A 110560-nucleotide genomic window follows, 5' to 3' on the forward strand; every position below is an offset into this window, starting at 1 on the left:
AACAGTAATGTCCCCTGTTTTTAAATAGAGACCAAGAGAGAAATTTAAGTCAAATAGGAGTTATAAATTTATAGTGTGATGTCATAACAGAGAAAGTATGGGCTGCCATGGAAACATGGAACAAGGAGATATATCTATATCAAATCAAACTGTCTTATTTCCTCTCTGGCTGCCTGAGGACTAATCACAGTCATGAGTGACATGGTTATTGTCCAGACAAGGAAGTTCATGACTAACTGACTACTTCACCCAAGGAATACAACAGTCCCTAAGACAAAAATTCAGGAAAAACTAGCCCAAATGTACTAGACTGCACCAGATGTCATCTTTGGATTTGGATCCAGAGCCTGTTTTGGTGATGGGAAGACAACTGGCTTTAGCGTGATTTATGATTTCTTGGATTACACCTCCAAAAATGAACCCAGATATAGACTTGTTGGACACGGCCTGTATGAGAAGAAACAGACATCAAGGAAAGAGTGAAAGGAATGCAAGAACAGAATGAAGTCAGGGGGATTGCAAAGGCCAATGTTGGTGCTGGCAAAAGTGAACTGGAGATCAGACACAGAAGGAGTAAAGATTCTACAATGAATTTATCTACAGTGATTGTGTGGATTTTTCACAAGAGGATTAATAACACTATAAATTTTTGAAATTTGAATAAATAAGTAATTCAAAACAAACTAGGAAGCTGGAAAGTCTTGCTAGAGGAGGTACTGCAGTTTTGAAGAACACATAGACATGGGCTAGACATGAGGGGGACACATCCTATGCAGAGAGCACACATATCAAGACACAGGATGTGAGCCCTCCACATGTGTCCAGCTTATTAAAAATTGTTTGTTATGGCTGAAGGGAAGTGTATGACATGTAATTAAGCAAAGAGAAATGAAGTTCAAAATGTGGGCAGGAGCCAGAATATAACATCTTTTGTGCTAAATCTTAGCGTCACTTTCTGAAGAATCTTTCCTTTTCACATAGAAATAAGAATAATGTTTATTGAGCACTTATTATATGTCAGTGTCTCTTCTAAGTGCTTTAAGAGTATTAAGTCACTTAATTCTCACAATTAACCATGCAGTAGATACTAGTATTGCACCTTTTCTTACATCACAGGAAACACTGAAGTACAGAAAGGTTAAATAACTTATCCCCAGTCACACAGCGGTATTTCAACTCAGGCAGTCTGATTCTAGAGGCCAAACTCTTAACCACTCTGCCTTTCATTATTATGGGATACTTCAAATATTTAAAAGATTAAATTTTTAGAAAGTTATTTAGAGCCTCTGGATTATGTAGAGTATTCTCTTTCTACTTATTCCAGAATCATGCTGTTTCAGTTGTGCTTTTTTCTTCATATCTAAAGGTAATCTATGCCTTCACTATTTTTCTTTTCAAGGTTTTTTTTCTTTGCTTTTCTTTTGGGTAATTATTGCCTATTTATTCGTCAAGTGAACATTTACAATAATTTTGTTGAATTAAAATTTGGGAGTAGAGGATTGAGGTCAAAAGTGCATTTAAATTTATAAATTAAATTTGTCCACTCAGAAAGTGTTATATATTTCTGCATTCACTTCTTTCAAGTTTATTGATACACTTCTATAATTTTCTTAACATAGGTAGCATTTGACAAGGTTATTCTTAAACATGTAATTTCTGTGGTAGTATAATATCTTTTTTTTTTTAAGGTTTTATTTCTTTATTTGACAGAGAGAGCACAAGCAGGGGGAGAGGTAGAGGGAGAACGAGAAGCAAACTCCCCACTGAGCAGGGAGCCCATCGTGGGGCTGGATCCCAGGACCCTGGGATCATGACCTGAGCCAAAGGCGATGCTCAACCGGCTGAGCCACCCAGGTGCCCTGGAAGTGTAACATCTTATTGTGTTTTCTAATTCTGTATTATCGACATAGAAGAATGCTATTCTTTGTATTGCTTCTCCTGAAACTTGAAAGAATAATATTACCATGCAAAAAGTATAAAAATAGGAGGAGTATACACTTTATTCAGTAATGTTCGAAACATTTAGGAAAGATCTGGGTCAATATGAAAGACTTACAAAGAGAATATGGCATTTTTATTGATTGTTTATCTGTGTTTTAGTCACACATTCAAACTACTGTCAGTGATGCATTTTCATATCACTTTCCCCATAGTAAGAGAGAAGGAAACGTGTTGGTGAGCGTAGTAGAGCCACCTCCCTCAAATTACGTTGCTCTCCATGACCCATCCTAAGTCTCACAGTTCAAGCTAATCATTGACAGAGCTTTACAATCACAAGCTTTTACTGAAGCGTTGATAAGACAGGCGAGCAGTTAGTGGCAAATGAAGCCAGGCTGTGCGGCTGGATCTCCAGGGAATGAATGGATTTTCCTCAGCACCGATGAAAGCAACACACACTATAGGAAAACAATGTGCAACCACCGGCTACAGAGATCTGTCATCCTGTCAGCATTTATTCTCCTAGGAGCTGTTCCTGGATTCTCTGGAGACGGAAGAGCTATATGGTCTAAAAATCCTCATTTTAGTCCGGTAAATGAAAGTCAGCTGTTTCTCTATGACACTTTTCCTAAAAACTTTTTTTGGGGCGTTGGGACTGGAGCATTTCAAGTGGAAGGGAATTGGAAGACAGATGGAAAAGGACCCTCTATATGGGATCATTTCATCCACACACACCTTAAAAATGTCAACAGCATGAATAGTTCCAGTGACAGTTACATTTTTCTGGAAAAAGACCTATCAGCCCTGGATTTTATCGGAGTTTCTTTTTATCAATTTTCAATTTCCTGGCCAAGGCTTTTCCCTGATGGAATAGCAGCAGTTGCCAACGCAAAAGGTCTCCAGTACTACAATTCTCTTCTTGATGCTCTAGTACTTAGGAACATTGAACCTATAGTTACTTTATACCACTGGGATTTGCCTTTGGCACTACAAGAAAAATATGGGGGGTGGAAAAATGAAACCATAACGGATATCTTCAATGACTATGCCACCTACTGTTTCCAGACATTCGGGGATCGTGTCAAATACTGGATTACAATTCACAATCCATATCTAGTTGCTTGGCATGGGTATGGGACAGGTATGCACGCGCCTGGAGAGAAGGGAAACTTAGCAGCTGTCTACACTGTGGGACACAACCTAATCAAGGTACTGTACAGCTGGCTTCGTGTTATAGCTTCAGAATGAAAGAAACACTAAGAAATGTATCTTCTATTTAAATAATTCTTTTTATTGACACCAACTCAACTAATTGGGATCTAACTCACAAGTCCTAGCCTCAAATTCACATTTAAGCTTGTGTTGTATTTATCTAAGCTCTGAGTAATGTATTAAGCCAATTATTTTCCTTAAATGTGCTTTTAACATTTTGCAACTCTTAAAATCTACAAGTATACAACAGTGTGAGAACATGAGTTTACTTTCATTCTGTGAAAAAACAGTACCTTACAAACCTAATTGCTGAAACCCTTTTCTGACAACATGCAACCATTTCAGAATTATTTTATGGCTGGCCATTTCCAATCACTGTTTGTTGTCAGTATTGCTATTCTTGATGATACTCAGCAATAATAAGCTAAATACATGGTAACTAACTGATACATATTAATAGAGGAATTGAGATAAATGTACTTCACTGTTGGTTTTGTCTGTATTACATGGCAGAGAAGATGAGGTTAACTCTTCTAGGAGTTACAATTAAACTAAGAATATAAAAGCTGGGAAGAATATGCTCTACTCAGGATGTTTTATTTTATTTTATTTTATCTTTTTTTTTTTTTACTCAGGATGTTTTAAAAGCTAGAGTTAATGCTGGGAGATGTTAAAATTACTAAAACAGTGGTGAAAATGTAAGCAAATAATGGCAAATATTGGCTCGATGCTTACTATGTGCCACAGACTATATTAAGCATTCTGTGTACATTATCACATTTAATCCTCGTGATAACTTTATGAACTAGGTCCTATTAGTATCCCCATGGTAAAGATAAGGAAACTGAAGCTTAGTGGAATTAAATAAAATTCATTTATAAATGACAACATAATTAAACACCAAATGTATTAAGAATGTTTGTTTATTTATTTATTTATTTATTTTTAAGAATGTTTTTAAAAGAGCAATCTTTCAGGGATTTCTAAAAGACTTCACCTCACTTCCAGGCTAATATCTAGAATCAGGTTTGACTTTTTGAGTCAAATAATTTCCTTGGGGAAAATAAATTACTCTGGACATCTGTTATGTTTTGAAAATGAAAACACTATTTGGGTTTCATAATGTGCTAGGAGGAGTAATTTGATTTTTTATAATCAAATAGGAAATGCACAGAAGTAGAAAAAATGTATAGGAACATAAAATTATTCTGTGTCTAAATTTGCACATAGAAAAATATCTGCCCATTCTTTTCTTTTTGAACTTTCTGGGCTACTATACATGTGTGTCATACTATGGTTTAGTCACATCTGCCTTTGCAGTAAACAGATTGCATTATGATTTCAAGGTCACATATATATCTTTGATTAGGGCTGTCTATAGAAGAAATGATTAATGTGAGAGTGTACTGTGATTTGGCAAGGAGAACTTTAAAGGGGAGAAAACTTATAGCTATGAAGATTATATATATATGACAGAAAAATATTCCTTTTATCTAGTTCTTTAAATTATTAAAACTTATACATTTGTATATACTACATGCCTGTGTAGATTGAGAAACATCAGATTGTACCAGAGCAAAAAAGTTAAATTCCTCTCTCCCTCTCCACCCAACAATCCCAACCTCAAGGAAGCTACTGTTGATGGTTTCTGATACAGTTTTTTTTAATGTTAAATAGGCAAATACATGCACATGTAGGTTTAGTGAGACTTATAAAGAAAAATGTTCTGAATTGTTGAAAAGTTTTCAGTTACCCGGAAAAAGGTTAACAGTTGGAATTTTCATGAACACTATGTTTTGGGGGTTAATTTAAAACCTTCAAAACTGGCTATCTGATTTAAAAAAACACACAGGAAAAGTGGTAACTAGCAAATAGACATTGCTTTCAAACTTAGCATATAAAATGCCGTATTTTCAGATGTTTTTCATTTTCCCCTCATTCGAGATGAATTCTGCCTTTAACACAAAATTAGCGCTCTCTGATGGTGAAATAAATTTTATTGTTCTAAATTAAGGGATTACATTTTTTGTTTATTGCATTTTCCAAATAATTTCTATCTCTTTAAAATTTCTAAATCACTAACCTAATTAAGGAGTGGAAGGAGTCTCTTGAAATCAGTCAGAAAGTGAAATGTGCTTCATAACCCAGTGACATATAGCTCCAGAGAGAAATCTTGCAATGGTTTGGTAGCCCGGCATGACCTCCTCTTGCCCATTTGTTCCTTCTCTCTTCTTCCTTTAACATGGAAAAGATACATTTGACATTTTATGTTGCAATCGGGTATTTTTTCCTTATTCTGCCCCCTGTGGCCCAGAAACAGCATTCTTGGGGATTGGTTTTTAGTCCAAGTTAACACATTTTGCTGAGTTAAAAAAACAGGCTAACATAAAACTAAATTCATTTTATTTCCCCCTCCTCCGACATTGAAAAGATTTCATAGTGGCTGTTGGGGTCTCTCTAGTTCTGGGATAACCTTTAAAAAACTCCATTTCAGTATGCAGAGTCCTGGTTTGGAGGAAACCAAAGGTCTAGCCAGTTCTGAAATGGATCTAGAACTTAAATTTCAACTTTATTGCAGATTCAGTGATTACAGTGAGTCTAAGCCTCAGGTGTAAAAAAAAAAACAAAAACAAAAACAAAAACAAAAACCCTGCCATAATCACACCTACTAATGGATGCTCCACTCTGAATTTTGAACAGTATTTGGAACAGAAAGAGAGAGTACATTTTTTGACTTCCCCATCTCTAAGCATGGTAATCATGGCTTTAAATATTATCTGTAATTTTGACAACAATTATTATCCCTGTTTTATCACAGAGTGATTATTTCTAACATGCATCATGTTCCTGCCTTGCATAAAATCCATGAAGTGACTCTCCAAAGCTTTTTGGGACTTAAGTCCTGATTTTTCATCAAGAAACTCAACCCACAACCCTGGCCTCCATTTCAGCCTCCTTCCTGGCCACACTCTCCCATGTTCATCACTAATGCTAACCCCTTGTACTCCATATTCCACTATGATGCACTACTAGCAGTATCTCGGTTTTACCTCACTATTTCTCCCCACTCAGTCTTTGCCAGTGTTCTATCCAGTGAGGGTGCCCTTTGTACTCCTTACTTCACTCATCTAATGTCCTTCCAGACTTAGTTTAGGCAGTCACCACTTCTAAGTTATCCTTGACCTGTTAGGTTAGCGTCCACCCTAATGGCTCCCACAGTGAGATGTGCTTGCTTCTACCTTAGCACTCATACCATCTGGTACTCTTCTGTCTCCCCAAGTAGCCTCAGAGCTCCATGAAAGGAAAAACTGTTCTTTGTGTTTGTGTTTCTAGCACCCAGCACAGAATATTAGGTACATGCTAGGTAGAAATGTTGGTTGAGTGGGTGGTTCAGGATTTCTATCTTAAACCTTGTAATCTAAAAACCAATCTCAAGTTCAAAATTCACATTTTGTTGCACTATGGCTGATTCTTGAAATATTGCCTATGTTAATCCACTGGTATATTAGTCAGGACTTCTTGGTTGTGAGTGACAGAAACCTAATTCAAGTTGGCTTAAGCAAAAATGAACAATTTCCTGGCTCAGGAACCAAATCACAGGGATGAATGGACCCAGTAATGAGGACACTGCCAGAAGCTCTTTATCTTGATCTCTAGGGTCCTTTTCTTCTTGCGGGGTTGGCATGATTCTCTCTTTTGTAGAGGAAATATTTCTTTCAGGTTCAGCTTTTAAAACCCCAGAGACAATGGAGGGTGGGGAGGGGGCACCTGGGTGGCTCAGTTGGTTAAGTGGTTAAGTGTCTGCCTTCAGCTCAGGTCATGATCCCAGGGTCCTGGGGTTAATCCTCTGCTTCTCTCTCTGCCCATCCCCCTGCTCATGCTATCAGGTTCACTCTCTCATAAATTAATTAATTAGTTAATTAATTAATTTCCAGAGACAGATTCCAGCCTATGTGGCCTACTGCTCTAAAGTCCCAAGGTTTCACATTAGTAAAGGCAGTTAAGATATCTGTTTTCTTTCTATTTTTATGTCCATAAATAGGCATAATAATTTAAGTCCCCCTTCCGCTTAAAAGGGAACATCTGAGAGCCTCTGAGTAAGCATGCACAGAGTTTAGGGAAGATGAGTTTGCTCATATGACGGTAAGTCATTCAGTTTATTGCTCCACAGAATAGCTTCCATGATAGTTTTGACTTCACCACTTTAAATTTGTGTCTTTCATAGACGTGTACTGTTTACAGAGTATCAGGATTTCTCAACCTCAGTACTATTGACATTTGGGGCCAAATAATTCTTTTTTGCGGTGGGGTGTCCTATGCATTGTAGAACGTTGAATGGTGTCCCTGGACTCAACCCACTAGATGACAGCAACACCTGGTCTCCAGGGTTGTGACACCAAAATTGTCTCCAGACTTTGCCAAATGTCCCCAGCAAGTGGGAGGTACATACAACTCCTCTCCTTTCCCTCTCCTGAAAACCACTGAAAACCTTACTAGACAACTGGCTGAAGACATGATGCATAAAGATCAAGGACATTGAAATATAATTAGTATTAGGGACATAAAATTACCTTGATTTTTAAAAATTGCCTCAAGATTTTCACCAGAAGGGATCCCTGGGTGGCTCAGCGATTTAGCTGAGATCCAGGATCGAATCCCACATCGGGCTCCCTGCATGGAGCCTGCTTCTCCCTCTGCCTGTGTCTCTGCCTCTCTCTCTCTGTCTCTCTCTCCCAATCTGTCTCATGAATAAATAAATAAAACCTTAAAAAAAAAAAGATTTTCACCAGAAGTGTAAGTTGCCTATATAAACTCTAAATTAATTTATGTCTAGTTTGGCTTTCACACATTGAGGATAGAGACTGCCTCTACCCGTCTGCCTTATTTGTGAGATACTTGCAAGAGCTGCCCCAAATCATTTCTCTGATATAGTTATTTGCGATAAAAAAACTAACCCTATATTTTGAAAACTTGTACTTTTTAAAAAGCAAAATTCAAGGATTCAAACAAATATAAGCAATTTTTATCCCTCTTTGATGCTACAACATCGTGTTTCACAAAATTTGTTTTTTTTTTTTTTTTGTGCATCACTTCATGTTGGCTTTTTTTGCTGGGGTCTTTGTTTTTTTGGGGGGGGTTGTTGTTTCTTTGCATATCCAAGTGCCACACGTATCCTATTATTTGCTAAAATATTTTTCTTTAAAATATTTATTTTGAGGGATACCTGGGTGGCTCAACGGTTTAGCACCTGCCTTCAGCTCAGGGCGTGATCCTGGAGACCTGGGATCGAGTCCCACGTCAGCTCCCTGCATGGAGCCTGCTTCCCTCTCTGTCTATGTCTCTGCCTCTCTCTCTCTGTGTCTCTCATGAATAAATAAATAAAATCCTAAAAAGAATAAAATATTTATTTTGAAAGGAAATTTTAATTCTACAATACATGTGACTAGTATTTTCAAATACCCTTAAAATAAACATGTAACATGTAAACCATAAAATTTCATCTTTGCTTCACCTAATGTCATGTCCCATACAAAAAGAGGTAGGTCTATCGGACTTGGAAATAGCACTGTAATACATTTTCTCCTAAAACCAAAGACAAAAAAACAACAAAAATAAATAAATAAATAAATAAATACAATGTGCCATCTTAAAAGGTGTCAAAAAATGTTTTTTCTTATGTAATTAAATTAATTTGAATACTGTAAGACTATTAAATGGAATAATGTCCATATTGATGTGTATATATATATATATGATCATCTTAAATATTCATAATTTGTTTTCTGAATGTTTTCAATTTATTTAAAACAAACATTTTAATACAATTTTTAATAAAATAGGGCATCTGGGTGGCTCAGTCAGTTGAGCATCTGCCTTCAGCTCAGGTTATGATCCCAGGGTCCTAGGATAGAGCCTCACTTCAGGATCCCTGCTCAATGAGGAGTCTGCTTCTCTCTCTCCCTCTGGCCCTCCCCCTGCTCATGCTCTCTCTCTCTCTGTCAAATAAATAACTACAATCTTTAAAAAAACAATTTAAAAATAGGCTTATGTAAAATAAAATATATGTCAACACTTTTTTGCATATCACACAAATGATGAAATTAGGGATCCCTGGGTGGCGCAGCGGTTTGGCGCCTGCCTTTGGCCCAGGGCGGGATCCTGGAGACCCGGGATCGAATCCCACATCGGGCTTCCGGTGCATGGAGCCTGCTTCTCCCTCTGCCTGTGTCTCTGCCTCTCTCTCTCTCTGTGACTATCATAAATAAATTTAAAAAAAATTAAAAAAAAATTTAACAACAAAAAATAAAGATGAAATTATTTTTTAAATTCCTTAGAGGTTTACGAGATTGCTTAATACTATGAAAGAGGCTTTCAGGACAAGAAATGTTGGGAAACTCTGCTCGAGGTCGATACTTCACCAACTTGTTCCTCAGCCTGGGATAAGATTTGATTTATTCCCTATTTTTCTACCTCTTTGAGGAATGTTGTCTTACCATTTCTAGGCATTGTTCCCTCAGAGAAATTCATGCAAGGCTGGGTAGGTATTAAGTATTCAATAAATAATTCAATTGATTATTTTCTATTTAAGGAAGCTCTACCTTGTTTTAGAAAGGATTTAAAACTACAATGGAATAAAATTGTATTTCAGACATATACACGCACACACATACACACACCCATCACAGACTGGCATAAACACACAGGCTTTTCAAAACATGCAAATTACCAATACATATGCCTGTTTCTATCAAAAATTTTACATCCAAAGCCCATCTTGAAACAAGCTGCAGAATATTGATGACACTTAAAGCTGAGTGATGTGCTCATGCGAGTTCACTATATTATTCTTTTTATTTTTATATGTAACATAAACTTCCACAATTAAAAGTAAAAAATAGGAGTGCCAGTGGCTCAGTTGTTAAGCGTCTGCCTTGGGCTCAGGTCATGATCCCTGGGTCCTGGGATTGAGCCCAACGAGAGGCTCCTTGCTCAGTGGGGAGTCTGCTTCTCCCTCTGTCTCTGCCCCTGCTTTTGCTCTCTCCCTCTCTCCTAGATAAATAAATAAAGTCTTTTTTTAAGTAAAAAATAAAATAAGTAAAGGATTATTTTATATTTTAGAAGAAAACAATTGTCTTTATGTAGTATACCTCTTAAAAGCACTATTAGAAGTCTTAACCAAAATTCAGTGTTAAAACTCAAAACACAGCTATAATGTGAAAAAGTCACCATTCACATGATTAATAGCCAAACCTTCTTTGCCAACAGGATGCTGCAACTGCTTTATTGAACAAGAGGACTGCAGTGTTTCACAGGCACATTTAAGTAGATTAAATGTCATTTTTAAACCTTTTCTGCCCAAACCCCCACCAATAACTTGAAGACTAAGTGTCATATTTTGAAATGGAAATAGCTTTCAGGAGCCTTCTTTAGCTTGTCTTGGTCAGACAGAAACAAAGTCTCCAATGATCATCTGAAATTATTTTTTTTCCATGAGAAAAATAAAGGAATGTTTAAAAACTCCCTCGTTAAAGTTGGGTTCTAAGGCAACAACATACCAAAATTAATTTTTGCTAAATCTGTGATTTAAAAACAAGCCCAAACTTTTTTGCCAAAGGACAGAAAAAAAGAAGGTTAAAAAGAAAAAAAAGCCTTATTACTTGTTACCTTTTACCACTTTCCTCTCCCACACAAAACAAACAAAAAAAGGACGCAGAAAGGAGGAGATGGGGAGAAAGGACAGAGATTAGTCTTAATTTTTACAGTAAAGTGGAAGATTGAGGCAATTATTGCAGATAACCTTTTGACATTCTATCATACTACTCTTACTAATTATTACTATAAGAAGAATATTGCATACCCACCGTAGTGTCCGAAGCTGTACTAGGTACTTTTCATGTATTATCTCATTTAATTTGCACATCAACTCTGCCAGGTAGGGTACTCTCAGAGCCAACTTACATTGATGATGCTGAAGCTCAGAGAAATTCCCCTGAGGTTATGCAGCTATATGTGGGTTTTTTTGACTCCACAATGATTGTCAGAGCCAAAATTCCAATTTTATCCATCCGAATCCAAGCTAACAAGGTTTAACGACATGAATCAGCCACCTAGCTTCAATGAAAAGGAGCAATTTACAGTCTTAAAACCCATGGCATCCGCTTGCGTTGATGCTGACTCACAGATATTTAACTTCACTCTGCCTATTTAAAGACCAGAACCATCCATCGACATGTTTTATTTTTCCACAAAATCTATGAACAATTTATCCCTGACTCATACATTAATCATGAGGTTTTCCATGTGTCCCCATGATTTTAATGTTTTATTCGCTCAAAACTTTAGTGTCCTGTTAAAGTGATGTTAGGTCATGTGTGTGCACTTGGCAAAACCATCTGAAGTTTAAATAAATGTTAACACAATTATTCATTGAATTAGCTAATCCATAATACCTATATTATAATCCCAACTCATCTCCCTTAGGATCTAAGACACCTCTAACAAAATATAGGAAATAATGATCCAACAAGTTAAGACTAGTGTTCTTTCAGACATTTCTAATCAAATTTGAAAAAAAGATAAAAACTACTTGTTGATAAGAATTGCCAAAGACATTTCTATAACCAAAATACCATTGTTAGATATAAGTTCTGTTAAAAAAAATTTGTAGAAGACAATTGGTATTCTAAAACCTTCAAGAGAGCAATATTTACTTTTTCTAATCGTTGAGTAGAAAAAGTTATACTTCAGTGAATGATTAACAAGAGTTTAAATAAATGTAATTATAAATGTTCAGAGAATAACATTGTGATCATATTTAAACAGCTTGATTTGAAACAGACTCTCTCATAGAAAATACGGCCCAGCTGGAGATTGGAAAATACTGTAAGCAGTGAAGCAGTGCTAGATATGATGCAAGAAATGAACTGAGGAAACCTTTACATTAGCTTACAGTGTAAACTAAGTCATTTAATTGTATATAAAATTATTGTATATAAAATTCTTATTGAGAAAACTCAAAACTCATTTAGTCTATATTCAAAGAAGAGGGAGTCATTAAACCATTGAACATGAAGGATTGTGTTGCTGAAAATTAGTAGGAAGGCTGAGAAAAGACCCGAACCTTCTAACTTACTAACCAGGAAAGAGTGAATCAGAGAAGTAATTAAAATGGCTCTTGGGTGATCTACCTGAAAATGTTGGAGGTGACTCTTGAGAATAGAGAAAACCAGATCTTTTAGTATTGGGGGCAGTATATTGATTGGCTGGTTCTTCATAGTGTCATATCTTGGCCAGAATTATGTGACTGAGTCTTAAAAAAGAAGCCTAGTGTTTACCGTTATCAGTTCTTTTGTGTTAATCACGTATGTATCGTACGTCTTCTGTCCCTACCTTTGATTATCAACATATTATTGTGGAGTAAGAAGGCATTCTTTAATAGATAATGAAATCTAGGATAACTGGACTTTTTCTTTCAGTTTCTGTTTTTTCCTTTGAGATTTTTGGAACTTTGGAGAAACTGAAGAGTAACTACATACATACAACAATTAAATCCACTGACAGAAACCATTTGTTTCAACCAATTTTCCTGACTTTTATAAATTACAAAAATAGTGCATTTTTACTGCAAAACATTCAAACAATATAGAAAGACATAAAGTAAAAGATGAGCAGTCTCCTTTTTCCTTACTCCCTGACCCCGTACACTGGAAGTAGCAACTGTTAGCAGCTTATTCAATGTCCAAATACTTTTCTATGTGTATATGAACACATACATATAGTCACTTTTCTTTACAAAATTTACATCACATTATTACATTACATTTTTATTATTGTCTCTGATTAATTGAAATGCAAAAGTATTCTGCTTCTACCTACATATATCTGTACTTCTCTTTCCTACTAGAGATTATAGCTCATCTGAAAGCAGGAGTTATTTTATTAACTTTTTTCCTAAATGCCTACCAAAGTGCCTTGTGTTTGTTGAATAAGTATTTGTAGACTTGAATTTAAGCAATTAATCAATGAGAATGAATGAAGAGAGAAGAACCTCATAATAGCTGTGTGTCGAAGGAAAGAGATAAAATGATTTGTTGAAACTTGCTTTTGCTGATGTGTGTAATTCCTATAGGGGAAAAAGAAATTAAACAGAAGGTTAAAAAAAAAAAAAAAGAAGGTAATGCTGATGAATTCTCAGTTTGACTGGGTACTAATATGGTGCCCCAGCTGGTGAGTCTGAATGAAGGCATAATCAAAGCCACCACTCCCGGCTACCCTCTTTCTCTTGAGTATTGCTGGGACCCAAAAACTGTTACATGGCTTTCACGATGTCCTGGTGCCTTGTCTGTAACATACCTCTTACATTGTCTCTTCCTGTTCAGTCACCTTTGAGTTTAAGGCATAAAAGTATGTTTCTTTTTTTTTTTAAGATTTTATTTATTTATTCAAGAGAGACACAGAGAAAGGGGCAGAGACACAGAGAAAGGGGCAGAGACACAGGCAGAGGGAGAAGCAGGCTCCATGCCGGAAGCCCAACGTGGGACTTGATCCGGGGTCTCCAGGATCAGGCTCTGGGCCAAAGGCGGTGCTAAACCACTGAGCCACCTGGGCTGCCTAAAAGTATGTTTCAAAGCCATATAAATAAATGTGTGTAATGTCCTGGAAATGACAGTGACTGAGAAAGCAGAAAGACTTACTCTTTTTTTTATACATTTTTTTTAAAGATCTTATTTATTTGAGAGAGGGAGAGTATGAGAGAGAGAGAGATCACAAGCAGCAGGGAGGGGTAGATGGAGAAGTAGACTTCTTGCTGAGCAGGGACCCCCAATGCGGGGCTCAATCCCAGGACCCTGGGATCATGACCTGAGCTGAAGGCAGATGCTTAACCCACTGAGACACCCAGGCTCCCCTGAAAGATTTAGTTCTAATTCTGGTTTTGCCACTGAGACCTTGAGCAAGTCACTTATTTCTTGGGCTTCAGCCTCTCATCTATAAATAGGAGATTTTTGAAGAATGGATCAAGTGGCCTCTTAGGTCCATCTTCTACCCCTAGCTATCATCGGTCAAGAGCACAGGACCTAGAGCAATACAGCATGGGCTTGACTTAGTTTGTGAAACTAGGCAAGTGAATAACTTAATCTTCTACCCTTCATCTCCTCTGCTCTAGAGTGGGAATGCTAATAGCACCTACCTTAATTCTCCAAAATGGGACTAAATGAGGCAATACACGGGAAGCACTTAGAAGAGTGCTCAGCACATGTGGCACTAGATATGTGTTAGTTCTTATTACTACTTATATTACTAATTTTCCATGGTTCTGTAATTTAATCACTGTTCTAATTGATCATGAAAGTCACTCATCTTTAAGACCATTTAATTATGATTTGTTTGAAAATCGTGCTGTGAAGGGACACCTGGAAGGTTTAGTCAGTTGAACAGCCAACTTGATTTTGGCTCAGGTCATGATCCTGGGATGAAGCCATGATTCAGAGAAGTCTGCTTAAGATTCTCTCCCTTTCTCTTTGCCCCTTCCCCCAGTCATGTGTGCTCTCTCATAAATAAATAAATAAATAAATAAATAAATAAATAAATAAATAAATAAATAAAGTCTCTAAAAAAGAAAGAGAGAATGAGAAAGAAAATTGTGCTGTGCTGAATGCTATACAACGACAGCCTCCTTCCCCTCTTGGTCTAACATTCACAATGGTGTAAAGATCTCAATCCTCAATCAAGATGGTCAAGCGTGGGCAGCCCAGGTGGCTCAGTGGTTTAGTGCCGCCTAGGAGACCCAGGATCAAGTCCCATGTCAGGATCCCTGCATGGAGCCTGCTTCTCCCTCTGCCTGTATCTCTCTGTCTCTTTCTCTGCCTCTCATGAATAAATAAATAAAATCTTAAAAAAAAAAAAAGATGGTCAAGCATGTGGAAGTGGCCCCTAAGGATTCATTTAGCCTCTGACACCAATAAGGACAATATCTAATGCCAATTTTGCTGGTTCTAGGAAAGGGGCCCAGGGAATTACACACAAGTGTTCTCTGCTGTGCTAGGCACTTGGACAACTACATGGCTTTCTGAAAACCCCAAATTTCCTGGCAAGTCCTCCTTGACCTTTCTAGGTGATCTAGAATTTCAGACATACATGGATATTTTCTCCTCAGCATTTGAGAATAGGCAACTATCTATCACTCATTCTATCACTGTTTAGTTCTTTTTATCAATTATAATCAAGTACAGCAGAAATTTATTTAAAATATAATTTTAGGGTAACTTGGGTGGCTCATTCAGTTAAGCATCTGCTTTTGGCTCAGGTCATGATCTTGGGGTCCTGGGATTGAGCCCTGCATCAGGCTCCCTGCTCAGTGGGGAGTCTGCTTTTCCCTCTCCCTCTGTCCCTCATCCCCACTCGTGCTCTCTCTCTCTGCTCTCTTTCAAATAAATAAGTAAAATCTTTAAAGAAAATAAAATAAAACATAATTTTAAAATAGTATGTTGTGGTTCATGTCAAATGGTCCCCAACTGCTTCAAAATTTAGGACTGATGGACATACAGAAAGCAGGATGGTTTAGTAAAGTGATCTGAGAGGCCTGGGTTCAGATGCTACCCTTACCAATGCTCAGCCTCTGTGAACTTCAATTTCTTCTCTAAAATGGAAAAAATAGCTCTGCAGGGGCTGTGCTATCAACAACGTATGTGAGATGACAGCTAACTAGCTGATCCATAGTGGGCATTCATTCAGCAAGTACTCTGTGACAGGCTCTTCTCAGGCATCTGTATGTACAACGGTCAGCAAAATAGATACAGTTTCTGCCCCCAAGAAGCTGGTAGGCCAGGCACAGTTCTGCAATCTATGGGCCTGAGATGTACAATCCGGGGGACCCTCTGTAAGAGAAAAAAAAAAACAAAATTATGGATGCAAAGTTAGTACAAAAGTGAACATTTATTTGGAATGAGAAAAATATTACAACAGATTACTGTAATCTTAGAGATTCATATTCCTTCTTTTCTGAGATCTCTTTGGAAATTCATCAGCAATACTTTTCTAGAAATGCTTCTAAATGCAACCAGCTTCCAACCCACCTAGAACATTTTATAGGGACCCGTGCAAGTGAGGAGTCTTAAGGCTTCTGCTTCCTTCAGTTCTAGGAAATCTGCCTTTGTTGCCAGGTCTAAAACTAGTAGGTTTTATTTTTGTTATTGTAATAACTGTATTATTTGTAATTTCCAGAGTGGTTTCTACATGGACTGCCTTTAACTCTTCATTCCTAAATCCTGAGGAAAGGCTTCATGTCCCTCACCCAGGCCATTTTAGCTTCATTTATACTCTGAGATATGCTCCTTTTGCATGAAAAAATTACTAACAGGATCCCAATTGTTAATGTAATAATAACAGGAAGCTTAAAATAGCATTCCAATCTCTGCAGAGTTGGCATGCAAATATTCTTGGGCAAGGAAATTGAACTTCAGTTAAGCATCAATTTGCTAATATTGATTTCTTAAAGCTCCCTTCTAATATCTGGGGAAACCCACAGATGCTTCACTTAATTAATTATAAGCTTTATTCTAGACTTTTTTTCCCCTCTGTGTTGCCAGGTTTAGACTCTGATTCAAGCATTAGTTGAATTTACTAATATTATCATTGAAATTAGGATTCTATAAGAATATTAAAACCATTTTTTGAAGGAACAAATATATTAGAGTTTAGTTTTTACATGATTCCTATGGGGAAACCCTGAAACTATATAAATTGATAACAAGCAAAGATTTGTTAGAATCATTTGAAAATATGATGATTGAAAAGAAAAAAAAGAGGGGGCACCTGAGTGGCTCAGTCAGTTGAGTGACAGCCTTGGGCTCAGGTCATGATCCCAGTGTCCTGAGATGGAGCCCTGCATGGGCTCTCTGCCCAGGAGGGACCCTCTTCTTCCTCTCCCTCTGTTCTTCCCTCTGCTTGTGCTCTCTCACTCACTCTCTCTCTCTGAAATAAATAAAATCTTTTTTTTTAAAGAAAATAAGAAGAAAACTCATTAAAACAAAATTTAATATGATTATTACTGAGCTATTCCAACTATAGAAAACATGAATTTGAGGGATGCCTGGGTGGCTCAGTTGATTAAGCATCTGCCTTTGGCTCAAGTCATGATCCTGGGGTCCTGGGATGAAGCCCAGAGTCCTGGGTTCCCTACTTAAGGGGAACCTGCTTCTCCCTCTCCCTCTGTTTCTCCCCCTGCTCATGCTGGCTTGCTCGTGCACTCTTTCCCACTCTCATGCACACAAATAAATAAAATCTTTAAAAAAAAAAAAACATGAATTTGAGCCATTAAAAATAGGATAGGTAAAAATTTTCTTTATGAAAGGTGGGAACTTTTATTAATATTTAAGCTGCCTCCTAAGACAGATGAGGGTAAGATATTGTTTCCAAGAATTTCAAGATTCAAAAAAAATATTTTTAAATAACAGTCATATATTTTATTTTATTTTTTTAAAGATTTTACTTTTATGTTATCTCTACAGCCAACATGGGGCTCAAGCTCACAATCCCAAGATCAAGAGTCACATACTCCACCAACTAAGCCAGCCAGGTACCCCCACATATTTTTAATGAAATAATAGTCATATATTTTTTAGCAATGAACAGTAAAAGTTTGCATACCTTAAGCCCTCAATAAATATTTGTGGAATGCAGAATGAAGGACAGCATTTTTAATTAACAGAAAACTTGATACTAATATAAAGTGCTAGTAGAAGAAACAAATGAATCAATGAATCAAACTGAAATTATGATTGCTATTATTTTTGGTTTCAGGTGTAGAATTTAGTGATTTATCACTTACATATAACACCCAATGCTCATCATAACAAGTGCCCTCCTTAATCCCCATCACCCATTTAGTCCATCCCCCACCCAACTCCCTCCATCAACCCTCAGTTTGTTTCCCATAGTTAAGAGTCTCTCATGGTTTGCTTCCCTCTCTCTCTTTTCCCTTACCCTCTGTTCATTTGTTTTGTTTCTTAAATTCCACATCTGAGTGAAAATCATATGGTATTCGACTTTCTCTAACATTTTGCCAGCATAATACACTCGAGCTCCATCCAAACTGAAATTAATCCCAATTCAAATGGACAATGACTAAAATTCAATCAGCTGCAAGAAATAAATGAGAACACACATATCTAGCCATGAAACTCAAGAGGTAGGGAGAGCTAGCTGCAGACCACTCTTCCAGGCCACACAGACTTCCCACCATTGTTTTTTCACAGCAAGATAAATTATTTTCAGCTTAGTCTTTTAATGTACTTCAAATTTATATTTGTGTCATCTTCATAGGGTCTTGACATGTTTACCTCTTTCAATTTTCACAACAATTCTCTAGTGTGTTTCTTTTTAGCTAGAATAACAGAGGGAGAACTGAGGCAACTAGGAGGGGATGATTTATCCAAGGTGATAAAGCCAGTTAGCAGTAGGTCCAGTACTAGAGCCTGGGTCTCTTACTTTCAAGACCCTTTCTCCTATAGTAGCATGTAGGTAAATAGCAGTTTCCTGTTGTTCTTGCTAACCATATATCCCCAAATAGAGCAACCAATGTTTTGAAGCAGTTGGTGAAAGAACACTCACACCAAATGGACAAAATGTGTGAAAAGCAATTTGGAACTATGTAAAACAATTTTGAAAATAGGTAGCCCATGCCTGGGATTAAGAGAGGGAAATAATCCAAACAAATTAAAAGTTGTATGTCCAAAGTTAGATATTACGACATTATTTATGATGGGGAAAAAAAAGAGAGGAAGGAAGGAAGGAAAGAAAAACAAGCTAATTCATATCAAAAGAGACATAACTAAGTAAACCATATTTCATCAAATTGATGAATGGTTACGAAGACTAGGAAGATGGAAAATGCTCAAAGTGATTTTAGCTGGGAAATATATTTGGAAAAATTGGAAGGGAACACAGAAATATGAAAACAGTTTGCTCTGATTGTGGAGTTTTAAAATAAATTTTATAAAATAAAATAAATTTTCTTTAACGGTTTTTATTTAAGACTTTATAAAATAACTTTAACCATAAACAAGTTTATAGTTCACATGAAGGTATTTCAACCTCAATGTGACTAAAATCATACACAGCTTTCGACAAATGTTTGGGGCTTTCTTTTTTATTTATTTATTTATTTATTTATTTATTTTTTGTTGTTTTTTTTTGTTTGTTTGGGGCTTTCTTAAAAACAGGCGCCTGTGATGTGTGAGGTTTGCTCACCTGTCTTCAACCCCTGTTGTCCACAGAGTCCCACCATGTCTTCCTGACCTCTGACCCCGTCTTCAATTTGTTTCTAAAGTCATGCCCACTATCTTATTTGCTTCCTATCATTCATAGAACTTATCTGAGTCTGGTCTTCTAGGGGCATCAAAGAAGCTGCTACGTTAGACTAGAGGAGGGAACAGAACGAGATATTAGGCCCCCGGCTGTTTCTCAATGACATCAGGTCCTGATAGCTGGCTTGGAAAGAAAAAGCTGCTGACTTCCCCTTTAAGCTACTGAATCTACTGAATCTAAAGAACAAAGGTTGAAGCTCCCTTAAATCAATCATTCCAAAGGTAGATGGCCTTGTACAAGATAGAGGGTAACCTTGAAAATCGCACAAGGACTGTTGTGCAAGGTTGCAGAGCCCGGGCCGCACTCCTGCACCCCATTTTAGTTTTCCCAGTAGACCTCTTTCATGAGTGTCAGACCAAAGGACACCCCTAGATATCTCTGTTACATCTAGATTTACGTCCAACTCATACCTTGAAGCAATACTTTTTACCTTGTTACTTGGCAAACAGGATCAAGTTATAACCATAAGCGCCACACAAAGAACCTCCCCCACATTCCCCACATAAGCATGGAGAGGCTGTCTTCAGGCCAGAGCACAGATAACCTTAGATACCTTGATAGCCTATGCAAACAGCAGCAAAGGTGAAAGAGACACTGTGGAATACGAAGGTCACCTTGGGGCATGACAACACATATCTCTATATAGGTATATATATAGAGATATATATACATATCTCCAGAAAACGTGCTTGGAAGGGAATTGCAAATCTATGTATCTGTTGTCTTCCAAGCTATCCTATTTCTCATTAAAATGCTGACCTAGGGATGCCTGGGTGCATCAGTGGCTGGGCGCCTCCCTTTGGCCCAGGGTGTGATCCTGGAATCCAGGGATCGAGTCCCACCATGGAGCCTGCTTCTCCCTCTGCCTGTGTCTCTGCCTCTCTGTCTCTCATGAATAAATAAATAAAATCTTTAAAAATAAAATAAAAAAAATAAAATGCTGACGTAAGATTTTATCAGTGCTTAGGTCATCTTTCATATACTCACTGAAATAGGTATTAGATTATCTATCTTAAAGAAATTCCCCTCTCCTTTTTTTGTTCCTCTGAGGACTGATTTAATAAATGTATACTGATTCCATCTTTCTTTTTAGTGTCTGACGGCATCGTAGTTGTGAGGCAACTAATTGTGACTTGGAATCTTGTGTGTCCAGTGCTTTATAGTTTACACATCAGAGGGGCACAACAGCCCTGAAGAGACGAGCTGATCACTGTGGTGTTTGTGAATGAAATTACAGAGGATAGCAAAAGATTAAAAGAGAGATTGCAATAAAGCAAAGAATGCTGCCTTTGAATTCTAGTCATGCACGATTGCTTTCGTAGCGAATCAGAAGGAAAAAAAAAAAGGAAGAAAGAAAAGGGAGCAGCTTTCAAGTCTCTCTATTGTTATTTCAGCTCCAGAAAAGCCTAGAAAGAGCACCTAAGACCATTTCAGGTGAAGTCTGTCCCAGACTCCCTCTGTGTTTCCTTCCAGAAGTCGGAACTCAGGTTCTGGGTTAGGGAGAAGGCCACAGCCTAAATACTTCTCTAGTAGAAGAACATCCTGGAGAATGTTTGGGTGCTGAATGATTCCAGGATCTTCCCGTGAAAATTGAGCAAGGACAAGTGGAATAGTGGTAATACTTCAAAGCATCTACTCCTTCAGAAAATCTTTCAGGGAAGGATTTAAATTAGCTATTGCATAAAGCAAGGAGGCATCTGTTCTAGAATCCTTACCTCTTAGGGTAACACCTATCTCTCCCCATCCTAACACAATTTATGGAACATTTTCAGTGTCCACAGAATCTATTAGTTTTTTGTTCTGTTTTTTTTGTTTTGTTTTGTTTTGTTTGTTGTTTTTTAAGATTTATTTGAGAGAGAGAGAGCATGGGTCGGGAGAGGCAAAAGGAGAAGGAGACAGGCAGGCTCTTGGAGCGGGAAGCTGGTTGTGGGGCTCCATTCCAGGACCCCAAGATCATGACCTGAGCCAAAATCAAGCTTCAGACGCTCAACTAACTGAGCAACCCAGGATCTATGAGGTTTGAACCATTGTTCAGATATGATTGTTTTTGGCCTACAAAAAGGCATTTCAGATCATTCAACCCAGTACAAAATACAGCTCTAATGAGCAAAAGACAAACTAAGAAACAAAACGGAAAGCAGATATTGTGAGTTAAAAATAGTAAGGGTTTGTGCACTTGTTTTAGAAACACCTAAACAGAGGAGGAATTGGGACACCTTGGAAGAGATGTCAGGAGGCAAGCAAGTCTGAGGGGAAGAGATACTGTCACACAGATAAAGGACAATTCTAAGGCTGCCCGGGTCACCAAGTGACCCTGAGCATTAACTGGCCTAGAGTCCTTAATTGTAGGCCTTGATATTGGCTCCCCCTGAAATAGCTCATGACTCTTTACCAAACTTTTAATTATTTTTTCATTTAAAGACCTATTTAATGCTGTTTTCTACATGTTTTCTTCCACATATTCCATCTTATTTTCTCAATAAGATTATTGGCTCCTGAGGGCACATTTCTGTACCACTTATTTCAGCCTCTCAGGGCAGGCCAAGGCAAACCAAGCATTAAGCTAGTGCTCACTGAGTACCTCTTAAGTAGACTAGAAACCTATCATGAGCCTCTGTTACAAGAAAACCCAACTGGAAATGTAAATTGTGGGAGGACCAATAGCAACGACATGCATCTTTGAGCAGTACCTCCTACATGCTTCATTGTGTGCTACACATTTAATATATATGTTAGCGTCACATCTAACAACTTTACAAATGATATTATTATTATTATTATTAACTTCATTTTACAGCTGAAGATACTAAGTGATTTCTGAAAGGTTAAGTGAATTATCTAAGGCCACATGGTAAGTATCTGAACTTCAAGCCCAAGAGTGCTGAACCCAAAACCCACACTCTTTCCTACAGGGTATAATCCCTGTCATCCTTTTACAATAGCAGTAATAATAACTGTTATATTAATAATAACAATATTGTTATAAAAGAAGAGTTATAAAAATAAGTTATATTAACAATATTAGTGTTATAAAAATAATAGTAACTAGTAATAATAATGGATCATATAGGGGTTACCCTGTGCCAGGCACTATTCTAAAGTCCTTTACATGTATTAATTCATTCAATCTTCACAAGCCCAGAAGATGGGCTCTATTATTCATTTACAGGACTTTGAGAGTGCATTATCTAGGACTTCTAAGTTAGGGCTAAAAGGAGATTCTGTAGAACAATGAAAGATCATTGCTCTTTGTCTTTTTAAGGAGAGGAAGAAACTCTGTAATCCACACCTTACCTACACTCAGCACCAAGAGGGCGCATGAAAGGAGCCAGAGAGAGCAAAAGTAAGATGAAGTTTGGACCAGGGTTCTTTGCCTGCCCATTGGCAATCCAATAGGAGAGGCTTTACATTGGAGGCACAGCAGAAGCAGACAGAGAGCAAACTTTGAGATCATTAGGGTTCCCTGACAGCTCTCTGCTGCATCGTGTGCTTCACTAATTGGTCCATGAAAAGACCTTCTACCAGCCAAGTTACAATCCTTGTGAGTTAGGACCATAAAGATTAATGATATTTTCTTCTTATTAGGCTCATTCGAAAGTTTGGCATAACTACAACACAAATTTCCGCCCATATCAGAAGGGTTTGTTATCAATCACGTTGGGATCCCATTGGATTGAACCAAACAGATCAGAAAACATGATGGATATACTCAAATGTCAACAATCCATGGTTTCAGTGCTCGGGTGGTTTGCCAACCCCATCCATGGGAATGGAGACTATCCAGAAGTGATGAAAAAGAAGTTGCTCTCCACTCTACCCCTTTTCTCTGAAGCAGAGAAGAATGAAGTGAGGGGCACAGCTGACTTCTTTGCCTTTTCCTTTGGACCCAACAATTTCAAGCCCCAGAACACCATGGCTAAAATGGGACAAAATGTGTCACTCAATTTAAGAGAAGTGCTGAATTGGATTAAACTGGAATATGGCAACCCCCGAATCTTGATTGCTGAGAATGGCTGGTTCACAGACAGTCATGTGAAAACAGAAGATACCACAGCCATTTACATGATGAAGAATTTCCTCAACCAGGTTCTTCAAGGTTGGTTGCACATTAGCTCAATTTTTTAAAACTTTGGAATACATATCCTATAGGACACTTAAAGTCATCTTTGAACATATTATTGTTGTTGGGCTTTCCCATTGTGCAATGTTGATAGAATTTTTGTGTTACTCTCATGTCCTTTTTAAATAAGAGTTTGAAAACAAAATAATACTAGACTGTAGATATACACCCTTGATTGGCAACAAGGTGCTGTATCATTCTTTTTATTTTTTTAAAGATTTAAAAAATGTGTTTATTTATTTGAGATATGGAGGAGCAAGGGGCAAGTGAGAGAGATTCTCAAGCAAATTCCGCGCTGAGCATAGAGACTCATGAAAGGGTTGATCTCCCAAGCCTGAGATCATGACCTGAATCGAGAGTTAGACACTTAACTGACTAAGCCACCCAGTTGCCCTCATGCTCAATCATCCTTTTTAAAAGGACACATGCTACAAGAGATATGTTCCAAAGTTTTCCAACAGTAGTACCTTAGTTTAAGATACTGAAAGCTTTTCTTGAAATTGTGCTCCTTAAAAAGAGCACCTGGATGACCAGTTGGTTGAGCATTCCACTCTTGATATGGATTCAGGTTGTGATCTCAGGGTCCTGGCATGGAGCCCTGTGGAGGTCTATGTGGGGAGCCTGCTTTTCTCTGTCTCCCTTTCCCTCTGCCCCTCCCCCTACTTGATCTACCTCAAATAAGTAAATAAATAAATCTTTAAAGGAAAAATAAATTGTGCTCTTTTTATTCTATTACATGACTAAATGGTGAAAAGGTCTAAAGAGTGAGCCATGAATGGCAAAAATGAGTAATTTCTATTGCTCCTGGATGTTTCTCTGACCCCTACTAACCCCCTCATTCCTTTTCCGCTACTCAAGTAGTGACATCTACAGGTGGCTGATTGAAATAATGGAGCAGAAGACAAACTTAAATGATGATGGGTCTGTCCCCTACAGAATTGGGCTCCATTTCACCCAAATATAAAGAAATTCTCAGTAGATCTTTCTAAAAGTTTGTAGCCCTCTTTAGAAGTCACAAGCCTGGGGGTGCCTAGCTGGCCCAGTCAGTAGAGCATGCAACTTTTTTTTTTTTGAAGATTTTATTTATTCCAGAGAGAGAGAGAGAGAGAGAGAGAGTAACTGGGATTAGAGCAGGGGGAGAGGAACCAGCAGACTCTGCACTGAATGTGGAGCCTGTTACAGGGCTCGATCTCAAGACCCTGAGATCACAACCTGAGCTTAAACCAAGAGTCAAATGCTTAACCAACTAAGCCACCCTGGCGCTCCTGAGTATACAGTTCTCGATCTTAGGGTGTTGAGTCCCAGCCCCACATTCGGGATAGAGTTTACTTTAAAATAAATAAACTAATTAACTAATTATAATTTAGAAGTCACAAGCCTAGAGGAAAACACAGGTTCTGCAGGAGTACCTTCAGGGAAGGTCCTCAGGGAGAGCAAGATCTTTTTGCCCCAAACTGTGGGAAGGAGCAGCATGGAACAGCCACGCCCAGCCATGGGCATGTGCACATGGGGGCCTCCAGAGCAAAGGACTCTGCCTAGAGAGCCTTGGCCAAATACCATGCAGTTGGGCAGAAGGGGTATCCATTCCCTAGGTGTTACCATTCCATCTCCCCTGAGGGCCCTACAACACCAAAGGGAGTAGAACCAGGGCCTACTGGAATGTATTGATCTCACTAGAATCTCTTGGGCTGGATCTCGCACCTTTTAGGAAAAGAACATCAGTGACAAAAACCCAAAAATGCGGAAGTGATGCATTTCTATGAGAGAAAAGAAAAATAGTTCTTAATTGATTTGGGTATTTGTTGCTTTTATTGCTGTTGTTGATTCTCATATTTCATTTCTACCCAATTCCTAAAAGTTATTGAATCAGGGGTGCCTGGCTGGCTCAGTCGGTAGAGCATGTGACTCTTGGTCTTGGGGTTGTAAGTTCGAGTCCCACATTCTCGAAAAAAAAAAATAGATCTTTAAAAAATAAGTTATTGAATCAGAGTTTTTAAAGATCCTGAAAGATCTTTTCCAATCTTTTCTGTTAACAAACGAGGTCAAGAAATTTGCCCAATAGCACCCTCCCAGGAGCATAGCACCCTCCTACCTCCTGCCCCTCACCAGTCAGTTCTCTTAAAGCATTATACTATTTCTCCTCATGGACACTCACTTATGGTCATTCTGCAAGCTGATTTTTCAGTCCTTAAAGGGTGGTTTCATAGAAGATAGTTTGTGCACAAATGGGAACTAACCCAAGCTTGCAGTGAAAAACTCTTGGTCACGAGCAGACATCTGCCTTGGTCCCAAAGGGTTCTGGGAATTTCTATGCCTTCTGACACAGATTCACACACTAATATTCTCAGGAATATTTTAAAATTGATCTTTTAACTGTGTCTTTTACTTGTTGTGAGTAGGGGGAGGACCATTCTGGATGAAACTGACTGCCGCTTCTCAAGTATAAACATGAATCTTCTATTTTATATAATGAGCCTATAATTTAGGAAAAAAGTTGGTTTCACAATATGCTCCTGGCAACATGTCCCCTGGCAGATTGTTAGCGTATCATAAACATGAGCAAGAGTGAACATCTCTGCTTTTCTTCCTCTGTGCAGCAATAAGGTTTGACGAAATACAAGTGTTTGGCTACACTGCTTGGTCTCTCCTGGATGGCTTTGAATGGCAGGATGCTTACTCCACTCGCCGAGGATTATTTTATGTGGATTTTAATAGTAAACAAAAAGAAAGAAAGCCCAAGTCTTCAGCATATTACTATAAACAGATCATACAAGAAAATGGTTTTACTTTCAAAGAGTCCACCCCAGATGTGCAGGGTCAGTTTCCCTGTGACTTCTCATGGGGTGTCACCGAATCTGTCCTTAAGGTAAGTGACTGCTTACAAAGTAACCATAAATTGGTGTAAATAGTACACAGTATTTTATTTCCTTTATTCAGTGACAGCTGTCAGACAATAGCAAATATGACTGTTTGGAGGTTATAGAGGGGAGTTGGGGTAAGAGGAAGGAAGGTGAGAATCAAGGCTTACGGAGAGCTAGAATTTATCTTTGGTGATGGAGATGGGAGGCTGCCCTCAAGAAGTATACAGTCTCCAGGGAACTTATAGCTATTTTTGCAAGAGGCATTGGTCAGTAGTATCAAAATTATAAACTTTTTATAGATTTTGTTTTGCTAAAAGCAAATTATTAGTGGCCCTTTATTTAAGTGGTTCCTGTTATTTGATAGATTTGAATAATTTGCCTTATGAGGTCCCTACGTCCTGGTGGGGACTCCCAAGCCTCATTCGTCACCTTCATCACATGACTTACTTAATTGCCACCTTCTCAATAAGGCTTCCCTCCACTCCAAAAACATCACAATCCTCTCCTTCCCCTTTATTCCTTCCCCCCCCATATATGCTATTCATCACTATCTAACATAATACTATGTACTTTTCACACGTTTCTTTTGTCCTCTAGCTGTATTGAGATATAACTGACTACCACATTATGTAAGTTTAACATGTACAACACATTGACTTGATTCAATTATATATTGCAAAATGAATACCACCAAAACAAAATTCCCATTTCTTTTTGTGGTGAGAACATTTAAGATCTATTCTCTTGGCAACTTTATGTAATACAGCGTGATTACTAATAATCACTATGCTGTGTATCAGATCCTCAGAACTTAATTTTATCACTGGATGTTGGTACCCTTTGACCAATATCTCCCCATGTCCCCCACCTCCACAGCCCATTGTAACTGCTCTATGGATTTTTCTTATGTCATTTTTTCACCCTACTAGAATGCAAGCTTTTTCTGCAGAAAGGTGGAGATGCTTGAGGCTTTGCTCCCTGCTGTGTGCCTTACTAGGGCAGCGTCAGGTACATGGACCACTGAGCACCGGCCATGTACCATGCAAAGTGAATTTGTTAAGGACAACTTTTAGAGCCAGATGAGACCTTAGAGACCTCCTCTTCCAAATCCTTCATTTTACAGATAAGGAAAGTGAGATCTATCATTTCATAAATGAGTCCAAGGTAACATAAGTAGTAGCAGGACTGTAACAGGCATCCCCAAGCCCCCACATTTACAGTGCTCTTTTCAAAATAATAACAACTATTTTTTAAAGATTTATTTATTCATGAGAGACACACACACACACACACACACAGAGAGAGAGAGAGAGGCACAGACACAGGCAGAGGGAGAAGCAGTCTCCATTCCATGCAGGGAGCAGGACATGGGACTCCATCCCAGATCTCCAGGACCACACCCTGGGCTGAAGGCGGCGCCGCTGAGCCACCCGGGCTGCCCGCAGCTATTTTTTTAAGTCCTTATTATGTGCCAAGCATATAACTGTTGCATATATGCATATTCTCTCTCCTAAATCTTAAAACCCTCATTTTACAAGCAAGGAAACTGAGGCTTAGGGAGGTTACCTAATTTGTTCACGGTACCCAGATCTGTCTGCTTCCTGACACCATGCTATAAGACCTCACAATACCACACTACAGCCTATATTCTAGAAGCATATGGAAAGCCAGCAAGATCTACAAGGGATGAGACCAGACAAAAGGGCTCAAACCATGAATGAACAAAGTTCACATATTATGAATCTCAGTCCCTGTTGATACTTAAACATGATTTGGTAAAGGCTCAGAGATAATATAGGGGGGAAAGATAGAGTAACCTAAATACAGAACTGACTCATCTTCAACTTGTGTCTCCTGTAGAGCCAACTACTTACTCGGTTGCTATCTCTTCCACATGGCAAAGGCGGGCCATCTTTCCCCTACTACTTCAAATGGGTTTATACTTTCTATAATTCCACACCCAACAAAGAAAGATCCCAGGAGAGATAAGAGTTCCTGCCTGTATATGACCCAACCTGCAAGTTTCTGCTTCATCTAAAGACCCACTTGTGCCCCAGTGATTGACACTGTGAATGTCTATCCTACCTGGGGACCCTACCCCTACTCCTAGGAGGAAGAGTGAATCACTTGGGTCAGAGGAAAGCAATTCTAATGATCAACTAGTTCTGAGTCTCATGCTTACACCTGAAGCCCAGGTAGACATCAGCTGCCCTTGAACTTGGACTAAGAGTGAGGATGAATTGTTTGCCAAGAAAAATGAGAGTGCTTTTTGAAAACACAGTCAGAGGATGTGTGAGTAGATGCCAAAAAACTAGATGTCCTCTATAGGAAGACTGACAAAATGAAAGTAACACTTAAAAAATATTAGTATATCTACCTATAAACATCCCTATCTTATTTTCCTCCAGCCTCTGAGTATTCTTTTCTCCTCTCACCTTTTGTTTTGAGAAATTTCAACCTAGTGCAATAAACACTCATATTCCCTTCATCTAGATTGACTAATTGTTACCATGTTGCCACAATTGCTTTATCTCTCTTTTATAAGCCAGTGAAAAGTTGCAGACATTATTACACTTCACCCCAAAATATTTCTATTTAAACGTGTCTCCTAAAAATAAGAACATTCTCCTATATCATTATAGTATTATCAAACCCATAATATTTAATATTGATTCATATCATCTAACATACATTCCATATTCAAATTATCCTAAATGTTCTCAAAATGTCCTTATAAAGATTTTTAGAGGGATCCCTGGGTGGCGCAGCGGTTTAGCGCCTGCCTTTAGCCCAGGGCGCGATCCTGGAGACCCGGGATCAAATCCCACGTCGGGCTCCCGGTGCATGGAGCCTGCTTCTCCCTCTGCCTGTGTCTCTGCCTCTCTCTGTGTGTGTGACCATCATAAATAAATAAAAAATTTTAAAAAAATTTTAAAAAATAAAGATTTTTAGATCAAGAATACAAACAAGGATGACACATTGGTTGTCATTTATCTTCAGCCTCCTTTAATTCAGAATAATTCCCCCAAGTTCATGTTATTATCACTTTTGAAGAGCCCAGAACATTTGATTGGAGAATGTCTCATGTTCTCCATTTCTTTGTTTCTTTATTGTAAAGATAAATAAACTTCTGTAAAGATACTACATAGATGAGGTTGTATTTCCCAATATATTGCATCAGGAAGCACGTGTCATTGTTTCATTATGGAAGATGTTATTGTGTTGAAGTAGTAGTTACCATATTTCTTGATTAAGGCAGCATTTGCCAGATCTCTTAATTGAAAGGTAACTTTTCCATTTGTAATTAAGAAGTAATCTAAAAAAAAAAAGAAGTAATCAGCTGGTTACACTTAGAGACCATATACATATCCTGCTTCCCAACAACATATCACTAATGGTCTTTTTTTTCTTAAGATTTTATTTATTTATTCATGAGAGACACACAGAGAGAGGAAGAGACACAGGCAGAGGGAGAAGCAAGCTCTCTGAAAGGAGCCTGATGTGGGACTCAACCCCAGGACTCCAGGATCACAACCTGAGCCAAAGGCAGATGCTCAACCACTGAGCCATCCAGGCGCCCTACTAATGGCCTTAATATTGATTCATAAACTTTACCTGAATGATTACTTTGTAGATTGCAAAATGATGAATTTCTAATTGTTATTCCTTCTACGTATATTAGGTAATTCTTTTAATTTCAATGCATTATATATAATTCATTACTATAATTGTTTCATTAGTCCTTTTGATGCTCAAATTATCTCAAAGGTGGCCAGTGGGACTCCTTCAAACTGCTCCTGTGTGACATTTCCTTTTCAGTTTTTCAGTGCATCCTTATTTTTCTGGCATAAGATGTACCAGCATCACCTCATTCTTTTCCTGCCCCAGATAGGAAAAAGCCATTTCTCCAAGGAGTCCAGGATCCTCTTAGTGGGAAACAGAATTTTAGAACTAAGCTCTTGGGAGCTAGGGTTGAGATCATACTTCACCATTTCCAACCAGATGTCTAAGCAGATTAATCACACCCACTTCTCAACCGAATGCTTTTTGGAGGTTTTTAAAAGATTTGCATTTGGCTTGCCTTACCTCATAGCAAGATTGCTCTTTGAACATCCTTTCAACATTAAGATGCTCTGAGGTCTCAAAACACTGGGATTGTCAATCTAAGCTAGAAGGATTTTACTCAATTATATGCAGATTTAACTTCATGCTCACATGATCAATGTTCTCTTAGTTTAATGTTCTAGATAACTAGCTGGCAGATGGTAAGTGGGCAGTGATATGGTTTTGTAATTAGACTATGAAGGATGACACACGAGAAAACAATTAGAGGGAAAATATTTACCCAAGGTTAATTACCATTTTTCCAGGTGTATTTAAACTCAGCCATAGGAAGGAAAAGTACTTTAAAACAGGTACAGAACTTTTATTTTTTCTTATTAATTTTGAAGTTGGAAATGTTTCTCTTAAGCCCTTTTCTGTTTTAATTTAGACTCAAGGGCCTAACAGGAAATTATTGCAACCGTGGAAAACTAAACCCAAGTCATGACCACCTTATGTTTGTAGATTGCTTTAGAGTTGACAGAGTGCTTTCCCAGAGTCATTGACTCCTCACAACACACCTGTGCGGTGCGTGAGATTGCTCTGTCACTATACAGAGTTGCCAAGTCCGAGTTTCAAGGGGGGCAGAATAAGGACAGGAGTCCAGGATTATCTTCTTACTGGGAGGCAGGGTATGACACACCATCAGATCCAAAGTCAATTTGGGAGTTTCCTGGGGATATTTTATGTTTTTTTTTCCAGTCATAATCCCAGTACCTTGCATAAAGAGGGTGTTTGGTATTTTCCTATTGGATGAACACATGCCGTGTTCTCACAGGTACCTGGGTGGGGACAACATAATGATGCATATGTGGTCTCCCTTGGACCTTTCAAATATAAGGTGTTAGAGAGTTGCGTTAGGTAAAAGGTAAGGGGTTGTTCCCTACGCCATCCCACTGGCCTCTTTTAAGACCTCTGACTGGGTCAACCAGCCACCTCTAACTCCAAGTTCTGATCTCAGTGAAATCCTTTGCAGCTGGAATTTTCAACTTTGCTGTCCATTTATGGGAGGGTTTGGAAGGTCAACCTTCCTTCTAACTAAGGGTATCAAGCCAAATTTCCAGATGCATTTGAACAGAATCATGTGAGACCCCACTACGTCACTTCAGTTTTTAGGACAAACAAACTAGAAAACCGTTTCTCAGTGTTTTCTGAAAAACAACTTGCCTTGGAAGCCAAGCCGTGGGTGTGGTCCCTTCCCTGTCTTCTGGTCTCCCTGAGAGATTGCAAGAGCTAGATGGGAGGATAATCCAGCAGGCCTCTTGCATGACATCACCAGCGCTGCAAGAACATGCAGGTGGTTAAGGCTCCATGCTTCATTCATTTTCTCTATTGTCAGTAAGCAGCACAGTAAGACCGGGGCTCTTCTTCGTCCTCTTCGACGGTGCACGCTAAGGGCCCGTGAGCCGGGTGTGCTTTACCTGAATGTGCTTGTTTTTCACAGCCCAAAGTCGTGGCTTCCTCCCCACAGTTCAGCGACCCTCACCTGTATGTGTGGAATGTGACAGGCAACAGACTGTTGCACCGAGTGGAAGGGGTGAGGCTGAAGACACGGCCGGCTCAATGCACAGATTTTGTCAGCATCAAAAGACAACTTGAGATGTTGGCGAGGATGAACGTCACTCACTACAGGTTTGCTCTGGACTGGCCCTCCATCCTTCCCACTGGCAACCTGTCCACGGTTAACCGACAAGCCCTGCGGTACTACAGGTGCGTGGTCAGCGAGTCGCTGAAGCTCAGCATCTCCCCGATGGTCACGCTGTACTACCCGACCCACGCCCACCTGGGCCTCCCCTCGCCCCTGCTGCACAGCGGGGGCTGGCTGAACGCGTCCACCGCCCGCGCCTTCCAGGACTATGCCGGGCTGTGCTTCCAGGAGCTGGGGGACCTGGTGAAGCTCTGGATCACCATCAACGAGCCCAACCGGCTGAGTGACGTCTACAGCCACACGGGCAGCGACACCTACCGGGCAGCGCACAACCTGCTGATCGCCCACGCCCTGGTGTGGCACCTGTACGACCGGCGGTACAGGCCGGCGCAGCGCGGGGCCGTGTCGCTGTCCTTGCACTCGGACTGGGCGGAACCCGCCAACCCCTACGCCGCCTCGCACTGGAAGGCGGCCGAGCGCTTCCTGCAGTTCGAAATCGCCTGGTTCGCCGAGCCGCTCTTCAAGACCGGGGACTACCCGTCGGCCATGAGGGAGTACATCGCCTCCAAGAACAGGCAGGGGCTCTCGCGCTCCACCCTGCCCCGCTTCACCGACGAGGAGAGGAGGCTGGTCAAGGGCGCCGCCGACTTCTACGCGCTGAACCACTTCACCACCAGGTTCGTGATGCACGCGCGCCAGAACGGCAGCCGCTACGACGCGGACCGCGACGTCCAGTTCCTGCAGGACATCACCTGCCTGAGCTCCCCCAGCCGCCTGGCCGTCCTGCCCTGGGGGGAGCGCAAGGTGCTCAGGTGGATCCAGAAGAACTACGGAGACGTGGACGTGTACATCACGGCCAGCGGCATCGATGACCAGTCTCTGGAAAATGATGAGCTCAGAAAATACTACCTGGAGAAATACATCCAGGAGGCTCTGAAAGGTGAGGTCCGGGCCCACCCCGGATGCTGGGAAATGACATTACCGGCTGAGGTGAACGAAGGAAGGAACGAGGGGAGGAGGTGCGTTAGTGACAGTGCCAGCTCATGAGCGAAAAGTTGGCGCGTATAGGCAAGTATTTTTTTTTTAATCAAGAAAATGCAAATTACCTGAGCTCTCACTCCCCCCAAACAGGCACTGGTAGTATTTTGGATTATTTACTCCCAGTATGCATGCTGGACATTTTTAGTACAAGTGGAAGTTTTTGTATCCAATTTTTTTTCTAAATATCACATCATAAGTGTTTCCACGTTTCTAAAATTGTCTTAATATTATTTTAATGGTTGCTTAAAAGCCCATCATATGAACATATCTTTTTTTTTAAGGGCATCTACATATGCCACGAAGCTTTCCTTTTTTTTTTTTTTTTTTTAAGATTTTATTTATTTACTCATGAGAGAGGCAGAGGGAGAAGCAGGCTCCATGCAGGGAGCCCGACGTGGGACTCGATCCCTGGTCTCCAGCATCACACCCCGGGCGGAAGGCAGGCGCTAAACCACTGAGCCACCCCGGCTGCCCATGAACTTATCTTTTAGGCATTTAAGCATTCCTCTGTTTGTTTGTTTGTTTGTTTTTTTAAACTAAACAAGTACCTTTGGATATAAATCTTTGTCTTCATTTTTAATTATCTTCCTAACAAGACTGCTCACTATGGAATTATTGGGTCAAATGTTATAAACAGCAGTTTCCATCCCCCTTCCCAAGCAAGCTATAATTTTTAAATACTTTTTAAAAATTCCTCAATTTTATCTATTTTGATAGAAGCAAACATCAGTGTTTGAGAGACTATCTCACTCTTCCCAGTATTGGGTACCATTTTTAATTTTTTTTAAAGTTCATAATAGGTTTGTTGAAGCAGCAAAAAGATCCCAGAAATACACTTATTTACCGAGCACCTAACATAGGCAGAAACTGTTCTGGGCACTATGTCACCACTGAACAAAATAAAGATTACTGTCCTCATGAAGCCTATATTTTTGTGGGAGGAGTCAACCAATAAGATATATAACATGTCAGAGGCAAAATTCCATGGAGAAAAAACAGCAGGGAAGAGGGTGACAGGAAGTAGGGTACGGGAGTAGTTACTATTCTAAGGCGTGGTTGGGGAAGTCTTCCAAGATCTGGAGGAGCAAGGCAGAAAACTATCCAGTTATCCGTGAAGTGTTCCCAGTGAGAACAGCAAATGCAAAAACCCTAATGTGGGACCATACCTGGCTGTTTGAGGTTCAGGAAGGAGGTCAACCTGGTTGAAATGAGCAACGGAGGAAAGTAATCAAAGATGAGGTCAAGGAAGTACAAGAACTGTGGCTCTTACCCTGAGATAGGCAGGCCATGGAAGGGGACATGATCTAACAGTTTAAAAGAATCACTCTCGCTACTCTTTTTGAATACATTATAAAGGAGCAAGAACAGAATCAGGGAGGGTTGGGGTAGTGTAAGTAAGAAATAATGGGGGATTGGATTAGGTTATTAAAGAGTGAGTGGGTCAGAGACTGGTAGAACAAATTTTTGGAGTGGTTTGGTGTTGCACAGGTTAAATCTGAGATGTCTATCAGACATCCAATTACAATTGTCAAATAGGCTATTTGGAGTTTCAGGTTCAGAGGGAGGTCTGAGGCTGAGATACAAATTTGGGAGTTAAGAGCAAGAATGGTGTTTGGAAACAATAAGGCTGGATGATATCACAAGGGAGCAAGCAAAGAGGCCTGAGCCCTGGGACACTTCAATATTCAGAGGTCAGAGAGATGAGAAACCAGTAAGAGTTAATAGGAGCCAGTGCTGTAAAGATAACTAGAGGAGGGTATGCAATCTAGTTGGGGGGGGGGAGCTTTTTTTTTGGCTAGAGATATCAGAAGTTAAAGCATGTTCATATGGAAATGACCCAGTAGTAAGGGGAAATACATGAAAGAAAGGGAGAACAGATGGAGATGTCCTTGAGTAAACAAGAGACAGTAAACTTACTGTATAGGTGGAAGAGTCAGCCTCTTCCAGGAACATGGACAGGTCATCCACAGTAACATAAGTATGACAGTAGGTGGACAGATGTGATTGTGGGAAATTGAAGAATTCTCCTGAGTACTTCAGGTTTTAAGTAAAATAGGTAGGAAGATCATCCCTTCAAAGCAAGATGACAGAAGGTGCTGTATGTTTAAGGAGGGAAAGGTGTGTCATCAGACAAGTAAATGACTAGGGGAAAACCAAGTATGGTTATTGGGCAGTACCAAGAGCACATCTGAGGTCTGGAATCAGGCCAAATAGACAAGATTTTTTTCTGCTTGTAACCAAATGAACACAATGACAGTAAGTCCTTTTACACTTTGGTGGCTCCAATTCTTAAATTTGTTTTTGTGCCCTCCCCACACCATCCCAGTGTTTTTGTATTATTTATGGATCAAAGTTTTACTTCAAGGGGATCCCTTGGTGGCTCAGTGGTTTGGCGCCTGCCTTTGGCCCACGGTGTGGTCCTGGAGTCCTGGGATAGAGTCCCGCATCAGGCTCCCTGCGTGGAGCCTGCTTCTCCCTCTGCCTGTATCTCTGCCTCTCTCTCTGTATCTCTCATGAGTAAGTAAATAAAATCTTCTTTAAAAAATAAAGTTTTACTTCAAAAATTTTAAAACTCAATTACTCATATTTTCACTTTTACCAATCATAAAAGAATGTCAAAAATCCTTTAGTGACTACTGCTACTTTAATGAGCTTATTTAGCTTATTTCAATAGAAACTAAATTCTTACTCAGATATTTTATAGCCCATTTGTGATTAATGTTCACTTCTGATATTTTTCAGCACACCTAATTGATAAAGTCAAAATCAAAGGCTATTATGCATTCAAACTGACTGAAGAAAAATCTAAACCCAGATTTGGATTCTTCACGTCTGAATTCAAAGCTAAATCCTCAGTTCAGCTTTACAACAAACTGATCAGCAACAGTGGCTTCCCTTCTGAGAACAGGAGTCCTAGATGCAGTGAGACTCAAAGAAACACAGAGTGCATGGTCTGCTTATTTCTTGTGCAAAAGAAACCACTGATATTCTTTAGTTGTTGCTTCTTCTCTACCCTGGTTCTACTTTTATCGATTACCATTCTTCATAAGCGAAAGAGAAGAAAAATTTGGAAAGCAAAGAACTTACAACATATACCATTAAAGTGAGGCCACAGAAAGTTCTTAGTGAAACTGATCCTATTTCTGTCTGCATGATAGAAAGTCTAAAAATTCACTCCAGTCCCAAATACTGGTAACATAGAAGACAATTTGAAACACTAGTGGTAACCAAGGTGATGACAATCAAGGTCTCTGCTGTGTGGTCCAAATGAATTTTCCATTAGGTATTGACATCACTGAATACAGTTTTTAGATCTAAAGACAAAGGCTTTACCCAGAGAGTAAGCTAGGAGGATTATCTGATACAATGCTTCATTAAGTTTAATAAGCTGTTATCCATCATTCTTCTCTGGCTTCCTTCTAGAAATACCAATAGCTACTTATAGCAACTTAATTAGAAAAAAGTGCAACTTTTGCTAGACTCCACAGCAGAAATCTAAAACTCTTAACAATGGATATTCAGTGATTATTCTATGACTTCTAACAAGGTGCTTTTCCCCTCTAGAAGATATACAATAGGGTAAATAGTGCTCCTTTATCATCCATTCCAGCACTTTTTTTTTTTCCAGCATAGACTCTTAAACACATTGATCCTAGTTTTTCTCAATAGAAATAAAAATCACTTAGAAAACATGGAATTTTGTGAGGTCTCTCCTTGCATTAGATCTGAGTTTTTTTTTTTTTTTTTAAAGACTTAACTTCCATAACCCATCTCATGGGAAGATCACAGGACTAAGATTAAGGAGAGTTAGACCCATCAACTGCTTGAGGAGACAGCACTCAACCTCACAGTACAGCAAATTCCTTGGGACAAACTGACAGCAATCTTCCGCACTTGGATTGTTGAGGCAGCACACAAGATCTTAACTTACTTAGGAAAGTTAAATATTCTAAAAAGATGTAAAGTTTTATTTTTATTATCAAGTCTTCAAAGGACCATATTATTCTTTAAGACTTGCTCTCTCCTGAGTTCCACTGTTCTGACACTATGTGTAATATGGGGACACTCAAACTGCACCTTGACATTGCAATTTTGGATACAATTCAGAATGTAAATGTGTGAAGGACTTAAAACTTTCTCCACTGCACCTTTTGAAGCTGGGATTAAGTAAATATGAACTGGGGAGTTTGACTTTTTTGAACTCTGTGCTTGATTTATTCAGTGTATTCTAAATTTTAAGGAAAACCTGAATGTAAACCCATTCATACCCTTTCTTTAGGTTAGTAAACATTTAACCACCCATTTCACCTAGTAGCTAATCACTGTCCACATGCTCTAGGAATTTGAGTCAAAGGAAAGCGTTCTTGTCCCAAAAAACCTTGATAGGAAACTACCCTAAATTAAATAAATTGTGCTTTCCACAAATGACTATGTCAGAAGTCAAATTTTGCAGGTAATGGAGATTCTGATAATAGCAGGAAGTTTCAAAAATACCATAATGAGGTAATACAATTGGTCAGGTAAATACAAAAGTGATGGGAAATCAATTTTACTTTTTGGCTGGCCAAATTCAAACAGTAATTGTGTTTTTTTATCCTCGTTGCCCCCACTGTATCCATTCTCCCAGCTTTGGCGGTTTTTATATTATGCTTTTTATGTTTCCGAATGATTTTTGGTATTTCCTCTTTGAAAACTCATTATCGCGAGCCTAAGGCTATCCACAGTAACAACTGATTGTTTTAATGTTAACTATGGGGAAAGACTGTCATTTAAAAGAATCACTTGGCTGGGTTGGTTGGTTGTTTTTCCCTTAGTGCCACATGGATTCATTGACCCCAAAGTTCCAGTGAATATCCTTATAGGAGTTATCAGTTGAACAACTTATTACCAACTTTTCAACCTAACATCCAACATCTTGAAAAAGTAATGAATATTCAGTCATAGGAATAACAAAGTTTAGAATAAGGTTTTGCTTTTCTGGTGTCTAAATACTTTGTGTTCTGATTAAAAAGTATCTTGTATTGTTTATCATTTAAATCTTCAGTACTTTGTCTTTCTTTACATTTAGAGCTGAAGTTAAAATGTGTCCTTTCTCAAATGTTACCTTGCCATAAACTCCCCCAAATTGTCAAGTCCCAAACTAGTGCTTACAGTCCTAGAACACCAGGGAATTACAAGTTTTTAAACCATCACCATACAAGAATCCTTAAGTAAATATTTAATCTAAATCATGATCAATTATACTTAATACTCACGTTTACCCCAAACTGATTTTGAGATTTTATTCACGAAGAGACAGACAGGCATAGGGAGAAGCAGGCTCCTCACATAGAAGAGCCCAATACGGGACTTGATCATTGGACCCCAGGATCACGCCCTGAGCCGAAGGCAGACACAACAGCAGAGTAACCCAGGCATCCCTATCCCAAACTGATTTAAAAACCAAGTCATTTGAAATGGACAGCTTTTTGACAGGGTAAGACCTTTAGAATTTAAGCCTGAAACTTGGGGGAGGGGGGCAGGGGTGGTGGAAATCCTCTTAAAAATCAGGTGTTCTATTTTGGTGTGTTATTAATTTGCAGTCAATGAACAACCCCATCTTTCACTAACAAGTCTGGTACATATGGAAAATATAACTCTAGTGTTTAAAGATCCTCTGTAAAATGAGGTGGTCAGTACATGGACTAATTTCTTAATCTAACTTATTCCAAATACACTGCTTTATGCTGATTATTTATATTCACTAACATTATCTGATCAATTTTAAGAACCATATAAAATGTGAATGGGTCTGGTGTATAACTGGATTCTGCCCAACATTGCCTCTGCCCATCTTCCCAAGCTGTGTGCATCCTGGATAACTGTCTTTGGGGTATATAAAATATGGATATCTAAACCTCAAAGCTGTGAAATGTAATACACAAGTGATTATCCATTGTAGACATATTGGATGATTCTTCCCAGGAGAAATTGATTTTCCCTTACCACATCCAATTTTAACTTTTTAAAATTTATTCATCTGACACAGTGAGCACAAATGGGGGAGGGAACACCAGGGAGAGGGAGCAGACTCCCCGCTGAGCAAGGAACCTGATGTGGGGGCTCAATCCCAGATCCTAGGGTCCTGGTATCATGACCTAAGCTTAAGGCAGAGGAGATGCTTAACCAAATGAAACACCCAGGCACCCCCTACCACATCCAGCTTAAGTGAAAAAAACACTGTTGCTACAACCAGCCTCCAATTATTATGCTAGGAAGTCTCACCCATCATGTTAATCCATCTCACTGTGGGAAATTACTCCCACGGCTGCTTCCACCACCTATACAACTGACACTCTCAATTATAACACCTCCATCCTTCTAAAATATTGCCGTTAGGAATTTTCTTCAACCTTCAGAATCAGTTATGTAATCCTCAATTCCTTCCAAAACATTTCTTTCCAGTCCCATTGGTGAGTCTTCAATCTCCCTGGCAACCTAGGTACCATTCACCCTGCAAATAGCTATGCGCCAGGCACTATTGTCCCTAGTACTCTGAATATCCCAGTGAGAAAAGATCCATCCTCACAAAGGTTACATTCTAACTGGAAAAAAGCAACCAATACACAACAAAGTAAACCACATTACATTATAAATGCTATGGACAAAAGCAAGAGAAGCAGAGGTAAGGATATGTATGCTAGGATGGGGCTGAGGAATCAACACAATAGAGTGATCAAGGCAGGCTTCACTGAAAATATCTGACAATAGACTTGAAAGTTAAATTGCCACTCCAAAGGGAAAGGACTTCAAAACAAACAAAGGGAAAGGACTTCTAAAAAGACAACTTGAAGGTTTTAAGACAGTGGTACTGAAGAATAGCAAGGCCAGTTCAGTCACTCCATCAGACACAGTGGAGGTTGAGAAAGGCATTCTCACTACTGCTAAAAACAGATAACCAGGCAAAAAGCTAATATACAAATCCAGGCAAAATGTAGTTTTTCATTTCCTAGGTTATGAAAAATTTCAAAACTTTATATAAGGCTGGAGTTTCCATCAGTTGAGATGGGAGAACTGCAGAAAGAGGTTGGGAGCAACCCTGCTAAGTTAGTCCAGTATGGTCACATATTTGAAGTGTGACACACAGAATTGGGGGATTTTGAGTGTTATCAATTTCTTAAAAAAAAGTCAAGGACTGAATATGGGAGTAAAAAGCTGAGGTAGTGTAGAGAGTGAAGAGAGTATCTTGGACACAACAGCCCTGTTTATCATGAACACAAATTAACTATCACTTTGTTCCACTGTTGATTTCTACACAAGTTACCAGTATCCAGACAGGTGACTCAAGCATACTTCCCTCACAAATATTCAAATTTATGCCTCTGTAGAATTAGATACCTTCAGGATCTCCCCCCAAAGTTCTACATCCAATGATGAACAATGTTGCCTGTCACTGGTACTGTATTCCTCTTGCCTGAAATACCTTTGAAATTCCTTCAAAAAACCAAATTCAGCCAATTCTCCCATAAAGTTTTACTAGAAAAAAATTCCTGTTCTATTCCTTGTTACTGTTCTTGGCACAATTTACTTCTGAATGGTTTAACTGCCAAATAGCTAGAAAGAATTATTGGTTTAAGAAAAAGCCACGGGGTGCCTGGATGGCTCAGTTGGTTAAGCCTCTGCCTTTGGCTTAGGTCATGATCCTGGGTTCCTGGGATGGAGCCTTGCATCAGGCTTCTAACTCATGCTCTCGGTCTCTCTCAAATAAATATTTTTAAAAAGAAAGAAAAAGCCCCAAATCAGTGTAGTTTTTATTGCATTCTTAAGGTATCACAAATAAGTCTGAAAAATCATCTGGCATCTTGCGGTTTCTGTTGCTGGACAACTGTAAAAAGAAATGAAAAGATCTGTCAATTCCCATCAATACCCTCTGAAACATGTTCTACCCTAAATAATCTAAAACATTGTCTAAGATTCTGACTTACTAGAGAGTTCATAGGAAAAATGCATGGCAATTTTCTTATTCTGCCAAATTCAGTGTGTTCCGGAATATAACTCACTTTCTGCCATTACAACTCCAGTTCCAGACTTAGTAAATTAAGACCTCTATAACTAAACCAGTAAGGAAACTTAACAGACACTGCCAAGAACCTACCTCAGAGCTTATTCATCAGCCTGCTGAACTGTTCCTTTTTCAGAAACATAGATACCATCCAAAAATTTTCTGATATCCTTGTTTTTAACAGTTGTCGCTTGCTGGATCAAAGCAGCTATTAACAGCGAAAAAAATAAGTAGATTACGTTATAGCGAAACTCATCTTAAAAGGATTTTACTAAATGCCATACTTAAAAACCTATGTATCTTGGTAGTTTTACTTAATTCCACAAATTAAAAAGCTCAGAAAATACCATCTATTCAACTACAAGATTTAAACAAAACTTTGTAGGCAGTAATTAGGCATACTAAACATGCAAACCTGAGTTTGAAACAAGTTCAATGTCATTTCCTTCAAGAATTAACTCATCTTTTTGGGCTTGAGATACCGAACAAGCAACACCTAAAAAGAGAAAAAGGCATTCACATAATGTCAACATAAAATCAAATCTGTATATTCAATTTAAAAACATTTAAAGTAGCAACTTATTCCATTTAAAACTCCACACAACAAATAAAACTCCTTGAGATTCTAATTTTATAGGACCTGACTTATCTGGGCAACAAGATAAGTGGTTTGTGTTCCTGCTTGAACAAATTTGTTCCAGAGTAGTCAGACCTTCAGTGCTTCAGTCAAGAAGTGTAAGATGGTACTCAGCTAGTACAACTTAGCTGTGCAAAGCTTCGTTATAAAGTGTTATGTTGATCACAGCTAATACCACGCAATTATTTTTGTTCATTAAACTGATACTAAGAATTCCTTCTTTCCACCCCAATGGAATCAAGAAGCTTCAAGAGAGCACTAAGCTGGGCAGCCCCGGTGGCACAGCGGTTTAGCGCTGCCTGCAGCCCAGGGCGTGATCCTGGAGACCCTGTATCAAGTCCCACGTCAGGCTCTCTGTATGATGCCTGCTTCTCCCTCTGCCTGAGTCTCTGCCTCTCTCTGTCTCTATGAATAAATAAATAAAATCTTTAAAAAAGAAAAAAAAAAGAGAGCACTAAGCTTTAAAATTTTCTAATTGTTGGGGCACCAGGCTGACTCAGTCAATGGAACATGTGACTCTTGATCTAACGATTGTGGAGATTGCTTAAAAATAAAATTTTTAATGCTTCTGTGTTTACCGTTATCAAGCAAGAACTGTTGCTAGTGCATTTTAACTCATTTAACCATAGATGTTCCCAATTTTAGAGGACTACAATGACGCACAAAGGTAGATGATTTGCCCAAGGTTGAAAGGAGAACTGAGATTTGAGTCTGTTATTCATCACTATTCAAATTTTAGGATTTCACATTTTGCAAAGAGAATTAAACACTGCTAACACTCCCTGAAACTACTCTAGTGCACAAGCCTCTAGGAATCACAATCAGTACAAACAGGATATAAAACCATAACTGGCACCAAGAGTTATTACAAGCATAATTAAAATGGACAATTATGAAGTATGGATTTATAGCCAACCCAAAACACCAGTCTTCACAAGTAAAAGGAACCATTTCTGAACCATATGCACATACCTGGCCTCATTCGAACCCTGCGAATGTATTTTTCACCTAAGAAATTTCGGATTTCAACAAGAGAACCATTCTCCTGAATAACAACGTTGATGGGGAAGTGAGCATACACCGACCTCATCTTGTAACGGAAGCCCTGTTAGGTAAACAATTTGCAAAACTGAGCAATTTCAAAGACAAAACCAGTCTCTAAATTTTGTAGGATGCTAACATTCCTTATAATTTAAAAATCAAAGTCTTCACATAGGAATGCACTGTCACCTGACCAAAATCTTCCAAATTGTATAAACACGTTTCTGACTCTTCAAGACTGTAAAACCCTTTAAAGCAGCATTTACTTTACTACCCCCCCATGACCGCAGTAAACAATGTCAACTTTTATTTATTTATTTTTAAAGATTTTATTTATTTATTCATAGAGATGCAGAGACAGAGAGAGAGGCAGAGGCACAGGCAGAGGGAGAAGCAGGCTCCATGCAGAGAGCCTGACGTGGGACTTGATCCAGGGTCTCCAGGATCACGCCCTGGGCTGCAGGCGGCGCTAAACCGCTGTGCCACCGGGGCTGCCCCAATGTCAGCTTTTAAAAATGAGAACCCCAAAGCCCTTCATCTTGGACGTGAGACTAACATTGAGTTATTACGGTATGCCAGATGGTAAGAATTCAGACAGGCCCTCAAGGAACTTATTCTGGTAGCAAGGTAAATAGGGGAAACATGACCTAATAGGCTTATAATGGAGTTGAAAGGTGCCATTATGGGGTGCACTCTGAATGGGCTAGGTTTTAATGCAAAGAAAATCGTTTCAGCAAAGACAGCAACATGATCTTAAAGGCTGGGGGGAGAGGGAGTTATAGAGAATAGTGACATCAAATAGGTTTTTTGTTAGTAGACTCGGAGCACAGAAAGCAGATCCAGCTTTTTCTATACCCTCAAGGGGCCCTGGTGGTGAGAGGCAAGCCAATAACAACAAAAAAAGCAAAGCGTACCCTATATGCTACGTTTTCTATTCACATTCCAAAGGTGTGAATTTTGTGTGAAAAAAACACCATCAGCCTACTACTAAGACCATCTTGTCTTCACTAACATTTATCACTTAATCCCAAAGACCAACGAACGCCTATTAAACTGCTAAGATCAACTTTTCCCAAAGACCTCAATAAGTTACAGGAATAATCTATGTTCTGCAGTAGACATTGATGTTGCATAGGTGAAGTACAGCCGAGGAACTCCTTCCCCTCCCAAGCTAAGCTGTCTGGTCCTTCTGCTTACCAGTGTCACGCCCTTGATCATGTTCTGAACGTGACTACAGATCGTGCGAACGGTAGCCAGTTCTTTTCTATTTCCCCACCATTTGTCAACTCGGAGCTGTAACAGAACAAAACTTCTGTGAGATGCTTTCCAGTTAATAAGGAAGCCTGAAAGAAAAATTCACTTATTCACAGAATTACTCTACATTTTCAGTATCCACCCCGATTAAAACCACCACATATAAAAAGCCCTCAATGATCTCACAAAGGTATGTCAACCCAGAAATACTAATTTTTCGAGCTGCATCATACTTCATGCCTGGAGAGCTTGCAAGACCTGCCTGGTTCCCAAGATTCCCACGAAATAATCAGGAGGGAAAGAAGCCTAACTTTCAACAGTATTAAGACCTCGACACGTTTTGGTCAACACTGTAGCCTTGTTATAGTATTCAGGTAAAAGATTTGGAGTTGCACAGAACCTTATTTCTAGTGTTTAAACTGAAATTTGGGTTGGCTTTTTCCTGGATAGGAACTTGGAAGTTTTTTCATCTTAAGGGCAAGAAAGTTAAAACACATAGTAAAAACAATGCTATAGGAAAAAGGGGTCTGTTGGTGCAACACACTTTCTCTTAGATAAGCAGAGTAACACCGTATGATAGTTTATAGAAACAGGTTAAATTCTGTAATACCAAAGTCTGTGTGTTGCATATAAAATTTGTATTCTATCACTATGAAGTAAACTTGTTAATGGCATGTTTTTGTTTTCTCAGTTACTGGAATGCATTGTCACATAAATGTTGAAGTACCCTAAAATGTGAGGCATTTGATAGCATTTTACTTCATAGAAGAGTTAATTGTATCTAGATAGTAGAAAAACGGCTACTGGAGTTCAGTCACTTAACTTAGAAATTCAGCAAGGTTGGGTGATGAGGGAACAATAACAGCACTTGGAGTAAACCCAGTTTGAAGAGGTACAATGGGAAATGTAATGAGAGGAAGGACTCCTTTGGACTGGAGTGTAGGGTAAACTTTGTAACCTGAAAATGTCTTGGTTTGCTGTCATTCCAGTAACATCCCCTAATGAAGGGAATACTGAAAGATGACAGTTTGAAATCTATGATAAACAGGATGAAAAGCAAACAGCTCTTGAGAATTGAGTGGTAACCTACAACAAATTGTGAATTTTAACAGTATTTGGGTGACAATTACAAATTCTTGGCTTTGGAAAGCTGGCAAATGCTTATTAATACTGGTATATTTGAGATACTGCTATGTGGATTTTGAGCATTTAAAGACCCTATTTGATCCTAAAACTTCTGCTATGAAAGGGAAGTCATTTCTCTAAGCTGCTTTGAAGTGTGGCAGAAAGCATACAGGACACTTTGTAATTTATGACCATGCTAAGTGAAATGTCTTACCAACTTCTGTAGAAAGTGACTGCAATGGAAAAATCTCCATTTAGTTCTAAACTAGGTAAAATGGTCTCAATAGTACCACCAGGGGCACTGATGAGGCCTATAAATTAGAAACTAATAAAAGAATTTCACAACTTAAAAAAAAAAAAAAAAAAGACCTCGACACAAACGACGACTCGTACAAACATCGAGCTTTATAACCTATTCACTATTTCCTTTCTCCACTTCACGAAGGCAGTTAACGCCGAGACTAGCCACACTTTTGTGGACACCAAAATTTTTAAGCTGAGACACTGAACCTCAATTCTTTAATTCTTAGAGCGACCAAATTCGGAGCTAATCAATCCCTACCTCCCAAACAAGCAACGGATGTGCTAGGAAACAAACAAAAACAAAAAACCCGTATCTCACCCTCTTCTTCTTCTTTCCGAGAAGACTGAGTTCTACGTTGATGTGATTGAAGTCCCTTCGCAGGGTTCCTCTGGGGCCCTTCACGATCACAGTGCGTCCCTTCAGGGTGATGTCGACTGGGAGAGAGCATACCAGTGAGGCCTCGGAACAAGGCACAAAGCAGGCAGTAAAGACGTAAGAACACAACATCAGGTCTCTTACCATTTTCTGGAATGTCGACAGTCTGATTGCTGAGAATGGTCTTCATTCTGAAACACAAACGCGTGGCGTTACGAGGCGGGCGCAGGGCCTGCTGGCGACCACAGTACCCCGCGCGGAGCTCCCCCGCCACCGGAGGCCGGCAAGCAGAAACCCCGGGGAGGACGAGGGGGCCCGAGCGGGAGAGCAGCCCCCGCTGGGTCCTGACCAGGAACGAGCAGCTTCCAAGAAGACATCAGGCGCACAGAGGGCGAGCTCCCGCTCAGCGCGACCCTAGGCGCCCCACTGAGGCGGCGCCATCACGCCAACGCTGAGGGGCGGGGGTAGGCCCTACAGGCCCAACACACGGCTCGAATCCCAGCGCCGCCAGATCCATGGGGCGCTCGGCGCGCGGAGGAACAACCGGCATAAAGGCTCCGAGGGCCAAACTCGCGCCACTGGCTTTCCCACAGCCGATGGCTTCAGATTCCCCAAACCCCCAAAACTCAGAGACAACCTCACCTCGCAATAGATGCGGCAAAGAGAGAGCGTCATTCGTCATCACGTACTTGTAGCCCGTAAGGGCCCTGCGTCTGGCGTCGTAAGTGCGCGACGCTACCAGGCTAATGCAGCCAATTGCGGAGCAGCTCCGGCTCCGCTGGATCCGCGGCGGCTCAGGTTCCTTGTCATAAATAGAGCGACGGTTTGTTGATCTGTCTTTCCCGGGAGTTCATGATCCCTCGACCCTGCTAGAAAAAAAAAAAAAAAAAAAAAAAGGAGAGGGATGTCTCTACGCTGCGGGGGCGCCGCCTGCACCGTGGGGCCCCGGGTGAGCGGCGGGGACGGCAGGGTGCGGGCTCGGGTGGACGGTTTCCCATCTCTTCAGAGCGCCCAGTAATGAGGCCGGCTCTTACTCAGCGTTTACCTTTAGCCAAGCGCTATTCCAGAATTCCTCGTGTAGTATCTCATTTAATTCTCCGGACCCACGATCAGGTAGGGTCTCTGATCCTGGTTTCTAGGGAGGTCTTTCTGGCAGATGCGGAGGGCTTTCCCCTCCCCCTCCCGTCCCCCCCCCCCCCGCTTATCAGAGAGAACTGAACCCTGTATTAGTGGGAGCATTATAGGAGCCCTGGGATGAGCACCCCAAATTCCTGCTTTGTGTTGGGGCTCTTATTTTGTAGTAGACCCCAGTCAGAGCGATGAGAACGCAAACCTGTGCTCTTCTTTAGGGGCAGACTCGTCAAATGCAGTAGCAATCCCGCAGCACCCCAACAGGCACTCTTCAGTTGTTGAAGGTTCTCGTGCCTTACGTGTACTGACTCGTGAATTTTACTGTTCTGGTTCAGATCTAGAAGCCAGTGATTGCTTACGGTCAATGAATGTATATTGAGTGACTACCGTATTGAAACATAGAATGTAATCTAGGAAATTAAAATATTAGGTTTGGTTTCCTGCCTTTGAGTTTTCTGAAACCAACTGAGTATTACCTCTGTGTTTTGTTTTATTATTTTTTTAAAAAAATACTTTATTTATTCATGAGAGACAGAGAAGCAGAGGCATAGGCAGCAGGAGAAGCAGGCTCCATGCAGGGAGCCTGACGTGGGATTCGATCCCGGGTCTCCAGGATCATGCCCTGGGCCAAAGGCAGACGCTCAACGCCCGAGCCACCCAGGGGTCCCTCCCTCTATATTTTAACACCTATGCCTCTCCAAAGCCCAAATAAGAGAGACTTACTGCAAATTTTCCTTTTAAACGTCCTTGACTGGACGCTGGAGTAGAAAATTCAAAGTTGTGACATCTGCAGATATACTGCAGTTAAAACTTTATAAAAGACAGACTGTTAGTAGTTAAGTGGATTACAAGAAAGTGTGACATAGTGCAGCTTGGGTGGCTCAGCGATTTAGAGCCACCTTTGGCCCGGGTTGTGATCCTGGAGACCGGGATCGAGTCCTACACTTGGGCTCCCTGCATGGAGCCTGCTTCTCCCTCTGCCTGTGTCTCTGCCTCTCTCTCTCTCTCTCTCTCTCTCTCTCTCTCTGTGTGTGTGTGTCTCTCATGAATAAATAAATAAAGTCTTAAAAAAAAAAGTGTGATATATGTTAGCCAGGTCCAAAGGTTTCCAAATCTCTTGTACCTCCAGCAGTAAACAGTTGCCATTCTCTTTTAGGTTTCGTTTGTTCTTGTGACTTTAATTCTAGATTCTGAGCTCCTACACAGAGCTTGTAAATTGTTCTACATAATTTCTGTATTCTCTGGCTTTACCCTTTCTTTTTAGGTATTAAAATGGGTTAAAACTAAATTGTTTCAAACCCCACTAAATACATGTCATAATGAACTCTGTCTTTAGGTATTGGGAAGATATTTATGCAGTCCATTCCGAACAGTAAGTTCCTTGCCAGATAAAAAAAAGGAATTCTTACAAAATGGACCAGACCTTCAAGATTTTGTATCTGGAGATCTTGCAGACAAGAGCAAGTGGGATGAATATAAAGGAAACTTAAAACGCCAGAAAGGAGAGAGGTAATTGAAATTTTGAGATAAATTCCTTCATTGTGCATTATTTTCAGATATAACCAAGCCCTAGATTATAATTTTATTTAGACTTGGTATATTTAGCTAAAAATCCTTAGAAAGAAGTGATCAGACGTAGAACAGGTAAATAGCTGAAATTGTTGGAATCCTCTTCTGTTCTCTGTGCCTTTTGATAGTTTTTATTCAGTCTTCCTAGGACTTAGCCATCCTATACCACCATCTCCCATTTTGCATGTAGCATGAAATTTCTTCATAGAGCAAACATCATTTTGCTGCTAGTTGATTTGATCTTGATAAATTTTTCATGTTACTGGGTATTGATGATCTAACTTGTTGCTCCTCCTATTCAATGTACATATGACCTATGGATACCTTGCTTTATTCAAAAGAGTGGTGAGGTAATTTCACACAGAGGGCAAATTGTTTTGGGAGATACTTTACCCGACAACTTCTAGTTCACAAGTGGATATAAACCAAGGGGAACCTGAGGATACATAGTCTTCACTCCAAATTTTATAATTTTTTCCCATTTAATAACCATCATGAATCTGGAACGTTGAGCAGAAAGTATACTTGTGGGATCTCTCTTTTCTCTGAACAAATACAGAACTTTTTATTAGTATTATTCACTGGGGAATGAGATATTCAAAAACTTCCTGGTTAATAGTTATGTTTGGCTTTCCTCAGGTTAAGACTACCACCATGGCTAAAGACAGAGATTCCCATGGGGAAAAATTACAATAAACTGAAAAATACATTGCGGAATCTGAATCTTCATACGGTAAGTTTCAAGTGTTAAATTTCCCTGTTAACTAAAAGTCATGGTGCTTCTGCATATGTGTAACTTAAAATTTAATAAACTACAAATCAAAAGCAGCAAGGAAAGTGACTAAAGATGTTTAGGGATGCAGTATTATCAGTAATGGAAATACATTTAAAAATCATTTTCTCAGGGCACCAGGCTGGCTCAGTCAGTGGAGCATGCAGCTCTTGATCTTGAGGTTGTTAGTTCGAACCCCATATTGGGTGTAGAGATTACTTAAAAATAAAATCTTTGAAAAAAATTTTTAAATCATTTTCCTTGCAAAAGAAATAAGAAATTGTATTTCTTAATTTCACATTTAATAGTACAAAAAATATTAGGAGTTTTTTTGTGTGTGTGTGTTTGTGTGTGTGTGTGTTTTAAAGGTTTTATTTATTTATTCATGAGAGACAGAGAGAGAGAGAGGCAGAGACACAGGCAGAGGGAGAAGCAAGGCTCCATGCAGGGAGCCTGACGCGGGACTCGATCCTGGGTCTCCAGGATCACACCCCGGGCCGAAGGCAGCACTAAACCACTAAGCCACCGGGGCTGTCTTTTGTGTGTGTTTTGTGTTACAAATTAAGTACATGCTTATTGGAAAGAATATAATATTAAATGTGTCATATATGCAATCCCAAATGTTAACTACACCAGTTTTATTTATTAGCATATTTCCATCCAGACCTTCTTTGCATATATGAAATATATACGTTCATGTTGTTTTCATTTTTATTTTTTTAAGATTTTTATTTATTTATTCATGAGAGACACAGAGAGAGTGAGTCAGAGACACAGGCAGAGGGAGAAGCAGGCTCCATGCACCGGGAGCCCGACGTGGGATTCGATCCCGGGTCTCCAGGATCGCGCCCTGGGCCAAAGGCAGGCGCCAAACCACTGCGCCACCCAGGGATCCCATTCATGTTGTTTTTAATTTAAAAATGGGACCTTGGGATGCCTGGGTAACTCAACAGTTAAGCGCCTGCCTTTGGCCTGGGGCGTTACCCCAGGGTCCCGGGATCAAGTCCCATGTTGGGCTCCCTGCATGAAGCCTGCCTCTCCCTCTCCCTGTGTCTCTGCCTCTCTTTCACTCTCTCTGTTTGTCATAAAAAAAAAAAAAAAAAAAAAAGAAAAGAAAAAGGAAAATAATAAAGACACACACACACACATGCCTGATCACTAATTTGCTCAGTTAGTTAATATTTTTAACTTGATTCTATTCCATTCTCTTTACTCACAGGTGTGTGAGGAAGCTCGATGTCCCAACATTGGAGAGTGTTGGGGAGGTGGAGAATATGCCACCGCCACAGCCACCATCATGGTAAGAACAACCTCAGACTATAAAGTTTTAGTCTAGAAACTGAATGGAATATTTTGTGTCTCCTAAAAATGTGCATTATGAATCTGTGACCAGATTTTTTGTTACATGTGAATTTATGAGAAATGTGAGGAAAAAAACCTGACAGAATAATCTAGCTGATATGCTCTCATCCTTCTCTGAATAAAATCTATTACTGATTTTTCCATGTATGTGACAGTTAATCATGTGCTGCCTTAAGATATCTCTTCCATTTTGGAAATGTTATTCATGATTGCTTAACTTTTTCCCCCCTAAACAATAATAAGCATTTATTTTTGTCTCTCGTGGCCATTTGGTTGCCTGGAGTATAGCTGATCTTGACTGGGCTAAAATTGGACTGCGGGAAGTAGTTTGGGGTCTCAGGGTTTAGGTCTGCTCCACAGAGCTTTTTTCTCCTTAGACCAGCAGGTTTCCAAGCCATGTTCTTATCATGAAGAATGGAAAGAGCACCAGAGGGCAAACCAACCATCCATGCACATTTGAGGCCTCTGCTTGGTCATGCCTGCTATCATTCTTTTGGCCAAAGTAAGTCACATGGCCAAGCCAAATAGCAATGGAGGTAGAGACATAAGCTCCTCCCCCATAGGAGGGCCCTGCAAGTTAAAGGGCAAAGGGTGAGATGTGTAATCTTAGTGTGTTGGAATAACAATTGCCATTAACTGTGTACTCTACCATATATATCCAGAGGGGTTCAGAGATTGAGATATTGGGGTTAAATCTAAATTCTGTGCAACTGAAAGGTCATAGTTGTCTGGGAATGTCTTGAGTTGTACCAGCAGAAGGCTATTTACTTGAGGAACCAAGGAATCTTATGAAATAGAGCTGGCCCTGGAGCTTATCCAAGTTATAGAACCTCTGTTCTTGAAGGCAGGAGTGATATAGAACACTCCATGATGGAAAAATCTGGTTTCATCCCTTGCCTGGCCCTTCCTCACTGACTTATGACTGATTTCTGGGAAGAGTTTAGGTTTCAAGAAATCCTTATGAGATGTTGGGACATAGCTATGAGTCCCCCCTCCCCACACACAAGGGTTAAACATAAAGAAGAGCTTTCTCCTCCAAATCTCAACCTATTACTTTGCAGCTTTGAAACTCCAGTGGCCCCAGAACATCTGCAGTGGCTTTGCTTGGCATAGGGCAGAACGTAATAGTGACCTGTAGCAGCAGAAACAGTGTCCTACAGAATAACCCATAGGAAGTAGATTTTATGTGTTGTTTCATCTATTTAACGAGAAGGAACTTCTATTTAACTCCAGAGACCTACATGTTGATTTTCTTTTTTTAAGATCTCATTTATTTATTTGAGAGAGAAAGAGTGAGGGCATGTGCCGAGAGAGAGAGAGAGAGAGAGAGAGAGAGAGAGAGAGAACACCTGCGCACGAACAGGGGGAGGAAGGGCAGAGGGAGAGGGAGAGGCATACTCTCCACCTAAGCAAGCTCTCATGACCTGAGCCCAAGGCAGACACCTAACTGACTGAGCCACCCAAGATCCCCCATGTTGATATGTTAATTGAATATTTTATTTCCTTTAGAATCATTTTTATTAATATTAAATAGGTACTAAAGAATATAAACTATATGTAAGTTTAAAGAGTAACTAAGTAATAGCCTGATAACTCCAGCTTGAGAGTAGAACATTAACATTACCTTGAACCTCCCTGTACATCACCTTTTCCTCCCCCTTTAACAATTTTTTTTTTTTTTTAAGTAGGCTCCACATCCAGCATGGAACCAGTATAGGGCTTTTACTCTTGACCCTGAGATCAGGACCTGAACAGAGATTGAGTCAGACACTTAACTGACTGAGCATTTTCTTTCTAGTTTGATTACATCTATTTGTATTCCTTAACTATATTTTGTTTACCTTTGAATGTTTCAAATTTCCTGTAAGAATCAAACTGTACTCATGTTTTGTAATTTGCTTTATTCTCTCAACATATGTTCTTTAGGGCCATTCATGTATTTGATTTAAATTGTAACATCTCTGTTCTAGTTGATGGGTGACACATGTACAAGAGGTTGCAGATTTTGTTCTGTTAAAACTGCAAGAAATCCGCCCCCACTGGATGCCAGTGAGCCCTACAATACTGCAAAGGCAATTGCAGAGTGGGGTCTGGATTATGTTGTCCTGACATCTGTGGATCGAGATGGTTAGTGTACCATCATTGCCTCCTCCAGAAATTGGCTCTTACTAAGTTGCGACATCATCTTGAGCAGTGGACTCTTTTGTTTCTAGATATGCCTGATGGAGGAGCGGAGCATTTTGCAAAGACTGTATCATACTTAAAGGAAAGGTACACGTTTTTCATTTGCTTGTGTAATTTGAAGGATTTTTTTTTTTTTAGCCCATATAAATTCAGTTTACTTATGGTGGTTACCTTAAAGCAGAGGTTATTAACCTTTTAGGGGATTATAAGCCCTTCTGATAAACTCCTGAAATTTACGTGGTCTTTTTTCCGGAAAAAGTATATTTAAACATGCAGATACATATTTGCATAAAATTTTAGGGATTCAGCAGCACAGACTTATGGGCCTTTATTTTTTTTTTAAGATTTTATTTATTTGTTCATGAGAGACACACAGAGAGAGGCAGAGAGGGAGAATAAGATTTTATTTATTTATTCATGAGAGACACAGCCAGAGAGGGAGAAGCAGGCTCTATGCAGGGAGCCCGATGTGGGACTCAATCCCCGTCTCCGGGATCACGCCCTGGGCTGAAGGCGGCGCCAAACTGCTGAGCCACCCAGGCTGCCCTAGATCTTTAGTCCATAAAAGCTGTCCTTCATATTTGAGTGTTAGTTTAAACTTTGAGTAATTTTTAAAAAAATATATAAAACTACAGTCTTCTAGCACTAATTTTGAATAAATCATCCTCTAAAAGTATATGGAATGAGATAAACTCCCACATTGTTAAAATATGCAATGCTTGATATAGATTTTATTCATATGCATTTGCCCTGGGAAATTTACCCATTACATTTTATTAATATTTAATCCCATCTATTTAAAAAGCACTAAAAAAGGGTGTTATGCTTACTACCTATAGCTTAGTGTTAGTTGAGCACCTGGCACTTAGTAAATGTTTTTCTAATGATTCCCCAGTGTTTTCTTTTTTTTTTTTTTTATAGTTTACTTTAAAAAGCTGTTTGCAACCCACTAAATTGATTTCACAAATTGGTCTCAACTTTACAATTAAAAAAACAGGGAGTTATAAGCTATGTTCTTTCAGCATCTCTTATATCTGTGAGAGGGTATGTATGAGTTCTTTCTACATCTCTTCTCTCAGGAGACAGCTCCAGAAACTTTGCCATTGGTTTTATGAAAAAATTTATCAGTAGTCCTAGTCATTTCTACTGCTGTCAAAAGGAACAGCACTGTGACCTAGTTCACATTTTCATGCTTGAATGCATGCATAGATATAGCCAGAATATAAATAAGATTAATGTTTAACTTGTATTTCATTTAAGCAAAGCTCATGACTCAGCAACTCAGAAAATAGTTTTTTAAACCCACAGCATTTGTGAAATAATTTGTGTAGAGGAAGGGAGGATGACACTATTTGATGAATTTTTAAAGAAATCAGAATTAAAAAAAAAAAAAGAAATCAGAATTAAAGCAATCAAATGCTCCTTGCATTCACATAAGAAATGTCCCAATTTACTTTGCAAAGAATAAAAAGATATTTTATATTTCATGTTTTAATGTTTATAATTGTTATAAGGAATTTTTTCTTAATACTTTCTCAATAAAGTGTAAGTCTATTAACCTCAAAATTTATTCTGATCATTATTTGCATGCAGATGTATTTTAGCTACTATGTACAATATATTTGATGTTCAGGGTTTATTTTTTCATAAAACAGTTTATATGTGAACATTTAGTTATGTGTTCATGCTTTCCTTGGCAAGACTCCAAAGATGCCTGTGTTGAAACTGATACTTAATGAGTACTAGTAATTTCTGTTTTGAGTAATAATTATGTCAATGCTTTGCCTGAGTTTGATACTTATTTTTTTTCCCCATAGGAATCCAAAAATTCTTGTGGAATGTCTCACCCCTGATTTCCGAGGAGACCTAAAAGCAATAGAGAAAGTTGCTCTGTCAGGATTAGATGTGTATGCACATAATATAGAAACAGTTCCAGAATTACAGAGGTGATTACATATACAGAGTAACTGGCAAGTTTGGAGGGCCAGCATCTGCTATATTTTCTTACTTTTTGCAGGGGAGAACTTTCTATTTGACTTTTACAAAGTGAACTCTCTTTCCTTTTGTAACAAAATATTTTCTGAAAATCAGAAAATATTCCTAACAAAAAGAGCATAAGCACCATCTGTAATATTTCCACCCAGTAATATTGATTACTATAACCTAAATGTATATATTTATATGCATGTGTATATGTTTTTTTTAAGTATTTTATTTATTTATTCATGAGAGGCACAGAGAGAGAGGCAAAGACACAGGCAGAGGGAGAAGCAGGCTTCATACAGGGAGCCCAACGTAGGACTCGATCCCCAGTCTCCAGGATCACAGCTAGGCAGAAGGCAGTGCTAAACCGCTGAGCCACCCAGGCTACCCAAGAAAAGACTTTTAAAAATACTTTTGGCACTAAAATTTCAATAAGTGATACAAAAGGAGCAGTTCTCATTCAGATGTATTTTCAATCTCTTTAAAAAAATATGTAAATAATGTTAATAGTAAGGAAAATTTCCAGATTGTTATGCCACACTAATAATTCATTATTATATCAGAAAGATAAAAATTATTTTAACCTTCAGAAAGATTAGTATGTTTATCTTAATTTTAGTAAAGTATATTTGGCAGTGATGTTACTGGCCACTACATATTATCTGTATTATAGAACTTGAAAAAACTATGATAAACAATAACCAGCGTTTCCACTAAATCATAAACATTAAGGGAACATAACTTAAAGTCTGTGGAGACATACTTTCAAGAGTAATTATGTTCACTATTGTCGATTTTGTGGTTGTTTTTAAATTCACAAACTGGTTTCCTTTCTTCCTTTGAGCTCGTCTCTGATTAAAAATAACAACAGCAAGTCAGTTACACAAAATAAAGGTGCACTAGAAATTCAAACAAACACTGAATTAACATCAACTAGTCAGCAATTCTGTCCTTTTGGCATTCTCGCCTCTTAAAACATGGTGGTTTGGCTGCTGTTGAGGTCTAACACACAGCCTGTTCCAGCCCTGTCATTTCTCATGATACTACCACCAGTGGGTGCCAATTTCCCTGGTTTCACTTAAGAAACATTATCCTTTCCAGTGAAAATTCCAGAATCCTGCATTACCTAAGAGATGTCAGTGTCATATACTCACCAGCAGAGGGCAGCTTGGTCTTTAGAAAAGAACTGAACATAAAAGTTTCAGGCCTCTGAAATGTGGGTTCATGTTAAACAGTTTTTCCTTTGTTCAGTATTGAGATTTTCTTACTTCTACTCTTTTTCCCTTCTCTCTTGACTATCCCTTGCAATAACTCATTCTCAGCTTCAAATTTTGGTTTCTCAGTGAGTAACTCATAACTTACTTATGTTCTAGCTTTCTCTGCCCAAGGCTTAAAAGGCCTTAAAAGTAGGCAGAATGAAGGGGCCCAGTGAAGCCTGATTTTGTTTATCAAAGTAACAGCTAGACACTTGTGCAACAAATGCTAGTATCAAACCACATGATATAATACAGTGTTCAGAATGTACTTTCCTGGTCTTTTAGATTGCTTGCATAACTATGTACTTAGTTGAGCTTGTGGTTATTCTTACTGACAACAGCCCTGCTGTTTTCAAGGAAAGTTCGTGATCCCCGGGCCAATTTCAGCCAGTCTCTGCGCGTACTGAAACACGCCAAGGAAGTTCGGCCCGATGTGATTTCTAAAACCTCTATCATGTTGGGTTTAGGTGAAAATGATGAGCAAGTGTATGCAACAATGAAAGGTAATAAAAAAATGAAAACTTTTTCATTTAATTTGAGGAACCCCATTTCAAAGACCCTGTTATGCCTCCTCTATGGTCTCAGTGAAAGTGCCCTTAAAAACAAAGTACAGGATATGACTCTAATAAAAAGGAAAGGAAGTATGTTTTCTTAGGAGCTTTATGGGATGATATGCAGAAAACTCAGGATATGAAATTTGTATCCCATTTTATTCCCTACCCTTTAATCAAGTGAAAATAAGATTTTAGCCACTTTTCTTATTTAGTCATTGCAGTTTTAAGAGCCAGCCAGGTGCCAGGTACCAGGAGCTCTGACAGGCAGTGACAAGATGAATGAAATGAAGCCAGGCCTTTGAGGAAGAGCTTGCTGGTAACACTGTCATATAATATGATGTGCTTTGGACTTTACTGAATCTTAGTCTCATAAGCCCATTTGCTTTGTGATTCTTGGGCTTTATAAACTGGTTAAAAAAAAAAAGGCTGTTACTTACATGAGGATCCTTTGCCTACTTGCCATTGTTTATTGGTTCTAAGAGTAACAAGTCCAAATAGTAATTAAAAGGTCCTTATTACTAGAATAAAATTACAGTTTTACTGGAAAGATTCTCATATATGATAGGTCAAATCACATCGTCTAGAACATGTCTTGCACAGCTAGTAAAACTGAATACAGCATATCTGGTCTATAATATGGGCGCTTTCAGGCCTTTTAAAATTATTTTAGGATTTCATTTATTTATTTGACACAGAGAGAGAGCAAAAGCAGGAGGAGCAGCAGAGGGAGAGGGAGCAGGGATCCCGATGCAGGGGCTCAATCCCAGGACCCTGGGATCACCACCTGAGCAGAAGGCAGACACGTAACCATTGAGCCATCCAGGCACCCCAATTTCAAGCCTTTTATATACCGTTCCTTTCACCTTTTCTAACAGACTCCTGCTCAAAACACCCTTCACTCGGGCAGCCTGGGTGGCTCAGCGGTTTAGCGCCGCCTTCGGCCCAGGGTATGGTCCTGGAGACCCGGGACCGAGTCCCACATCACGCTTTCTGCATGGAGCCTGCTTCTCCCTCTGCCTGTGTCTCTGCCTCTCTCTCTTTCTGTGTCTCTCATGAATAAATAAATAAAATATTTTTTAAAAAATACCCTTCACTCATATTTTAGTATTTATTCCATGGTCTTACTCATTCCTATTTTTTCAATCTTTTCATATTCCCTGGCACTTTCAAATGGATATAATCTTACCTCCCAACATCAGGATTATAGGCCAGGGTAAAATTCACATTGTTCTGAAGTAAAATTTTGCCCAGGGAAATTATGCTTGAATCAACCATTTCAACCATTTCAGCATCTAAATCTCTAATGGAGCATATCACTCTGTCTCAGGGTTGTGAGTTTAAGATCCACGTTGGGTGTAGAGATTACTTAAAAAAAATCTTGGGGTGCCCGGCTGGCCCAGTCTGTAGAGCATGCAACTCTTAATCTCAGTGTTGTAAATTCATGTCCCCTTTTAGGTATAGAGATTACTTAAAATGTTTTTTTTTTTTTTTAATTAAAAAATCCTTTTAAAATATGCTAACATAATGTGTGCCTTTTTTTTCTATAGCACTTCGTGAAGCTGATGTGGACTGTTTGACTTTAGGACAATATATGCAACCAACAAAGCGCCATCTTAAGGTATTGCAATCTTGAGTTGCTGAACGTTTGCTGGTAATTTGAATTAAGTCTTTGTTGTCCATGGGTACAATTAAGAAGCTGCTGGCTTTTTAGTGAATGTTCCATGTCTATTTCCAAGTCCCAGTTTCCATTTTATTTTCTGGATAAAGCCAACAGATATTCTGGCACTTTTTTTTGCTGCCCTGAAAATTGTACAACTTAAGTGAATGTACAAAAAAGAAATACTTGAGAAATTGCATTCATTTGCATGTGGTCATTTTGTGACTTGTTTTAGAGTCAGAGGTGATGTAAAAAAGAAAAGTCAATCTTATTTCTGTATTGGACATCATTCATTTAAGAAACTTCTGTTGAGTAGTAACTGTGAATACAGCACCTCTGGTCTATAATATGGGTGCTGGTAACACTGTCTATACGCAGTGCTAAGCACAAGATACAAGACAAGACAAGGAAGTCTTGGGCCTCAGGAATCTTACAAGTATGATTAATTCTTGTTCATACCTGTTAGTGAAGGAGTAATACAGATACATAATCTCTATAGATAGTCTCATTTTTTTTATCTTTTGGAATAGTTAACAAACTGCAAAATTGGTATTTTCTCTCCTAATTCCCCAGAATCAAGTCCTGACAGAGGGGGTAGTAACCAGTGGACAAGTAGTCTGTGAGGAAGGAAAGGAGGAAAGCCTCCAGGCAACTGGATAAATTATGAAGTGAAAACCAGGAAACTATGCTCATGAATGTATGAGCATAGATTTTCTACAGAGTCAAAATTATTTAGGGAAATTCTAAAATCTATCTGAATTAATTCTTTAAATATAGGTTGAAGAATACATTACTCCTGAAAAGTTCAAATACTGGGAAAAAGTAGGAAATGAACTTGGATTTCATTATACTGCAAGTGGCCCTTTGGTGCGTTCTTCATATAAAGCAGGTAAGTTACACTGCAGGGGATGATTTTATTTAGACCACAACTTTCCATGTGAAAATTATAATAGCTGTGGTTGCCTTTTGTAGGAAAAGTAAGTTTTTTCTGGAACATCCTTAGGAACTTTGCTCCATAGGGCTCATGTTAAGGAAAAATTTATCTTAAATTTGTTTTTTTCCTTAAATAATCCCTTCAGGGACACTCGAATGGCTCAGCATTTGAGCATCTGCCTTTAGCACAGGGTGTGATCCCAGGATCAAGTCCCCACATCGGGCTCCCTGCAGGGAGCCTGCTTCTTCCTCTGCCTATGCCTCTGCCTCTCTCTCTGTGTTTCTCATGAATAAATAAATAAAATCTTAAAAAAAAAAAAAAAGGAATTTCTTCCCCGTTTATAGCTCAGCTACTATGACGAAAGCAAGAGTAATCAGCTTATTCTTTGTATGGATTTCAATAGTAGGTTATTCAGAAATGACAAATACCAGTTAAGTAAATAACATGGTTTTCTGAAAAATGTATATTCATTTGACAGTCATGCCAGCTGCATCTCTAAACTGCTAATTTCAGATCAGTTTAAATCCTAAAAAGTATCTGACTGCATTGCTGCTTATTCATTAATATCTTTGTGGTTTTCCTCCCAGAAGCAACAAAAAAAAATTTGTAAGATTATTTTCCATATAGGAATTTCTAATGTTTTGGGACACCTGGGTGGCTCAGTGGTTGAGGCTCAGTGGTTGAGCATTTGCCTTCGGCTCAGGGTGTGATCTCAGGGTCCTGGGATCAAGTTCCACATTGGGCTTCCCATGGAGAGCCTGCTTCTCCCTCTGCCTGTGTCTCTGCTTCTCTCTGTGTTTCTGTCATGAATAAATAAAATCTTTAAAAAAAAAAAAAGAAATTCTTACTGTTTTTTCTAGCTACACTGCAGTTCTTCACCTTTGTAATTTCAGCTCTTATTTTGATTAGTAGCTTGATTTGACTTATGAAAAGAAAAGCCTTGGAATGCCTGGGTGGCTCAGTGGTTGAGCATCTGCATTTGGTTCAGGGCATGATCCTGGGGTCCTGGGATCAAGTCCTGCATTGTGTCCCTGCATGGAGCCTGCATCTCTCTCTGCCTGTATCTTTACCTCTTTCTCTGTGTCTCTCATGAATAAATAAAGTATTTATTTTTTTAGATTTTATTTATTTATTCATGAGAGACACAGAAAGACAGGTAAAGATACAGGCAGAGAGAGAAGCAGGCTCCATGCAGGGACCCCAATGTGGGACTTGATCCTGTGACTTCAGGATCACACCCTGGGCTTATATATATAAAAGGAAAGCCTCTTCAAGGGATAAAAAGTCATGTGATAATGGCCATCAAAAAGTCTATAAGAACATATCTAAAGCTTGAATTTAATCCAAAAAATGTTTATAATGTTTTCCCTGCCAGTTGGACTTAACAATTATAATTTCTTGAAGAATAAACAGTTATTTTTTGGATAGGTCTAAACCACATGATTACTTTAAATTATCTTTTAGATGACTGTTGGATATATTGCATTTAAATTATAGATCTAAATTAGGCACACATTGGCAAAAACTAATGTTTGTATATTAGTAATATTCAGTGTTCCTATAAAGAAATTCAAGACATTTTAATGAACTAACAACAGCTTATCCTAGTTATAAAACCTAAGACTTTGATTCAGCACTGACTCACAGGATGTGGGGAATTTGGAAGCCAATAAAGTGATGTATTCTTCAAGCAAGAATAATTCTGCAGACAAGCTGAAAACATAAGTAAAGGATAGGACTAACATCAGCTTCCGGAGTGGTTAAAGTAAAATCATTTGAAAAGAGTTTTTATTTTGTTTTAAGAGAATTTTCTAACATTTATAAGAAAGTGAATTATGAACTTTGTAATGTTTTTAAAGTTACCAGGAGGCAACCCCGGGTGGCTCAGCAATTTAGCGCCACCTTCAGCCCAGAGCGTGATCCTGGAGACCTGGGATCAAGTCCCATGTCAGGCTTCCTGCATGGAGCCTGCTTCTCCCTCTGCCTGTGTCTCTGCCTCTCTCTCTCCCTCTCTCTCTCTCTCTCTCTCTCTGTGTGTGTGTCTCTCATGAATAAATAAATAAAATCTTTAAAAAAACAAAGTTACCAGGATAAAGCAAATTCTACTACGTAGAACATTAGATTCAGATGATGGGCTAGGGCCTGAAAACGTTGATTCTACTCCTGCCAGATTTAGATAAGGTATGGAGGGGCATGACTAACTCTCCATTACTTGGCTGGGTTATAAACCTTGGGATTCTCGGTGATTGTGTACAGATATGGTCATTGTGGTTATACTTGTATATTAAGATGACAAAGCAAAGTTCATTAGACTTCTCATAAAATCAGGCTCATGGTGCTGGTCTCTGCCACTAACTGAGCCGTGCTGTAACAGTGAGAAACTAAATGGAATCCTCATGACCTGAAAAGGGAATGTGCCCCCTCTAAACAGCTAACTTAATGCACAAGCACAACTGTGGGGCAGGAGAGAAAACCCATTATAAATGAAGAGCTCTTGCTTCCCTAGAGGGGAATAAGCTAAAGGGATTCCATCAGACGAGTCTGCTCAACTGCAGTGAGGTCTGTTTTATAAACATCAGATCCAGGCTAATAATATAGCAGAATTGCTCTCTAAAATGAATTGTGCCAACAGCAATACTTTGTCAGTGATGAGGAATAGATAGTGCACAGAAAGTAGAAAAAATGTTCAAAAGCAGACCCGTAGACACAAAAGGGCCACCCTTTATAATACTGAGTTACTAGAAAGAATAATAGAGACTGGTGTTAAAATTTTTTTGTAAGCATAGGGTGTAGAGTTTACTTTAAAAAAAAAAAAGATACAGCTAATGGGGTGCTGGGTGGACTCTAGTCAGTAGAGCATGCAACTCTTGATCTTAGGGTCATGAATTCAAGCCCCACGGTGGGTATAGAGCTTAACATTTAAAAAAAGGGAAACGCTGAAGTATGATTCTGAAATTTATGTTAAATTGATATTAACGTGTTTTCATTTTTCCTAAATAGGTGAATTTTTCCTGAAAAATCTAGTGGCTAAAAGAAAAAAGTCCTCTAAAATATAATGAGACCTTCAAGATCACAGGAATTTTTAATATCTGATTCCAGATGGTAATAGAAGTGGTACCAGAATGCCTAGACTTCAGTGGATATACCTCAGTCTCTTTGTTTTAAGAAACATGTCAATAGCTGTGCATATTTAAATTAAGTAATTCACTTGTCTTTTAGCATATGTTCTGTGTTCTATAAAACAATTGATTGCTGTGATGTAATCATAAAATATCTTTTAAGAGTTTTACTGTTAACAGTATAATTAAAAATACTTGAAAAACTTGGAGAAAAGCTTCCAAGCCTGTTACCTATACATCGTCATCACATTTCACTTCTGAAAAATGACACTGTTGATGAAACAGTCAGTATAGGGACACCTCGGTAGCTCAGCAATTGAGCGCCTGCCTCCAGCTCAGAGTGTGATCCCGGTTCAGGGATCAAATCCCACATCGGGCTCCCTGGAAGGAGTGTGCTGCTTCCTCTGCCTGTGTCTCTCCCTCTCTCTCTCTCTCTCTCTCTCTCTCTCTCTCTCTCTCTCTGTGTGTGTGTTTCTCATGAATAAATAAATAAAATGTTTAAAAAAAAAGTATAGATCGAGGCTGTGATCTGCTTATTTAGAGTTGGCCTATGTCCTTTATAGAGTACTACAGCATCACTGGAATAATTTAGAAAGGCTGAAGAGTTTGCTGATTCTTCAGCAATGGAAAATAGTTTTACATTAATTACTTGTTTACGACCTCTGTGAAATCAAGATTATGATGTTATTGAAGACAGAAATATAACCTAAGAAAAAGGGTGTTAATCCTCATTTTATAGTAGTTTGCTACATTCATGTGCACTATCCCATTTATTCCTTCTCTTTTTCACACCACATTGGTGAGGTGGTTGTATATGATGTTAATGACCTGAAGGAGGATTTTCTTCCCTAGGTACTAGAACTCAACTTCCATCTTTTGACTCTAAATCCTGTTTTTCTTTTCTTTTTTTAATTTTAATCCTGTTTTTCTACTACATTCTTGCAAAGAAGTTTTTAGATGGCTATATTGTAAAATCTGCAATGTAGAAGGCCAATTCTATTTTGAATTTCTAAGTAGGTGAACTAGTATTTTTTATAAAAGCAATGCATAACTTCGAACATTATATTTTAATTTAACTCAGGGGAGCCATATATACTTTGACTTATACTTTCTTTATAGATTCTAATAAATTTTGCCGTGTAAAATTAACCCAACTTTAAACATCTCCGGAAGCAACATCTGTTGCTTCAGGGGCAGCTGGCTGCTCAGTCATTGGAGTGTATAATTCTTGATCTCGTGGGTTTGAGACCCATGCAGCCTGTAGAGGTTGCTTAAAAATAAAATCTTTAAATAAATAAAGTTTTTACAAATGGGTTATGTCACGGAAAAATGGGTTACTATTGAGATTCTATGACATAATCTGGGTATTTCCTAATTTTGCACAATGTAGGTGAATGGTAATGAAACATTTGTAGCAGAAGAATAATTTTGTCAAATGAAATTTTCATAGAATTCAATGTAAAAGAATTAAAAGCATTTTATTAGTGCAAATATATGTTGTGGCTTCATATTTGTAACTATTTATAAAAACAGTGAATGATAAAATGAAGCTATTTTGATACAAATGTGAAATTGGGAGTCATGAATGACATTTTGGTCAGCCCCAGCATTAGCACAGTATTGAGAAAACTGATAAAGTGAAATAATAGTGAATTATGTATAATTTTATACTTTTTTTAAAAAGATTTTATTTATTTATTCATTCATGAGAGACACAGAGAGAGAGAGAGAGGCAGAGACACAGGCAGAGGGAAGCAGGCTCCATGCAGGGAGCCCGACATGGGACTCAATCCCAGGTCTCCAGGACCACGCCCTGGGCCGAAGGTGGCGCTAAACCGCTGAACCACCTGGGCTGCCCATAATTTTAAAACGACTACTCTTGCAATCTCAGGACACTCTCCAGTTAATCCCCCAAGTTGAAAGAAGTATAGCAAGAAATGTTTGTTTCAAAGTGGAATCACAAATTGTAGCTTCTGGATTTGTTATTTCTTCACTCATTACATAACTGGCCATATGACATGACTAGAACATGTGACCAAGTACCTGGATCTTGTTGGACATTTGAGTGTGGTTAATATATGTTGTACAGTTGCACAACTGTACAAGAATGGACAGGCTTGAATCTTAAAAGGCCAGGACAGAGCTTTCACCTTCCTAAGCAATGATGCATTAATAGGGCCATTTAAATGCCCAGACATGATGAGAGGTCTATATAAAAATTCTTGCTCGAGCTGGACAAGTTAACACATCAGTGATCTCCAATGTAATAAAGTTTGGTGCGTGCCCATTTTGGCATATCTGATCTTTTTCTTTCTGTAGCAAGCACAAAGGGCATTTTTAGGAAAAGAAAAGTGATAAATGCATATGGTTTTTAGGATACCAACTAATACAGGAGTCCCAGCCTCTTTTCCAACCACCGAATCAGCCAACCCTGAAACCCACTTCCTGTTTGGTGAGATAATAAATGTCTGTATTAATGAAACCGATTTTGGGGGCACCTGGGTGGCTCAGTCAGTTAAGCGGCTGCCTTTGGCTCAGGTCATGATCCCAGAGTCCTGGGATCCAGCCCCACATTGAGGGAGCCCCTGCCCCACATGGAGCTCTCTACTCAGCAGGGAGTCGGCTTCTCCCTCTCCCTTTGCCCCTCTGCCTGCTTATGCTCTCATGCCTCACTTTCTCCCTCTTTCTCTAATAAGTAAAATCTTTTTTAAAAAATGAAACCAGTTTGAATAGGAGTTTCTCTTATTTGAAGCTTGAAAGCATCTAACTTTGGAAGTATTATCAATATTATTACTTTAACAAACATGAGCACCAGTGGCTTTGCAGAAAATTGGGAGTAAAATTCCAAAGAAGGATTCAGAATGTAAGTAGAGCATAGTAGCAGGTACAGCCATGAGAGAGGTGTGAGACCATGCCCTTCATCCCCCTGAGGGTCAAGCCAGACATGTTTGCTGATAAAATATTTTAATCTAAAAAAAATATTTTAATCTATTTTACATGACAATTTCCTTTGACAATGATTTCCTTGCTAAAATTTTGGCCGCTGCCTTTTCATTTTCAAGAGTTCTGTGATGATTCTGATGATGCCTTTTTTTCTTTCTTTTTTAAAACAGCATCCTGTTCTTGTTTCCTAGCTGCATTTCTTCTATTTTTCTAAGGATAATTAGTCTTTTGAAGTTGTGTTTCTTCACCTTGAGCCCTGTCTCTCCTTTGTTTTATCTCTGCCTTCTGTGTTGAAGGCTCTCAACTGTCTGGTGATCCTTGGTTCTTCATGCATATGAGTGATGAGCCACCCTAAGGTTGATGGGAAACTGAGGTGGAGGGAGCCATCTAATTGATGGAGCTTCACTGTGGAGGTGTTTCTCAGTGAGGGACTCCAAAATATTTGGATTATTTCTCTAAAGCCATTCAAAGTTTTAAAAAATAATAATCTGGGGCGCAGTGGTTGAGTGTCTGCCTTCTGCTCAGGGCGTGATCCTGGGGTCCTGGAATTGAGTCCTACATTAGGCTCCTCACAGGGAGCCTGCTTCTCCCTATGCCTGTCTCTGCCTCTCTCTGTGAATAAATAAATAAAATCTTAAAATATATTTATATATCCATCTGACCAAAGCTTTCCAGAAATTTCTTTTTTTTTTTTTTTAGAAATTTCTTTAAATATCTTTACCACGGATAGCCCCTTCCTATTCTCTATGTTTTATTGGATAATGTCTTTCCCCCCTATTGCTGTACTTTTAATGGGGTTCTAAGAAGGGAGAGGTCATAAGTGTGTGCTCAGTATACGATGCTGACAGAGAGCTCTGCTTGCTGTCTTTTTAATAATAGCTTTGTAGATAGTTTTACATATATTCTGTAATTATGTGTGTACATATGCATTTATATTTAAACCAGTCATTTGCAGGAATCCTGAAACACCTCTGTAGAGATGTTTGGATCACAGTTTGAAAATAATTGCTAGAAAACTAGTAACACCTAATTTTTACTTTACATCTGTGTGTTTGACATTACGTAGACATGGTCTTTAAGTGTTAGAAGAACTATCATCCCTGGTAGTTTCCTAAGGTTGGTGTTACTAATTAAAACTACCATTGTGTTGGGACGCCTGGGTGGCTCAGCAGTTGGGCACCTCCCTTCAGCCCAGAGCGTAATCCTGGAGACCTGGGATGGAGTCCCGCATCGGGCTCCCCACGGAGAGCCTGCTTCTCCCTCTGCCTATGCCTCTGCCTCTCTCTCATGAATAAATAAAATCTTAAAAAAAAAATACCACTGTGTTTCCTAAACTCTACCCTTTCGTATACAACCTACACAATTTTTGCCCTATCTTGATGAGAACTACAGTATTATTATTGTTTTTTTTATTGGCTGAATTTCTAAACTTAAATCCCTTTATTTATTTTTTACTTAAATCCCTTTAAAATGAAACTTGATATCCCCCCACCACAATGAAAAATCAACAATAATAGCAAAGAAAATGTTGATTTTATGTGTAAGTCTGCTAATTGTTCCCAATTACTATAACCTTCCTACGATGATAGAATTTTTAGCTGGCACATAGTTGGTTGTCCTGCTAAAAATTATATTTCCCAGACTCCATTGGAGATAGTTGTGAACCTGTGGCTAAGTTTTGACCAACAGTATGCAAATGGTAGTGATTTGTGCTACTTCTAAATGTGTTCCTAGGGACGCCTGGGTGACTTAGAGGTTGAGCATCTGCCTTCAGCTCAGAGTGTGATCCTGGAGTCCCGGGATCAAGTCCCACACTGGGCTCCCCTCGTGGGGCCTGCTTCTCCCTCTGCCGTTGTCTCTCTCTCTCTGTGTATGTCTCTCATGAATAAATACAATATAAATAAATACATAAATAAATACATAAATAAATAAGTTCTTAAAGGGGGGTCATACCTTTCCTTCTCTCCCTTCCTCTCTGCTGGTGAGGATGAGAACATGACCTTGGGGCTGGAGCAGCCATCTTGGATATTGAGATAGGAGAGTCGCTTCAAGGATGGCAGAGCAACCAGGTGATGAAGCCTCGACCTCTCTATCTGTGAAGGTGCTCTAACCAGCCCTGGACCACCTATGTGGGCTTTTATATGAGAGAGAAATTGTTTAAGACACTATAATTTTGGTCTCTGTTAGAGCAACCAAGTATATGTACTAACGAATATCATTTGTAAATGTTTATTCTAACACCTTTAAAATAAATTCCTAACAAGAAAAAAATGTATATTCATCTAAAATTAATCTCCCATGGTAGTAGTGGCACATTGTAAAATGCATATCTACAATGAGCACTCTTTTATCTGCATTCAGAAAAAGGAAGGACAGAAGGAAGCAAGAGGTCACTGTATCCAAATTATCCTGTGAAGTTTAAAGGTTATTTATAGGGGTGTCTGGGTGGCTCAGTCAGTTGAGCATCTGACTCTCGATTTCAGCTCAGGTTCTGACCTCAGGGTCACCATCGAGCTTGGTGTCAAGCTCCTCACTGAGCGGGGAGTCTGCTTCTCTCCTGCCCCTCCCCCAGCTCACCTGTGCTCTCTCTCTCTCTCTCTCTCTCTCTCTCTCTCTAAAATAAATAAATAGGGATCCCTGGGTGGCGCAGCGGTTTAGCGCCTGCCTTTGGCCCAGGGCGCGATCCTGGAGACCCAGGATCGAATCCCATGTCGGGCTCTCGGTGCATGGAGCCTGCTTCTCCCTCTGCCTATGTCTCTGCCTCTCTCTCTCTCTCACTGTGTGCCTATCATAAATAAATAAAATTTTAAAAAATAAATAAATAAATAAATCGTGGGCAACCTAGGTGCCAGTTCAGCCCAGGGCGAGATCCCGGAGACCCAGGATTGAGTCCCGTGTCGGGCTCCCTGCATGGAGACTGCTTCTCCCTCTGCCTCTGTCTCTCTCTCTGTCTCTCTGTCTCTCATGAATAAATAAATAAAAATCTTTAAAAAAATATTTTTAAAGGTCATTTATAAATATTTTTTGCAAGATTGACTGGCACTAATGTATTTCTTGTGTTTTGGTCCAAAACTTGAATACAGTGCCAGAATATGAATAAACTAGATGGTAATAACTAGTTTGGGGCTGCACACTCTAGTTTTTGTTAAAAAGTAACTGCACTGTAAAAAAATCTTCAGTGTTTCCATTTTATCATTTTAACCATTCTAAAGTGCATAACTGAGTGGCATTAGGTATATTCACAAATGTCGTGTAGCCACTGGTGTCTCCATTTTGACAACTAAATGTTGTCATAACAGCTTGGAGTTCAAGGGTTCCCATAATCTGTTCTTAGTCTAACCTTCCAGATCAATTCTGCCTCTTCACTCTTCTTTCAACTCCAGAGAAAAGGCAACTTGCCTTCCTTAAACCCAGTCTGAATTTTCCTGTGTCCATCTTTTCGCTTCCATTGCTTCTGCCCCTGATGTGTTAATTCTACCCGTGGTTTCCTTCCAAATCATGTCTATTAAGATCCAACTCAAATGCCTTCCTTTCTGCAAGTTGAGAGTCTCCAAGAGGATGAAAGGCATGGACTCACATCCTTCTCAGCTGCTGCTCAGGCTCTTCTTTTTTAATGTATTTATTTATTTATTATAATTTTTTGTTCCTTGGACTTTTTAAAAAAATATTTATTTATTCGAGAGAGAGAGAGTGAGAGAGAGAGAGAGAGAGGCAGAGACAACAGGCAGAGGGAGAAGGAGGCTCCATGCAGGGAGCCCGACGTGGGACTGGATCCTGGGACTCCAGGATCATGCTCTGGGCCTAAGGCAGATGCTCAACCACTGAGCCACCCAGGCATCCCTGCTCAGGCTCTTTTACCCTATCTACCTTCTGATTCTTTCCTTGGGATGCTATTCCTCTAGTCTGCCTAAGGCCACAGGTACTCACTCTTTTCATAATACTTCTAAAATTAGGACAAACATTTTATGGTCTCATTCATTTGGGGAATATAAATAATAGTGAAAGGGAATAGAAGGGAAGGGAGAAGAAATGTGTGGGAAATATCAGAAAGGGAGACAGAACATGAAGACTCCTAACTCTGGGAAACGAACTAGGGGTGGTGGAAGGGGAGGAGGGCGGGGGGTGGGGGTGACTGGGTGATGGGCGCTGAGGGGGCACTTGATGGGATAAGCACTGGGTGTTATTCTATATGTTGGCAAATTGAACACCAATAAAAAATAAATTTATTATTTAAAAAATGAAAAAAAAATTAGGATGCTTTCAACATCAGGAAAAGCTCTTTTCCAAATTATTGCGACCTTGAGCAAATTACTTAATCTCTCTAGCCTCCTGCCTTCATCTGAAAATGGGACTAGAACTTCTCTCAAAGGACTTAAGTGAAGAATAGATGAGAAAATGCACCTTGGGGATCCCTGGATGGCTTAGTGGTTTAGCACCTGCCTTCGGCCTGGGGCATGGTACTGGAGTCCCGGGATTGAGTCCCGCACATCAGGCTCCCTGCATGGAGCCTGCTTCTCCTTCTGCCTGTGTCTCCGCCTCTCTCTGTGTCTCTCATGAAAAAAAAATGCACCTAAAGGGCTTGGCATAGAGTTTGCTTTGTAATGCTATGTTAATTATTGTCATTTTGGTGATTCCAGAGCCTACATGTGGTTCTTGGGACCAGCTTGTTATGCTAAAGGCAACGTCCATCACCTGCAGCCACTGTGCAGTAAGATATTTGTATAAACATTGATCTCATATAATCTTTGTAACAATTCTTTGTGTTAGAGATGAATTATCTCTAGTTTACAGATGAGGAAAACAAGGCTTTCAGGTAACTTAGCCAAGATATCACATGCTAATAGGTAGTGCAATTAGGATTTAAAGCTTAAGTGGAATGACATATTCTGGAAAACACGTTGTGAGTCAGATTTCACTTTTCTATATATCCTCATATCTATTTGAATGTTTTGGTTTTTTTACCATTGTCCCTATATTATTTTCTTTCTTCTTCTCCTCCTCCTTCTTCTTTTTCAGAGAGGGAGGGGAAGAGGGGCAGAGGGAGAGGAAGGATCCCAAGCGTGGAGCCTGATGCAGGGTTTGATCTTACAGCCCTGAGATCGTCAAATGAGCCAAAATCAAGAGTCGGACGCTTAACTGACTGAGCCACTCAGGTGCTATCTCCATATTATTTTCAGTTGTAAATCCTAGTTAATAATCTCACCAGTATTCATTGCCCCAATCAAAAACATACCAGCTGATAAAAATAGAAGCCTTATGTCATTTAAAACACACAGAGGGGATCCCTGGGTGGCGCAGCGGTTTAGCGCCTGCCTTTGGCCCAGTGCGCGATCCTGGAGACCCGGGATCGAGTCCTACGTTGGGCTCCCGATGCATGGAGCCTGCTTCTCCCTCTGCCTATGTCTCTGTCTCTCTCTGTAACTATCATAAAAAAATAAAAAATAAAAAAATAAAACACACAGAGATGCCTTAATTTTCTTAGCAGGGGGAGAAAAGGCTAACCACCTTCTTGCAACTTTTCACACAAAGGACTCAAATTGCTGTTACTTGCCCAGTTACTGGGGTTTTTTTTTTCTCCCCATTTGTAATGGGGAGAAAAATATACTGGTTCTATGAGCTATCTTTAGCTCATCTTTCCTTCTTTTTAGTCAATACCTATACTTCACACATAATTATTTACTTATAAATCCTAGGCATTGAAGCATCCTGCAACTTAAATTCAGTGCCTGATTCTGCTTTTGTAAGAAACCTCTGGGTTATAATCCCTTCGATAGACTATTAAACGGAATACAAGAATATTTTCAAACAGGAATGTAAAGCAAATTCTAATTAATAAGCTCATTCTCACTTCAAGGTCTTATGAGTAAGGAATCGTTTTAGGTTGAATCCGTCTGGTGCTTTTCTCTTTCTGGTGTTTTGCTTTTTGTTTTTTTTCTCTCTGATCTGCAAACGTTTTCTTAAAAAGCCAGATAGCAAATATTTTAGGCTTTTCAGGCCAACGGGCAAAACTGGGGACTTACATAACCATTTAAAATGTAATCTTGTAAAAATGTAAAAACCATTTTTAGCTTACAGGAGGCTGGCCAGATTTAGCCCATGAGATTTGGTTTGTCCATACCTGATCTATTTGCTAAATTCCCACCCTTTCTGACATCATTTGAAAGAATGTTAATACCCTTTTCTTACAAAACTAAGGAGTAATGTTTTTCTGTCTAATGTCAGACTGTCATGACTCATTTGTTACTTGCACCGTGACAAAAAATACACTCATGCAATTGTTGATACAGAATATTTTATTTATGTATGTGATATCTGTAGATGTCTGTCCTCATCTTTATATTTGTCTCTGCATTCGTACTGAACTGTAAAATTCCTAAAGGATGAGACATGTATCTGTTCAACTTTATTTGTACATTCTCAGCATAGTACAAGCAACAAATGGACATCTGACATATTTCAATAATGATAAAGCACAAGAGAAAATAAAATATAAGTAAATAAGAGACATAAGAAAAGAGCATATGAAAACATACAGAAATTCTTATTTTAGAATTATGCCATACATAATTTCTAAAAATCTACTTCTTTAAGCTCATACATGAGATTATATTGGTTTTCTTACTTAAAGAAAAAGGAAACTTCAATGAGTTACAGAAATAAAATGCAAAATTAAAATAACAAATATTTTTGTCTCCTGCACTAAAAAAAATAATGATCAGTGGGAAAAAACGAGAAGTGAAGAATAAACTAGACTAATACTGATATACTCTTCATGATTAAAAAAATTGCCTGTTAGTCTTATTTGATTGACTGGAAATGAACAGTGATGATCTTGGGCTAAAACAACAATGACACAGCTCCTTAAAACAAAAGGAGCAAAGGAACATTAACTCAAACCAAACTTTCAGGGTCACTGGTAACATGGAAGTATAGGGAAAATGTTTTAAGCACATTCAAAAAAGAAAAGAGAGAAAAGCACACAGGGCCCCATCCTGCCACTGCATCTTCCTTCCATGTTCAGAGAGACAAGAAAGGCTTGAAAACAGGTTACCCAATTAAGCCAGACGCCTCTAAGTCTCCAGGACACTTTTAGAAAGGCTGGCCAGCTTAGCCCAGTATTCAGAATAGCAATTTCATGGTTTAAAATACAGATTTAATGACAAGTAAATAAACCAATGATCAGAAAAACTGAAGAGTGCCTTTTCCTTTACGACGTGATATTAAAGTGCTGCCTATGAACATTTTGTATAATCAAAAGTGTTTGAGGTTTAATTTTTGTTTTACAAAAATTGACACAATTAAAACATGATTATCACTCATCCAATCACTGAGGTAACAACACTATAAAAATATGTAAAAAATATTCTAGATTCGTAATACCAGATATGCTAATTCCCATACCGCTAGTATAAATTTGATTATTAAAAAAATAGCTTTGTTTCCTTAAAAACACTTGGTTCATTTATCATTTAATATCAGATAGATATCTGCTATCCTAAAGTACCAAAAAAATTACAAATAAAAATGGTGATGTCTATACTCTGGGTTTCTTGTTTGGTGGATCCTGAAGACTAAACTTTGGAATTTCTCCAGAAGGAGCATACGGAATTCTCTTTGAAGACACCTTTTTTCCAATTGTTTCAATCTGGGAGGAAAAAGAGATTTTAGAAACACAATGTATTTTTTTCTTTTTAAAAGCAAAAGAGGGCTTCAAGTTGTCTGGTTGCTATGAAAGATCTTTGGTTCCTTCCATATTTTTCATGTTTCTAGAGTCATTGTATATTCCTACTCTCCCTAGCCATGTCTAGACACTCTTACTCCTGCCACTCCCAACACCAGATCCCTTCAGAAGACAGGCTCACATGCCTCCATTGTCTCAGCACATGGATGAGAGCAACTTACAGACCAGATTCCAAGGAAATCACATTCTCTCTCAAACTCTATTCTCATGTCTACTTAGAATTAAAAAGGGCAACTCCCACTGAAGTTCCCATACTTTTCACTCAGACCTCTCAGGTGCGAGGACAGTGCTGAGCACTCAGAAAGTACAGGATCCTGTACAACAACTCTACTGCATTTTGCAGTTTTCAAAACATTCATATAGGAATAAGTGACCTGGGTCAGTGTGGTCCAGACAGTTTGACAGAACAGCCTGGGTGGCTCCGGGAAGAAAAATCTTTTCTTCTAAGTTTTATATCTTCTTACTTGATCTTTAAATACAGTAAGGCAAGGTACATTCTATCCCTATATAATAGGCAACTGCTGACTCCTAGGTATATAAGGAAGACCAATACTGAATGATCTATAGATCACAATTAAGGAGAGAATGAAGTAATTACACAAATCACATAGAGATTTCCCAGAGAACTGACATGGTGCCCCTGAGTTATGTTATTGCTAAAGAAGGGAACAAGAAAATTCTAAAAGTCAAACCCACTACAAAAAAAAATGACCAAACAAAACAAAGCCAATCCAGGATCCTAATAATTACCTGGAAGCCAATGGTTTGTAGTTCATTATGGAGCCCATCCAGGACACGTCGCCCATCAAAGATAAAGGCTGGCTTCAGCATTTTTTTATGAATGCGTTCATAATCCAGTTCCTATAAAGACAGAACCAAAACCACAATTAGAACATATATATGCATACATACTCAACCCCAACTGATACCAGAATACTTCTAAAATTTTCTTTAGGGGTGGCTGGGTGGCTCAGTCAGTTAAGCATCTGCTTTCGGCTCTGGTCATGATCCCAGGGCCCTGGGATCGAACCCCTGCATCAGGCTCCCTGCTCAGTGGAGAGCCAGCTTTTCCCTCTCCCTCTGTCCTTCCCCCAGCCAATGTGCATGCACTTTCTCTCTCTTATATAAAATCTTTAAAAAATAATAAATTTTCTTTCTTTCTTTCTTTCTTTTTTAAGATTTTTTTATTTATTTATTCATGAGAGACACACAGAGAGAGAGGCAGAGACACAGGCAGAGGGAGAAGCAGGCTCCATGCAGGGAGCCCAATGCAGGACTTGATCCCGTGTCCCCAGGATCATGCCCCGGGCTGAAGGTGGCACTAAACCACTGAGCCACCCAGGCTGCCCAATAAATTTTCTTTCATATTACTTTTGTCACCTCACCTTAAACATGTCCCATTCTGTGCAAATAACCACAGCATGGGCACCATCACATGCTTCATATGGATCCTTAGAAATGGTCACGAGCCGGGACACTGTAACAACAGCAACAAGAAACTGGCAATAAAAAAGGAGTTATTGGAAATTATGCACTTTAATGCTAGGATTGCAGGAAGAGTTGAGGGTCCAACAGAAGTGGAATGGTATGATTGAAGTGAGAATAAGAGTAAAGGTCGGGGCTGAGAGCACCTAAAACTTGTCTGGGCAGCATGTCCTAGGAACCTCTGGGGCTTTTTAAAATATGTTGGAAAAATCATTAGACTAAGCTGCACACAACCACTTCAAATCAAAGTTGATGGAACAATGTCTAAGTGTTTAATTTTAGAGAAATGAGGCTGAAAAGAGGTTTTACCAATGATAAAAATGGAACCACCATGGAATCAGCACAAATATTTATCAATAGATGAATGGTTAAAGATGTGTTTTATATATTTATATATATTCAATATGGAATATTATTCAGCCATAAAAAAGAATGAAACCTTGCCATTTGCAGTGACACAGATAGAGCTAAAGAGTATAATGCTAAGTGAAATAAGCAAGTCAGAGAAATACAAATACTATATGATTTCACTTATATGTGGAATTTAAGAAACAAAACAAAGGACAAAGAGAGAAGAGAGAGATTAAGAAACAGACTCTTGGCTATAGAGAACAAACTGATGGTTACTAGAGGGGAGGCAGGTGAGGGATGGGTAAAATAGGTGATGGGGATTAAGAGTGCAATATCATGATGAGCACCGGATAATGTATCGAATTGTTGAATTACTAAATTGTAATTCTGAAACTAATATAATACTGTATGTTAACTACACTGGGATTAAAACTTTTTAAAAATGTAGCATTTCATTAAAAAAAGAAAAAGAAAAGAAAACACAATGACAAAACAACCAAGGTTTCTAGAGAACAAACAAGTTTTAGGGCCCATACTCAAAGTGATTCATGGAACTCACAGCTTTACCTTGGTCATCCTGTGAAACTCCTGGGTGAGAAAGATCCACAACTATTTGTTCCCTTGGTACTTTTGGATCATATATATGGAGATGTGCACCTTCATCCATCAAATATTTGCTGATATATATACTAGAAGATTCTCTGAAGGAAAAAAATCAGTATTGCTAAGCTTTCAAATGGCATATATTCTAATACCTAGGGGTTTATAGAGGTAAGATTCTATTTCTTGTGAGGACGTGGATGTTTATTTTTATTCTTTATACTATATATGTGTATATATTTCCATACATATACCCACCATAAAAAATAAAAAATAAAAAAAAGATGAGTTAACACTCTCAAAGGGGTTGAAATATTTTAAGGAACTGATTGATACCTTGTATCACCGGTGTCTTTTTTGAATGCAAATCCCAAAATAGCTATCTTCTTATCAGTTACTGTATTAAACAAACTGTCTATAATCCGGGAAGCAAATCTCCTTCTCTGGTAGTCATTCATATCTATAACCTGAAATTACACATACAGTTATGCAATGTTGCATGTACAATTAGTGCAGAGGGGCAGCCTATGCCATACACTGTTCAGAGTTTTATAGTACTATTGTATGAATACCAACCTCATAAAGTAACAGGAGGCAAAAACTAACCAACCTTGTTAGTATCTATTGATTTAAAAAAGAATTAGCACCCCACCACTTAAAGCCATCATGAAAATTTCCATTTGGCTTAACTTTCCGTTCATCAATCTGGAATGGAATGGATGGTGAGAGCACGACTAAGTTTCAACCCCGTTAGAGGTTAAAAAAGGCACTTAGTGTTCTCCTTAGCCAGCTTCTCCAAACTCTGTGGAAGCAAAGCTTCAAGCAGTCAAATCCCAAAGCCCCCCCCCATATGCTTATCCCTCACCCCTCACCAGTGAGTAGAAAGTGGACAGAGAACATTTGAACAATGCACAGAGTTATAGTTGCTTCTGGATGAACCAGAACATCACTAACCCTTGGCAAAGTTGTTTCTGAGAGGGAGCGTGCAAGGATGGTCAGATGGAGAGGGAGACAGAAGAACCTTAAGCAGGTCCAACGCAATCTCACCACCCTGAGATCATGACCTGAGCCAAAATCAAGAGCCAGAAGCTTAACCAACAGAGCCACACAGGTGCCCCTCCCTTGGCAAATTTTTTTTTTCTTGGCAAAGTTTTAAAATAAATATTATAAGAGTAAAAATCTCCAATCACCTAATCCTTTACTCTCCTAAGAGTGTATAGACAAGACTTCAAATTAGTGACCAGATGAATGTAAGGAAGGAGACTGGCTTTTACTTTTTTTTTCAAGGCTCTGACTTTTAGGAGCTGTTTTAAAGTCTGAGAGCTGCGGAAATAAGCTCCAAGTGTTGAAAAACCAAGCCTTTATCTGCATTTTTGCCATGACGGACAGGAAGATAAAGTCATCTTGCTGGATTGAGTGAAACAAACTTTTATATCATACATTTTTCTTAAAAATGTGCATTTCCTTATATTCTCACCCACTGCTGAAATCTAAAAACTATGAACTTGCAGGAAAATTTTTTTTCTTTTCTTTTTTTCTTTTTTTTGCAGGAAAATTTTTGAGGAGGATATTTATACTGGCTGGTATCTTGGACAAATTATTTAACATCTCTAAGGTTCAGTTTCTTTACCTATAATGGAGGCCAATATTAGTGATGAGGACTAAATGAAATACTATACTCAAAGTACCTAAAAAAATGCCCAGTGCAGAGAAAGCACTCAATTAATATTAACTCTATTTTCAATTTGGGAAGGGTCTCTAATTTTAGCTCTGCAAATCTCAAAAGGACAAAACAAGTATCAACACACACAAACCACTTGAAAGAATTACAATACAGATTCCTCCTTTATTTTGATTTTCTGTTTTTCTTTTTTAATTTTTTTGATTTTCTGCTTTTAAAGATAGAAAAGATTTATAATTTTTTAAAAAAAGATTTATTCATTTATTTTAGAGAAAAGGAGAGAGCACATGAAAGTGCAAGGGGGTGATGTGGGGTAGAGGGAGAGAGGGAGAGAGAATCTCAAGCAGATTCCATGGTGAACACAGAGCCTGATCTGGGCTCAATCCCAAACCAAGAGTTGGACACTTAACCAACTGTGCCATCCAGGTGCCCAAAAAGATTTATAATTAAGCATAATAATTCTTGGGGTGTCTAGGTAGCACAGTTAAGCACCTGACTCTTGATTTCAGCTCAGGTCATGATCTCAGGGTCGTGATATCAAGCCCTATGTGGGGCTCTGGGCTGAGTGTGGAGCCTGCTAAGATTTTCTCTCCCTCTGCTCCTCCCCCTCTAAAAAGAATAACAGTTCTGCTTTACTCTGAGAGTAAATTTGTTATAGAACTAGAAGAAATATGGCTTATCAGAAATTTTCATCAGAGTTCATTAGCAAAAAGGGCAAATTAAAAACATAGAGGCCTAACAAATAAACCTAAAATAAACAAATTGAATGTAATAATAGTTGAGTTCCCGGAATAAATAATTCCTTTCAAAAACATTTTATAGACAAAAGGTGACAGGTTTTAATTAGAAATTAATCAAAAGTTGTTGACTATAAAGATTAATACCTGCTGCCAATAACGAGCTACTTCAGGCAAATTCAGAGCTTCACAGAGATAAACCAAATTCAGAACATCCTTCTGAAAGCAGCTTCCGCCAAAACCTGAAGAAAAAAGTAACAGTATTTTCATTCAAAAACCACAAATGAGGGGGCACCTGGGTGGCTCAGTTTTTGAGTGTCTGCCTTTAGCTCAGGTCATGATTCTGGGATCCTGGGATCGAGTCCCACTTCGGGCTTCCCGTGGGGAGCCTGCTTCTCCCTCTGCCTATGTCTCTGCCTCTCTTTGTGTCTTTCATGAATAGATAAATAAAATCCTTAAAAAAAAAAAAAAGAATCACAAATGATTCATGTGACAAATCTGTCACACTAAATTTAAGGGCCTGTGCTAGAATTTTTTTCTAAGTAAACTCCATACCATACATGGGGCTCAAACTCACAACCTTGAGATCAAGAGTCACATGCTCTACTGACTGTGCCAGTCAGACGGCCCCATGCTAGGATTTTTGGGGGGCTTTTTTTTTTTTTTTAGAGAGAGGGGAGGGGTGGGAATGACAGAAGGAGAGGGAGAGAATCTTAAGCAGGCCCCATGCCCAGTGTGGATCTCACAACCTTGAGATCAAACTTGAGTGGAAATCAAGGGTCAAACACTTAACCAACTGAACCATCCAGGTGCCCCTAGGATTCTTTTTTATGACTGATTGATTGATTGATTGATTGGAGAAGGAGGGGGGGGGTGTACCAGCAGTAGGGAGGGGAAAAGGGAGAAGGAGAAGCACTCTCCAGTGAGTAGGGAGCCCAATGCAGGGCTCAGTCCTAGGGACCCCGGGATCATGACCTGAGGCAAAGACAGACAAACCGACTGAACCACCCAGGCACCCCTACACCTAGAAATTTTTAATAATAAAATTTGCAGGCAGCCCAGGTGGCACAGCGATTTAGCACCGCCTTCAGCCCAGGGTGTGATCCTAAAGACCAGGGATCAAGTCCTACATCAGGCTCCTTGCATGGAGCCTGCTTCTCCCTCTGCTTGTGTCTCTGCCTCTCTCTCTCTCCCTCATGAATAAATAAATAAAATTAAAAAAATAATAATAATAATAAAATTTGGATATTGGAAATTTAGTGGGTTTATAGATTGTGTGAAATCTGCAAGCAACTAATCAACTCTATAAATAATTCCCAAATAATCTAGTTGTTTTATTATGGCTACATTTTCTATTTTATTTTTCATTCATCTAGTATCACTGTCCCATATCTCTTATTTTAGCACAGGGCTGGTAAACTTTTTTGGGACAAATTGTAAATATTTTAGCTTTCGTGGGCCACACAGTCTCTGGCACAACTATTCAATTCTGCCTTTGTAGCTCAAAAGCAGTCAAACGATATGTACTAAAATAGCCACGGCTGTATTCCAATAAAACTATTTATAAAAACAAACTATGAGCCAGGTTTGGCCCAAGGACAATAGTTTGCCCACTTCGTTCTAGTGCAATTCAATATACAGTGAGGATTGGCAGGGGCTTTGAAGTCAGAAACACCTAGCCACTCAGCAGTTATATGATTTTGAGCAAGTTGCAAAAATTTCCCAAACCTCAATCATCTCTATAAAGGAGATACCAGCACCTTCTTAACAGGCTACAAGGATTAATAAATGAGATACATAAAGTACTAGTTCAGAACTCTTTGATAATAAGCCTTCAAGAAACAGTAGCTATTTTTACTAAATGGTAGCTTAAAGAAAATACTAAAAAGATAGAAAAGGGCCAGGGAAAATAGTACTGGGATACAGCATAAGGGCCCAGAAATATAAGACAAGCTGCCCAGGGCCCAATCTATAAAACTCTATTTACCCTGACATCAACCTTATTAACTTATATCTAAAAATACACTCAATTTTTATTATCCAGTAGTTATATTCTGCAAAAGTGCCAGAAACATGGGATTACTGAATACTAAAGCATTGCTCCTAGGGAAAATAGGTTCCTATTGAGCTTATAATGGAATGGTCACATTTCACCAACAAATTGATACATTATCAGCTTATTTTTATTAAATTTTTAAAAATTTTATGTTTTTTGTAAGTTGGATCTTTCATATATATAAATATATGTTTATATATATATGTTAATTTTAATTCCAGAACATATAGTGTTATATTAGTTTCAGGTATACAACACAGTGATTCAACAATTCTATATATTACCCAAAGGGCCATTTAAAAAAGTGACATTACCAAGAAAAAGTACAAAAATGTAAAAAATGTGACACTAAGTAGACCACTTGTTTACAGAATAGGAGCTGAAACAAGAGAATACGATCACTGCCTTATGTAACTTTGGCTGGGAATGTCTCTGTTGGGTGGCTCAAATTTTTTGCTGTTCAATTGTGTCTGTAAATGACCATGAAAGCACTATGAGTATTGATTTTGGGGTTACAAAGAAATTTTAGTAAGTAAAATTATTCATACATACAAAACTGGCAAATAATGAGGACCAACTGTATATCACCAAGGCCACATTTCCAAAAGCATATATAGTAGGCAAAGCAAATGATGGGGAATTTTTTTCCTGTTTGTAAGATACTGAGTTATTTCTTATGTGGTCTCCTGAACTTACTCTTCCTAAATGTTCTAACTAAATACTAATTAATCCTCCTAAAACAGTGAACTATATTTGTCTTACTAATCAATCAATAATTATTAAAACAACATAACTTTAATTACTGCTTCACTTGGAAAGTTCCTGATAAATTAAAGGTTACATGTTATAAAGACTTCCTTAGAGACCTAGCTACTGATGAACCTACTTTATGTACAGAAAAATTTCAATTTACCAACACTGGCTTTCAGAAACTTATTTCCAATTCTCTGGTCCATTCCAATGGCTGTTGCCACCTCTTCTACATCAGCCCCTGTTGCTTCACAGAGGGCACTTATGGAGTTAATGCTGCTGATCCTCTGGGCAAGAAAAGCATTTGCTGCCTTTGGGGGAAAAAAACAGGAAAGACATGATGTGTTAAAATAGCAATTTTATATGTCTCTATAATAAGTCACTGAATTGATACAAATTACTGAGGAGATATAAGTTACTGGACTCAATTTCAGGAGGCTATGGATGTGCTGGTAAAGGAAAGTATTTTAAACTAGAGAAGAAAGATGAGAAAGATGATTAAGAATGGGATTAAAAATAGAGTGATTTTATTGTATTTTTTTAAAGATTTATTTATTTATTTATTTATTTATTCATTCATTCATTCATTCAGAGAGAGTAAAAGAGAGGCAGAGACACAGGCAGAGAGAGAAGCAGGCTCCATGCAGGGAGCCCGACGTGGGACTCGATCCTGGGTCTCCAGGATCACACCGCAGGCTGCAGGCGGCACTAAACTGCTGCGCCACTGGGGCTACCCTATTGTATTTCTTTTTTTAAGATTTTATTTATTTATTCATGAGAGTCAGAGAGAGAGAGAGAGAGAGAGAGAGAGAGAGGCAGAGACATAGGCAGAGGGAGATGCAGGCTCCACGCAGGGAGCCTGCTGTGGGACTCAATCCCGGGACTCCAGGATCACACCCTGGGCCGAAGGCAGGCACTAAACCGCTGAGCCACCCAGGGATCCCCAAAAGAATGATTTTAAAAACTATTTTCTTTTTAAAGATTTATTTATTTATTTGAGAGAGAGAAAGAGAAAGTAAGCAACTACTGGGGCGGGGGGAGGGGCAGAGGGAGAAAGAGAGAATATCAAGCAGACCACCCCTGCACACAGAGCCTGACACAGGGCTGGATCCCATGACCCTGAAATCATGACCTGAGCTGAAATCAAGAGCCAGACACTCAACCGAGCCACCCAGGAGCCCCATTAGAAACTACTATTTTAATGCATCCTCCATTTTATGTCACATTTTATTAAAAATTTATAATTTTTTTACTTTAGAATTTTTCAGAATATTTTTACCCTTATATTTGATTTCCCTTGTGAAATTTATTTCATAATTATTTCATAATGGACAGGAATATTATGTTCTAAATATTATTAAGAGAGTACCTGTGTAGCTTATCAGGCTTAAGAGATATAAATCCTTAGCTTTAAATTTAATGGAGGGTTGAATGCTATGTACCAACCAGTTTGGAAAGTTCTGAAGACCAAGTATTAGTGGTGAGGATCTTTTCTCTGGGAACCCAGTGCTCATACACAGCACACAGTGCCTGCACAGCTCTCTGGCCCTCTGGGGTTTCATCCCCTCCAATCAGTACTCTGTCTGGGTTCTTTAGGTCCTTGATGGCTGTTCCTTCTGCCAAGAACTCAGGGTTGGACAGCACCTAGAATCCCAATGCAAAGCAAAGTTTTAAGCTTAGAATTAGCCACAGGCAACTAAAGTTGTCAATATTTATATAAGAATCAGGTTCTAGTGCTTCCTTTTTATCATACCTGTAAATTCAAGTTGGGTTTTGTGTTTGCATCAAATATTCGGCGAATACTTTCTGCTGCCCGCACTGGAACTGTGCTTTTCTCAGTCACAATTTTGTACCCATGTGAGTTTTGCACAATGCGTCTGGCACAAGCCTCAATATACTTCAGATCTGCGGCGCGACCTTTCCCCATTCCATACGTTTTTGTTGGAGTGTTCACCTGATAAAAGCATATGGGATTACAAACAAAGTATCTATGAGATATTCAGTGATTTCAAGATGAACCTTGAATCATCAATTAACCAGTTAAGTGGGAAGTTAACTATCATCATTAGTTTTAATTCAACCCTCTATTAGATTCATGGAAATGATACATTTTATAATCACCAGACAAAACAGCCTGAAGCATTTGGGGGAACTGATTCAGCAAATTTCTGTTGAGAAGCTAGTGTGTAGTGATAGTTATCAGACAGACACGTTCTAAGCTAAGCCCTGGAGATATAAAGATGAATAAGACTGTTTTTGTCCTAAAGGAGTTTATAGTCTGAAAGGAAATGTATGTTTTCTTTCCTTTCTTTATTGTGTGTAATATATTATCCTGGTCTTTTTTTTTTTAAGGTTTTATTTATTTATTTATTCATGAGAGACACATACAGAGAGAGGCAGAGACACAGGCAGAGGGAGAAGCAGGCTCCATGCAGGGAGCCCGACATGGGACTCAATCCTGGGACTCCAGGATCACGCCCTGGGCCAAAGGGAGGTGCTAAACTGCTGAGCTACCCAGGGATCCCCTCCTGGTCTTTAAAACCAAATTTTAAATTCCTTTTCTATCCTCCTTTTTAAATAGACCTATCTATCAATACCTTTTCAAAAATGTTTGCAATATCATTCACAAATGCTTTCTCAGCTCATTAAAGGCTAGACATTATCTAGCATCTTCAGGACTCACCATACTATGCAGACGAAGACTATCAAATAGAAAGAAAAATAAATCATGAGTCCAGTGAGCTGCCTTTGCTCCAACCACCTCATTGGAAAATGAGGTTTGTATGCTCTCTAAAATCTCATCTGGGGGGGTGCCTGGGTGGCTCAGTCCATTAAACAACTGACTCTTGATTTTGTCTCACGTCATGATCTCAGGGTTGTGAGATCAAGCCCCATGTTGGACTCTGCACTGAGTATGGAGTCTGTTTAAGATTCTCTCTCTCCCTCTCTCTTTGTCCCTCTCCACTTGCTCACTCTCTCTCTCTCTTTAAAAACTAAAATAAATAAAAATATTTCAAAAAAATAAAATCTAATCTGGGTTTTATAATGCTTTGGTAAAAATCAAAGCACTCCAGAAAGCCTAAAATTCTATATAGGTATAGTGTGTGTGCGTGCGTGTGTTTTAACTAGGCTCCATGCCCAACGTGGGGCTTAAACTCAGGGCCCTGAGATTTAGTTGTGTGCTCTACCAACTGAGTCAGCCAGGTGCCCCTTACAGGAATAGTTTCTGAACCAGTAATTAGTGATGCTAATTCTCATTTCTTGACAAGCTTATAACCTAATAGGGACTAAAGGAAGGAAGCCAAAATAAACCAAAACTCAAAGACTGTGTTGAGACGTGAAAATCAGGAGAACAAAAGTTGTTTATCTGCTTGGAACAAGTTAGGAAAAGCCTTAGACATGGAAGTACCCAAGTTCAGAAGGGCCAAGATGGCTAACAGGATAGGTAGAACATGCTAAAGATGAGGGTGGATCAGAGAGCTTCCCCTATAAAGTGCTCTGAGTATCACAATTGAAAATTGATCCACATAAAACTCTTCCTACCTGCAGTTTGCCTGAAAATAGCTGGGGGTAGGAAGAAAGGGAGAGAAGCAGTAAAGAAACAAGATCAGCCATGGTTACGGCTGACCATAGAGAATGTGTAAACAGGGGTTCATTATAGTATCATCTTCATCTTTTATGTGAATTTGATATTTTCCATAAGGAAAAGTGTATGACAAATACATTTTAAAAAGCTAGTCCAGAGAATAATGGGAAATAGATGCAAGTGATACAGTAATAAGTTACCATAACATTTATACACAGTAGCTTGGAAAGACTCACAGTAGCTCCAGCTAGATCTGCACAGAGGCAACTATAAAATTAATTGTCTGGCCAGACCACCCTAAAGTGGACTCTACTGCCTGAGAATAGATTCTCTTAAAAAAAATTTTTTTTTAATAGGAAATCCCCCTACTCACATCTGAGCTCTGGTTATCCAAAAGTTGGACTTAGATAATTTCTTGATTTTCTCCAAGTACCTAGTTATTCCAAAGTCTTTTCTCATTTTCTATGTCTTGTACCTTAACCTTCTCTAAGCTTTAAGTAGAGGATGGGTTGGCAAGTCACAGAAGCTGCACCAGTTTGTCTGAAGTAATTAAGAATGCTAAATGAGAGACTGAACTCATAACACTTTCACCACTGGCTTCATTACCACTTTCTTCTGGAGTTAACATACCTCTATAGTACTGCTTTTGTCTTATCAGTCCGAAAATAATCCCTAATTCAACAACTTATAATCAACAAAATGCATAATCAATTCAACAACATCTACCCTCTGGGGACCCTATGATGTTTCTTTCCTTTAGTTCATGGGACTCAGTCAAAGCCCAGACCACTGGCTTTCCCCTTTATTCTTCAAGGCTCTAAAGGTCTTGAATCGTGTAACTCAGTCTTAAGAGTATATATCCCATCACATACAGAATATTTGAGTAAATGGCTACGAGGACTGGTAAGAAGAAAAATATCTTGGTTCAAATATTAGATTACCAGAGTTACTCCCAAGCATTGGCTCTATTTTTTCATTACAAAGGTACAACAGGTTAGCCATATTATGAGTCAAAGGTGCCTGTGACTAGCCTGTCACCTAACCAATACAAGCCAAGTTGCAAAGAGTTCATTTAAAATGATTTCTGGTGGGGGAGCTGGCTGACTCAGCGGAGCATGAGACTCTTGACCTCATGTCAACTTTGAGCCTCATGTTGGGTGTAAAAATAAAATCTTAAAAAAGTTTTTTTAAAATAAGAAATAAAATGACTTTAGAACATAATTCATCTAGATAGGAGATACCCATAAGTTTGCACACACACTTTACCCGATTCTCTTTATCTCACCTCTACCAAGCAATGGTTAAAATCTTTTTTTTTTTAAGATTTTATTTATTCATGAGACACACAGAGAGAGAGAGAGAGACAGAGAGAGAGAGAGACAGAGAGGCAGAGACACAGGCAGAGGGAGGAAAAGCAGGCTCCATGGGAGCCCGACATGGGACTTGATCCCAGGTCTCCAGGATCAGGCCCTGGGCTAAAGGCGGTGCTAAACTGCCGAGCCACCTGGATGTCCCCAAGCAGTGGTTGAAACAAGAAATGATGAAATACATATATTATCACCACACTGGTCTCACACATTGTCAGCACTTCCTAATTTTAGGTCCCAGACTGAATTTTCTCCAAATTCTTTTGCTCAATGACTGGAAGTGACACGTTTGACCGGATGACTATGGGGTATGGTCAAGTGTTGGGCAAAGTGACAACCAAGATTCCACTGGACAAGTCTTGATACTCACGGATGACTATTAAAATACAATGAAACTCCTGTGTAGACAAGAATGTATTAGAACTCACACAGTGAAAGAAAATACTTACAGAAATAAATACAAGATCAGCTTCTTTAATGGCATCGTCAATATTGGTAGAAAAAAACAGATTCTTTCCTCGGCAGGATTCGACCACTTCTTTCAGTCCAGGCTAAAAAGAAAGAGTCGTGGTTACAGTTTACCAGTCATAGGAGACGACCTAAAAGTATAGAATTTTACGTGGTTATTTATTTATTTATTTATTTATTTATTTATTTATTTATTTATTTATTTTCATGAGAGACACAGAGAGAGAGAGAGAGAGAGAGAGAGGCAGAGACATAGGCAGAGGGAGATAGTTATATTTTAATTTAAAGGTCTAGACTTGCCCTCAAACAACACCTTTGTAGAGATATCTAAGATCACACAGCAAAGGCCAAAAGTGTACATTATGTAACAATGCTAAATAGAGCAAAGTTGGCCTTGCCACAGTAGTAGCACGGGCTCATTTCAATGTGTCATTGTTTACCATGTGCCTGATTGTTTTATAAGAGTTAACCATTACCTGAGTATCAACACAATTATCTGAAAATTCAAGGTCTTCTGTGATTTCAAGCAGACATTTGATTTTGCATCATCATTATGAATGCAGGTTCTTACCCCCAAGAATTCAAGTCATACAACTGGTTGTCAGTCAACATTTACTCTGTGCCTACATAGACATATATTTTTTCTAAGTCCTAATGTAAGACACATTTTCACTGAGAATTTTATTACTTTCCCCACAGTTTAATAGGAAATATAGTTACATTAAGAATATTGAGCTGTACAAAACCACCTAACAAGTATTCTTGTCTGAAAGAAGGAAAGGAAAGGAAAAGAAAGGGAAAAAAAAGAAAGGAAAAAAAGGAAAGGGAAAAGAAAAGGGAAAAGGAAAGGAAAGGAAAGGAAAGGAAAGGAAAGGAAAGGAAAGGAAAGATCAGATCTAAATCTGTTAAGATCAGTCCAATCAGCAAAATCCAGACTGAGAATTTTTTTTTAAAGATTTTATTTATTTATTCATGAGAGACACACACAGAGAGAGGCAGAGACACAGGCAGAGGGAGAAGCAGGCTCCATGCAGGGAGCCCGATGTGGGACTTGATCCCAGATCTCCAGGATCACGCCCTGGGCCGAAGGAGGTGCTAAACCACTGAGCCACCCCCGCTGCCCCTGAGACTGAGAATTTCTGTAGGATAAACAACCTGGTTTCTTCAACAAATAAACTGAAGAGAAAAACAGCTAAAAAGAGAAATTTTTAAAATTATGGTCTTAAAAGATACAAGTGATGCAAATGTAATTGTTCTTGCAATAGTTACAATGACCCCCATAACACCAAATTTGATGAATACGTCCCAGTCTTGATTTCTTCTGTATCTGGCATAATGGAGGGCTCATGCATTCATTCAGCAAATGTTAACAGAGTACTTATTATGTGCTAGTCACTGAGTTACTCATAAACAAAACATATACAGTTGACCTTTGACAACATAGATTTGAATTGTACAGGCCTGCTTATATGTGAATTTTTCTCAATACAGTACAGTACTGTAAATCTATTTTCTCTTATCATATTGTTTTCTTTTTAAAGTATTTTATTTATTTATTCATGAGAGACACAGAAAGAGAAGCAGAGACACAGGCAGAGGGAGAAACAGCCTCCCTGCAGGGAGCCTGTTGTGGGACTCAATCCCAGGACCCCGGGATCATGACCTGAGCCAAAGGCTCAACCACTGAGGCACCCAGGCATCCCTATTATAATTTTCTTAATAACACTTTCTTTTCTCTAGCTTACTTTATTGTAAGAATACAGTATATAACATAAGGTGGGTGCCCCTAGCCCCTACATTGTCAAGGGTCAACTGTACATCTTTATGGGGCTTGTACTACTAAAACTCTTCTGGGTTTTGGTTCACCTTTGATGAACTACTTTTCCTTGCTTCTCTATGGCATTTCCTTCTCCTATCATCAAACATTAAGAGTTTTTCTGGGTTCTGTCCTTGACTCATGCTCCGCTCTCTCTACAGACTCTTCTTGGGAGAGCTCATTTACTCTGATTTCAACTACTACCTGTATAATCCTAACTTTACATCTCGAGCCATGCATTATTTACTTACACTTTTGATATATATCCAACTGCTTCCTGAACATCTCTATTTGGATGTCCCAAAGCCTTTATAACTAAATAGGACCAAACAGAACTTGAAATTTCATTTCCCACTACCCTCCACAACATCCTACATCCTTGATCTAAATTAATGGCACAATCATGCACCCATCATCCAAACTGGAAACCTGGATATCTTTCTAGACTCCTTCTTCTCCTTCACCCTTCTTATATAATCAACAATCAAGTCCTGTCATTTTTCTTTCTAAATATTTTTCCAATTAGTCTAGTCTCAGAGCAGATGGAGGAGGCTGTGTACACAAAGAACATATTAAATACTATAATGACATATTATAGAATTCCCCTATCAGTGACCATGAGTTAAAATTAGTCACTAATAGGGACTTCCTGACCTGAAAACATGGTATTTACAATGAAAAATCAATGTCATTGATTTTTATAATTATCCTTGAGAACAAATACTTACTTAGTTGTATATTTTAAAATGCATTATAGGATACAGATTTACAAAAAAAAAAGTTGATTGCAAAGGTATCCAAGCTAGACATAAAAATATTCTTTTGCCTTGTCCAAGGTAGGTATGTATAAAGTTACAAGTAGTAACAACATGTATATGCTACTCAATAAAGCAATTCAGAGAGCAATGTGAATTCCAGTTAAACCTGTCATTTTTGGGGATCCCTGGGTGGCTCAGCAGTTTAGTGCTGGCCTTTGGCCCAGGGTGTGATCCTGGAGTCCCGGGATCAAGTCCCGGGATCAAGTCCCACATCAGGCTCCCTGCATGGAGCCTGCTTCTCCCTCTGCCTGTTGTGTCTCTGGCTCCCTCTCTCTCCATGTGTCTCTCATGAATAAATAAATAAAATCTTTAAAAAAAAAACTGTCATTTTTCTTTTATAGTTCTTCTCATTTGATGTTTCACCTAACATTTTACATCTCCAAGATGGCCAAGACAATGTAGAAGAATAGTTAATTTTACAACATAAAATTAAGAAGTAAAAATGGAACAAAAGCCTAACTCTGAAAATTGAATGGGTCACACAATTCATTACCTAAGTTGTTGCTTTTTTTAATGCAACGTTGTAGAAATTATTTTCTGACTTATAAATTCTTTAATTTATAAGGCATGTTTTAACAACTGATATCTTAGAAAGACACATGAAAATTAAAAGCCTAAATCATTTACCTGCTAAAAGGAAAATCATTTACTTGCTAAGATGATTTCTTCTAGAATTTTAAAGTAGCAGTGCCATGGGTTTTTTTTTTTTAAGGTTTTATTTATTCATGAGAGACACACACACACACACACACAGAGAGAGAGAGAGAGAGAGAGAGGCAGAGACACAGGCAGAGGGAGAAGCAGGCTCCATGCACCGGGAGCCCGACGTGGGACTCAATCCCCGATCTCCAGGATCACGCCCTTGGCAGAAGGCAGGTGCTAAACCACTGAGCCACCAGGCTGCCCCTAGTGCCATGTTTTTAACCAACAAAGCCAGTGGGTTTTGGAAAAAGATTTCATTTCTTTTGTAGGCTACACTAAATAGTGCAAAACTAAAATAACTGTTTACAGTATATATAATTTTTTGGAATAGACAAATTAAAAATGAGATAGGGATGCTTGGCTGGCTCAGCTGGTAGAGCATGCCACTCTTAATTTGGGGGTAGCCCCATGTTGGGTGTAGAGATTACTTATTTAAAAAAAAGAGAGAGAGAGAGATAAAAATAAGACTTTAAAAGCTAAATAGTAGGATGCCTGGTGGCTCAGCAGTTTATCTCCTGCTTTTGGCCCAGGGGGTGATCCCAAGTTCCAGGATCGAGTCCCACATCGGGCTCCCTGCATGGAGCCTGCTTCTCCCTCTGCTTCTCTCTCTGTGTGTCTCTCATTAATAAATAAATAAATAAAATAAAATATTAAAAAATAAATAAATAAAAGCTAAATAGTTGGGGAACCTGGGTGGCTCAGTCAGTTAAGCATCTGCCTTCAGCTCAGGTCATGATCCCAGGCCTGGGATTGAGAGCCCCAAATCTGGCTCCCTACTCAGTGGGAAGCCTGCTTCTCTCTCTCTCCCTCTGCCGTTCATGCTTTCTCTCACATGCTCTCTCTCAAATAAATAAATTTTAAAAAGCTAAATAGTTATAACCATTAAATAAAGCCAGTATAATGAGATTTCAGGGTTTTGAGAACTCAGACATTGATTCTAATGAGCACAGTGCTACCTAGACTTTTCAAATCTTTTACATTCTCTATAAAGAGATTTAAAGGAAGAAAACTATTTATGAAACAAAGGTATCAAAAATAATACTTCTGTTTCTTTGTTTATAAATTGAGAAGAAACAAGTATGATATGGAAAAGAAATTTTAGATCTTAACTTTCTCAATCTAACTATGTGTCCCAACTGGATTCAATATCAATGTAGAAGATACTATTTCAAATTTAAAGCAGTAAAGTCTTAGGAAGAAGAGTTTCAGATTTCAATTAATATAACTAGTAATACCAACAATAAGAATCTGGCTAGGGAACATGCCTGACCAATTAATTTTTTTGTTTTCTCCAAGAAAAATCTCTAATTCCAATATATTACAGTTTGTATTTTTTAAGACTTATTTATTTCATTTTATTTTAAGACTTATTTATTTTGGGGGGAAGAGAGAATCTTTAAGCAGACTCTCCCACGCTGGGCTGTCTCATGACGCTGTGATCACTACCCGAGCCAAAACCAAGAGTTGGATACTCAACCAACTGAGCCATCCAGGTGCCTCAGTTTGTACTTTTTCTAATTCAGAATACCTTTGTTTTTTGTTTTTAAGTAAAATTTTTATTGAAGTAAAACACTACATAAAATTGCATATACATTAGTATAGAAAAATGTACAGCTCAATTTCCATAAGTGAAAATTACACTTATTTGTACACTTGTGTACCACTCACTATCTGTGATGAGTGGTTGCATTACAAGTGGTTACAGAAGTGTAACCACTATCTGTAATGAGAATTAGAACATAACATTAAATCAGAACCTGCAGTTTGCCCTCTCCTAGTTACTACCACAGCCCAAATCAATACCATGCTGAATTCTATCATCAGAGATCAATTTGCTTATATTTGAACTTTATACAAATAGAATTATACAATATGTACTACTTTGTGTCTGGCAGCATATTACTTCGGGGAGAATTTAACCATGCATGTAGGAGTAGTTTCCTTGATTTTCTTTTTCTTTTCTTTTCTTTTCTTTTTTTTTTTTTAGTTTCCTTGATTTTCAATGCAGTATAGTATTTTATTGCAGGATTATGCTATAATTTATGTATCCATTCCAATGCTGATTAACATTTAAGGTTGTTTCCCATTTGAGTCTATTATGAATAGCACTGTTAATACCTGTTTTGGTGCACATTAAGAATGCATTTCTGTTGGATATACACTTACAAATGGAATTGTTCAATCAGACTACCCATATTTTCAGCTTTAGTAAATACTGCCAAGGGGCAGCCCCGGTGGCGCAGCAGTTTAGCGCTGTCTGCAGTCCGGGGTGTGATCCTGGAGAACTGGGATCGAGTCCCACATCAGGCTCCTTGCATGGAGCCTGCTTCTCCCTCTGCCTGTGTCTCTGCCTCTCTCTCTCTCTCTCTGTGTGTCTCTCATGAATAAATAAATAAAATCTTAAAAAAAAAAAAGGTGCAGACAGGAATGACAGGGTTGGTGGATTAGCCAGGCAACAATTTACATGATGCATTTAAAAAAAAAAAAAAAGTAAATACTGCCAAGCAGTTATGAAACTGGCTATAGCAGACTACATTCTGACAGCAGTGTATAAAATTCCAGTTGCTCTAAATCTTTGTCAACAACACTTAGTATTGTCAGTAGTAGTAATTTTAGCCATTCTGGTGGGTGCCCTTTGTTTCTGATGACTGGAGTACACTACTGGCAGAATTAATTAATGATTGTATATAAATACAGCTTGTTGGGTTTCAGCTTACTTACAGCCCTTTTATGGATATCAGAATTATAAAACTCTTTTATTATCTTTCAAAATAATTTTTTTTTAAGATTTTATTTATTCATGAAAGACACAGATAGAGAGGCAGAGACACAGACAGAGGAGAAGCAGGCTCCATGCAGGAAGCCCGATGTGGGACTCGATCCCGCGACTCCAGGATCACGCCCTGGGCTGAAGGCAGGCACCAAACTGCTGAGCCACCCAGGGATCCCTCCAAAATGTTATGGGTTTTTTTGTTTGTTTGTTTGTTTGTTTTTTAAGATTTTATTTATTTATTCATAGACAAAGAGAGAGAGGCAGAGACACAGACAGAGGGAAAAGCAGGCTCCATGCAGGGAGCCCGATATGGGACTCGATCCCTGGTCTCCAGGATCACGCCCGGGGCTGCAGGCGGCGCCAAACCGCTGCGCCACGGGGGCAGCCCCCTCCAAAATGTTTTTAAAAATTCCTCCAAAACCAAATCTATTGGTAATAACAGGAAAGGAAATGCTATAGCACTAAAGTAATTTAAAGAACTATTATGGGGGGTAGGGAGGGAGGGTGCCTAGGTAGTTCTGTCAGTGAAGCAACAGACTCTTGGTTTTGGCTAGGATGACGTCGTGGTATCGGAGTCATGGAATTGGGCCTGTGTTGGACTCTGCAATGAGTGTCGAATCTGATTCTCCCATCTCTCTCTCTCTCTCTTTCTCTCAAATAAATAAAAATCTTTAGAGAACTATTCTAGGTAGTTTGGTAGAAAAAGAAAGGGTAAAGTACAAAGAGAAGGTACCACACATACAGAGGTTATTTATTTATTTTTATTCCAAGTCTGATTCAGATAGGAATAAATCCATGATATTGGATAGCTACTACTTATGGGTGCTTTTTCATGGATTTCTATATTTTATATGCCTATCAAAATATTGATAGGGTTGAGACTTCCCTTCCAAAGGACTAACACATTTAAATACTATGGTTAAGCAACTGACTCGATTTCCGCTCAGCTCATGATCTCAGGGTCATGAGACAGGAGCCCCAAGTCGGGGTCCCCACTCAGTGGGGAATCGGCTTCAGTTTCTCTCCCTATCCCTCTGTCCCTCTCTTTGCTCACGCTCTTTCTCTAAAATAAATTAGTAAATATTATAAAGACAGAGTATGGTTGATAACAGTCTTACAAATAACAAAGCTTTCCTGAAGGAAAAAAGAATATATTAATGCTGGAAAAAACTGCTACCATCAAATTTTCAAATGCTTCTCTGCTAGGTTTCAAAAGCATAATATCATGAACTCATTTTACAATGAATTTTTAAAAAATGGGATCCACATAGCTTAATAAAATAGTTGAAGCATATTTTCCTAACTATACAATATCTTAATTCACAGAAATTTTGAAATTCTAATTAAACAAATTTGCAATACCAACCACTAGATATAAAAGACATCAGTTATCCACTCATGGCTTACCTGATATGAGTACAGTACAATAACCCCCAAATATAATGGACTTATATGAATTAATATTAAAAACATCAAGTTTTATTATTTTCTTAAAATTCTAAAATTTTACTATTACAATATGATAACCACATTAACAAAATTAGAAAATTAATTAATATGAGAAAATAGAGAAAAGAAAAAAAATACCCATATTTTCACTGCACTAATGTAACCATTATTAATATTCTAATATATTTCTTCCCAGTCATTTTCCCTGGGCATATCTGACATAATTATAGTTGTAATGTCCATAACATTGTGTATCTAGATTTCTCATTTAATTTCTTTGCAGTAGCAGTCATAGATTTTTACATTAATAGTATATTTAATAAAAACAGTAAGAAAACAAAGAACGTAAGAACAAAGAGTTGTTTAAAATAGTTTACCTCATAAATAGGAAGTGTAGGAGAGTTCCACGCATTAATTCTAGATTCATTGACGTCAACAACTGTTACCCTGATTTCAGGGCACATATGAGCGATGACACTACATGTAGGTCCTCCAACATAGCCCGCACCAATGCAACAGATCTTCTTAATTTCAAACATGATTAAACTAGAAGAAAAGCAGTAAGACTGTTCTATTGAAAATAGAAAATTTAAAGAAATCACATTGCACATTTATCACACTTCATAAAAACTGTCAAGGTGACAGATATCTGGAAAGATTTCCTGCATTCACACCATTAAGAATTATTAAAAGTGCGAAAATATATAACATTCCAATTGGAATGTCTGTTCTAGTTTGCATTAGCATAAAACATGAGGAAAAAAAGTAACTGATATTACTGAAGAAATGCCACAAAGATTATAATGATCTAATATTCAAAAATTCAAAGAAGAAAATAAAAGCTTACTTGGGTCTCTAAGGCCACTCGGGTAACTTTGATTGCTGAGGAAAAATGCAAGGGTGACTACACCAGGGCAATTCTTGCTTAAATAAATGTCGGTGTACAAAGGTCAGCCTATGGCAGGTTTAGATTAACGTGACAGATATTAAAACACATGATAGGTAATAAGATTAGTTTGAAAGTCCAGAATTGACCTCTGTGATTATATTCCCTATACAATTTGGCTTCAGTAGTTTATTTTTAGGTACTTGACAATGATCTTAAACTCCATTTCAACTTTAATCAGAAACTATGAGATGGTTAAAGGAAAGTAATTTCAGTTAACAAAACTGTTACACAGATTTTGATGGGTTTTCAAAAGCCATTTAGGTGAACTGATTCACACTAATCAAATGACAAGGTACTGATTTATATATAAGAATATCAGTTTATTCATTATAATGAGAACAAAAACTATCAAACTGATCAGACTCTTAGAATTTTAGTCCTTGCCAAGACCTCAGATATCATCTAATCTAATCCATTCATGGATTCCCAAGAGAAGGAAATTGGTAATCAGAGAGTTTAAGAATTTGCTAATATATTCCTGCATGGATCAAAGAAGATACTACAGAAGGCTAATCTCATTACAATGCCTGGCAAGCACAACCCTATTGTGAAAAAAAGATACACAAGCCACATAATTCAGATGATCCAATTCCCTTAAGTCTGAATCTGTATTAAACCAAACAATGTTCTAATTACTGATTTTCTGGGTAGACTTCCCTACTGGAAAAGAATGAGCTGAACAACCCATACAAGTATCTTGGTCTTGAGGAAACAACGTATCTTGGTATGAAATCCCAGAAATTTGGTAAAAATATAAGCAAAATTTGGAATCTATTGATTCTACAAAAGAAAGCAATATTCTTAGTGATACACATACAAAGAAATTTTTAAAATCTATCTTTTTGCTTTTTTTTAAGATTTTATTTATTTATTCATGAGAGACACACATAGATAGAGGCAGAGACAGGCAGAGGGAGAAGCAGGCTCCATGCAGGGAGCTCATCGTGGGACTCAATCCCGGGACTCCAGGATCGTGCCCTGGGCCAAAGGCAGGTGTTAAACCACTGAGCCACCCAGGAATCCCCTATTTAATGTATTCTTAAGACCTATTCCACTCCCTTCTATTTTTTATTTTTATTTTTTTCTGTTTCTGGTAAAACTCCGTCTCTTTTTTAGAAGCAGTTACACTGTATTCCATTATGTGGATGTACCTACCAGAAAATATTAAAACCATGCTAAATCTGGTAGATTCTATTTACTTTTTTTTTTTTTTAAGTAGGCTTCAAGCCCAATGTGGGGCTTGAACTCATGACCCTGAGACCAAGAGTTGCACACTCTACTGTCTGAGTAAGCCAGGAGCCCCTGGTAGGTCCTCTCTTTAATAATCCAGAATTCAGGTTGTACTACAAAGCTGTGGTCATCAAGACAGTGTGGTACTGGCACAAAAACAGACACATAGATCAATGGAACAGAATAGAGAACCCAGAAGTGGACCCTGAACTTTATGGTCAACTAATATTCGATAAAGGAGGAAAGACGATCCATTGGAAGAAAGTCTCTTCAATAAATGGTGCTGGGAAAATTGGACATCCACATGCAGAAGAATGAAACTAGACCACTCTCTTGCACCATACACAAAGATAAACTCAAAATGGATGAAAGATCTAAATGTGAGACAAGATTCCATCAAAATCCTAGAGGAGAACACAGGCAACACCCTTTTTGAAATCGGCCACAGTAACTTCTTGCAAGATACATCCACGAAGGCAAAAGAAACAAAAGCAAAAATGAACTATTGGGACTTCATCAAGATAAGAAGCTTTTGCACAGCAAAGGATACAGTCAACAAAACTCAAAGACAGCCTACAGAATGGGAGAAGATATTTGCAAATGACATATCAGATAAAGGGCTAGTTTCCAAGATCTATAAAGAACTTATTAAACTCAACACCAAAGAAACAAACAATCCAATCATGAAATGGGCAAAAGACATGAAGAGAAATCTCACAGAGGAAGACATAGACATGGCCAACATGCACATGAGAAAATGCTCTGCATCACTTGCCATCAGGGAAATACAAATCAAAACCACAATGAGATACCACCTCACACCAGTGAGAATGGGGAACATTAACAAGGCAGGAAACCACAGATGTTGGAGAGGATGCGGAGAAAAGGGAACCCTCTTACACTGTTGTTGGGAATGTGAACTGGTGCAGCCACTCTGGAAAACTGTGTGGAGGTTCCTCAAAGAGTTAAAAACAGACCTGCCCTACGACCCAGCAATTGCACTGTTGGGGATTTACCCCAAAGATTCAGATGCAATGAAACGCCGAGACACCTGCACCCCGATGTTTATAGCAGCAATGTCCACAGTAGCCAAACTGTGGAAGGAGCCTCGGTGTCCATTGAAAGATGAATGGATAAAGAAGATGTGGTTTATGTATACAATTCTTCAGCCATCAGAAACGACAAATACCCACCATTTGCTTCAACGTGGATGGAACTGGAGGGTATTATGCTGAGTGAAGTAAGTCAATCGGAGAGGGACAAACATTGTATGTTCTCATTCATTTGGGGAATATAAATAATAGTGAAAGGGAATATAAGGGAAGGGAGAAGAAATGTGTGGGAAATATCAGAAAGGGAGACAGAACATAAAGACTCCTAACTCTGGGAAACGAACTAGGGGTGGTGGAAGGGGAGGAGGGCAGGGCGTGGGGGTGAATGGGTGATGGGCACTGAGGGGGTACTTGACGGGATGAGCACTGGGTGTTATTCTTCTGTATGTTGGTAAATTGAACACCGATAAAAAATAAATTTATTATAAAAAAATAAATAAATAAAAAACAAGGCCCCTTTTCTAGTGAAAAAAAAAATCTAAATAAATGGGTTAAGAGTACCCTATTATCACTTGTGAAGCCGCACAAACATGATATTCCTATTAAACTTCTCGGGTTCCAAAATTAACCCCGGCAAAAATACTGATCCTAACAAAATTTACTTTTGGCAACCATTCGTCTTCCATTTCTTTACCCTTCTTCTACTCTTCAGTTCTGCCTTTTACTCCTTTCCAGGCCTCAAGTGTCCTGTACACAAGAAAAAAGAGAACTTTCTAGGGGGAAAGGACTGCACTGGGATTGCCTCGAGGTTAAAGCTCAGGGGAATGTTCTAAAAAAGCTCCCACCTGTGGGACAGCTGAGCCTAGAACATGCTTACCATAGATGTATCTCCAGCACTCGCTGCCACTGTCCCCACGGCTACAGTAGAAAGGGCTTGGCATCGGGTTTCAGAAACATTGCTTCAGCTTGTTTCAGGGCTAGTCCTTTGTTCCCTTTCATGAAAAATTAATATTCCCAATTTAAGGGTCTACCTGTGGGCACAGCAGAGAATATGGCCCCTAGATATAAGCCCTGACACTCAAGAATTCAACATTTAAGGAAAAATTCAGCTGAAAAATATTTATTAAACACTCAACTATGTTGCAGCCACTAATGTTCTATGTACCGTGGATACAATAGTGAACAGACAGGTACAGGGATCCAATAGGGAACAGACAGGTATAGTTCCTACTCTTACATAGAGCACAAAACAAAATAATGGCAGCTGTGATACATTGTGTATAAAGGAAATAAATATGTAGGTGGAGAGGGAGAGACTGAATATGGGGAAAGAACTATTTTAGATAGGGTAGTTAAAGGACTCTCTGTGAAGGTGACTCTTAAACTGACTTAAAAGATGAAAAGGAAGGGCGTCTGGGTGGCTCAGTCAGTTAGGTAACTGACTCTTGATTTCGGCTCAGGGCATGATGTCAGGGTCTTGAGATCAAGCCCCTCATTAGGCTCCATACTCAGCATAGTCTGCTTGAGATTCTCTCTCTCCCTCTCTCAAATAAATAGTCTTTTTAAAAAAAAAAAAAAGAGAGAGAGGGAGAGCGCACACACAGAACAGGGAGAAGCAGACTCCCTGCTGAACAGGGAGCCCCATATGGGATTCAATCCCAGGATCCTGGGACCATGACCTGAGCCAAAGGCAGACGCTTAACTGACTAAGCCATCCAGGTGCCCCACTAAATAAAATCTTAAAAAAAAAAAAAAAAAAAAGATGAAATGGAATTTGTCACACTCAAGTAACATATAAGGCAGTATAACCAATTAAATGACAAAATGAGTACTAAAGTCCAGAGGCGGAAAAAAAAAAAAAGAAGGTATCTACATCAAGGGAAATGTAGAATTTCAACCTGGCCTAAAGAATAAATAGGGTATAGAAAGAAAAGGTAAGTGGGGGAGAACATTCCAGATTTAAAAAATAGTAAGGACTCATATACAGAAATGAGTCCAAAGTGAGGAGATCAGCCTAGTTGGAGAAAAATATCAGTATTAAGAAGTGGTAAGAGGTAATGACTGCCTTGTAGAGCAGAAATGAATTTAAAGTGGGTCTTAAATGCCCCTTTCAGGGAAGCATGTCCAGGACAGTTCAGGAGGCTACAATTCAATACCTTAAGGCAACATAATTAAAAGTAACCATAACAATCAACAACATTTGTGTAGCTAAAATCTAATAAACTCCACTGAAGAAAAAAACAATTGGGGGGGGGGATCAGCCTGTAGCTTGGGAAGAGGGAGTTAAAGACAAGAATGAAGAATGATGTGTTTAGGGGATCCCTGGGTGGCTCAGCGGTTTAGCGCCTGCCTTTGGCCCAGGGCGAGATCCTGGAGTCCTGGGATCGAGTCCGGCGTCGGGCTCCCAGCACAGAGCCTGCTTCTCCCTCTGCCTGTGTCTCTGCCTCTCTCTCTTTCTATGTCTATCATGAATAAATAAATAAATCTTAAAAAAAAAGTATGATGTGTTTATTTCAACAGAGTCTAGAGAAGACTGACACAGAATCTGGAAGTCAGAAGTGTTCTGGTTTCAGAGAGGTGGGGGAAGAACACGCTTTCCCAATGCTTAGATGGCATGTTCTCTGAAGATTCTTTGCTCTGATTCTACTCTCCCCTATGAATTCAGATTCCCAGGAATCATAATACTGGAAAGGGATGACACAGATTTGAGATAGAAGTGTTCCAGGAACTGCAATAAAATTTCCCTACTGTAATATCAAAGTTTCATTCTAGTGAAACCATTAGTCTCTTATGAGTTTAATCACATAAGCTAACATCTAAAGCGTCATTAACTCTGGGTCCAAGGAGGAAAAAAAAAATTCTGCCTTCCAGATCTTCGAAGCTGATGATTAAGTTCTGAACTGTGATGAACCTAAAGAACTATCACACTGTAACACCCTTGCTGAGCAGCTAGCCAGCCTCTCTAATGACGACCAATATATCTGGAATACCTAAAAAGTAGAATTTCAAAGTATTTTTTTTAAATTTTTTTTTAATTTTTTATTTATTTATGATAGTCACACAGAGAGAGAGAGAGAGGCAGAGACACAGGCAGAGGGAGAAGCAGGCTCCATGCACCAGGAGCCTGATGTGGGATTCGATCCCGGGTCTCCAGGATCGGGCCCTGGGCCAAAGGCAGGCGCCAAACCGCTGCGCCACCCAGGGATCCCTCAAAGTATTTTTGGACCAGAGGATCTGTTGGGGTTACCATTTAATCCGACAGCCAAGAGGTTATAACATTCTTATATAAACATAGACTGAATGTTTACATGATGCCACTCTTGGGTTAAAGGAGTTTATAGTTTAATAAAGTGCTCCCAGGCAAACAGTTCTTATCTGCTGCTCTTCCCTCAGCACTTAGAACAGTAGGCTCTCAATAAATGCTAATTGAATGAATGAGTAACTCTCCATTAGGGCTTGTTTGAGATGAAGACTGTTATTTGAAAAATCTTTAGCTCAGACGGCTGATCATTGCATTTTTGCTGAAATTGTGCAGAACACCATCATCCTTTTTTTATGCAGAACTTTGGCATGTCTTCCCAGAGTCACTTCTTATCCACCTTGCTTGCCAGGCTGTATTCAGCTTGCCTTACATTTAGCAGCCAGGGCAAACCACTGATGGACCTATATTATAGAATTGTGTGTGTTTTGGGGTGTTCCTGTGGTTCTATTTCACATGAAGTGTGGCTTGTAGATGATAATGGGAAAATTACTGAAGAACTGTGCAAGTCCCAATAAATCATTACTTGGATGTTTCAATAAAATCTTTCAGTCTTTATATGGAGCTTGATACAGTATTAATAATATACTTTGCTCAACACAGATGTCTTCTGATTCCATATTGAATTTCTACTTTTATGTACCTTCTGACCCTCTGCTGTGCTGTCAGGGAAATGGGAATGTTTGCTTACTCAATGTGTCAGTTTGAAATGAGTTTTTAACCTCCATATTTTGGGAAAATCTCAACAAACCAAGCTGTTCCAAAACTACTCTTCATCTAAAGTTTTATAAATTCAGATGAAGATTTCAACCTAAAAGATGTGGCTAACAAATAGTGAAGGTCCTATTACAATCTAAACTAAATATAATCTCTCCGTCCCCACCCCACCCCTCTTCCCGTATACTCTGCATCATCACCCAGGAGCTAAGGCAATGGATGTTGTAGTTGGATACATCAACTTCAAGCACATCACCTTAGTCTTTTACAAAAACTAGACACTAACAGACGGCTGACCGGGGAAAAAGATTTAACCAGTGAGAAAGGCAGTGTTAATGTTACATCTAAAGGGCCTCCTATGAAGCTGTGGAAATAACAAGAGGGAAGATGAAGTATGCATATTAGTTACAGATTCTATGTTTAAAAAAGGAGTATAGTAAGGGGAGAAGAAATGAGACCCTTTCAATCAGGGCTGTCTCCCGCTTACCTTAATTAACTAGATGCGGGTACTAACAAGCGCATCTCACAGCAGACAGTAAGCGCTTTCATTTCCAGAACCCCCCTGAAAAAACAGACCCGTCTACTGTTCTCCATTTCACAGGGCATTTGAAGAAACTCAAAGACTCACTGTGTCTTTGCGGGCAGTCAGTGGACAGCTATGCCTCTGTATATCCACGAAAAGCTCCCTACCCGTGAATCCCTCTTTTCAATATACCAGCATTTTCAAGCCTACTCGGTTATCTTCCTGTGCATACAAGTATGCTCTTTCACGGTCAGCACCCAAGGCAGGCCTTCCCTGACATGAAGCACAGCAATTCTATGGTGTGGCGGCCAACAATGGATTCCAGGACAGCCCATGCAGATGTCACGATGGCAGTGTCTTAGGATTTCGCCCTCCAAAAGGGCTTTCTGGCTTGGTTTTCTCTTTAGTTTCTTAAGAAGGGAGGCCAGTGACCGGAGGAAAGCAGCAGCTCCCCAGGTGAGCAGACTAACCACAAACAAAAGACCAGGACTCGGAGACCAAAATGGGGTCCCTAATCGGAGGACCGCTTCCCTCGGTGGACGTTCGGCTTCCTGGGGGGAAATCTCATTTGTTTCAAGTCAGAAAGTGGGGGAAAAGCAGAAAGAGGAGCGGCTGGAAGACTCGTGAGTATAGAATAAAAAGACCGAGCTAGGCCATCCTCAGGGCAGCGACCCAAAAGGCGATTCCCGCCCAGAGCCCAGAGGAGGAGACCGAGGTGGTGAGACCCCGCGCCGCGGACCCAGCGCAGAGCGCGACTGGGAGCAGCGCGCACTCCCCCGCCCGCCCCGCCCCGCCCCCTCCACGCCCGCCGGCACCCGGGACCTTCCCGACCCCGCGGCGGGGCCAGCCCGGGAAAGGAGCTCACCCGTTTCCAGGCACCGAGCGCAGCGGCTGCTCCGGTCCCGACCGCTCGGACAGCTCCTCGCTGTGGGCCGCGCTGCAGCAGCTTCTGCACGCTCGCCCTGCCCCGCCTGACCTCCGCTCCCTGCACGCCCCTCCCTCAGGCCGCCACGCACTGCACCCAGAGTCCCGGGCCTGAGCCCGTATTTAAAGGATTCGGCCCGAGAAGGCGGAGGCTTCATTCCCCCGAAGCCAGGCCCTCCAGGTCTCTACCCTCCACCGCATCCCTGCTCCTCCTCCCGCCACGCTAGGCCCGGGCCCGCCCCTATTTCCTGCGAGCCCCAGGGGCGGGGCGAGGGGGGCGGGGCTAGGCGGAGCTAGGGGGAGGCTCCGCCCCTGGCCGAGCCTGGACGAATCGGCTCGGGCCAGCTCAGCGGTCCCGCCCCTTCCGCGAGCGGCACTGGGCGGAGCTACGTGCCCGGCGAGTCCGCGGACAGCCGTGGGGCGGGGCTCCAGGTGCAGCTAGGCCGGGGTCGGGGGTCCGCGGCCGCCCGAACCCCATGGCTTGTGGTCTGGCCCCGCTTCCCTCCCTATGTCCCGGTCCAGGCAGACAGACAGTCGGCGCTGAGGTGATGCCGCGTGCGCGACAGGTCGGCCATAATCCAGGGACTGCGGGGGTACTGGGCCGGCTGCGGCCCCAGGGGACCGGAAGGTCTCGGCCCCCTTTCCGGTCCCCGCAGCACCCCCGAGGGCCCACCGCGTCTTCCCGGCAGGTCAGTGCGCCCGGCCGCACACTCCCTCCCACGCCCTCCCGGCCCGCCGCGGCCCAAGGTTTAGTCAGGTCCCTCCCCTCGTCACTTCTGGGAAGGAGGCGCCTTGCGTTAGTGGGATGCTGAGCCCTGTCATGACTGGACCGGTTAGTGCCTCCGCGCTGAGCCCGGAAGGAGACCCATGACACCCACGCCCTCCAGTCGTATTTTCCAGAGAGAGTCCTGCCAAATTCGGAGTCTGGCTTGTCTGTGCTGAGAGTCTGCAACATGCAACTTCCGTGTATGAGGAAGGGTAAAATTCATGTATGGAGACTGCCCGTTGTTGTTGTCTTTTTTTTAAGATTTATTTATTTATTTATGATATATATATAGAGAGAGAAAGGCAGAGACAGGAGGAGGGAGAAGCAGGCTCCATGCGGGAAGCCCCATGTGGGACACGCCCCAGCAGAAGGCAGACACTCAACCGCTGACCCACCCAGGTGCCCCGAGACTGCCCGTTTTTGATGAGGCCAGTTATGTTCTCTTACTCCTCTCCAAAGTCATCTTAAATCTCAGATCTGAGAAGGCAGAAAAAGGCAGTCATGACTTTTTTTTTTTTTTTTTGGTGTTCCTCATTAAGAATTACGTCAGGCTACATAATCTTGAAGTCAAAGATCTTTTTCAAATACGTCACGAGGAACGTGATTAGGAGTTTATAAAGGCACATTAAAATACCTCATAGATGATGGTTTTTCATTTACTTACGTTTTATTTATTTAAGCAATCTTTACACACATCATGGAGCTCTAGCTCAACACCAGGATCTCCTGGGTCTCCAAGGGTCTCATGCTCTTCTGAATGAGCCAGCCAGGCACCCCGAGATGACGGTTTTCTTCACAGGATCATGGCAACTTTAAGAAAGCTGTTGAAGGTTGATTAGACCGTTTGCTCTAGATTGTCGAAAGTATGATACGTAGGTGTCATACATTCTAAGCAGGTAAATTCATTTGTCGAACGAATATTTAGTGCCGATCGTGTGTTAGACTTTATCCTAGAGGCCACGATGCAAAATGGATTAAGACCCAATTCCTTCTTCCAAAGCTCACAGGCTAGTAGGAAAGATAAGTGAACAAGTAATTGCATTACATGGGACAAATACTGTGCTATAGTCATCTTTTTGAACTTGGCATACACATAGATTTAAATTACCTATTACAGTTAGCTTTGTAATAAAAACCACTTTTCTATTATTCTTCCCTTTGTTTTGAATTAAACATTTTTCCACCTGGTGTTCACTTTACATTCTTCATTAGTATTTTGATAGTAATCATAATCTTTGAAATAGTACATTCTCAGAAATTAAATCAGAATATCCATACTAGCTAGAATGGACCTTTGGACCTAGGACTGCAGTTCTCAAAATGTGCTGACCATCCCTGAGACCCTTTCAGGACACCCAGGAAGTCAAAACATTGTCATAATAGTACTAACATTTTATTTGCTTTTTTACTCTCATCTTCTCACAAGTACACAGTGGAATTTTCCAGAGGCTGTATGACACTTGATATGATGACAGATTAATACAGATATTATAGATTCATAAAAATGTAAAGCAATACCAGTCTTCTTATTAATTTTTAATTTGGAAATACAGCATTTTTCATAATATGTAGTTAATGTTAACATGTCATGAATTTATTATCAACGTTAAGGAATGTATGTATTTTTCACAATTTGTCAGTTTTCATTTCAAATAAGGTAAATACCAATAGCTGTTCAACATGATAAAATATTTTGGGGCCAAACAGGTTAAAACAGACGGAGGTGGGGGAGCTCTGGATCTCCTACGAATATTTCCCCTTTCCTCCACATCAGAGAAGTTCTACTTTTATCTGTTTAGTCTGCTTTATATATCAATTTTTTTGTGTAGGATTTCAATTTATATATGGGATCCTCTTAAAACTTAAAAAAAAAACACATTGACTCATTCATTGAGTAAGTATTTCTCTCCAAATGTTTCCTACATACTAGTCACTAGGAATACAATTGAGTAAAGAACGATACATTCTCTTTCCCTTCCTTCATAAACTTTACTCTTTGGGGAAACATCAATCAATCACACAGATAAATGTAAATTACAACTTTATTAAGGTGGGGTATATATACTCTTATGAGAATATACAATAGGAGTATTTAACATAGTAGGTAGGGATGCTTCCTCAAGTTGTGATAATTGAGCTTCTAAAGGAAATATGAGAATTAACTAGGGGAAATGAAGAGAGTAGTTACAGGAATAAAATGAGTGAATGTGAGAAGAGCAATTCAGAGATAATTACAGTAATTAAGAATTAGAAATAGCATGTCCAGGGTACTAGCCATGGAGATTCAGAGAAATGAACAGATTCAAGAGATTTGATATAACTAAGTTAAACTACTGAATAAATCTTGTAAATTTTCTCCGTTTCAATTTTATCCAGTATCTTTTAAAATTTTAGTAGTCCTGCAAAATACTCAGGATGCCTTTTTAAAGATTTTATTTATTTGGGGGAGAGAGAGAGTGCACATGCTCAAGAGCGGGGCAGTGGGGAGGGGGTATGAGGAGCCAGGGCAGGAGCAGAGGCAGAGGGAGGGGGAAAGAGTCTCAAGCAGACTCCATGCTGAGCATGATGCGGAGTTCTATCTTTCAAATCTGAGATAATAACCCTGAGATCAAGACCTGAGCTGAGGGTAGCCCCAGTGGCACAACGGTTTAGCGCCACCTTCAGCCCGGGGTGGGATCCTGGAGTCCCGGGATCAAGTCCCATGTCAGGCTCCCTGCATGGAGCCTGCTTCTCCCTCTGCCTATGCCTCTCGCTATGTCTCTCATGCATAAATAAATAAAATCTTAAAAAAAAAAAGACACATACTTGACTAAGCCACCCAGGCACTTCCAATACTCAGGTTACTTTTAAAAGAATCAAGGTCACTAATTTATATGGCATTTTCTGTTTGGAATTCAGAATATCCCAGCATACGCCAACATGTCCTGTTTCTAACTCTGGACTTCAGCTTTAGCAAAAGTATGAAATGAAGTGGATTTGAGTTATCTTGACTAATCACCATAAGGGACTGCCCCCATACAACAGTCCAGTTTACTCTGGAGAATTTTATCCCTGGGTAATGGACCACAGTAAGGTTTTACTTGGATGAAAGGTAAGCCTTTCTTTTGTAAAATGGGTATATCGTTCATATCTTAGGTTTAATGATTTTGGGAAAGGGTACCTGTGGAAATTGAGGAGCTGGAAATTTATTTCCTTAAATACATCTGTGTAAGACAAAACTAAAATATACTGTCAGAAATTAAGATAGTGTCACCCTTGGTGTGTGTATGGGGGTGGTTTTAGGGGTTGTTGGAGAACATTACTAACATCTTACTGCTTTTATCTTCCTGTCATCTCTTGAATCTGTTCATTTCTCTGAATCTCCATGGATAGTACCCTGGACATGCTATTTCTAATTCTTAATTACTGTAATTATCTCTGAATTGTTCTTCTCATATTCACTCGTTTTATTCCTGTAACTACTCTCTTCATTTCCCCTAGTTAATTCTCATATTTTCACTTGCAGTCTAGGAACATATTAAATGTCACCTTAAAATATGTGAGGGATTGACTGAAGTCAGAGCCATTCTCCAAAACTTCCAAGCTGTTTAATCACATGGATTCTGGCACTCTGGACAGCAGCTGGGATTGTAGTTGTTTTAATGCTTTAGAGCTATCCAGTTTTGTGTACAAGTCTTGCAAATTCTCTTGTAGTTCCTGCATTGTGATCTTGCTGTCACTTTACCCCAAAATTGTATTAAATAGAGGTAATTTCGAATGTGGAGTAGAGATTCTACTTGGTTTGTTCACTGAGGGAGCCAAGTAGGTTTAGGTGAAAACGGTACAAATTAAGGCTTAGATCTTCTTTTGCTTCTTTGTGTATTTTGGCCAAATAGAGTGAAAGGAATTAAGTGATACCAACAGTATGGTTAGTTGTGCAAGTGACTGAAGTGAGAGGGATACATATGAACCTTTGTTAGGAGAGAGCATGAAGATTGCTTTGCATTGCACTTTTTTTTTTCTTTGTATGTCTGAAAGGAAAAACTGTGCCAGACCATACATAGTTTTTCAAAATTCTTTTGGGAATATACAAACAAAAAAAGTTAGAAATTCCAGGTCTAAGAGTACCTGGGTGGCTCAGTGAGTTAAGCATCTGCCTTCAGCTTAGGTCATGATCCCGGGGTCCTGGGATGGAGCCTCACATAAGGCTCCTTGCTCAGCAGGGAGTCTGCTTCTCCCTCTCCCTTACCCTCTGCCTGCCATTCTCTCTGCTTGTGCTCTCTCGGGCTGTCAAATAAAATCGTTAAAAAAAAAAAAAAGAAATTACAGGTCTAGGACATACCGATGGGAGTGGATGACTGCAGCTGTGTGGAAAACAAGATGGCCGGAGGAGAGGTTAGGGGACTATTAGAAGAATTGTCTACTTGGATATTGATATCCCCAAGAATCACAATAGGAAAACTGCTGAAAAGGCAAGCAGAAACTCCAGTGCTAAACTGAGGAGTGATCCAGGGGTCTATGACTTTGGAAGATAGAATATCATGTTGGAATGCTCTGCCGGTAGGAGCTTTCAAAGAATTGGAAAGTTTTAGGGAGAAGACGGGAATCACCTGGCAGCCAAAATGAGAAATGGGAAGAAGCTCACGTTACCTTGTTTGGTTATAAAGTCTGGAAAAGACAACAGCTCCCATTTGAGAGGGGAATGGACAGTCAGTGAGTGCCCTAAAGGAGATACCAAGTTTGGTGAAGGGGATGTTCAGAGAAAAAGGTGAGGGTATGGGCTTTTGCTGATGATGGCCTTTGAGTTTAGGATGTTTGAGGCATAAGAAAGGGTATAAGAAAAAAAAAAAAGAGAAAGGGCATAAGGTTGAATCCGCTAAGGGGGATGGCTGAGTGATGACCTGGGAGTCTTGGACTTCTAGTGAACACTGATACAAATAGGGGTATAGGATGTGATTGGATTAATCATGATAATCTCTAAGGCCAATTATCATAGTGAAGCCACGGTGTAGGGCGAGTATAGGAAGACAGGGTTGAGGCAAAAACATATAGATCTGATGGGTCTTCCTTTCAGACATGATGATAGTTGTCCTGAGGCCAACAAAGAGGTGATACCACCTTGAGGAAGCAGAAGGGGCTCTGTGGGTATATCTTAACACTTTTGCAGATCATCTTTTCTTTCATCTCCATAAAACAATAAAAACACGTCCCTCTCACCCCAGACCCATATCCCATTCAAGTAACTGCCCCATTTCTCTGCCCTTATTCATTGTAAAACTCCTCCAAAGAGCTGCTTGTACTTCTCTCCTTCTGCACCCCCAGTTCTTTCCTTAACTACTCCAGCTGGGCTTTCATCCCCATCGCTCCACCCAAACCTCTTTTATCAAATTCACCAGTGAATCCTTTCTGCTAAAATGTTCAATTCTCCATCCCCATGATTTGACTTTAGACATGGTATTCTTCTTTCAGTGGCTGCTCCTCCGTTTGTTGATTCCTCTTTCTCAACTAGAGCTCTAAATATTGCAGGACCTTCGGTCCCCATCCTGGGATTTCTTCTTTTCTCTGTCTTTACTGTCTCAGTAATTTCATTCACTCCCAAAGATTCACATTTTATCTATATATTCTGTTGGCTTTAATTTTTCTTTCTCTTAATGATGGAACCTTACTTAGCTCTATATATCTCTAGCCAGCTACCTACTCAAGAGCTCCATTTGGATGTGTTGTGTGCACCTTAAAATCATCATAGCCAACACCTAAGTGTTGTTTTTCCTCTGTGTCAGTGGCTGTCAGCTAACTCTAATAGTCACACTTCACGTATTTAGTAAGAATTCCTAAACTTTAACTGAGCAGATATTTTCCAAGATGAAGACTACATCTAGCCTCCTTTGGGTATGGTCACGTTACTAAGTTCCAGCTAAGGGAATGTGAATGGAAGGGATATATATCATGTCCAGAACAAACCCTTAAATGAACAGATAGGCCCTCTATGCTTCCTGCCCCTCCTCCCTTCTGGCTAGAGCAATAACCCAGTGGGTATCATGGTGAACTATCATTGACAATCCAGAGAAGGACAACATTGGACAACAGCAGTTTGGACAACAGCAGTGTGGACAACAGCAGTTTGGGAAACACTACTCTAGGGGTCAGTGGAGCAACAAAATAGAGCCTGAGTTCTGAATACCTAAAGTAAGCATTTCAGTCCTACACTGCTTATATTCTTGAATTCTTACCTGAAAGAACTCAAGTCTATCTGGGTTAAGCCATTTGCGTCTGTCTCCTTATTCCAGCAAGTTAACCTGTATCCTGATTGTTCCAGATCGGCGCTTCTCATCCATCCTTTTGCTTACCATAAACTCTTTCCATCTCAATTTGTACCATCAACGATTTGATTGCTCAGGCCCCAAAACTAGACTTGAGTTTTGTTTTCTCTCTTCCCTTCCATTCACTGCCAGGCCATTCATGTGGCCAATTGGCTTTACCTCCAACATAAATCCCAAATCTGATCTCTTCTTAAAATTCATATTGCCACACCTTTGTCAAAGTGATTAGCACCTCTTATCTGGACTCCAATGACTTACTAGCTTCCTACCTCCCTTCTTCTTCTTCTTTTTTTTTTTTTTTTAAAGATTTTAGTTATTTATTTATGAGAGACACAGAGAGAAAGGCAGAGACACAGGCAGAGAAAGAAGCAGGCTCCTTGCAAGGAGCCTCCTGTGGGACTCGATCCCGGACCCCGGGATCAGGTCCTGAGCCAAAGACAGATGCTCAACCACTGAGCCACCCATGCATCCCCCTACCTCCCTTCTTGATGCACAGCTCATCTTCCACATAGCAGCCAGAGTGAGATTTTAAGTTCATAAATCAAATCATACATCCCTCACCCTCTATTCCAAGAGCTTTTGTACTCATAATAAATCCTGAAGTCCTTATTTTGGATTTCAAGATCCTATAAGATGTAGACCCTACTGCTTTTGCTTTAGAGACAGACGTGGGGAGGGAGGAGGGAGGGAGGGAGGGAGGGAGGGAGGGAGGGAGGGAGGGAGGGAGGGAGGGAGAGAACGTGATTTGGGAGAGGGGCAGAGCGGGGAAGGAGAAGGCCAGGCAGACTGCATACTGAGGAGGAGCCCAAGGCAGGGCTCAGTCTCACAACCCTGAAATCATGACCTGAGCCAAAATCAACAGTTGGATGCTTAAGTGACTGAGTCCCCCAGGCGCACCTGTAGACCTTACTTCAGATCTCAATTTGTACAGGTC

The 110560-nt window shown here is 39.4% G+C and overlaps 4 protein-coding genes across 10 annotated transcripts; 2 read left to right on the plus strand and 2 right to left on the minus strand.

Moving 5' to 3' along the window:
* Nucleotides 1-2222: 2222 nt before the first annotated feature.
* On the plus strand, nucleotides 2223-37482 carry KLB (klotho beta). 2 transcript variants are annotated; one of them, XM_055326153.1, is made up of 5 exons: nucleotides 2223-3147; nucleotides 23101-23611; nucleotides 26233-26501; nucleotides 32042-33185; nucleotides 36029-37482. In XM_055326153.1, exons 1-5 carry the CDS (start codon nucleotides 2323-2325, stop codon nucleotides 36391-36393), a joined length of 3114 nt encoding a protein of 1037 aa, XP_055182128.1. In that variant the 5' UTR covers nucleotides 2223-2322; the 3' UTR covers nucleotides 36394-37482. The 2 variants fall into 2 exon arrangements, with proteins under 2 accessions (XP_055182128.1, XP_055182129.1); XM_055326154.1 differs by having other exon boundaries at nucleotides 32042-33313; nucleotides 36029-36101.
* Nucleotides 37483-41058: 3576 nt separating this feature from the next.
* On the minus strand, nucleotides 41059-46724 carry RPL9 (ribosomal protein L9). 3 transcript variants are annotated; one of them, XM_055326160.1, is made up of 7 exons: nucleotides 46706-46724; nucleotides 46208-46254; nucleotides 46007-46122; nucleotides 44203-44298; nucleotides 41743-41823; nucleotides 41421-41535; nucleotides 41059-41150 (listed from the first exon to the last, which is right to left on the minus strand). In XM_055326160.1, the coding sequence occupies exons 2-5, from the start codon at nucleotides 46251-46253 to the stop codon at nucleotides 41782-41784; spliced, it is 300 nt and encodes a 99-aa protein (XP_055182135.1). In that variant the 5' UTR covers nucleotide 46254; nucleotides 46706-46724; the 3' UTR covers nucleotides 41059-41150; nucleotides 41421-41535; nucleotides 41743-41781. The 3 variants fall into 3 exon arrangements, with proteins under 3 accessions (XP_055182135.1, XP_055182136.1, XP_055182137.1); XM_055326161.1 differs by lacking the exon at nucleotides 46706-46724 and adding an exon at nucleotides 46413-46699; XM_055326162.1 differs by lacking the exons at nucleotides 41059-41150; nucleotides 41421-41535; nucleotides 41743-41823; nucleotides 46706-46724 and adding an exon at nucleotides 41837-43093 and having other exon boundaries at nucleotides 46208-46699.
* Nucleotides 46725-46804: 80 nt separating this feature from the next.
* On the plus strand, nucleotides 46805-63377 carry LIAS (lipoic acid synthetase). Of its 3 annotated transcripts, none has more exons than XM_055326158.1 (11): nucleotides 46811-47012; nucleotides 48531-48703; nucleotides 49403-49496; nucleotides 50755-50835; nucleotides 52868-53024; nucleotides 53111-53168; nucleotides 54899-55027; nucleotides 56678-56823; nucleotides 58422-58492; nucleotides 59309-59420; nucleotides 62466-63374. In XM_055326158.1, the coding sequence occupies exons 1-11, from the start codon at nucleotides 46968-46970 to the stop codon at nucleotides 62519-62521; spliced, it is 1122 nt and encodes a 373-aa protein (XP_055182133.1). In that variant the 5' UTR covers nucleotides 46811-46967; the 3' UTR covers nucleotides 62522-63374. The 3 variants fall into 3 exon arrangements, with proteins under 3 accessions (XP_055182134.1, XP_055182133.1, XP_055182130.1); XM_055326155.1 differs by lacking the exon at nucleotides 46811-47012 and adding an exon at nucleotides 47023-47176; XM_055326159.1 differs by lacking the exons at nucleotides 49403-49496; nucleotides 52868-53024; nucleotides 53111-53168 and having other exon boundaries at nucleotides 46805-47012; nucleotides 62466-63377.
* Nucleotides 63378-71799: 8422 nt separating this feature from the next.
* UGDH (UDP-glucose 6-dehydrogenase) lies at nucleotides 71800-102773 on the minus strand. 2 transcript variants are annotated; one of them, XM_055326707.1, is made up of 12 exons: nucleotides 102503-102773; nucleotides 94285-94453; nucleotides 86331-86432; nucleotides 82682-82882; nucleotides 82375-82572; nucleotides 81092-81239; nucleotides 78270-78364; nucleotides 76041-76171; nucleotides 75672-75805; nucleotides 74654-74745; nucleotides 74019-74129; nucleotides 71800-73172 (listed from the first exon to the last, which is right to left on the minus strand). In XM_055326707.1, exons 2-12 carry the CDS (start codon nucleotides 94444-94446, stop codon nucleotides 73062-73064), a joined length of 1485 nt encoding a protein of 494 aa, XP_055182682.1. In that variant the 5' UTR covers nucleotides 94447-94453; nucleotides 102503-102773; the 3' UTR covers nucleotides 71800-73061. The 2 variants fall into 2 exon arrangements, with proteins under 2 accessions (XP_055182682.1, XP_055182683.1); XM_055326708.1 differs by lacking the exon at nucleotides 102503-102773 and adding an exon at nucleotides 98016-98148.
* Between the last annotated feature and the right edge of the window lie 7787 nt (nucleotides 102774-110560).

Source organism: Nyctereutes procyonoides, unplaced genomic scaffold, assembly GCF_905146905.1.
Source record: "Nyctereutes procyonoides isolate TBG_1078 unplaced genomic scaffold, NYPRO_anot_genome, whole genome shotgun sequence".
Lineage (NCBI taxonomy): Eukaryota > Metazoa > Chordata > Mammalia > Carnivora > Canidae > Nyctereutes > Nyctereutes procyonoides.

Excerpts from the sequence above, each read along its gene's own strand:
- KLB (XM_055326153.1), top strand. The coding sequence starts at position 2,323 with ATGAAGCCAGGCTGTGCGGCTGGATCTCCAGGGAATGAATGGATTTTC. Across the intron at positions 23,612-26,232 it reads CCTCAACCAGGTTCTTCAAG|CAATAAGGTTTGACGAAATA; the intron begins GTTGGTTGCACA and ends TCCTCTGTGCAG. Across the intron at positions 26,502-32,041 it reads TCACCGAATCTGTCCTTAAG|CCCAAAGTCGTGGCTTCCTC; the intron begins GTAAGTGACTGC and ends TGTTTTTCACAG.
- RPL9 (XM_055326160.1), bottom strand. The coding sequence starts at position 46,253 with ATGAAGACCATTCTCAGCAATCAGACTGTCGACATTCCAGAAAATG. Across the intron at positions 46,123-46,207 it reads TGTCGACATTCCAGAAAATG|TCGACATCACCCTGAAGGGA; the intron begins GTAAGAGACCTG and ends GCTCTCTCCCAG. Across the intron at positions 41,824-44,202 it reads TGATCAAGGGCGTGACACTG|GTGTTGCTTGTTCGGTATCT; the intron begins GTAAGCAGAAGG and ends TTCTCTTTTTAG.
- LIAS (XM_055326155.1), top strand. The coding sequence starts at position 47,081 with ATGAGGCCGGCTCTTACTCAGCGTTTACCTTTAGCCAAGCGCTATTCC. Across the intron at positions 50,836-52,867 it reads CCGCCACAGCCACCATCATG|TTGATGGGTGACACATGTAC; the intron begins GTAAGAACAACC and ends TCTCTGTTCTAG. Across the intron at positions 53,169-54,898 it reads GTATCATACTTAAAGGAAAG|GAATCCAAAAATTCTTGTGG; the intron begins GTACACGTTTTT and ends TTTTCCCCATAG.
- UGDH (XM_055326707.1), bottom strand. The coding sequence starts at position 94,446 with ATGTTTGAAATTAAGAAGATCTGTTGCATTGGTGCGGGCTATGTTGGA. Across the intron at positions 78,365-81,091 it reads GTTTCTGAAAGCCAGTGTTG|GTTTTGGCGGAAGCTGCTTT; the intron begins GTAAATTGAAAT and ends TTTTTTCTTCAG. Across the intron at positions 75,806-76,040 it reads AAAGACACCGGTGATACAAG|AGAATCTTCTAGTATATATA; the intron begins GTATCAATCAGT and ends TTTTTCCTTCAG.